This window comes from Perissodus microlepis, chromosome 6, assembly GCF_051167445.1.
Source record: "Perissodus microlepis isolate ML-2025 ecotype Zambia chromosome 6, ASM5116744v1, whole genome shotgun sequence".
Classification (NCBI taxonomy): domain Eukaryota; kingdom Metazoa; phylum Chordata; class Actinopteri; order Cichliformes; family Cichlidae; genus Perissodus; species Perissodus microlepis.
Window position 1 is genome coordinate 10,569,836 of NC_140466.1, and position 144,179 is coordinate 10,714,014.

General features: G+C 38.9%; 4 protein-coding genes across 6 annotated transcripts in view; all 4 read left to right on the forward strand.

Moving 5' to 3' along the window:
- The first annotated feature begins 24,390 nt into the window (after window positions 1-24,390).
- gcgrb (glucagon receptor b) lies at window positions 24,391-82,122 on the forward strand. Of its 2 annotated transcripts, none has more exons than XM_084930705.1 (14): window positions 24,391-24,695; window positions 67,879-68,022; window positions 68,140-68,236; window positions 68,318-68,425; window positions 70,893-70,981; window positions 71,263-71,369; window positions 71,712-71,868; window positions 73,764-73,923; window positions 75,719-75,779; window positions 75,979-76,048; window positions 77,080-77,168; window positions 77,368-77,512; window positions 78,560-78,601; window positions 78,912-82,122. In XM_084930705.1, the coding sequence occupies exons 2-14, from the start codon at window positions 67,969-67,971 to the stop codon at window positions 79,311-79,313; spliced, it is 1,581 nt and encodes a 526-aa protein (XP_084786831.1). In that variant the 5' UTR covers window positions 24,391-24,695; window positions 67,879-67,968; the 3' UTR covers window positions 79,314-82,122. The 2 variants fall into 2 exon arrangements, with proteins under 2 accessions (XP_084786831.1, XP_084786832.1); XM_084930706.1 differs by having other exon boundaries at window positions 71,266-71,369.
- A 31,015-nt stretch (window positions 82,123-113,137) lies between these two features.
- Window positions 113,138-116,482, forward strand: LOC146385128 (tubulin beta-4B chain-like). The gene is made up of 5 exons (XM_084930723.1): window positions 113,138-113,374; window positions 114,373-114,481; window positions 114,581-114,691; window positions 114,894-115,138; window positions 115,222-116,482. Exons 1-5 carry the CDS (start codon window positions 113,318-113,320, stop codon window positions 116,032-116,034), a joined length of 1,335 nt encoding a protein of 444 aa, XP_084786849.1. The 5' UTR covers window positions 113,138-113,317; the 3' UTR covers window positions 116,035-116,482.
- A 116-nt stretch (window positions 116,483-116,598) lies between these two features.
- dennd1c (DENN domain containing 1C) lies at window positions 116,599-132,496 on the forward strand. Of its 2 annotated transcripts, XM_084930715.1 has the most exons (23): window positions 116,599-117,493; window positions 117,917-117,981; window positions 118,580-118,623; window positions 119,148-119,197; window positions 119,291-119,410; window positions 119,532-119,601; window positions 120,021-120,101; window positions 120,196-120,261; window positions 121,938-121,991; window positions 122,119-122,229; window positions 123,894-123,994; window positions 124,099-124,144; window positions 124,259-124,360; window positions 125,851-125,976; window positions 126,183-126,284; window positions 126,592-126,682; window positions 126,771-126,811; window positions 126,894-126,944; window positions 127,067-127,114; window positions 127,202-127,309; window positions 128,378-128,460; window positions 131,025-131,259; window positions 131,332-132,496. In XM_084930715.1, exons 1-23 carry the CDS (start codon window positions 117,477-117,479, stop codon window positions 132,334-132,336), a joined length of 2,817 nt encoding a protein of 938 aa, XP_084786841.1. In that variant the 5' UTR covers window positions 116,599-117,476; the 3' UTR covers window positions 132,337-132,496. The 2 variants fall into 2 exon arrangements, with proteins under 2 accessions (XP_084786841.1, XP_084786842.1); XM_084930716.1 differs by lacking the exon at window positions 120,196-120,261.
- Window positions 132,497-139,080: 6,584 nt separating this feature from the next.
- The window catches only part of LOC146385130 (complement C3-like), a 20,867-nt gene continuing 15,768 nt past the window's right edge, over window positions 139,081-144,179 (forward strand). The window contains exons 1-10 of the mRNA XM_084930710.1: window positions 139,081-139,194; window positions 140,881-141,076; window positions 141,195-141,357; window positions 141,967-142,061; window positions 142,279-142,367; window positions 142,988-143,070; window positions 143,182-143,269; window positions 143,382-143,487; window positions 143,640-143,760; window positions 143,855-143,970. Of these exons, the coding sequence (XP_084786836.1) occupies window positions 139,121-139,194; window positions 140,881-141,076; window positions 141,195-141,357; window positions 141,967-142,061; window positions 142,279-142,367; window positions 142,988-143,070; window positions 143,182-143,269; window positions 143,382-143,487; window positions 143,640-143,760; window positions 143,855-143,970 (1,131 nt within the window). The 5' untranslated portion in view covers window positions 139,081-139,120. The remainder of the gene's footprint in view (window positions 139,195-140,880; window positions 141,077-141,194; window positions 141,358-141,966; window positions 142,062-142,278; window positions 142,368-142,987; window positions 143,071-143,181; window positions 143,270-143,381; window positions 143,488-143,639; window positions 143,761-143,854; window positions 143,971-144,179) is intronic.

The following is a 144,179-nucleotide window of genomic DNA, read 5'->3' on the forward strand; positions in this document are numbered from 1 at the left end:
AGATCTAATCCTCCTTTATCCTTGGTCCTTTGTAGTGTTTTTAAGCTGATACGTGGGGGTTTATCTTTCCAAAGGAATTTAGAAATATACGAGTCTAGAGATCTGAACCAATCTTGTGATGGCTTATTTGGGATCATTGAAAATAAATAGTTTATTTTTGGCAAGACCATCATTTTTATAGCGGCGACCCTTCCCATGAGTGATATGGGTAAAGATTTCCATCTAGCCAGGTCGCCTTCTACTGTCTTTAAAAGTGGGATGTGGTTTAATTTAGTTAATTCTGAAAGTGTAGGAGAGACATTAATACCTAAATATTTTATATTTCCACATTGCAGTGGGGAAGGAGAAGAATTATGGAAGGAGCAATTAATCGGAAGAACTGTTGATTTCGACCAGTTAATTGAATAATCTGAGACACTTGAGAAAGAATTTATCAATGTAATTACCCCAGAGATATTGGTTTGTGAGTTTTGGAGAAAAAGTAACACATCATCTGCATAAAGGCTGATTTTATGTTCTATATTCTTACATTTTATGCCCTTAATTGTTGTAGCCTGTCTAATTGCTGCTGCTAGTGGCTCAATAAAAATTGCAAACAGTGAAGGGGAGAGTGGGCATCCCTGCCTGGTGCCCCTCAGAAGAGAGAAGCTGGAGGATGTTTGGTCATTTGTTCTGACACAAGCTGTTGAGGAGTTATCTAATATTTTTAACCAGTTTATGAAAGAGGGTCCAAAACCAAATTTATGTAAAGTTGCAAATAGAAATTTCCAGTTAACTCTGTCAAATGCTTTTTCTGCATCTAAAGAAAATATTATGATTTCAATGTTTTTACTGCATGAGTAGTCTATTAAATTAAGTAATCTACGTGTATTTGTTGATGAGTGCCTACCTTTTATAAAACCAGTTTGGTCAGGATGAATTAAAAGGGGGGTTATTTTCTCTAATCTCTTTGAGAGAGCTTTGCAGATTATTTTAAGGTCTACATTAATAAGGGATATTGGACGATAGCTTGAAGGAAATACAGGGTCTTTGCCTGGTTTTTGTAAGAGACTGATATTTGCAGAGTTCATATTTGGTGGTAGTCTACCATTTTCTTTGATTTCCTGCAACATCCTGTGAAAAACTGGTGCCAGAATTGTCCAGAATTCTTTGTAAAAATCTGTTGGAAAACCGTCTGGACCTGGAGCCTTATTATTGGGCATACTTATCAGAGCTTCCTGGAGTTCACCTGGCGTCAGTGGCGAATCCAGTGCCATTGCTTGGGTGTCTAATAATTTTGGAAGAGTTATGTTGTCGAGAAATTGATCAATTTCGTTTTTAGATGGGTTTATTTGTGGTGTATATAAAGTTTCGTAGAAATCCCTAAAAATTTTGTTTATTTTTTTAGGATCATATATTGTATTCCCAGATAAATCTTTAACAGCACATATAGTTGTTTTTTCTTTATTGATTTTTAACTGGTTAGCAAGAAATTGTCCGGATTTGTTACCGTGTTCATAATTTTGCAGGCGAAGTCTTTGTACTAAGAATTTAGTCTTTTTATTAATAATTTCATTTAATTCTAGTTTTGTCTTGCGTATTTTGTTTAATATTTCTTGATCTTGGTGTGACACATAGGCTTTTTCTAAGGATTTGATGTTTTTCTCTAGTTCCTGAATTTTTTTGTTTTCTTCTTTCTTCTTATGTGATGAGAAAGAGATTATTTTACCTCTCATCACGGCTTTCCCTGCTTCCCAGAGGACAGATCCTGATGTTCCAGGAATGTCATTAAAGCCTAAATATAGAGTCCATTCTTTTTTAAAGTATTTGATAAACTCTTCGTCTTTGAGCAGTGATGTATTAAATCTCCAGTTTTTTCTTGGTGTAGTATTATTCATCTGTATTAGTGTTAAAGATACAGGAGCATGATCGCTGACAGCTATAGGATGAATCTCAGTGTCTGTAATGTTACTCAGCAGTGAGCTGCTGACCAGAAAATAATCCAGACGAGAGTAGGAGTGATGGACATGTGAGAAGAAAGAATATTCCTTACTGTTGGGGTGAAGGGAGCGCCATGCATCGCAAAGACCAAAGTCGCTCATATACTGTTTGATTATATTTGTGGACTGCCAATTACGCTGAGTTCCTGCTGTATTGAGCCTGTCCATTTCTTCATTTAGTCCCAGGTTGAGGTCTCCCCCAAGAACAATTGTGCAGTCTAGGTGTTCGGAGAGTGTACTAAAAAAACCGTGGAAGAATGAGGGGTCATCAACATTTGGACCATATATACTTACAATACCTAGCTTTTGGTTAAGTATAGATAGTTTGACGATTAGGAATCTGCCCTCTGGATCTATAACTGTATCGAGTACTGTGAAATTAATATTTTTATGTATTAGAATTGCTACTCCTCTTTGTCTAGAATTATAACAGGCTGAGAACACATTAGGAAACTCAGGTGTTTTAAGTTTATTCAAACCTGTGACAGGCATGTGGGTTTCTTGTAATAAAACAACGTCTGCCTGTAATTTTTTAAGTTGGTTAAGTATTTTTAACCTTTTTTCCCTAGAGCCAGCTCCATGCACATTCCATGTGACAAATCTTAGCATGCCCATAGTTGTGTGTTTGTGGCTAATGATGTACGCTATGTGTCTCGCTTAGACGGGTGAGGAAAATGGAAACACATCATTTTTTTTTTTTTGTAAGTAAAGAGAAGAAAATGCGCGGCAAGAAGCTCCATAGGTCTGACTATGTGTGTGCATAATAACTAATATGAGCAAATGTGTGCATGTGTCCTATATCTGTGTGCGCTGTGTGGCTGTTGTAAATGTGTTGCCTTTAAACGCATGTGTGTGCGTGATCGTGCAGAGTAAGCATGTAGAAATAGACAGTGTCGTTTGTGGATGGATAGGGAAACAGGTGATTGACATAGTGATAGAAAAGAGAAGCAAATAAACCAAAGAGCAAGGTGCGCGACAAGAGAGAGAGAGGAAAAAAGAAATAAAAACGGAAACATTCCAATTAAAGCATTGGCAGAGAGTGACGGTGACGTTATACTAAATTAGCAAACTGAAATTACATAGTTAAGCAAAAGTTAATACAAGAGAGTGTGAGTGAAGAGAATAGTGTAGCGGATTCTTATCTGGTGTGCGGTCAATACAGCCATGGAGTGGTGCCAGGGTCGCGGTAGAGCTGTCCGTCCACGTAGAGCCGGTCCACGGCGATGACAGCCCGGGAGCCTTTCTGGATAAAACTACGTCGGACTGGGAAGAGGACCCTGCGTCGTTCCAGGATCTCTGTGGGGAACTGGTCGTTCACGCTGAAATCCGTTCCTTTCAACTCTCTGCCGCGACTCTTCACCTGCTCCTTCTGCTTGAAGTGGCCGAATTTGGCTACAATAGCACGTGGTCTCCCGCTTTCTGTCTTCGGAGCCCCTATGCGATGCACTCTTTCGAACCCTATGTTTTTCACCGTGTCCTCCGGCAGCTTCAGGTGGATTTTAATGAAGCTTCTCCCGGTCGTTTCCGGGTCCTCTCCGGCAGACTCTGGAATACCAGAAAACACCAGATTATCTCTCATGCTACGGGCTTGTAAATCTATAACGGTCTCTTTTATTTTTTTATTTTCTATGTTTAATTGGGTCACATTTTCGGTTAGAGATTTGACCGAGTCCCGTAGCGTGGCGTTTTCCGCAGCAAGTGTTTCCACCTGCCGCTGGCTGAACTCCAGGGATTCTTTGAGAGATTTAAATTCCCGGTGTAAGATCTCCACCAGGGACAGCCTTGCATCAAAACTGGACAATCGCTTATCGATTGACTCCAGGATGTCGACGATATCTTTGCCGGTGTCATGCCAAAGTAGGTATCCCCGACAGAATTTGTTTCCCCTGTGCTGGGAGCACGCAGGAAGTACTGATGTTTTCATTTTGTGAAAAAGGGAAAAATTAGTATCGTTACATTACCATTCAGTTTGGGGGTTACAACAGAAAAATTATATATTTATTGCTCAGATGGGATTATTTTAATAAACCATTAACATTTTGGCTGATAACTATTTTTATTCTCCTGTAACTTTACTATATAAAGAGCTAAATCCTCCAAAGTTTCAGGAGTAATGCGTCATAATAAGAAGTGTTTGTGAACGAAAAATCAGCAATGTGGGATACTGTTTGTCCTGATTTGGACAGGGGGAACAAATTGTGGCAGGATCAGCCTGATATTATTTGTATCCCACTATAACTTCGTTGTATAAAGAGCTAACATCTCAAAAATGTCGGGAGTAATGCGTCATTACAAGAAGTGTTTGTAAACTAAAAATCAACAATGTGGGATACTGTTTGTCCGTGATTTGGACAGTCCAGCGTGTGCTCCCGACGCAGGGGAAACAAATTCTGTCGGGGATACCTAGTTTGGCACGACACCGGCAGGCGATGTTGTGCCGAGGGAGTCTGCCGGGCGATATCTTTTAGATGACGGCGTCTCAGCTTTGGCCGGGGAAGACGCGCTCTGGGCCTTCTTCATTACTAAATCTTCGAAGCACCGGTCGATGTATTCTTGGAGAGCGTCTAAACTCTCCTCGTTGTCCTCCAGGGTGTTAGAGATGATAGGACAGATGTTGTTAGTTATATGACAGTTGGTTAGTTTATTTGGCAATACTGAAGTTTAAAGAAACTTTGTTAAATTCTATGCTACCATTCGCTTTTTTTTTTCCCGCCAAATCTCTGGCGTCTGACGTCACCTACAACATGGGTCGCTTACCTTTCCCCGTCACTTCCGTCACTTACCTCTCCCATGACAAGCAAGACATGTTAAAGAGAGTCATGAGATACTGCCTGATTGTGTAAGAGGCATCTATGCTAGATTTTTGAAGGCACTACAGAAACTTAAGAGTAAAAGCAGCTGGAATAATGAAACAATAAAGGGATTGTGGCTGGAATGTGGCACAAGCGTAGACTCACATGCAATAGCCAGAGATACAGATATCAACAGTTTCAAAGTTAACAGAAATGCCAATAAAACAAGATCTGCTGTGTGGCTCTGCTGATAGATGGGACAAATCTACTAAACATACTGTGAACCACAGTATTAGCAAATATTAAAATCCACTAAAATTAAAAGACTACGGTGGCCCCTAGAGACAAAGCACGTACAAACTCCAAAACACTTGCAAACTCCAAAACACTTGCAAACTCCAAAACACAACGGAAGTGCTCCAGGACGCTAGGGGCAGTGTTGAGCTTTTGTTACCTAGTAACTACACAAGCCAGGAAGTACCAATGACCGGATTTGGGCTGTATCCCAATTCAGGGTCTGCAGCCTTAAAGGCCGCATTTTAAGGCCGATTACGTCACAGCGACACGACGAAGGCTGTCCCAATTCGAAGGCTGCTCGAAATGCGGCCCTCAAATGCGTCCTTAATTTCCCTGAATTTTAAGGATGCGCCCAACATATCCCAGTTTCATAGCGCGGCGGTGGTGTGGATAATTTTGCCGAAAAAAACGGCGGAAGCGGAGCCGCCGAAGAGTAAACTTTCGGAAGTAAGTACTGAATATTATGTCACTTATTTATGCGCAAATGTTTTTATAATGAAGAACATTAAAACATTACTGTTGGCCACATGTCGGGAAAGTTATGTGACATTAGCGATGTTTGTACTAACTTGGTTTTAAAGCCTTTACTTCAAAATATACACCGTTCAATAGTTGACTTTAATCTTACAGAGAATGTGATGATTTTATGGATAATTAAAGTCAGTCATATATCCACAAACACAACAAGCTGAAAGTCAGTGATGCTGCTCGGTTTGCAGTCCTGAATATCACGGCACCAGCAGGATTCACTGCACTGTTAATGTTAGCTATGTTATATTGCTGCCTCTGTTCGGTGGTGTCGAGCCAAACGGACTTTAACGTGTGTTTGAACGAGCTGACGGTTCACTTGTTAAGCTGAAAGAAAGATGCTTTAATCACAGGAGTCACACATGTGTCCACTGTACCATCTGGGAACTCTTTTTGTTTCGTAATAACACAAACACTAAATCCTCCTTCTTTTGTGCTGTTTTGTAGCAGTTTATACACCTGAGACTGTCACCTGTCTGTCTGTCCTGCACTCTCTTTCTTTTTCTTTCTCTCTGATTGTGTAATAAAAGTATGAACATGTATTTATAAGTTACACTTGTGTTTGAATCCTGCAGCTTATCACACATTTGATTTCCATGTGTGACAACTCCAAGTGTCCAGAGTGAGGACAGACTGAGGGACCCACTGCTGCACATCATCTGTGAGGCTTTGCACCCCTGATGATCCACCAGGACAAACTCAGCAGTGTGTGAGGAAGAGGAGGAGGAAGAGCCAGCAGCAGCTGGCAGATGGAGAGAATAGACAGACTGTTCCCTGTTTGTGAAGGACTGCTAGAAAAGTTTAGAATCACTAATTGTCTGTCCTGAATCAGTCTTATTAGGTAATGTTCAAATAATTTTATCCTCCCAGTGTTTTCAGTGTGGGAGAAAGTACTCAGGGCCTTCAAGTTAAACACTATGAAAGGCAGCAACAAGTTTAACATTCAGAAACCTAAAGTATGTACCAGCAGCAGAATGGACCTAAAAATAGATGTTTGTTTCAGTTCTATGAAGCTTTGAGTATTTTGGATTAGTAGTACTGCTGTGTTTATTGCATCATATTGCTGTAATTGTTTATATGCTTTATATATTCTGAGGTAAGTTGATCTATAGTGTTACATCATATTTTATAAGGATGTTATGTGTTTGTATACTTTCTGCCCAGTTTGACCCATTTAGCAGAAGTCAGCCTGTTTAAGGCTCTGATATCTATTCTGTATGACGTAAAGCAGTTATGACATGGTATGATTTTCTCACCCAATAAAGGAATATTCAATATATCAGTCTACTCTTCATTTTATCAGAAACAGTTATCACAGCTTGTACATTTTCTTTTTATAAATATATGTAAGCAATGAGCCAAATTTAGTAATGCCAACATACTGAAGGAACAACATTTGTCTCTTATATATGATACACCTATATATGCACTGTCAAAGATACTTGTCTTTGAGTGAAGATTTAAGGTGATAAGACATATAAATAACTGCAACTTGAATCTGTACTGAGGCTCAGTATTTGACACAGAGTTCATGTTCACTGCTGTAATAGCTAATAATGATTAATATAATAACTATAATATTGCCCATATTATATTTACATTACCAAAGTGATATGACTTTAGTCTCATGAACAACATTAGCTAATTGTTATTTACTAACTAATCTTAAATGACTGTTCAGTACAGAAATGAAGCCCAAAAATCATGTTTTACTGTCCTGTGGTCTCAGCCTCAGATACTTATCAAATCACACAAAGCTCTTGTAGAAACAAACAAACAAATGAACAAAATATGTTCTCCTTCATTTCTGTCAAACAAAGTTGTATGACACGTTTCCAGCGGTTAGTATCATGGTTGCTAGGCAACCTGGGAAGCGCGACGGAGACTAGACCGTCCCATACAGACAAACTTGCCGTTTATTTTGCAAATCGAGCTCAACACTGCCCCTAGCGTCCTGGACCACTTCCGTTGTGTTTTGGAATTTGCATGTGTTTTGGAGTTTGCAAGTGTTTTAGAGTTTGCAAGTGTTTTGGATTTTGCAAGTGTTTTGGAGTTTGCAAGTGTTTTGGATTTTGCAAGTGTTTTAGAGTTTGCAAGTGTTTTGGAGTTTGCAAGTGTTTTGGATTTTGCAAGTGTTTTGGAGTTTGCAAGTGTTTTGGAGTTTGCAAGTGTTTTGGAGTTTGCAAGTGTTTTGGAATTTGCATGTGTTTTGGAGTTTGCAAGTGTTTTGGATTTTGCAAGTGTTTTGGAGTTTGCAAGTGTTTTGGAGTTTGCATGTGTTTTGGAGTTTGCATGTGGTTTGGAGTTTGCAAGTGTTTTGGAGTTTGCAAGTGTTTTGGATTTTGCAAGTGTTTTAGAGTTTGCAAGTGTTTTGGAGTTTGCAAGTGTTTTGGATTTTGCAAGTGTTTTGGAGTTTGCAAGTGTTTTGGAGTTTGCAAGTGTTTTGGATTTTGCAAGTGTTTTGGAGTTTGCAAGTGTTTTGGAATTTGCATGTGTTTTGGAGTTTGCAAGTGTTTTGGATTTTGCAAGTGTTTTGGAGTTTGCAAGTGTTTTGGAGTTTGCATGTGTTTTGGAGTTTGCATGTGGTTTGGAGTTTGCAAGTGTTTTGGAGTTTGCATGTGTTTTGGAGTTTGTACGTGCTTTGTCTCTAGGGGCCACCGTAAAAGACTGAGTGAGAAATCATCCAAGATAAATGCTCTGAAAGCTCTTGAATAAAGTAACTATTCCCTTTCATTTCCATAAAAGAAAATAAGCTAAGGATAAAAGACTGATTTAGATTCTGTGACAGTAAACGCATCACTTTTTTAAAAATGAAAATTTGAAGAACAGTTTTGAATTTTGTTTTCATAAGATTTCAATTCACTTTGGACCAGTAAGTAAAATTATTCATATGCAAAAGACTTTGAAAGAGGTGACAAAGCTACAGAGGATTGTCACTAATTTAAGAGCTGCAGAAACTTAGTGAACAGCAGTTTTCAACAAACACATTAAATACATTCCATTCAACCATAGGCAGTATGAAAAAAGACGGACATAGCTTGTGGGACTGAAAAATGAAGCCAATGCAGGACTGCCTTAAACTTGCATTCTTTCTAATGGCCTGGAGAGGTTGACTCCTCTGGTTCAAATAGAGATCAATCTATATAGAATCTTTTGCTGTATGTCCTCAGTAAATACTTTCCTGATATGATTTCATAATTTGAAATTTTATTGAATACGCTGTAGAAGTCATTTTAATTTTGTTGTGTCCAACATTAGAGTAAATAAAAGAGGATAAAATAGGGGATGTTTTTGAGCAGGCCTACCTTGTGACTGAGAAGTTTCCTCCATATCATTATGAAGCACCTGCTGGTTTTCTCCATGAGATTAAAAAGCAAAGCTTGAGTCTTAACGAGACTTCACTAACAAACGAGGGCAACACACATAGCAAAATTTTAACTTTAGCTAATACAAAGTTAAATGCAACTGTCAAAGGAATAAAAATCCAGTGCTACTTTTATTTACTCACCTCTGTTTATCACGTGCATCATCTGATTTCATTCAGCAGTGATTTGGCTTATGGACCGTTATGATAGTTTTAGAACTCTGAGGAAGGATGAGACAATAATTACCCACTTCGCTGACCACTATGTTGCTTTAAAGGCCAGCTGCGGTTCAGTTTAATCTCAGCATGGTCAAGAGCTCAGTGAAAAGTGATTGCGGGCTCTGGGCTGAGTCTAGATGGAGGAACAGCAGGAAATGATATTAACTCAAAGGTCACGGTGAAACTCTGGTGACAGTGAAAGTGAGCTAAGAATGAAAGTTTTTCTTCCATGTTACTTGGCACTCGGTAACTCATCTGGTAACACAGTCCACACCACAAATATTCATCCCTCAACCTTTGTGGCTCTACAGGGTTAGCGGTTCAGTAAAAGTAGATTGTAAAATGATGGTTATCTACTGATTGTTATAAATTTAATCATGTTTTCTGACTAGATCACTTGAGGATATTGCTTGTCTTCATCCTAAAAAACCTCTTTGGTTACACTGGGCTTATATTTTCAACCATTACTGATGATATCATGCACTGAGTTTTGTTGCATTTGGTTCAGTCTGAGCACACAGAAGTCTCCTGCACCACTGCATTCATGTTTCTTCCACCGGCACTGAAATCATCAATAAATGTCAGCGTACTGGTTCCACCAGCAAACCATACACACTCAGTAACAGAAGCACCACCATATTTGACAGATGAGGTGTTACTTTGGGTCATGAGTTGATCCTTTTTTCTTACTCTTTCTTCTTTCTGTCATTTTGATAGAAATTTAAAATTTTGGTTCAATCCACAGGACTTTGTTCCACAACTCTACTGCTTTCTCTCTGGTTTTTGTTATTTTCAACACCTTGGCCTTCATGTAACCTTTCATTCATCTGCATTGCACTAATGATTTTTTTTCTTTTTCCCTCAGTGTCATTCACAAGGAAACATGAATGCTTACATTCAGCATCAGGTACAGATACAGGTCTTTAATGCCCACGTTTCTAATTGCCTTATTGAAAGATAACAAAACAAATAATTAAATAAATAAGCAGAAACAAGAGGCAGTAACTATAGATTAATAATTACAGGTCACAGCTAAATAAATGTCAGTAAGGGATATGTCCCTCCTGATAACTTTCATCCTCACAAGTCCTTTCACTAACACACTGTGACCCTCCCCATAGTTATGTAATAACTTTAATTCCCATCGCAATCAAGAAAGTTCATTTAAGTCTGCAAAGACTACTCGTATAATGAACAAGAAATCCATAAACCAGTGATGCCGACTGTATAATAACACTGAGATAATAATGAACCTTTTTTCCCCTCAGTCACAGTCAGTGATGTGTTGCTTTAAGATGCTCTGATTAGACATACCAACATCAGGATTAGCGTTCAGTAAGTCCAGTCTGTTTAGCTGTAGATACAGTGGATTTGTCTTTTTGTGAGCACATCCACAAAAGGCTTTTTAGATTTTGTTACTAAAGAGAAAGGCAAGCCAAAAACCAATGGTGAAAAACAGATTAAAGTTGTCTTCAAAGCACAGTGCTGTTCTGCTTACAGTAAGAATTGTGTTCATTTTATTTTTCTTGTTAATTTTTTTCTTACTCTGTTTTCTTTATTCTTCCATTTCAGGTTTGAAATTATAATGCATTACGCAAAGCATAACTTTATTGCTTTATTTCTGAAGTTCAGTGGTTTAGCACACCTCCAAATGTCTACCATTTTTAATGCCATTTACCATTTGAAAATATATCCCCTCAGTTCACATTATTTAAGTTGCAAGGTCATAACATCTTCACCACAAACACTCTGTAGGAGTACCTGATCAATAGATTGGATGACAGATGTTTCAGTTCTTTGGTCATATTTCCTTTTACATTAGCAAGATGGAATGAGGTGCTTTGCACATACGAGCCATCAGGCTCTAACAACATTCATCTCAAGACTTCTGCCACTGGCCGTTGGATACAATGAGGTCCTTGCAGCTCAGCAGCAGCTAAGATCACACACCAATTAAAATAGATAGCACACGCTATCGCGTTAGTAATATTTTTAGAGAAGGAAACAGCACTACCCCAAGAGCTTCCTACACTTTAAACTGCACGCTAAAACTCATGCTCTCCAGTCCAGGAGATAGCATGTATTAACTGTAACATCAGTAAGTAAAAGGTCTTACATTACTTCAGCTCTATTTTAATGCCTTAGGACATGTAAAGTACTTCATCATATAGTAAAAAGAAATAATATTAAAACATTAGAAATACAGAATATTCCTGTGAAGAACACAAATCTTGGATGGCACATACTTAAAACCTCTCTATGATTGAAAATGATGCTACTGACCTTGGTGAAGGCAGATGGCCAAACACTCATACTTTAAGGTTCATTTAGTATGTTATGTATCACATGATGTTAAATGTACATAGTTGATCATGCAGGTTGACAGTTTTTTGAATGATGAATGTGACCTTCTCCTGGCTTTTAGCAGTTTACTAGGTTTATTTTGCTGTCTGGTTATCTTTCTCTCTCTGTCTTATAACTTGGTTTTCAGCAGTTGTAGCAGACACCTGCTTTTAAATGAAAAGCTCAAAAACCCAGTATGCAATACCTACGCTGCTAAACAGAATTTAAGCACTGAACAGATACTTCCCCAGGTCTTATTAGACATCAACTGAGCTAAAAGAGAAATAACATTCAGTAACACAACTTAGTGTATAATCATCAGGTATATCTATGCAGCTATTCATTTGTTTGGATCCAGATGATTTTTTTTACCTAGCTATCCAGCTCCACGGGTTCATTTGGAAAATGACATCTTTCATGGTTCTGCCTGAATTGTGAAAACATGATCATGCTGCACAGAGTCGCTCTCCACCACACCTCCTCTGTAATGTTGACCCAGACTCACTCTGCATTCCTGCCACAGATCAAAAACAGCGTCAAGGGTTTCAAGACAAATTGTCTGAGTTTGGTGTTACTATGCGTCTTCTCTTACGTGACACATTTAACTCTGACTGTGTGTGTGCATAAGGAGGAACTGCTGGTGAATCATATTGATGGTGGTGGGGGTGAGTGAGAGCCTCAGGAAGGATTAGAGGGATTGTGAGAAAAGACAAAAAGGGAATCCATCTCTTGTGGGTGTGCTATATATGTGCATGTCTGCTGGTTGTTTAAAAGAATACTGAGGATTGATCGATGCATATTTCTGACTATGCTATTAGAATTAAAGGTAGCTGAAACTATTTGTGTCTGTCAAAAGTCAATCATTAACTTTTTGATTTTGGATCTGTGCTTTGCTTCTTCCACAGCACATTTCCTTTATCTCTACATTTCCTCCTCAGAGTTCAGGATTTTACTTTCATGTAGTCAGTGTGGCTGTAAAGTGAGCTGTGGTAAAGGAAATGTGCGCTTGCGGAATATCATAACATTCTAGGGCATTAATTCAATAAACCGGATTCCTCATTCATGCAGAAAAATATGCACAGGCAAGAAAAGAGATCACAGACAATTTCCATACATGCATATGATGAGTTTGTTTGGGTTATATTCATCACAAGCAAATTTAATTGGAACTCCATAGTAATAATAATACATTTAGTAACTCAATTAGTTTTTAATGTATTTCAAGAAACTTCCAGGAGAGCTGGAAGTTGGGCTCATATTTCAGGAGGGTTAAAGCCCAAAAAAATTAGTTGCAGGACTTTAAAAACATGAAATCAAGCAGCCATCTTGGTGGGAAATATGGTTCATTGATGCCTTGGAAGTTTGAAACAAAATTGAATAGAATCACTTAAAATGAAAATGCAAAAGATATATGGAGCATTTTATATGCTTATATTGGCTTTAACACTTTGATATATTTCATCAGTATAATTTCTTTGATAAACCACTTACGCTTACACACCAAATACAAAAGGAAAATGTGCTATAACCTCAAAGTGCCTTAAAATGATTTAATGCAGGTTTTACCACATACATCTTTTTGAACAGCACTGTATTGATTACTTGCAGAGGTGAAGATAGTGCATAATGAAGTTAACACAAAGATGCTAGAGAGTCACTGCATCAACTGCAGTAGCTACAGACATTACAAATGGGGCAAAGCGTAGAAGGGCAGAATACAACTTAAAGTCATGTGCCAAACACAAGAAAATAACTGTGCCAGTCACAAGATCCTCACTGCCTACGACTGAAGGAAAGTTTTATCAACACCTCAAAACACAGCAAAAAAGAAAACCAGCTGACTCGACACCTCTGGCTGTCCCAGTTTATGTTAATTGATGTGGTACTGTATGACATTAAAGTCATGAAGACCCAAAGTCTTTTTTTTTCTTTTCTTTTTTAAATTTGACATTAGGTGCTCATAAAAAGCACAAACCCATAATCCATAATCCATAACAGCAATCCCATACTGAGGATGTGTTTTAGTAGGATGCTATTAGATAAGCTGTAATATATCACAGACATTATTAATTTATATCTTCTTTATCTTTTCAGAAGAAAATGTTTTCATTGCTACAAACACATAGACTTAAGGGGCAGCATGATGGTCTGGTAGGTAGTGTAACTGCCTTACAGTAAGACGGACCTGGGTTCAACTCCACCATCTTCCTTGGCTTTTCTGTGTGTTTGTGTGGGTTCTCTCGGGGTGCTCTGGCTTCCTCCCACAGTCCAAAGACATACAGTTAGTGTGGTTAATCTGTGATTTTAAATTGACCATAGGTGTGAAATTAAGTATGAATGATTGTCAGTTTCTCTGTGTTGAGCCCTGTGACAGCCTGGAGACCTCTTCGGGGTGTACCCTGCCTCTTACCTAAGGCAGCTGGGTTAGGTGGCCTTTAGAAAAGAAAATGGATGGATGGATGAACAGCAACATGGTGGTGCAGTGGTTAGGACTGTTGCCTCACAGCAAAAAAGGCCAGGGTTGAGTGGAGCCTTTCTGTGTGGACATGTTCTCCCCATGTGTGTCTAAATTGGAGAAGAAGATCGAAATTATTATTTTTCCCCCAAGCTAATTAAAATTTAAAAAAAGGAAAAAGATAATCAGGTAGCGAAATGGGGAAACCTTGGTCAAGTGCTAATCAATGAAGAAAGTCCAGAGGCTTCACTGAGTTAGAATTGTGGTGAGATGTTAGTCTTGAATGGACAGTTTAGTTTAGCCAAGACCTGAGTTACTGAAGTATGATGATGAGAGCTTGCAATAAAGTTAATCACTTTAGAATTTTAAGATAGCTTAAAGAACTACATCCAACAATAACGTAATCAAAAAATACCAGCAGCTTAATTTTTACATAAGCACAGTCTCTCCTTGTTAAAACATGCATGTCTTTTGCAGACTGTTCAGTGAGATGACTTTCATTTCAACCTGCTTTGTAGCTTTTATTTGAAAACCAATGCCCAGACAAACAGCAGTCTCATGCTCCTTCACTATTCCATAACAGCCCACAGGTCATATACTGATGCAGTATAGCCTGATGTGAGCAGGATAATAGTTACAAGTGAGTTTGGAGTAAAGTGGTCTTCATTTTCTGCAAAGGCCCAAACCTTTAAGGTCTCTCCAATAAAAAATATATTTTCACACTTTCACACTTTCTAAGTATTGCAATTAAATTGCAATTAAATTTTCTGTCATCCTTAATCCAAGCGCTTTCAGAGTTTTTCAGCGCCTTGTGGTCCTAACACTGGTTTGGAAGCCAATTAGTTACTAATAGTCAAGTGGAAATTTGACTTTTCCGCACCACATACATGGAGAATGGATTATCTAAGTGACCTCAAATAGTGGTTTCCACGAATTGGTTAAACTTTTGAAAGTCATAATATTTTCCTAGTAACTGAATAAGGAAGGGGGGGGGGGAAGTTATCCTTTTGTTATGTTCTCTCTTATAACTTAACTGGTAAAGTAACAACACTGTTTTGGTTGTTAGTAACTTACTTTAATAACCATGTTGTGGGAAGGCACAGGCATATCAATGCGCACATACACCACACTTGGTGTTCTCTACTTTACACAGAAAGTAGTACCACAAAACTATAAACTGATTTTACTAAATACATAACAGTTCCTCCCATCCAGCTTTGATGAACACCATAGGTATCAAAAAATCAAGATATTTTCAGATAAATGCTGTAAACCAATAATTTTACTTGAACTGAAATATGACACCTATTCAGTGATTTACAACATGGAGGTAGGTTGTTTCCTCTTAAACATTTGAACTGCCTTCCTACAAAATTAACTTGAAACCTTTAAGTTCAGTCTCTGAGGTGCTCTGCGATTTCTCTCAGGGTAACGTCTGCCTGTTTGGTCAGACTCCATAGTGCTCTGTGTGGGAAGTTCAGGTGTTTGAGCATTGGTCGTTTCACGTAAACCCTGAACCTCAGGTGGTGAAGCGAGGGCAAACTCTTCTGAATCTTGAGTTGTAGATATGCTCTCAGGTTGCTGTGGAACTATGTGACTTTCTGCATCTAGAATCTGATCAACATGTCTACGCCAGACTAAGTTGGCTCCAACATTTACAGTGTATGTCAGCGGTCCAGTCCGTGACAGAATCGTGCCAGACTGCCATCTCTGACTTGGGTCTCTGTAGACCCTGGCGAGAACTTTTTGTCCAACATTGAAAAATCTGGTTTTGTTTCTTGTTGCTTCCACCATGGAAGACTGTTTATCTTGGACATCCTTGCGAATGTCTGGTTTCAGCAAATCTAGACGTGATCTCAGATTCTGTCCCATGAAGAGCATTGCAGGTGTGTGTCCAGTGGTTGCATGAATGGTGTTCCTGTAAGCCAGTAAGAAACTGTCTATTTTCTGTTGTAGCAGCTTCCCCTTTGTGCGACTGGCTTTCATTGACCGCTTGAAGGACTGGATGAACCGTTCGGCTTGTCCATTTGTTGCAGGATGATAGGGAGCTGAAGTGATATGTCGTATGCCGTTACTCTGAAGGAAACACTGGAACTCCTCTCCAGTAAACTGACGACCATTGTCGCTTACGAGCTGTTGTGGCAGACCTGTGCGTGCAAACAGTGACCGAAGACTATTGATCGTGCTGGCAGCAATTGCTTGCTTTATGGGGAAGAATTTTGGCCATTTTGAGTGAGCATCAACCACAACCAGGAACATTTGGTCCATAAATGGGCCAGCATAGTCTATATGAATGCGTTGCCATGGAGCGGATGGCCACTCCCACGCGTGTACAGGTGCTGTTTGAGGCTGACGCAGCGTCTGCTGACAACCAGTGCAGGATTTAGCCATATTCTCTATTTCACAGTCAAGGCCTGGCCACCAAACATAGCTTCTAGCAAGACTTTTCATCTTAACCACACCTAAATGTCCATTGTGCAGTGAGTCCAGTACCTTTGTACGTAGTTTGGGTGGCAGGATGACACGAGTTCCCCACATGACACATCCTTGGCAAACGGATAGTTGGTCTTTGCGGGTGGAGTACGCAGAGAACTGAGAACTGCAGGACAGCCAACCATTCACAGTAAAATCGTATACTTTGGACAAGATTGTGTCTCGGCTCGTTTCTCTTTTCACCTGAGCACTTGTGACAGGTAGGGGTTCCATTTGTGTAACGTAAAACACAGTAGCTGGATCAGTCATTTCTTCAGTGGGTTACATGTGTGGAAGACGTGAAACTCCATCTGCATTTCCATGTAACTTTGTCCCTTTGAACTCAATGGTGTAGGTGTGTGCACCCAGGAACAAAGCCCATCGCTGCAAGCGTGCCGCAGCCATGGTTGGAATACCTTTCTGAGGGTTAAAGATGGACACCAGCGGTCGGTGGTCTGTGATCAGGGTGAAGTGTCGTCCATATAAATACTGATTAAACTTCTTCACTCCCCACACTAGACTGAGTGCTTCTCTGTCTATCTGCGCATAGTTGCGCTCGGCTGCATTTAGGGACCTTGAAGCAAAGGCAACTGGGCGTTCTGATCCATCAGGCATTTTGTGAGATAGCACAGCACCAATGCCATATGGTGAGGCATCACAGGCGAGGCGAAGTGGTAGATTGAAGTCAAAGTGTGTCAGAACCTCCTCTGATGTAATGAGCTGCTTAGCGCCATTAAATGCCTCTTCGCAGTTTTTTGTCCATTTCCATTTGACATTTTGTTGCAGCAGAGAGTTCAGCGGGTGCAGGACTGTTGAAAGGTTTGGTAGAAACTTGTGGTAATAATTAATTAAGCACAAGAATGAGCGTAGCTGACTCACATTTTTAGGTTTTGGTGCCTTCAGGACTGCTTCCACTTTGTCCTTGGTTTTGTGGAGCCCATGTCTGTCGATCTTGTGTCCACAATACTCAATGGCATCCTTAAAGAACTCACATTTGTTTTTGTTTGCTCTCAGTCAGTATTTTTCTAGCCTGGCCAGGACTGCTGTTAGGTTAGCCAGATAAGTCTCCTCATCAACACCAGTGACGATTATGTCATCCAGAAAACACTGTGTTCCTGGAATGCCTTGTAGGACCTGATCCATGGCACGTTGCCATACTGCTGGGGCACTGGCGATACCAAATACCAGTCTGTTGTACTGATATAGGCCTTTGTGACTGTTTATTACCAGATATTTCCTGGATGTCTCTTCTACTTCCATCTGGAGATAAGCCTGGGCAAGGTCAATTTTTGAAAAGTGTTTTCCACCTGCTACTGCTGTGAATATGTCTTCTATCCGTGGAAGTGGGTACTGATCTATGCGGAGAACTAGGTTCACTGAAACCTTAAAATCACCACAGATCCGCACACTGTCACATGCTTTCTTGCTTACTGATACTATTGGTGTAGCCCAATCTGACCATTCCACCTTGGTGAGTATTCCTTGCTCTTCCAAGCATTGGAGCTCTGCTTCGACTTTGGGGCGTAAAGCATAAGGTACAGGGCGTGCCTTGTGAAATCTTGGTTTTGCATTGTCCTCCTGTATGATCTGTGCTTTAATATTTTTCAGGGTGCCGATTCCATCTTTGAACACCTGGGCACGGTTATTAAGTATCTGTTTCAGTCTTTCATCCACAGAATGTGCACTCAGGCCTCGTTCCAGTCTCATTGACTTTATTTCTTTCCAGTTGAAGTGGATGTGTTTCAACCAGTCACGCCCAAATAATGGCACACCTCCATTTTTCAGAACATAAAGTTCCAGGTTGCATTTCTTTTTCTCATATTCCACTTTCACTTTTAGTTTTCCCAGAGGAGTTATTCTTTCACCTGTGTATGTTTTCAGTTTCACTGAGGTGTGTTTCAGTTTCAGATTGGGGAATTTGTCTCTGTAATCTTCATATGAAATCAGTGAGAGGGCAGACCCAGTGTCCAGTTCCATCTGTAACTCAACCCCTTGTACTTTTGGTGTGAGCCATATTGCATCATTATCTTTCTCTTGCATTGTGTACAGCTCCAGGCATGCCAAATCCTCCTCAGAATCATTTGACTCTGTGTCATTCACTTCATGCAGCTTTCTGTCTCTTTTCCACATTTTGTTTTTCTTTTTATCATACTGCTTTGATTTGCACATTTTCCGTATATGCACTTTTTTGTTACATTGCAGACATTCTTTCTCTTTAAACCAGCAATTAGCAGCGTCATGTGACTTTTTGCCGCATCTGTAGCACATCTGTAATTTATTATTGCGCTGCTATTTTATTTACAGAACACGGCTCCGTGCATTTTCCCTGGAGCTCGCTTGCATCTTTTGCCGCTGTCTCCATCGATATAGCTATCTCTAATGCACGGTGCAACGTGAGGTTATCCTCTGTGAGGAGTCGTTTCTGTGTGCTTTCATTGTGGATGCCGCAGACGAAACGGTCTCTCAGCGGATCTGACAGCCCCTCCCCGAACTGACAGTGTTCCGACAGCCGCCGAAGTTCCGCGATGTACTCGATGTGAACTCATTCTTTAGTTGATTTCGTTTATGAAATCGGAAACGTTCGGCTATAACCAGTGGCTTCGGTTGGAAATGTTTTTGGAGCACTTCTGTGATCTCCTTGAAACTTTTGTCAGCTGGTTTGGCCGGTGTGATGAGGCTGCGCAACAAGTTGTATGTTTTCGCTCCCATCACACTCAGTAACACTGCGACTTTCCTCTCAATATTGTTCAACTCTCTCCACATATGTTGTCCAATCCTCTGTGCCATTATCAAAAACGTCCATCTGTCCAACGCCTCCTGACATTTTCTCTGTATTTTTATAAGCCTCCTTCACTTAAAAGTATTAATGTTACTCACGTCCTCTCTGCGGCGCTTTAACCAGGCAGGTGAGTTAGCATCCACACCTGGGGTTAGTTGTTTTGGCCCTAACCTTGTTCGTGTCTTTTGGCCACTTTCACAAGGATTTACCCCCTCTTTGTCGTCCAATGCACATCGGGGATCCGTTTTAATCCTCGTCGCCAGTCTGTTATGTTCTCTCTTATAACTTAACTGGTAAAGTAACAACACAGTTTTGGTTGTTAGTAACTTACTTTAATAACCATGTTGTGGGAAGGCACAGGCATATCAATGCGCACATACACCACACTGGTGTTCTCTACTTTACACAGAAAGTAGTACCACAAAACTATAAACTGATTTTACTAAATACATAACACCTTTTTTGTGGAAAAAGTGTATGAGACAAATTTTGATTCAACACAGAGCATGTCTGGAAGGGGGGGGGCAGAGAGAGACCGATGTCATAAATAAATGATTCTTTGTTCATTGATTAAACTGCTCTCAGCTAACTGGAAACTAGATGTTTCTGGGAAATATTTTTTACACGTTAATTATTCAGCTTCCAACTCTCTGTGAACCTAAGCATTCAATTCAATTTCACAGCTTGAATAACAGTTTTTTTTTATCGTTCGTATTGCAAAAAATAAAACGTAAAACACTGCTGACATTCGCTCGTATGCTAGCAGTATTCGTCCTTGCCCAGCATACGTTTGAGAATCGTGCTTTAAGATGAAGCTTTAGCAGCTCAAGGTCAGAAGCAGCACTTACTGATTTGCACCACCTACAATACGAGGAAAGAGGAGGCAGACTGAGGGAGGCAGAGGAGAAAGACAATAATGTCTAACATGAAATAAGAGGCTAACTCAGAAAAAAAAAATTCAGACATATCTGACAGATTTATGAAGCTTTTTTGTGACTTGCATGCAAAGGCTGTGGCAGCTGACGGCAGGCTTCTGAGCTCAAGGTCCTGCCATGTGATTTAAAAAATAAGCCTCATCACTCAAACCCATTCCAGAATGATGAATCGTGATGTGACTGGGCTGGATTTCATTCCTCAGCTCTTATCATGGTTAATTAATTACCACGAGGAATTAAAGTGACAATCATTAGAAAACAAACGCTTTTAATGGCATAATGTGGAAAAGAAAATTCAGGGAGTAGATTAAACTGCCAGATAGTCAGACATTTTTAAAATCTCTGTGTTTAAACCACTCATTTGGAAGAAGAAGTGCGCTTCAGTGCACTGTAAATGCTTTTGTATGCACAACAACATTTCGATTCGATATGTCTTCCTTCTGACGTACTTATTACTCTGCCAAGCAATGTTTTCGCTGCTGTTTGTCTGTTTCTCTTGAAAATTGATAGGTAGCACTCAAGCCTTCTACAGCAGACCCCTCACTGGTCAGCTAAGTTTTGGCACATTTTACTTCTTACTGCTTCATTCTCTGTACCATATTGCTTCATTCATTACTCCAGTCTAGTCGTGCCTCATGGCTCCATTCATTTTTCCCCTGAATCATTGTGCTATCAGTTTAAAATTCACATGGCGGCTCTCTCCTGACCAGCATCACCGATGCCAACGTACAGCACTCACCTCCTCTCTTTACTTTCTGTTTATCACTGTCTGTATAAAAATAAAGGGCTGCAAATGTTCAAGAGAAATGAGCAAAATTTAATGCTAATTTGTCATTTTTATGAGCATCATCTGTGACAAAAATGTCAGCAGTTGAATCTGTATGTCCTTTTTGACACAGAAGAGGCAAATTTTCTTTTAAAATGAACTGAACTTCCATTTAACCATATTTTCATTTTCCTGATGGTTGAGGACCCTGTGTTACTGCAGGCATATAGCCAGTTTACAGAGCTGAAATTGAAGAGACGGGATAATAAACATGGTTTCCAGTATCATTTCCCTCATGAATCTTGTTGCTTTATCAGCATGTGGGTTTTCAACATGACCCCCACTTTCATGCTTCAGCGGTCTCAGTCGCCTACAAGCATGTTATCTAACTTGTTTCTGTATTACCACATGGTGAAATTGTTTTTTGAAACAGCTTATTTTAAAAACTTCTGTATGATATAACATATGAAAACTGATATTGTGTCATTAACTATTCTCTACACTGCCAAACCAAAACTGCCTCATGGACATTCAGGAAGGCAGGGAAGTCAAAGGAATAGCTGCAGACATACTGTCTGTAATAAAATAATAAGAAAACATGTTCATTATTATATTAGGCTCTGGAATACCTAAATAGATTACTTTTGTTTGCTATAGTTATCAATGATGAGCTCAATATCATGAACCAAGTCTTTGAAGTCTTGTTTTATCGTATACAAACAAAACCATGTAACGTCTTCTGTGTAAAGAAACAAAGGTCAAAAAGAGAAACGAAAACCTTGCTCATATCAGACGTGCCATTGTTTGCCACAGAACCAAGCAGGAGAGCGCTGTCCTTTGATTGGTAAATGTCACATAAAAGTAAATGCTTAATTCAAAATGCAAACTGACATTTAATATTTCTTACATATAAACTTCTGTCAGAATTCTAATGTAGTGCAGATGTTTAGGTTGTTGTCTAAGGTCATTTACTCTTTCATACATCATGCAACAAAACACAAATCAAATGGCATTTTGGTTGCTTTTGATATTTGACTTTTTTCCACTCTTTTTTACTTCCTCAAGCTGTGATCAACTCCTGGGAGTAGAAAAGTCTGAGCAGTTTCTCAGCTGCTCTTATGAATGCATTGTTCTTAATAGAGAAATCAGATGAGCTATCAGAAATCTTTTGAATTGACACCCCTAATTTCTTAATATCCTATTCCTGCTGGCACCCATTGGAAAGGGCTTCCTGTGGTATTCTATATGCCATATACTTGCTATTTTCTTTTTCTTTTCTTTTTTGTTCTCTTTGATCCGTGTTGATGGGTAAATTATGCTTTGTCCCATTCAAAGTATTTCTGTGCAGGTATTTCTGAGTTGAGTTGCCTACAAACATCTATTAAACAGGATTAGAGGGGGGTAGTACCTCACACAAACACACTTTAAAAAATAAAACTCGGTTATTTTCTGACCAGTATGACTATGAAAATGACTTCCTCATTTTACAGTGTATTTTTTATTGCAATGTTGCATGTAACCATGTTTTTAATTGCATCCATGGCTAAGAGTGGACAAGATTTACTTACTTAATTATTTATTTATTTATTTATTTATTTATCAGCTAAATGCTGCCTCTTACTGACGTTTTCTGTTTTTTGTTTCCCTTTTAAGATACTGGGGGCGGAATCGTGATGGACTCCTTACTGCCAGCAAACCACTGGAGCTTCAATGTTACCAAACATTAAAAAGTGCACACAACGAATCTCTTAAGATGTGCTGACTTTGGAGTCATTTATTCGTGTTACCTCTTGAGTCTGCTGGATAGTTTTGTTTTATTTTATTTATTGCATTTATTTAATGATGTCTAGTTTCACTTCTTCCCACCCACTCCCCACTCCAATCACTGTGTGTCACTGGTAACCATCAAGTGATTATTTATTTAGTATTTTATTTTTATTATATATATTCCAGATGGAAAACTCTGCTGTGATCGCCTCTTCAGGGCCAACACTTGAGTTAGAAAGGAAAAACATTCAATCACATTCAGTTAAAAGTACCGGTGGGAACGGACCTACATAAAGTTAACCATGTTTAGGAATAACCCTCCCGGAAGTTAAGCGAATTTCGTTTCATAATAAATCAAATCATGCCAAATTAACTTTTGTATATGGATTTACGAGGGAAAGGTGTAAAATTTATAGCCTAAATAAAATATCCATCATACAGTTGTACTAAGAAAGTATCTGCAATCGAAGCATATGTTCAGAGCGAATACCAGTTTTACAGGTATCACAACATTTTGCGACATTTGGAAAAAGAAAAATGAGGAAAATTAAACACCTTTGAAATAAATGTATGACACGTTATATCGTCGGCTTTACCTAGACAGCTGAGAGCGTGGGCTCAGCCTGGGTGTCACTGGGTTTTATATTTCTGACTTTTTTTTTTTCTTTTTCTTGAGAACAGCAGGATGGCATGGTGTAGTTAGCAATGCTGCCTCATAACAAGCAGTGGGTTCAAATCCACTGTTCGGTGAAGGCTTTCTGTACGCATTTTGCATGTTCTCCATTTATCTGCGTGACTTTCTCTGGGTTCTCCAGCAACTGGTGATTCTGAATTATCCATAGTTGTGAATATTTTGTGTCTCTCTGTGTTAGCCCTGGACAGACTGGCCATATAGTAGCTGGGATAGGCTACGTTCCCATCGACCATGAACTGGATAACTGGTAGGAAATGGATAGATGGACAGTTATTTCCTGGTTTTGTCCAGTCATTTTATTTGTTATACCTGTTATTTTTTTCCTTATTGTTTTTTCTAACTTTACCTGAACAATATTTTATAATATTTTATAATATATATATATATAATATATTTTACATTTTATTCATTTTATCATATCTATCTATCTATCTATCTATCTATCTATCTATCTATCTATCTATCTATCTATCTATCTATCTATAAATTAAAGCTGAAATCAAACTTAATATACAATAGATGTGCGCTGATTTTGTGAAGTCTGCTTAGACACAATATACACAGTCCTACATGATAACTCAAGTAAACCTCTCACATAAGGCAGGAGCATATTTAACTTTTTGGAGTTGTGATATATTAGTGTAGCATTTTGCCCTGTTACTTAATAACTTTGATTCATTATAGTTTCCCTGAAAGCCTTTTTTTCTCCAGCATCTTTTTTCCTGCTCATTTTATTCGTGCACCTAATGTTAAATCACCTTCTATTGCCACATTCATTTGTTAAAGTCTAATCATTTTTATTTATATGGGTAAATAAATGTCACCACCGAAATTATTACATATTCTGATAGTGCTTGTGCTTACACAGACTGACTGAGGTATAGAAACACACATACATTGTTCCTGCCGTTCATCATGTGGAGTTGTATTTTGAAACTTGACACCGGAAGTTGGACTCCTTGTTCTACATCGCTTTCTGTGAAATACAGGAGCGTGGAGCGCCATTAAGAGCGCAGCGTTGAGTACAGCGCACAGCGGACCGCACTGCAAAGAGAGCGACATTTACTTTAAAAAGTGATTTACAGACATCAAGAGTGAAACAAACAAAAAGACCCAGTGCTGCTTAACTGGACTAGAGCTAATTTGAGAACTCACAGGTTGTTTTTTCTTTCTTACTTTATAAATCTGCCTCTGGACACTGTGATACATAGTCTGTCTGCTGTGGACCTACCTGCTGTGATGGGCCGGACGAACAGCGGGCAGTGTGGGGGTGCCAAGAGCGCAAGAGGAGGTCTGGACGCATAGGTAAAAAAAAAAAAAAAAAGAAGAAAGAAACTGGTTGGAGTTTGCACTGTTTATCTGATTTTCTGGTTTCTGTCATCACAGAAAGTGATGACTGATAATTCTGGTTGTCACATGCGAGTTTCTCTGTTGAGGGACATTGTTTAAGTGTTATTCATTTATTTTTTTGGAGCCGGCATAATTTTTCTCCGGCATCATTGACTGAAATGTGAAGCTCAGCTTTTAGACGTGTTCTACAGGCTGAGGCTTTAGGTGATTGTTTCCTTTTTGTTTTTAAAGTGTTAGGACTGTTCTTATTGAATGCCTTTACACAGTTGCAATCCTTCTTGTCATTCACAAAATCCTTCTTGTCTTCCACGCCTCTGTGCTCTTGTATGACTGATTCTCAAGGATATGTGAGTGCGCCGGGCACATGAAGGGACTGGCAAACCTTGTTAAATGTGCCTCTTCTTCCATCAGTTATCATCGGAAGCACCGATAGCCTTTAATATAAATTCGGACCAGTTAATTTGGGCTGTTTTAAAGGGATGGGACATCAGATAACTAAATAATATGAAATGCCAGTGTAAGTTTATCTCGTGTGGTTTGTTAATGTGGAACGAAAGGTCCGTGATCACTTAAATCGGATTGTGGAAAAGTTGAGTTGTGATAAATATCTCTAGCAAGGCCATGAAGTAGACAAGCTCTTCCAGCAAAGCAAGTTTTAGTGTTTTGCATTAACACAAAACTGCAAAGATGTAAGTTGTATATGAGACGTATTTATATTTCCTTTTGCTTTACGGCAATGTTACTGCTGTATGTGCCTAAAAAGTTCCAGTTTCCTAACATTTTTCATCTGCAGCTAAGGACGATGTAACATCAACAAGTAAGGTGTCTTCTCTTTAACCATAAATTTATTGTTCTTATGTAATCACTTGATTAAAAAAAGTGACAGTAAAAATCGTCAGACCTTAGCCAATATCTGCCAGGTAATTTACAGCTTTCATCGTAGCTGTCTAATGCAGCTTCAGACAGAGCTCATAGTGTAATATGTCAGTGGAGGCTAAGAGTGCCCCTGTACAGATAAATCAGTCAGTGTTGTAGTTCTGTAAGGGTCTAATGTTGTGCTTGTTGTGATCATTTCCTTGACTGTGATATTAAAAAAAGAAGAGCATTACAACTAAATAGAAAACTGTGACTGCAATTTAAATTATATAATGACCTCACAAAACAGTCAAAGATTTTTATAGCTGTAATAGGATACATTTTAGTATGGTTATGTATTGTAATTGTCTGATCCTATTTAGAAAGAAAATAGAAAGAAAGAAAGAAAAGAAAATAGTTATATAGATGCTTTTCATGGTTATTGTATTTGATGTATTTTTTATTTGTGTTTGCACCTGAACGCTCTGCACACCGATTGGTTTGCCCTTAGAGAAGCCAACTTGGACTCCTGTCCCAGGGGCATTTTAGATTACGTTATGACTGGCTACTTTCAGTCACAAGAACACTGTCTTCATTTCATCCATCCTTAACACCATATATACTATGCACAGATAGACCTGCTCTGAATTTTAGTCTTCTGAACACAAAATACCCAATGTTTGTTCTGATGCTTGCATCCAATTTCTTAAAAATTGAACCTTTTCTCTCCTCTTGTGTCTTCTTGCCCTCTTATATGTTTTTTTTTTCTTTTCAATAAAAAAGAAATGTCTTGGCTGAGGGCTCGGTGCTTTCACCCAGACATCAGACCACTCTTTTGTAATGGTATGATGGCCAGAGATTTGATTTGCCTGGTCAGGATGTATGCAAGGAAGATTTATAAAGGACAGATATTGATTCACAGACACTGATCTACAAACATGAAAGCAGGTGAAGTAAGCTAAGGATATTTATCCATTAACCATTTCCACCTGCGGCAATCATCGATGTTAAAGTCTTAGGGCTTCACTGGCAGAACTTTTTCAATCAATAGTCAAAGACAGAAAGGGTTTGCAACCCAAGACTGGGGAAATCTCATCAGTTGGATTTTACATGGACCCTTTCGAGTCATTTATGATATAAGACTGATTTTATTTAATTTAATAAACTCTTCTGTACTGCTAGAAGGTACAGTTAGGTCCATAAGCATGACAAACTTTGTGTAATTTTGCCTCTGTACAACACAACAGTGGATTTTAATTCAGACAATCAAGATGTGATCGAAGTGCAGTCTTTCAGCTTTAGATCAAAGTTGTTGTTGTTTTTAAAAAGCATTGCATTAATAATTTATGTTTGTGGGTATCTACCTTCAGTTTTCTCTTCAATATCTGAAAAGTATGTTCTTTTGGGTTGCGATCAGGTGACCAGTTTAGCTATAGATGATTATCCCATTCCTTTTCTTTGCCTTGAGCAAGTCTGGGTGTGGTTTGCTTCCGCAGTATGCTTTGGTTCATTATTCATTTTCACAGCATTTGTCTGAATCAGACCAGAGACGGCAGCTCTGTACATCATCAAAAAACACTAGTGCATTGTTTCCACTGGCAGCATTGGCGTTTGTTAATACATTATGTTTGCTAAACTCTGAAAGGCTGCCCTACAGTCACATCTTAAATGCTTAGTTTAAAATTCACTGCACAGTTGTCCAAATCTTGTCAGTGTATGGACCTCTTCATCTTTCTCAGTGGAAGTCAAGTTAAACATATTTTCAGTGTGTGACATTTAGAGGTCTAGCCCTGAAGTTGTACAAACACACTCTCTTGTACAAAGCAACACATCTCAATGACATTTTTACTATGAAAACAGTGAATGTGACTGTGAGGCTGTGAAGTGATTGTTATAAAAACTCTTCACAAACTACACCTGTGATACTCAAGTAGTATCACAATTCTTACTTGTATCTACAAGTCAATTATATTTATGTTTTTTTCCATGCTTGGAGATTTCTATGGATTCCTGGACTTTTAACAGGCTTAACATTTGTTCCTCTATTCTTCCTTTTTCTTAAGCAATGCAACCCTGTGCTCTGTTTCTCTTTAGTATGATATCCATACTAAGTGGCAGAGACCACTTTACTCACAATCCCAACTAACTACCCCAAGATATAAAGGCTGTGAAGGTTGTAAACCACAGATGTAAATTGTGCAGTTGTGGTTTGACAGAGTGACTTGTTAGGATTTGCCACTATCACCCCATGTCACAGCATGCCAATTGTGTAGAAAATCAGCGCTTACTCCCTGGAATGTCATATCCTAACCGTCATACCTTGATTGCTTTTTCTGTCTGCGTGGCAGGAACAGTGTGTGGGTGTCAGTGTTGCAACTCAAGTGATTTCATGCTTAGGGACTGCATCCAGTGAGTGATGGCTGATATGATCCTTGATATTTTCCCGGGAAGTATTCCAAGAATGAAGCTAGGGCTACATACAAAGCCGATTAAGGTTTTTAGCCATTCTAAACATGCAACTCTGAGTCAGTATCAGTGGAGCTAAATAAGACTTAAGGTTCGTTCACATTCAGTATAATCACGCCACCACCTGCACACACTGGCCATGTTACCTGCCCAGACATACATTCAGCTCCTACTTGTGTGATTTTGCTTTCTTTTCAAATCTTATTGGTTCGGGAGGTGTGATCCATATGCATACAGGTGGGACAGTCTGCCTCTTCTTAACAGTTTTAGGCATGCATCAGTTTACTTTGTGCGGTTGTGGGATGCAGTGTTTTATTGTTAAAATTTGATAAAAAATGATGGAGCGTGAAGCTTGAACTTTTCTTGTTGGACTTTTGAAAATGAGGCATGTCAGGTGTAAAAAGGTTTTAAACTGCTGTATTAGAGTAAAGCAAAAGACTGTGGAAGGACCCTGAATGTTACTGTCCTCTATGACACTGTATGCTATTATAGTTGTACTTAAGCTGAATGCTAACATTTTCATGCTGTCATGAAAGTGTTCACAAGATATTAGTTAGCTTTTGTTGGCTAAATATAAAATGCAGCTGAAGCTAATAGCTAGGGCAGGGCAATATGGCCAAAAATATTTATCATGATATACATTTGAAAATTTGCGATAACGATATAACTGACAATATAATTGATGCGAGACAAAATACTTAATAACTCATTAACTTTATTAGTGCAAAAAAACCCCCATCAATGTATTTTCACTTAAACAAGCAGCTGTTTTTTATGTGCATTAAAGTTATATAAAAATTTAACAGTGCAAATGCAAATTCCTTGCTGACAGTTTACCAATTGGCCGACATATCCTGAGCGTAACCATGCATAATACACACAAAACTTAAAAAGAGGTTATATACACACAATGCGGTAATATTATGTTAAAGCACAGTACGTATCACTCCGCGAGGCTCCTGACTACGGTAGCCGTAATGCTCCGACAATCCGGTGCGGCTTCGTAGCTTAGCAAGGCACTGCGCATGCGTTTTACCCATATTCTATCGCGATATCTCATTTTCTTATCATTGCCTAACATTATACAGGTATTACCGTAAACGGTATGATATGGCCTGGCCGTACTAATAGCAATTGCTTTTTATGACCATGCTTTATTTGCCATTATACTAAGATTTTGAATTGAATATGGACCTGGAGATATAATATTACACTACTCTTTACATTGCTTTCACATTACTTCATATGGTGATCTGAAATGTTTACCATCACTCTGGGTTCTTTACTAGCTTTCTGTGCAGATTCTTGCAAAAAGCCGGAGTTGTCTTTGCAGTAAAATCCACTTATTTCTGTCCTGGATCCAGTTTTCACTTTACCATTGTGCTCCTGTTCATTCGACTGTTCACTCCACTCCTCAAAACATGTAGGGGGAGCAGTCTACAAGTTTTTCACTCCTCAAAAGGTGTAGACTGCTCCATTATTTTCCTTCTTCTGCTCTTGAACTAAAATAAAAGATTACTGTAGCGCAAGATAAAGGCCATGTTTGAAGTTTTTTTTTCTATCCACTTGCCAAGCAGATACAGTAAATTCAGAACCTCTGTAATGCAAGTAACAACATAATTGCAGTTGTGTTGTGATTACTGAATTTAAAACAGTAGGACATTACATTACTCTGTTACTGAAAAATGTAATTTGATGAAAGTAATGCAATACTTGCATTACTTGGTGCACACAAAAGCATGGGGGCCGTAAAATTCAAAACCTGACACTTGGTTTTCCATGAATTTACAGCTGAGGCAAAACAAACAAACTGCATTTGAGGGTTTTTTTAATGTATAAATTTAAAAAAATATCTGTTATGGGATTGCTGACATTATGCACAGAGAATATTTATTAAATGCATAAAACACCAAAGTCCGTGAGGAACAGCTGAGATGTATTATGGCTGTTGATGAACTGGAAGGCTTAATTAATACTTAAATTACTCCACTCTAGAAACAGCTATAAATGAATAAATAGTAGCTCCACTGAAGGCGATAAGATGTTCTCCTGTTTGCTTGTGCAAGGATGAACTCAGCAACTGTAAAGTCTAGCAGGTAAACTACAAGGAGCTGTGTTTGACTTCTGGTTTAAGCAGAAAGGATGATATAAACACACACTGACATTTGCCGCTTAGTTGAACAGCCAGTTATTATTCTCACTGTCTTTTTTATCTGTGGCATCACGCAAGAAAAACAGAGGCTCACGATAGCATTATAAGAAGTGAATGGAAGCCCAAATTACAACATATTCAATGATGCATTTAAACCACAGGCTAGACTCGCACTCTTTTCTGAACTCCATGAGACCTAATTACCAAGATTAAATCAAACATCATAGGTTACTTCACATCAGAAAGCATAAATACACACATGCACAGGAGTGCATTATTTTCTGCATTACATTACACGTTCAAAACAAAATAACCAACTGCTTAATGCTGATTGGATGTTTGTTTTTCTTGTGTCGAACTTCAAAGTCCCTGACTGTTGTTAACATGCTGAGAAAGAGAAGGTTTATGTTAAAGCCAGCCTTGCGTATTTCATTTTTCTTTTCTTTTGTAGAGTCCTGTATTTGATCCTGCATTTGTTATTATTTCATTACAATGAGTTAAAGAACAGAGAGAGTGATTACACTCAGAATCTCTTATTAGTCATTCTCTCCTGCATACAAATGTGCACATGCACATTTCAGTCATGAGCAGTTTGGTCAAGAGAAGACTGTTCCAGTTCCTTCTGCAGTAATTTATATTTGGCGGCATGACTCTGTTCTTGGAAATAAGAGCACAGAACCCTCATCCAGGACATCGATTACGTTAGACAGCATGAAATGGATACGCTAAGGTGAAGTTGGTGGACCTGGTGGTACATTGTTAAACAAACTTAAATGGTGTGCCCAATATAATATTTGCCAATTGGATTTGTGAAGGGTAATTAGTTGAGCCATCAGGAGATACGGGCTGGCACTGAGATGGGTTGTTTCAGCTAATGTACTGGGGTTGCTGGCAGACTTGGACTTTGTGACTTGCCTGAACTAATACTGATACTTTGTGTGCCAGCTCTGTCACCACAATCCTGTCACCGTTAATACTGGAGCTCCAAACCTGATGCAGTACTCTGCTGAATGATAGGTGTCACCACTCAGTAGAAGAAATCAATTCAAAAAGCAAACAGCTTTTTTTCAGTTTTCTCCAGAACCTTTCATCTTTTCAGACTGTTCCAGCATCTCCCTCTGTGAAATCTGAAAATCTCTGGGCTCCATTAAACTGGCGACAATGACGGACACACTAGTACAATTATGTCTTTAAGTTGCCCACGCCAGCCTCCCCGCTGCTCTCAGCACTGCACATGGCAGGTTACAAAAAAGTGAGAGGTGCACAAAAAACAAAAACACCAGCAAAACTCTGGCATTGTTTACAGGGTGACAATGGTGTTACAGGCATTGCTTTCCCTCCTTGAGTTTTCTCATTACATCAAGGGTCCTGCCTTTTTGTTTTCTTCCCTCTGTTATGGTAGAACTCAGTATGAACCGTGCAAAATGTCAATTTCAGCAATGAGCTTGAAGGAAATGTACTAATCTCAGATTCTTGTGAATTTCCATTTATTTCTGAGTGGAAAATTGTACTAAGCTGATACCCATTAACATTTATTCTGTTTTAAGAGGGAACATTTGCTTTGTTTTCATTAGTTATGAAATAAAGACAGGATAGCAGAACATGCTGAAGGGTGAAACTTTGTTGATCTGTGGGTATTCTTTTTGTGCATGCGTGTTGAAAGAAGGCCTGCTATATAAACACAGTTGTTTAATTCATCAACACTGACCTAGAGTGGCTCGTGACGCATTCTGTACACACACACACACACACACACACACACACACACACACTATAAGCGCAGATTGCCCCAGCTTGCTGAAACAAAGTTGGTGTACGTCAGCTAAAATCACAATAATTTATCTCCTCAATCTGATGTCATCATCATGAGACACCCTTGTGGCTATTTAACTGGCTGCAGGGCAATGTGACATGAGGCCTTACAGATGTCTTAAATTGCTGAACTTTTAGTGTGTTTCACAAACACAGTTTGCTTACAGGGATATACGTCCTTGTGACTGTCAAAAATAAATTAATGGGAATGTGTTGGGAATGGGGGTATAAAAGAAAAAAAATGGAATTGATACAATTTTGTTGAACATATGCAATGACAATAAAAGGCTATTCTACTCTAATCTAAGTAACACACGGTGTGTGAACGCTGTCTCTGAGTTGCTAATTGTTGAATGGTACAGAGGGAAGTGTGCAAGAGTACCCATGGGATGTTTGGGAGTGTTTAGTGCATTTTTTTTTTTTTTAAAAAAGCGATTAAAGAATTATGAAAAGTTACTAACTCTTGCTACAAAGTTTGTGTTATGTGTAATGAAGCATGGCTATCATTGCTGTGAGTGAGAGGGATGTCAGGCAGACAAGCTGAAATGACAATAATAATAAAACGCTCAGCCTGTAATTACATCAAACAAAGAATCTTGGTAGATGGCCTCATGTCTAATTTTGAAATTGTGTCATTTTCTAAGAAAATTGCCACATACGAGTTAAAGATAATGGATGTGCTGTGATTTGGACTAGAGTCACATCTAAAATTATCCCTGCAATAACAAGTCAGAAACAGCAGAATATCTCTGAGGAAGTAATATTATGTGAATAGGCTGAAAATGTAAAGTTGTTGCAACAGTATTTTTTCCAAATTGAAAAGCACTGAATTGAAAATGTACACTAAAGAAATTCCTTTCTGCATTTTCTTAGCTGTTTCACCTATTTAGTCTGCTGTGAGGCAACAGTACTAACTACTGCGCCACTGTGCTGCACATGCTGAACAAACAATTATCTGACTAGTCTAATATGTGGGCACAGACCCAGACTTTAACATTACTATAGCTTAAACACAACAAAGAACAGTAAAGGATTTTCCATTTCCAACCTATTTGCATATCCTCATTATATCCCCTCCTGGAGACCACGGCGGGTCTGGGCCCACGCTGGAATAATAGCGCAGGGCAGGATGACTGCTGTGTTTCCTTCGGATTACTCCTCACCCCCTACCCAACCCTGTGGCTTGTCACGTGCTCCATAATGTTGTACTGTGGACATTTATGTGCTCTCCGTGCAGAGGAGTTTTTTTGTTTCCTGTTCTCATGCTGTCCTCCCATAGGAGCCCAGCATGAGTAGAGATCTCTTTTTCCTCTTCTACTTTCCCATTGTTGTGTACTTTTTCAGTATTTTTCTGTAACGCTGCCAATCTCCGACCTGTATTCCCATGTGATGTCTATGTTGTGCGTGTAAGTCGGGGGGGTGTTCTATTCCACTGCGGGGCAACCTGCATGTGGCCAATAAAGCCTTGATTCATTCATTCATTCATTCATAAAGGTTTTATCTTTGCAGTGAATTCATAATGACAAAAGTGGAAACGTTAAAAACTCTGTAAAACCTCATGTTTCCACCACTATACAATGTTATAAACACATGTCAAAAAAGAGAGATGTGTATATACAGTATTGTCATCAACAGTACATTACACTCCCTTTTCTCTATGAATGTCATTTTTAGAAATGTGGTGCTTAATATAGCACATACATGATAAAATTAAGACAGGGTCATCATTTCCTGCTTGTTACACTCATTATAAATATAGCTAACAGCTTGTTAACTCACAGCAATTAACAACAGTAATTTTTGATGGCGGCTATTAGCTATATTTAGTTTTATTTCTTTATTTATTTTATTCTGTGCAGCTAACTGTGACATTCATGCATGTGCCTGTGATGCCACTGTGGCTGCATTCATTAATGACTCTCTGTCCATTCTGGAAGTTTTTCTAACTGGCAGCAAAATTGAAAAGAATAGGACCTTCACATTTATCACTACCTGCGTCATCCCCTGCTCTATTATGTCAATCTTACTCTTACAGTTTCTGGACTGCATCTATTACCCTGTTCACCCTTCGGTGGTAATAACCCTCCCTTTTTAAATCTAAAGGATTGGGTTAAACACACTCCCTTTGTTGTTCGGCTGGATTTCTTCCTTTTTCAGTTTCCCCCTATTTCCGTTATCTCTTCACACTCTACAATAACCATCTCTGTAGCCTCCATTATGCTCTCCCACACCTCCCGCAAGTCTTGCTTTCAAATTACACCACTAGTATTCTTCCAATATTTTTTTCATTCTCTTTCTTGGTGCGTAAAATTGAACTTCTTCTGTCTCTAGCCATCCCACAAACGGAATTGTATGTGAGTGGGTGTTACTTAAATCCTTGCCCTTGACTTTCATTTGACCCCACAAGTGGAAGTTTTGCAGTGGGAGAATGTGTATACAATCATACAGAGCACAAGAACATTTTCACAAGACTCCATTCAGCCTTGTGAAAAACTCAGTATGCCTCATGATTTAATAGCTTGTAGAACTTTGTAGAGAGATGAAGCTTTCTTCTGACAATCCTTCCAAACAAACCATTGTTGTTCAGTCTTTTTAAATGAACTGTCATGAACTTTAATGTTTAACAAACTAACTGAGTGTGAGTTGTAGCTCTTGTTTTTTTTCTGAGCTTTGCATGCAGTGAATTTGCTGGAACATCCACTCCAGGATTGTGAGATTGCATTAACACAGACCTGAGTAAACCAGACCAGCAAACAGCCAAACATCTGCTTTTATACCAGAGTTTGTTGATGATCTCTTAATCAAGTGGATTTGTAAATGTGCACTTAATCTTTCACAGGATTGCATAGCATTCTGTGGAAATCTTCTTTTCTACATGACTGTAAAAATTATATATTAGTGTTCTCTCTCTCATGTCTAAGGTGATTGACAGAAGTAATTATCAACAACAACTTCAGCTTTTAAAACTTAAAATGTAAATATGTTTGTTTCTAAACACTACATTGTATTTATGTTATATGTAGTAATAACTCATGTTAGTGTTCAAAAAAGATGCATTTTTGGATTTCACTGCAGATTTTAATGCTACATTTATTTGGTTGCAATTATTTGTTACAATATTGTTTTTAATATTGCTTCAAATCCAGAAGCCACACAGGAAGCCTATCAGCTGGTGGATAATATAATATAATACACGAGTTCCTCTTCCACTATGTCTCTGTTAGATACTTGTTAGTACACTTTTATCAGGTACACTGTGTATATGATTCACTTACTAATGTAGTATAGTGATAGGATGGTGACGATGGAGTTGCTAGGCAGGAGGAAAAGAGGAAAACCACAGAGAAAATTCATGGATGTAGTGAAGGAGGACATGCAGAGGTTTGGTGTGACCAAGGGGCATGCTAGGGACAGGATGAAATGGAAGTAATTGGAAGGAAGGATGGAATGGAGTTACACTGCTGTATTGGAATAAATGTATCACATCCTGCCGTAACTGAATTTAGTCTTCTAGTTTGAAAAAGGCTATTTTATGACTTGTTTTATCTTATATCTTAGATATAAATAGGGAACCATGTTTAAACTGAGAGAGTCAAAGCTACAGCCAAACATTATCAAAAGATTGGCATATTTTAATGTTTATTGCGTTTACTGTATGTTTTCATTGATACTCATTGTCAAACGTTTCAGTGTAGCAGAGTCTCTTTACTTATCTTTGTCAAGAAACCATTGAGATATCCTTTGAGCAGAAATATAGAGGAAAGAGTTTCTTATTCTAAGTCTGTGTTAACTAAATCCTCAGTGCAGACAGTTTTTCCTGCAGCGATGTATCACTCTGTAGTTTTTTAGTTGTGCAGCAACTGGACCAGAAATATGCTGGAGAAAAAGTGGAATGAAGATATAGAGAATTCATCGCTTCAGAACTTATCCATTTTACATGAAGAGCTAATATACATCATAATGTGATCTATCATACATAGCTAAGGGGGAAAGACAGAAGAAGATGGGGAAGAGAAAGATAGACAGGAAATTGTGAAGAAAAATAGATGAGGTTTGCCTGTGCTCTCCGGCACTTGGCTGAGTCAAGTCGGACATTTTGACACAATCAACACAGATCTGCTGTCACTGCTGTTTCCTGTCAGGAATGAATCCCAATAGACAATCCCCCAGTGCCACTTACTCATTAATTACTGTATATAAATAGGCAGTAAACAAAGGCTGATGAATTAATTCACTGCCAGATGCTTTTCCAAACCAGTGTGGGCACATAAACATTTTTATGTAACTCTATCTCTAAGATATGCACACATGCCTGCAACTCAAAAAATGAACTGTGATGTGTCCAGGTTTATCGGTGCTGAGATCGCGCAGGTGTTGTGGTTCTGTCCATCTGAGCTTTACTGAATGAGGTTTTATTTGGCTCGTGCACTCACCCGTGCATTCTCTGCATTGTCTCCGCGCGGTTATGTAAAAGATAGTAGTGCTCGTGGAAACAGTATTTAGACTCAGATGGGCGACCATTTACCTTCCAGGATATCACTTACCCCTCTGCGTCTTTCACAGACACCTAATGTTTTAGTCATGCTCCATGTCTGTCGTCATGACTCCTGTTGTTGGGACAACCAATATCCCAGCTCTCTACAGGACACACAGGGCAGCTAAAGTTTAAGCCATCTACTCTGGTACATGGAAAGTGATGTTAGGTTAAATAAATTGCTAAATTACTTTAATGCTGATGAACAGCCAACAATATTAAGTTGCAAGTTCTTTTTTGTAAGAATAAACTGATAATTATAGATACATATAGAAACCACAACAATAATATGACCTAAATTCCCATCTCTAAAACTACATTCATGTCTAATAGGAGGAGCAGCATATCAAAGACATTACATGCATGAATGTAATGAATATGTACTATATTATTGCACATTTTAGTGGATTACCCAGTTACTTCCAGATGAAATTAATTTGTTATCCAACTTGTTACAGAACTTTCATGTTACTCTGTAACATGAAAGTTAGCTTTCTGTTTTAGCTAAAGAGTCCGCACCATCTTGGAAATGTCCTCTGAGCACCCTGCATTCCTTTACACATAACTGTTTCTGTACAGAAAACATGCCCTCTACCCTCTGGAAACATGGGACTGCAGTGCCTATAGAAGCAATATAAAAACAGTGTCTATAATGAGTTTGACATTGAAAAGATGTCCACAATAAGCACATTTTAGCCCGCACAGGGAGGCTGTACAACAACAACACTAAACGTTCAGTAGATGTTAAACAAAAAGACGTCGCCAGTGTACCAAAACTGAACATACATAACTGACGTGTAAAAGACGTCACTTTGACGTCAGTTTGCACAGTGGGAAACTTTATGTGGCCTTCAGATTAGCTCAAAAAGAGTGTGTAGAGAGTTTCATGCAATGGGTTTCCATGATCAATCAGTCATATCCAAGCACAATGCAAGGCATTGGATGCAGAGGTGTAAAATACACCACTGGACTCTACAGCAGCGTTCTCTAAAGTGACAAATCACTCTTCACCATGTGGTAATCAAAGGTCAAATCTGGATTTGGTGGTTGTGAGGCGAACGGTACATGTTTGACTGCATTGTGCCAAGTGTAAAGTTTGGTGGATTATGGTCTGGAGCTATTTTTCAAGAGTTGGCTTGGTCTGGTGTTCTCAGCATACCAAGACATTTTGGACAATTTCATACTCCCACCTTTGATGGAACAGTGGTGGAAGGTCCCTTCCTGTTCCAACATGGCTGCCCACCAGAGCACAAAGCAAGTGCCTAAAATCCTGAATGAGCAAGTTTAGTCCAGAAGAACTTGAGTGCCCTGCAGAGAGTCCTGACCTCAATGTGGTAGAACACCTTTGGGATGAATAAGAGCAGAGACTGTGAAAAGGAATTAAAAATTCCCATAAACACACTCCTAAGCCTCTTGGAAAGCGTTCCCAGAACAGTTGAAGCTGTTATAACTGCAAAAGTTGGGCCAACATCACATTAAACCTATGGATCAAGAATGGGATATCGATCAAGTTCACATGCATGTGAAGAAGACGAGTGAATACTTTGGCTAATAAAGTGTATGTATTCACAGTCAATCAACAAGCCATAATTGACCACGTATTTTGTTGCCTTGTTGAAGGACTGCACAGTGTGTTTCTGCATTCCCTGTGATTGAATTCCCACAATCCCTCTTGTTGTATAGGTTGAGAGCTTAACTTAGAGATGTAACTTTTTTCGCAGTAGTTCAGAAAAATCGTTTTCTTTTGGTAAAATTTATGAAAGTAAGAGAAAATATTACAGTTTTGTTATACAAATGATCATTTGTCATGACAATTTTCACCAAGCTCAAATCTTTTGATGAAATAATTACAGCTTTTTGTATTCTGTGTCATTTTGGCTGATGTGGGTACTTGATCAGATGCAATCATACTGTCAGATAAGCGGAATCATTTCAACAAATTTTTGTTCTGATAATTCGGTTAAACAAAATGGGCGTTATTTCACGCAGCCTGTTTGTGATTCATCTAGCAGATGGTGACAAGGAGGGAAGACAGAGTAGTGGCAGGGAGAACGCTGTCAGGTCAATAGAAATTTATGAATGATATCTCAGTATCAGACTTGAGAGGTTTGAACATCTGTTTGACTGAACACAGATGTCCCTGTAGCATTATTACACTGATTGCTCTGTTGCTCTGATTACATTCCAGATAACATGGAACTTGGAATTCAGCTGCATTTTTTTTACTTCCAAGAAATGCAATACATAGACATTATCTAGTTATGGCTGAAATGTAAAGTGGGTAATGTTTTCATAATGAAGAAGAATGTATGAAATAAAAAATAATATCTGTAGTTATGCTGTTCTGACTGCAATGTCATAAAAGTGCAATGGTGCAATAATATTTTAGATGCTTCATCACATCACTGGAATGTGCTAGAGCCCTCCAAACTTGAATTTTGCAGATACTTCTGTCAGTAAACTTTCACATAGTACACTCTGTACACTTCTTGCTTAGGTGATTTTTTTCAAAGTGTAGTTTTGTCATAAATTAACACAACTAGCTGTATGTTTACTGGAAATGACTTTCATGGTTAACATTGGCCATTTGCCTCTGACCAAAGTTGTGGGAAGGTCCTTTGGGGTGTTGAACTGCATCCCTGGAGGGGTGTCTAGGTTCTAAGATATAAAATGGATATAGTATCCTTTTCACTTTTCACATTTTAATATAATTCTACAAAGCTATGTCATTCTTGCAACTACCAGAAGTACATACAGCCAAAACTTAACTGAAATGGTCCACACAGCCAAGAAAAATATTCTGGCTTACAGAAAATACTTTAACACTAATGACAATAATTAAACCCCACAGGGCACACATGTCAGGCACAAAAAAGGGTGAGCAAATCCATAAAGAAACCTTTAAAACATATCTCAGTCTTATAAGGCAGACACAGCAGTCAAGGCATACAGTCAACCGATTTGCACACAACATAGATAACATTTTACTTGACCCAAAAGACAGATTTACACAGATAATCTGGTAACTTTTTGCAAGAAATTTAGGACTGGGAAATTACTGATTAATTACAATGTTAAACTGCATGGTGCCAACTCATAATAAGAGTTACTTTCATCTGTGTGCAGGTCATAAGACTCCAAATGTGACTTGGACATCAGATCTTTAGGCGATAAATACCCTCACGAGTGACATCGATGCCCAAAGTGTTAAAGTCTGTGAGGACATTTAACTAGTGATAGGTATTGGGTGATAGCTCATTTTGAAAAAAGGCACCACTTCTACTGATGTCTACTATGTAACGTCATTTGACCATGATGCTTTACATGGGGCTTTACTCACACATTTCTACAATGAAAGCCATATGGCACGGCTATGTAGTGGGTAGCATTGTTGACTCATAGCATGAGGGCTCGTGATTTGAATCCACTGGCTGGCATGTTTTAATGTTCTCTCCCGGTACTACAGCTTCCTCCCATAGTCCAAAGACATGCATGTTAGGTTGATGTTAGGTTGACTGGTGTTTCTAATTTGGCTGTGGATATAAATGTGTGAGTGAATGGTTGTCTGTCCCTTCAATAGACTGACAACCTGTTTGTGGTGGTTGTCCATTAAGGGTTATAAGTGTACAGTATTCCACATTGAATGTTTTGACTGTCACGGAAAGCATTGCTGCTCAGTATCAGCCGATGCCTAAAGCCAATAATTGTATTATATTGAAACTAGAAAAAGTGGGATTGGTTGATCCCTAGCTTTTTTTTGCCTGTCCCGTTTGGTTCTTTTGCCATTAGAATTATTGTCTAAAGGCGAAGAAAGATGCCCAACGGATTTACTTTACCAAATTGACCATCCCAGCCTTGCCGTAATGATCTATTTGATTCACCTTTTATTGTTTATTTTATTTTTTATTTTCACTTGTTAGATATGGGACAGACTTGAATGAGGAAAAGAAAAGGGAGAAAGAAAGAGGGAAAGAAAAACAGCAGAGAAGAGGGACGGGGATAAAGGCCAAAAAACAAAAACCAACAAAATAAGCAGACAAAAAAAATACATATATCAATCACCTGGATCATCTGTTGAGAAAGAAAGCAGAAGAAAACGAGAGCAATAGAATAAACAACATCACAATGATCTATGGGAATATAACAGTAAATACTAAATATTAAACATTATTGTGCAGCATGCAAGATCGACAGCGCACAGTGTGCTTTGAGGTAGGAGCCAAAAAGGGTGTAGTTTGTGTGTGTGAGCACCCGTGTGTACACCTGTGAGCATGGACGCGCTTGTTTTTAAAAGGTTCCTTCATGTAATGATCTGCTAGAGGGTGTGGGGAGCCACAGCCCCGTCCTCCAGGGCATGAAGCAGGTATGGAGGAGATCAAAACTCCAGACATCCAGAGGCCCTCAGAACACAAGAGACCAAGGAAGACCAACAGAGGGGCAGCTGCGCCACTATCCCAGAAAGAGCTGACGAGAGTCCCAGATGAGGGGTCTCTCAGCAGCCGCGGAGCAGAAGCCAGGGGGGGGGGTTGCAGTGACGTGCCCGTGAGCTCCGCCGGCAGCCAGCTGTGCCAGAGTGACCGAGCCCCAGGCCGAGAGGCCGAGGGCACCCCAACCCCGAAGTGGCCCGAGCGAGCCCCAGGCTCCAGGCCCCGACAAGTAGCCACCAAGGAGTGAGCCGGTGTGTACCTGGACGCCCATCCCCGGACACAAAGAACCACCAACGCACCGATGTCTGAGGGCGTCTGCCACTGGCAGGGGAAGTGGTGGGGGAGATAGGCCTCCATACCTCGGAGGGCCCGAGATGTCCCCAGAGAGGTGGCGTCTGATACCCGACCTGACATATGGACACAGACAAACAGGCACACACAGATACAAACATCCATTCCCACCCTCATGCTCTCATATGCAATTACTCAACACTCACCCAACGTGGAGACAGACATAGAGAGACACTGTACACACAATCCCTAGCTTCATGTTATCTAACAGGATGCTTATGGCTTTCCTGATTAAACTGTATCCACACCAGAACTGTAAAATGGAAAAAGGAAGTTACAATAATAGTTAAAGGAAGTGGATTATATTTAGCATCTGTTGTATCTGGGGATTAGAGCAGCGCATTGAGGCGTGAATGATGGAGTGGAACATTATCTGACAAAAATTGAAAAGATTTATCTAAATCTTTCTGAATTAAATCAAAGAGGCTCTTAAACATTAAGTGCCCATTTTAGAAGTGCTAGTGTTAAAGTGAATATTTAAAATTTCAATTTAATGTCCTTTCTACAAAAAGTCTGACAGAAATGGTAAGATTAAGCTTTCATTCCCACAATAGCTGCTGCTGTGTGCGCAGGTTTGGCTTTCTTTATGTATGACTAAACTCACAGATGCTGGAATAAGTGTTCAAGGACAGCAACACACAGAGCAGCAACTCTCTAATTCCAACCTTGAATCACACTTGAGGTCTTTTGTGAATCACTGATATTTCACTTTATTGCACTCTTAAAACACAGTTTCTCCCAATTCCAAACATGTAATCAGCCGACACGTTCACAAGTGACTCTTCTCAATCACTGTGTGGAACACCTGTCCAGCTCATGTCATTATGCTGCGGAGCTGAAGCATGCCAGTTTAAGAGGCTGATTCACACGGGCGTACAGCCACCTCCTGTCACCGCAACCACAGCGAACAAAGAGACACTCAGTAAAATGAGTACACAATGTTCCATGACATTTAGTCCAGACTACTGCTAAAATCACCCAATTAAGAAAACGATTGAGAAAATAGATTACAAAAATGTCAAAAACAAGCTGTTCTGCCGTCTGAACTGAGCTTTTAACCAAATACCTTCAGGATATCACTGTCCAAGAAACATGCAATAGTTTCTGACGAGCCTAAAACAAAACGAGAAAGCAATATTGAATGCACCCAAAAGGTAGTGTGAGTTGTCTGTAAGAAGCATGTCACTTGACTGATGCTTCTTTTAAAGCAGCTGTCACGGTGCTTTCACAAACTATGACGTCAGGAGAGTGCCATAACCATTTGTGCCCACTCCTGAGGCACACTTGACTCACCGAGCTGTTCTAAACTACAGATGTTGCTGCACAAGATAAATAAATGAAAAATTACTTCACAGTCGGAATAGGAATAGAAGATGTTAAAACAGAAAACAAATTCATAAAGTCACAAAGGTTTTTCCATGGTTTTCTGCCAGACGTCTGTAGCCACCACCCACTATGCTGTCTTGCCCATACTTTCATTTTATCCATCAGAGAGACTGATGTTGTAATGTTTTGAGCAAGATGATCCACTGTGGTGACCCCTAAAGGGAGCAGGTGAAAGAAGAAAATAAAGAGACTGATTTTCTGTAGCCGTGTTAGGCGCCAGGTCACAAAAATTACATTGCAGGGTGCATTGTCAGCCTAAACAGTACCAAAGTTTACTCAATTCCACCAGTGATGGCATTAATTCTGGTATTTGCCACAGTTTGCAGGAAAAGCAATTCCTACTTCTGTACATCTTTTGTGTCATAAGAAAGCAGAATTAATATTGCAAATCCAACTTGTACTGCTTCATATACACTTTCAAGCTATAGGAAGCTCACTCTCACATTTTGGCACTCTATTAGAGCTCAGAGTTTCCCATCTCTCCTTCTAACATGCATGACTGGATGTCGTTTCAGCCGCTTCAGCCCCTGGGGAGCTATTTACTCATCATGTCCCAATTTCTCAATGGAACTTATTGGGTTAACTTTTGGGGAAGCTGATGAGCTCTGGCCATAGACAAATAGAATTTGGCTTTCTTTGCATTTCTGTATTTTGCTCCTGTAATAAATAATTTTGGGTTGTCTGAATGAATTGTGGACATGGTTACAATGAGCTGTATCACAAGAACAGAGTTTTTACTACAATGGAAACATGATGTCAGTGTGATATTTACTCATACAATCATGTGAGTCTTTAACTCTTAAAAATCCATTTGATGAACAAACACACGCTTGCCGTCTGCATTTTTTTTGAAGGACGTTATCCTTCATTTACTACAATGAAACTCTGATATTCATGTTTTTTCTCTGCTGAGTACCCAAAGGTAAACAGGTAACACTTGAAGGAAAAACTTAAGGAAAAAGTCAAGAAATTTCAGTTTCACTTGTTTATTAATTTCTGTCTTTTGGGCTTCATTGGAGCATATATCTCCATTATAGAACTTGTTCAGCAAAGATATTTGAAGCCAAACTCACCACTCAGCACTAAACACAATGGCACCACAACAGTGTTGTGTGTAGTGCTGTCATCTAACTGATCTCTGGGACAGGGACATAGACTGCTGCCTCTGGCTGGGTGAGCTTCATGTTCAAGTTCAAAGAATACCAGATTGGCAAGAGAGCCATGTTTAGCTTCATGAAAGTGTTTGGCTGTGCAACATACCTAGAGTGCTGATGTTGTACTTCAATTTATGAAATGTTGGACCGGAAACTTCTTACCAGTATGTGGATGGGTGAAAAATATGACTTCGGATCGGTTGTCTGCATTGACTTCATATTTGAAGTTTCCTTTTAAATGAAGCCAAGTATGCTTGTTTGTAGTATGCACAAGGTTGTCTCGGACTGTTTGAGCCCATAGAAATGATGAAGGACTTACTTTCAGTGATGCTTCTGCTTTTTACGATCTAACAGTGTCTATTAAATTAATGACCGTTGTTCAATTCAGTGGTAAAAGGTTTTTTAAAACATTGTTTTATATATATATATTTATGTCAGAGAATTAACGACTTTACGTCTGAAAATTGGTTGTCAGCCACAGCTCAAAAGGTCCTTAATTTAGAAGGTCGCTAATTTAGAAAAAAATATTTAATTTAATTTAAGAATTAATTTTCAGATGTCATAATCTACTTTTTAAAAAAAACAGCAGTGGTTTTAAACCAAAATTAAATATTTTTTAAGGTAAAAAGAACAAAAAAGTATGTAAGCACAGAACTTTACCATCTCCTGTTTTATATTTTTGCAGCCTCTTTCTTTTTGTGTCTGTGTGGATTTCCTTCTTATTCTTTCTTCTTAATCTGGCAATGAAAAGATCAAAAGGCTGGTTGAAAAAAATGGGTGAGGCATCATGTTGATATCTTAATGAAGCCACTCATCTAAGCTCCTCTGTTTTGACACCGATGGTCTAATGTTATGAATGACATCCATCGCAGGCACAGGAGCTCTCCACTTTGTTTTTTTTTTACTTACTTTCTTATCTGTTATTTTTCATCTGAAGCAGAAAGACATCAGATGATTGGATTTGTTGTCAAAGCAAAACTCCTGCTGAGTTAGTCTACAGGTATCAGTGCCCTGCACACACAAACATATACACGAGCAACACTCTCACAAAGTCTTGCTGTTTTCACCTCATGTGTTTGAGGCAGGTCTGTGTTGGTAATTCACACAGCTTTCTTTACTCTGATACACAGAACACACTATGGACTCCAGCAGGTACATCCTTAAGTCTGTTGTGTGTAAATATTTGTGTGTGGTTGATTCTCTGCAGAGCACTTTTAGTGCCATTGATAATGGACAGTATGATGAACCCTGGATAAGAGAAAGTAGTCCATGCAGGGTGATTATGGAGGATGACAACAGATTAAGCATAAAGTGTATCCTTGTATGCATCTTGCATCAGGATTTCCTTTTCTGTCACTTTGACATTGCATGAAGTTCAGTTCAGTTCTATTTGAATCAATCTCAGTGTTTTTGCAGTGCAGGAAACTGTGGGACTCGCATCAAAACACTGAGAACTTAGTAGAGAGCAATAGGACAGAGCCAAGGTTTTGTCACTGTGCTCACACCTTTGAGGCATCCAGGGAGAGATTTTATCAGAATACACTGATTCTAACATTTTCCCTTCGTGTTCCAAATAATTAAACACTCCTAGCGGCAACAATCACACACATATCAGATGCAAAATAAGACATGCTTTTCTGTGTTAAATTTAGAGTGCAATTTACAATAAACTGCCTGCCACAAATCTTAGTTACTCAGGTTTGTGTGATTCATTACATTGTATCCTTACTTGGAGAAATAAATGAAGGAGCAGATGAGTTGCTCAGCAGCACAAATTCTGACTGATTATAACGTGTTAGCAATTTGTTGGAGGGCAAGTGCAGTCAGTCTGAGGTAGGATTCCTCCCACCAAGTGACCTGTGCAATTGTCTTGTGACCAAAAGTGGTTTCCAAGAGGTTGAGAGTGCCGCATGCTCAACCTCTAGGTAACCAGTTGGAGGTTGCCATCCTATTTTTACACTAGTGTGATGGTAATCATGTACAAGACTGTTTCTCACATATTGCAAAAATAGTGGATACTGGATTTTGGGCCATTTTGTTAGTTAATAGGGCAACAGTAATTTATAAAATCCCAATGATGGAGAACACCAACAGCTCTGTAAGAGCTGGGTTGAGGTTTATTTATTTTCCCCTATAGTTTTTCCTGCATTAAATCAGAAAGTAGAATATATGCAATATAAAAACACAGGAAGCCAAGTTGTACATTTAATGGGACTTTTGTATTGGACAAAGGTTTTGATTCACCCCTCATTTCTCTATGTTTTGTTTCCAAAGAGTCAGACTTGTAATTTTTAAAGGAGTTTTGAGCAGTAGTTCTCTAGGCTTTCTGAATGTCTTTCAAAAAATGTCCTTTGAACATTGGCTGCTTTTTCGCTCTTTATAGAATCCCAGTGTTTTGAGTTTTTATCTACCTTGCATATTTGCTGGCTTTACTACATTTTGATATTCAAAACTTTTGTTTCTCATGAAGTTTTGTTCTGGGTTTTATGTTTATATTGTATCCCTTGAGTCTTTTATGTATTTCTGCCTCCTTTGTGTTCCTGTGTCGGGTTTAGTCCCATCTCTGAATTTTGTCTCTTGTCCTTTTGTGTCAGTTTAGTGGTAATTTCTCAGTGTTTAGTGTTTCTAGTTTTACTCATTTGGGTTCTATTCTGGGTTGTTAGGTTGTGCTCCATTCATAGTTTTCATTATCATGTTTCCCCTGTGTTTTGTCTTTAACTTGTAATTGTCTGCATGTGATTCCAGGTTTAGTTACTTCATGTTGTACATTAGTGGTTATTTGTCTGCTGTGTTTGTATATAATTTAAAGCCTGTTGTCTTATCATTCTTAATTTGTTTCCTTCTGTGTTCCTTCGTGTCCCAGTCTCATCTGCTCTTGTCCTTTTATCTTCCCATGTTCCCCTGTCTTGTCATCTTGTTCTCCTCTATGCTGAATTGCCTCCATTCACTGTTCAGATAACTGTCTTTTCTCTTTGTGCCAGTTAGTCATGTCTTCATGCTTGTTTACCTTTTTGTCTGGGTCAGACATGTGCATTGTAGTCCTGGTCTTTGTCGTAGTTACTTCCTGTTTTTTATTGTTGTCGTTGTTTTATTTATCTTGATAATCCCTCATCTCATGGAGTCACTTAACACTGACCTGCATATAAAGGCAGTCAACTCAAGGTATGAACCTGTGTTGTGTCGGCACATAACAGACAGCTTAACACCCAATTTAAAATTTTATCTCCTGTTACTAGCAGCTTGTCACAAAATATATGGGTACATTAGCAGTAGCATTTTGCGACAACAAGTTAATTCCACAAGAAAACTTGCCATATCTCAGGACAAAAGATGGACAGAAGAAGGTAGGGGCAGGCCTACAAGGCAGATAAACAGTACCTGAAAGTTATGACCTTAAGAAATAAGAAAAAATCTAATAAAGACCTGACATAGGAACTGAAAGTCGCATCTGGCCCTTCAGCTGGTTAATCTACGGTTCCCTAAAGCTTCATCAGGTCACAGTAGAAAAGTAGCTGTTAAGAACACATTCTTAAGGAAGGGAAATGGGCAGAAAAGACTGGTGTATGCCAAATATTCAATTCAGTTCATTTCAAATCAGTTTTATTTATATAGCACCAAATCACAAGAACAGTCGCCACAAGATGGTTTCTATTGTAAGGTAAAGACCCTACAATAATAAATATTAATAATATAAAAATTATATCAATAGTAAATATCAGGGTTTTTTATGTATGTGGCCAAACTCTATGGGTTTACACTTTATTAAAGTTGACGAGGAGTAAAATTGAATATTACCTGAGCAAATGTGAACAGTTATCTACAACAGCTGAACCTCCTCTCTTTGACACTGTATCACCAAACACCTCATGTTACCAGCTTCGAGAGCCCAACATACGCTGGCTAATGTGGCCAGTGTTTGGAAAGCTGCTAGTTTGATTTTCTAATTTATTCACTTGTTTTCACTTTTATAGAACTCAGAAAGAAATAACAGTTGGTAATACTGCAGAAGGCATGTGTGCATCTGTTACTGTGCGTGTGAGTCTGATGAGCTGCCATGTTCAAAATGAAAATGAGAATATTAGCAGAAGAAACCAGATCATATTTACTTAAGGTCACTATTTAAATGCAAATAGAAAACCAACAGCGGTTGAAACACTGTTGATAAATGAAAAAAATGGCAATGTAGAGACATGGATCAAAGGTTAAAATAGAAGTACATACAGTTTTAAAGCTTTAGATACAATTTATATACTGCTTTTTAATACTTTTCTCCAAGAGCCAAGTTCAGTGTCCTCTAATTCCAACTGCAGTCACAAAATTTCAGTATTTGGTTATTATTTGGCATTTTTTATGACTTTGCAGCATGTCAACTCACTTTGTAACGTGACGTCCGCTCTGGTGCGTGAAAATACCTACTAATCATGGCTGGAGTTCCACTCCTGTTTCCTTGTTTTGGTCATAATAACAGCTGTCATTCTCAGGTTGTACAGGATCGTTTTCTTTTTATTGTGTCATTATTAAACAGTGTTGTGTGGCATGCAGCTGAAAACCACCCATAACTCTAAAATACACAATTGTGTATGTTATGTGCTGCGATGTGCTCTCAAGTACCACAAAGAATTGGTTAGTTAAGCTCTTTGAATGACATTATAAAATACCTTAATTACAGCTTTCTCGACATTGAAAATATGCCCGTTTCTTTGTGGGTTCTGCTGCTTTACTGCTTCAAAGCAAACATTTACAGGAATTTTATGTTATTTTACATTTGACATGTAAAATCAGTCTATTTATGTAAATTTTATGATATTCTAAAAAAGCAGAAAAAAACTGTAAAATACGCAGTAAAATCCTTTTATATTACAATTTTCTTACAGTATGCTCCAAACACAGAACAGATTTTAAGCAATAAACCTGGATATGTACAACATTATTATTTTTAGCTTTCGTTTTACTGTCAGTCTGTGCTCATATCTGTCTCATATACTTCTCATATTTGTAAATCCAAACATTCATGCGAGAGTCTGACAAAGATTTTTAGCTTGTGCTTTGTAACTGCAGTCAGTTAGAAGCTTCACGTTAAGTGAACTGCAGATGAAGCAAATACTCCCAGGGTGCAGGTGAAATGTGATAATAACTTAATACCTTACAGACCTTGTCTTCGCTGAAGGCATTTTAACTGTAGATGATGACATTAATTATAACTGCATTCCATTTAGTTGTGCCAGCGGCAAGGTCCTGGTATTGCTAATGGTGTGGACTAGGACACCCGAGCTCTTGAAATGCGATCACCTGACATGTAAACTGTGAAAAAATGAGCCAGCTTCATCCTTAGCTCTAATCAGACCAATAACTGTACAGATACACTTGTTGCTTTCTTATAGCCAGTATGTGTCAGCTTTGATATCACCATGTGCTGTCTTTAATTGTTTTTAGGTTTAATTTCTATATTTGAAAGGCAATTATCAGATTCAGAAGAGCTATCTGGTTGACGCAAACTTTTTTTATGCCTTCCCTAGATTCTGCATGATTATGCATAGCATAATGGCCTTCAATGGAACATTTAACTGCATTTTAAATAATAGTCATTTTCTATTGCATTATGTGTTATCATACAAAAATCAAAATTATTTAAATACCTTAAAGGATGAGGAGGATCAGCTAGATCAGAGACTGGTCCTACTGCATTCAGATTTGAGGATAGCACAGTCATGGTTGTCAAACACGTGCTAGAGGTAATTTTTCTGAGCCAGGATGTTCTTGTTTGATCAAAAAAAGGACCTGTTAAACTTGTTTTTGTGATTTTCTGCAGATTTTTATTTGTGATTTGCATCACATAACAGCACCGTCTCATTGTGTCAGCACTGACGCAGCGCTGACTCATTTGGCTATCATCCTTGGTGACAAGAGTTAGGACGTCACACAGTCCTTGGCAGTAGAATAGCCCAAAGAAGGGTGCAAGTCACTTGTGTCATTACAGGAAGGCTCTGAGATTTCTTCAATGTTCACCAAGTTTTGCACCAAGTTTTTGTTGTAACGTAGGGAGTTTGAGGGAGAGCATTAACAAATGACCTGTTGAGATTTTGTTGTGTCAATGCACCCCCTTATGACACGTTGAAAACATGCTTGTTTTTGGCTGCACTAACAAAATCATCATTATTCATTTTGCACTCTTTGTAAAAATACATTTGACACCGTGAAGCTTCCAGTGAAGCATCATGTGATGCACGTGGTGCTACACGCACTGAGACAATGGGACTACTAAGTAGCATTCCAAGTTTGGGAGGAGTTCTGGGTGCTGGATAAGGCAACTGCTTTAAAGCTATAGGTAACAAACTTTAAGTCAGGTACACTTGTTGCTTTCTTACAGCCAACATGTTTCAACTTTGATGTCACCTTGTGTTATCGGTATTGCCGCTTTTTGCTGCTACTTGTAAAAGAAAAAGTCAAAGCTGGTGTTTTTTGTTTTTTGTCACATTAATACTCATTTTTGAAGGGAGTCTGGTTAAGGTGTTGCTTCTGTAAGTACCCCACACTCTTATTTAGGAAACACATAATTTAATTGAAGCAGTAATTTAGTTTTGAAAATATACTGGAAAAGAAAAGATTACTATATTCATGTAGAGTTGCCAGGAGAAGATGTATTTATCATTAGAATTTGATGGCATAGTTCATTCATTTAGATAAATGTGCAGCGGTAAAAATTACATGGCTGACACAGATTGATACATCTTTTTTCTCAAATAAAATTCCTTCGCAGAAAACTGATTTGTGCCTTTATTATCTTTAATTTAACAGAATTTGTCGCTGAGTTTTTAATGCACTTTTTTTTTTTAACCCTTTGAGCTTTTCTCAAGCCAGTTCATTGAATCAGATTCCCTGTAATGTAATTTAAGAGGAATGGGACTGCTCCAAACAAACTAGGTTGAGTTATGGGCTGGCCCCTCAGGATGCAAATTCATGCACATACAGTATAAACACACTCTTTGTATCTTTCTGGCTTGCACGTCAGCAGTTAAACTGCATTTTGTGTCTTGTGATGCCTGTGGTGCTTATGGGTCTGTTTAGTTTTAACATAATTATGTTTCCTCGTTAAATCCAAAATGTATCTAATCTGACAGAGATGAATGGAGCCACTTACTTCACTTACTTTTCACAGTTACTGGTTGAGCCCATCAGAGAGCACTGAGAACATTTAGTGATGGTTTTTTTCATGGGTTTACCATTAATTATAGTAATACTTTAAACATATTTAATTGAAGGACAGTCTTATTTACTGTGATCAGAAACGGGCATGCTGAATGAATACTTTCAAGGACCAACATGCAGCATGTAAATTAGTATTTTTTTCCCTAAGAGCGGATTAAGACATTATGTATGCATCATTCTTCGCTACTTTGTAATTTACATCTCAACAGCTTAAGTCGCTGATGCAGCTATAGAGCAGTATTTTATACCATGAAATCACTCAATCTAAAGATGTTTTTTTTCTGTAGCAACTGAAAACTTGGTCTTATGCTAACTCGGTTAGAAATATTACCATATGTGAATGTGAGTATTTTATTGAAAATAACTCTCTTTGATATTTAATGAGACTCGTAAAAGCTTAGACTTAGCAGAGTGCATTTTATAGACTTTGAAGGAGGAATGAATAATTGAAGCAGTACAACAAAATACAACATCCAACACTGACATGAACAGTCCCCTGTCTCTGGATCTGGCAGCAAAGATTGAAGGATTTAAAGATAACCAGACCAGGCTAAGCTATTTTTCTACTAACAAATATAATAAAGAAATGTCAGCTGAATTAATTGAGGGGGGGGAAGAAAACTGTTTCAGGACCTCCTGTGTATCAGATGTGGTGATTTTCCTGTTTTGTTATATTATTTTTACTACTAAACTGCCACAATCAGTATCTAACACTGTGTAAACCAGAGCATTCCTCCTAGGATGACATATTTTATAATATAAAATGCTTTGATTTTTGTGATTTGGTTGTATAAATATAGAAAAACAGAGACTGAAGCATTTCAACAACTCTTCTGTCCTTTTTCTGGCGTAAACTGAAGAGCATCTGTCAAAATTATAACCTGTATTCAAGAAAAAGATGAATTTGGGATACATTCTTAAGGAGCCATGAACAAAATCAAGGATTTTAAGATGGGCAGACTCTATTTTTCCATTTACTTTAAAAAAACAACAACCATGTGGTAACAAAGTTGCTTACCATCAGTCGGGTCGCAATTTAAACTCGGAATCTGACCAAGTTGTTCTTGCCTGAACCTAACCAAAAATGTGATCATTTAAATTTAAAAGATGTCAGACTCAGTGGGATACGCTTGTGGGAAAGTAAAACATGAAAGACACTCATCTCTTTGTTCGTGTCTGGATGTGAGTAGAACAGCTTGTTTGTGTGAAGAAGTAAAAATTCATTGAGTTTAGGCTCAGGAACAACAACTCAACTCAAAACCAGTGATATACTGACTGTTTCCTACTGATACGAAAAAAGGGATCGACAACAGAAACTTTTAGGGAAAACATTTTTAATACTGCACATTTTGAAGTACCAAGAAACAAAACACAGATCTGTGAAAGAAATTCTCAAATACTTAAACACATCATCAGGCATTTATCCAATGGGGTCATCTAGCAGGTGATGGTGTGAGCTTCTGCAGAAGACAACCTCACTAGGAAGACACAGAAAGCATACTGGCAGCCTGTACTTCAAAACTGTGGGGCACATTTTGACTTTGCCTTGAAAAGAGTCTGTACAGTAAAGCTTAATGAGACTCAGTAGAAAAAGAGCATGCTGCCAAGTTCTGATTGACCAGGTCGCAGTCTGTGTGCAGATAGTCTTTATGCCTGATAGTGGATCTCTTCTCCTAATCAAGAGCTATTCAGAGGATGCCTCTGCTTCAGAGGAGAGAGAACCTGAACATTTTTCCACAGTCAGTTTAAAAGGGAGAGATCATTTCAAAGAACTGAACATGATTTATCAATATAGTATTTGAGTTATAAACTATTTGGTAATTAGAGCAGAGTTCAGGGGAAAACAACGTTTATTTACACAACCACCAGGTGCAGATATATACAGTGAGGGGAACGGGGGTCCTAGGTCCGAAAGGGAAGTCCGGGATTGGAGTCACACACATGCTAGCTCTTCTTCTTTACAGTGGTTGAAACAACAGGTTAGTCACGGGTCCGGGGAAAACTGTGCACAGGAGAAAATAAGGTTACACAGAGATCGCAGCAAGTTTACAAAGCTTAAGGATTCGAGGAAGAGGTTCACTGACGTGTCTAGTATAATCATCCAGCGGTGAGGCTGTCTGCGTCCCGGCCTTAAGAGTCCAACCCGTAATCAGAGCCTGACGAGAAGCAGGTGTGTGCCAAGGGCGGAAGCCTGCAGTGAGCTCCGCCCTGGTGGGGAGGAGAGAGGAGAATGTACACCAAACACATGTGGCCTTTTGGAGCTGGCCGGGCAGACACAGGGACCATGACAGTATGTGATATAAAATGATAAGAAGAATCAGAGCCATAACTCGATAAAGAACTTGATGTTAACAGCTAGCTCAAAATACCATGTTTAAATGTCTCATATCTTGAAACATTGAGATTTTTGGGGGGTAATTGTTTGGTTTTTGATTGTTGTAATCCTTTATAGATATTCACTTATGTGAGGGGATCTGATTCACTGCTGCCATGGTAACTATAATGAAGAAATTTACATCAGTGTCAAACAGTTCTAGTTTAAGGCTAATTTGGAGAGTTAAGTTCACAATAGACAGGGTTTTTTTTCTAATTGTTGTTCTGTGCTACATGTGTAATGTAGAGGTCTAATGACATTGTGTAATTTAAAAATTTCTTTCTTTCCTTGAGTCTTATCTGTTGTGACACTGGTTCAATTGTGCTTCCTCAGCGCTTCTATGTCTTTTTTTGTGTTGGTCACAAGAATCAGACACCTGTGTTTTTACCCTTCACTCACAGTCTTTTGTGTTTCAGTGTACCTTGGAGACAGTGCGGGTGCCGTGATAGTCATTAATGCACTGACATTATCTTTGCAGGTGCACAAATGCAGAGTCATGCACAATGAGCAAACATAAAATATTAAATTGACAGTCCTTAACCACTTAAGCCCTACGCCCCCGGTACCGGGGGCAAAAAGGGGGAGATCGCGTTTAATCGGTTATAACACGGGGTGAGAAATATAAGTCCAGGCATGTGTGGTATCCACAGAAACCTCTGAATTTCAGCTAAAATCTCATATAAACCATTTCTACAACCACCACATGATTAAACGAGCCGTTACGTAAATGCGCACAAGTCCGCTAAACAAACAAAACCGAACAAGAAATTCTTTAGACTTCATGTAACCGGCTAAAGAAAGGCTGGTTAGCTTCCAGAGCTATCACTGACTCCACACACCAAGTTTCATTATGCTCTGACCAAAATTCACTGAATGAGCCGCAAAAGAAGACCACAAAAACACAAATGCGCTAAGACAGAAATTGGCTTACCGTCCGGATTTCCTCCGTTATTTTCGCCGGTAGCCAGTAGCCACATGATTATCAGCAGTTACCATGCCCACCTAGCCGCATCAGAGCCGTTTTCCGTCAACAACCTCCATTTTAGACCCACCTACAGACACGTGACTGGACAGACGTCGCATGCAGTAAATTTGGGCCCATGTGGGTTTTGGCCTTGCAACGTCTGATTGGTTGAAGTTATGTGAATGTGGCATCATTACTGTGATTCTATTGGCTCAAATAATTAAAAAGAGGTGTCAATCATGCAAATTGACCAAAAGAAACCAAAGTTACAGCCCCTCAGAGTTTAAAGGGCCCGAGGCCAATTAAATGCTCCATGCGCAGGGCAGAAAAGGGCCATTGCCATGTAAATGTGTAGTTAATTCTTCACAAATGTATTTTTAAAAAATGCATTTTTTTAGGCCTGTTAATAAAGTTAATTAATTTCTGCTCTTTAATACCTAAAAAATTCAACTGGCATGGTGTCCAATGTGTGCCAAAACTGGACATTTTTGTACAACGTCTGGATATTCATATATTGACAGTGCTGTAATTTTCCACTGTTTCACTTTAGAAACATAAATCTTTGCACAGATGATGTTTATATGTTGGTTACTGAATTTCTGGAATGAAATGTGAACTGAGGCATATTTTTAAAAGGGTTATATGCTAAAAAAAAATTAAAAAAATTAGGCGAGGATAAAATCTACTTACTTTTTCTGTGTTCCAGTCTCAGTAATTTTGACACAGTAATATCTGCTTCAATATTTATACCTCTGATGAAATTTCACAAGTGTTAGCTTTATTTTGATACCACGATTGTAAGCACGGAGTTTGTAATTGCAGAGAAATAATCAATTAGTTTGGGGCATTTCATTTTTGAGCAGGAAGCTCAGAAACCCCTTTGGGGCTTAAGAGGTTTAATATTGCTATGATTTTTTAAATCATATATCTTTATTGCATATTTTATGTATCTTCTACACTTCTGAAGAGACCAGGTCTACAATGCAGAGTTACAATGCAATCAAAACCTGAAAATCTGAAACACTGGAAAGGACTTTCATTTTATACATCTTTCCTCTTCTGAGGAACAACTGTGTATAAAAAGATATTGAAGATGTCCAGATCTCGTGACATGTTACCTCATTAGTTCCACAAACTAAAATGTTTACAGTGGCTAATATCATATATGTGCTAAGCTAATGTAACCCAACTAATGTTTTACTTTGATAGTCTGTCCTGTCATCAAAAAATATACAGTTATATTCAAATCATACCAGTCATTTGAAAACCTTCTAATAAAGGGGTCTACGTTAAAGTACATGAGATAAGCATATTGTTTTGGTATTGAATTAGTTAACCAGAATCATGTAATACTACTGATATTGGTTCCAATTACTACATTTCTGGTATAACATAATATGTTTAATTTCAATTCAGTTCAGTTGTGCTTATACAGTAAAATGTCACAACAACAGTCGCATCAAGGCACAGACAGCGAGACAACAAGTAAGCATTTGGTGACAGTGGAAAGGAAAAACTCCCTATTAACAGGAAGAAATCTACAGGAGAACCAGGCTCTGCTGCAGCTAATTGGGGGTGAGGGGGAGGAAGACAGGACAAAAGGCATACGAGTGTGTTCTTGAATGTTTTTGTCACTGCTGGTCACTGTGGTGTATCATCCTATGTCATCACTTTACATTACCCTCATGTTGTGGGAAACACAATAAATCAAAGCCACTTCGTCTGGCTTTCTGTTCTTTTGAAGATAAATCACAGCAAAAATTTCTGGCACAACTTCACCTACTTCCAAGGTGCATGGAGAGGATGAAAGAATACACAATGCAGGAACTCCACAACACTTAAGGGAAGATGAACAACTTTATTGACTGACCAACGCGTTTCGGCTTCTGGCCTTCATCAGGGTTTTTGTCCTTTTGCACATGAACCTGCTGTTTGTACTCGGATGTATATGTATCAGCGCACAAAGTTGAGACGTAATCAATAACTAGAATTCATTATTGGATCCATTACTGGAACATAATTGCAGTAATTGTTTAATGGGGTAAGGAATAATAATTTAAACTATTTAAATTGCTTGCGGGTTTTGCAGCGATTGTTAAAGAGTTTAAAGAGCTGTGCAACATTCTTGAACAGTTTAAAACATCTCCATCTTTAGCCACATAAAAAAAATGAAGCCAAATAATATACGTAAGCTGTTGGATTCATTTGACTTATACGCCTCCAATTTGTTATACCCTGTTCAAAAGAGTAAAGACAAAGATCACTAATATTACTATGTCTTCATCGCGTGAATGATTAGACAGGGAAGTGTAACGTGCAAAGGAAATTAATACTAGAGAAAACCCACACAGCAGACCATATGCCCAGAGAGATATGTGAGCAAAAGAATGCACCAGCTTGTGTAACTGAATAAGACCCAAGAAACGTTATTGGACTGCTGCTTCATTCCCATTCTGGCTTCACTCCCAAAAAACAACACTGACCCTCACGCAAAAACCCAAACACTAAATCAAGACAGCTTTGATAAGAAGTCATTCTTCGTACACCTGGCAATGAAACTAATGTAATGAGGAAAATATATGATAAATATGTAGTAGCTTGCCAACCTCTGTGCAAAAGTAAGAAAATATGTTTCTAACGGTAGCTTCTAAGTTATGTGCTGGATTATTTTCTGGCTGTCTGCAGAGACTTCAGAGCCAAGAAGTGGTTCATCACAAAACCCTCATGAAATCACAAACTGTCATTTTTGCAGTTTATTTTTTGCAATAAGGTCAGCTCTTCAGTTCTTTATCTAGTACTTTATACTTTTGGATGTAGGGGAGCTTGTGGGTCTCCCCTTCTTTGACATAGAAATCTACTAAACGAGACATAAGATACTGAGCAACTGTATTGAGCAATTGGGAGCAGATTTATTTGACAATTCAACCAGGTCACTTTGGCTGTTTCATTTCCACTTTATTATTTTTATGTTTTTATTATTTCATTCTTCCATTTCATTATACAAGCAGTCCTAGTGTGGAAGACATGTGCATTGTATTGTAAAGACAATAATTTTATGAAGCCCAGAGAGCATAGTTCTGGCATGCTCCACTGGACACTAAGAATGGTATGTACTGGCCAAGCCTTTCCCCCATGTGCTCTCTCCCTCTCTCTTCACACAACTTTTATGATGCTCATCTGGACACTGCGTTATGCATCATCCCCTAGTTGGACACCTGCCCTGTGGCGCAGTATTGCCATGATTTGATGACATAAGACAGAAATGCTACCTTATTGTGAATGTAGCAATCAGCTAAAAGCTGCTCAGCCCATCTGCCATTGGCTCAGTGGTACCCAGATTTCTTTCCAACCCAAAGTTGAAGTCCTGATATTTCACATGAATCGCAAAATAGGACTATTTTAATATATGAATAATGGAAAAAGAAAGTTGACTGTCTAGTTTTCTTAAGCCACTACTGAAAATTGTAAACACACGGTGTGAAAGTAGCTGATGAATCTGGATAGCAAAGAACTGTAAGCCTCACAGTTACATAATAATAATAATAATAATAATAATAATAATATATTTTATTTGAAAGCGCCTTTCAAAACACTCAAGGTCACTGTACACAGTAGAATAAAAGCAACATAAAAGCAAGCAGTTTACAGAATCATAAAAGCATAAGTCATAAACAAATAAATAGCAGAGTGGAGAGGTTATGTGGGATAAGCTATTTTGTACAAGTGGGTTTTGAGTTTGGACTTAAAGAGTGAGAAGGAAGAGATATTTCTTAAATCAGGAGGTCGGGAATTCCAGAGTCGTGGAGCAGAGCAGCTGAAAGCCCTGCTCCCCATGGTTGCAAGACGGGGGGAAGGGACGGAGAGTGAAAGGGAAGAAGAAGATCTGAGACAACGAGATGGGGTGGTGATCTTAACTAGATCAGAGAGATATGGAGGAGAGAGATGATGAATAGCCTTAAATGTGTATAAGAGTATTTTGAAATTGATGCGATATTTGACCGGGAGCCAGTGAAGCTGCTGCAAGGCAGGAATGATGTGGTGGACAGAAGGGGTCCTGGTGATGATACGGGCAACAGAGTTCTGGACGCGTTGGAGCTTGTGGATGGATTTTTGAGTAAGACCAAAAAGAAGTGAATTACAATAATCAATCCGGGAAGTAACAAGGCTATGGACAAGAATGGCAGTGGCATGTGGGGTGAGAAAAGGACGGAGACGATTAATGTTGCGCAATTGAAAATATGCAGACCGAGTAACATTATTAATGTGTGAATTGAAAGATAAAGTACTATCGAGTATGACACCCAAACTTTTCACAGAGGAAGAAATGAAGACCGGTGAGTTATCGATAGTAATAGAGAAACTGTTGGTTCTGGATAATGTTGATTTAGTGCCTACCAAGAGGAGCTCGGATTTATGACTATTGAGTTTGAGAAAATTAGAAGAGAAGGGATCTAGACCAGTTTTTTTCAATATTGGGGTGATGGCGGCAATTTTGAGGGAAGCGGGAACAGTTCCAGTGGTAAGTGAAGAGCAGATGATGGCAGATATGAGGGGAAGCAAAGAAGGTAGACATGCCTTAACCAAAACTGTAGGAATGGGGTCTAGCTGACAAGTAGAAGGTTTTGACTTACAGATGAAATCTGAAATATCAGTAACTGAGGGGAGCTGGAAAGCAGAAAAACAGTGTGATGGGAGATGAATTACACAGGAAGAGCTAAATGGAACCTCGGAAACCAGTTCTTGGTGTATTTTGTGAATTTTCTCAATGAAAAATAACATTAAAGAATCACAAAAGGAGGACGAGTAAAGATGAGCAGGTAAAGAATCTGGTGACCTGAAAGAAGAGTTGAACAGTGAAAACAGTATCTTGGTTGAGTCATCTTTTGAACAGATAATGGTGGAGTAGTAAGCAGATTTTTTGATTTGATTAATACACTCCTTATAATACATAATATGATTATTAAACATTTCCTTGTGGATATTCAGACCAGTTTTCTTATAAAGGCGTTCAAGTCGTCGTCCTTTTGCTTTCAGGAGCCTGAGTTCAGCTGTAAACCAGGGTGCTGACTGAGAGAATGATACAGATTTGGTTTTGAGTGGGGCAACAGTTTAGAATACTATTGAGACTAGAGTTATAATAGGAAACTAAGTCCTCTTGGGTAAGCAGGTTATGAAAATGCAAATGACTAACTACTTTTAATAGTATGCCAACTATATGTCTGAGGTCCATGCAAAAGATACAAGCCTGTGCCTGTTGGTCACCTCTGTGTTTCCTGCTGCAAAGATTTTCCACATAAGCCAAATCAGACAGAAAACAAGATGGGCAAGAATTCTCCCCCGAGGAGGCAGAAGGAACGATAAGGCAGGGAACAGAGGGAGATTTTCAGAAAACTTTGGCCACAGGCATTTGTCTCCTTGCATCTGACAAGCCATTTTGCTTCTAAGCGGTTCAAGGATCATAAAGTAGAAGGATGGAGGAAGCAAAAGGTGAACATATGAGAGAAGGTGAGAGATGAAAAAAAAATGGCACTTGTTGTGTTTGTGAAGCGTAACATCTGCTGAAGGAGCAGATTCTGGATCACTTCCATCACACACCTCAGGTACTCATAAAATACAGGCTCACTCCCTTACATGCACACACACAAAACACACTCAAACACAATCTTATGCCAAGTGCACCTAATCTGATGAAGATAACAGTGATCCCCTCAAGACCATAATTCAAGCTATTCTATGTGACTTCACCTTCTCTGTATAAGAGTCAAATGGACAGCATGCAGACACTGGAATCGTATTAGCTCAGGTTTTGAGATGCCAACCCAACACATTAGATAAAAGTCTCATTTTGGCTTAAAATTGATTGAAAACTTAAGATTAGTACTTATTTCCATAAACACCCTTTTAACCCTTGTGTTGTCCTTGGGTCATTTTTGTCCTCTAAAGAAATCTTTTGCTATCAAAAATGTGTTTTTTATTCATCAAATGGTCTGAAAATAACTGAAGTTATTAATTACTATGCTATGCATGATTGGAATAAGTTTTAAGTAATTTGATTTATTTATGGGGTTTTTATTGGATTTTATAACACCCGTGGTCCTCGTGGACAAAAATGACCCCAAAGTACAAAGTGTTGCAAAGGGCCGTATTTTCACACCATACTGCTTTCAAACATCTTTGATCTTGGATCACTGATGTGTGCTGTCAAGTACTGGTCATAACAACCACAACAACAACAACAACAGTCAGCACAATGAGGAGGCAGGTGCTCTATATTCAATGAAATTTTATTTATACAGCGCCAAATCACAACAACAGTCACATCAAGGTGCTTCGTATTGTAAGGTAGACCCTACAATAATACATACACAGAAAGTATGCTCACAAGCCTCCATTGCACTAGAGATTTGCATACTTTGATGAGCATACTTTTTTTTTTTACCATGTTGTGCAAAGCAATGACCAGTAGAACAATGCATATATTGTCCTCTAGTATAATGAGGAGGGAGAATCAATGTTCAGGAAGATCCAGGGTTAGAAGATATAGAAAATATTGTCAATATTTAGAGCACATGCTACCCTTTCTCTGAAAAAGCACATCACCCACCTGCAGAAGTGGAAGAAGACTATGAAGTGAAGAAAAGTGATGAAGAATCTGAACTATGTTCAAGTAGGTTCTCAGGCATCCAGGACATGGTAGTCTGAGGAGCTTGGAAAGAAAGTGACTGGGCTTCTTGAAGTTTCTTGAATTTTCAGAATGTGAAACTGAAATAGAAGATGTGTCAGAGGACTACACATCTTCCATTTCAATTATGATGAAGACAAAGAATCAAGCAAGAAAGAGGAGTCAGCTGAGACAGAGGAATATTTGCAGTAATGTGAGGAAACATTGATCTGGTCTTCTATCCTTCCCAGTGACAGACGATGCCTGACTCTCTCATGTGCCACAGAGAAAGACAATCTATCACGGTCCAAGCACATATGCCAGGTCCCATACTCCTTCAGTTGCTTTTCTACTCGAGCACTGAAAGCATTATACACAGTGTATTCTGCTTGTATTATGCTTTTTAACGTTCACATGCCAATGGATGCATCAGAGACCAAGTTGGGGATCAGTAACTTGCCCAAGGACACCTTGGTAAGAACTCCAGACTAGATCACACAGAGATTGAACCAACAACCATCCAATTAGCAGATGACCTGCTCTACAGCCAACTCAATGACAAAAAAGGAGGGACAATGAGAGAGGAAGAGAAATGGATCGAATGCAGCTGTAGGCATATGTGGGTATGTTGATTCTTACTGCCGTGCATCCAGTAGAGTCGCTACGACCAGTTTATGACATCCTGAGTCTGGTAGAGAAGTTTTAAAGGTGACACAAGATTAATCACAGAATTGCAAAAAGGTTATAATTTCTTGATAAAGACACAATAGATGATCATCGTTCATGACACAAACGTGCTCCCATGAGGTGTATGGAACAAGTGGGTGTTTCTCCTGCTGTTGATGTAAGATCCTGGTACTGATCTGCACCAAGTCCCCTTCAGAGGACTCTGTCCATTCCAACAGAACATCCCATGTAAACCGGGGAACTATGAGATAAAAACATGGGCAGTATGTGATGCCAGGTCCAGCTGTTCATGTAACACGCTAGTGTACGATGGCAAACCGTCTGTCCTGCAGTCAGGACACGCGAGTTGTCCCTAACATTGCAGGTTTCCAAAAGAAAACAATCACCTGTAGCAACTTGTTTACTGTATATGACCCTTGGCCTGCAACTGCAGAAAAGAAAGCTGTCCATGATGGGACCAGTGCAGAGGAATAAACATGAGCTTCCTCCTGCACTCGTGTCAAATATGGACATGCCTTTGTCCTCATGAAAGTTTGCCTTCACTCAGACCCATGCCCTGGTTTTCCTACCGTGCCAAAATATAGAAAACTGTCAGGTAATGAGTTGGAATAAAGTTGAATAAAACCTTGAAACACAGAGATGGATGATATTTTATACTTATTGCTTTATAAACAGTCAAAGCAAACAGGGTCATTTTTGAGCCCAGAGGACAACAGATGTGATTATTTGCTGCCAGTAAAAAACTTGAAGTAGTTTGAAAACAGCTTTCTAAATTAACTTATACCCATATGACATATACCCGTCTGTGATAATCTGTTAAAGCAACCGACTCTGGTTGTGAAACGATAATCACAATAACTGATGATTTAATTAATTTTTTTACCCAAAAACAAAGAAAAAAATTCATTTTTATGAGGTTTTTATCAGACTATCAGACTCAGAAAATTGTGTCAAAATGTTTGAATTAAGTTTTAATAAAAAGTGGGGGAAAAATCCACTTCATATTAATTAAGTATCAATCAAACCAGATGGGGACATTTTTGACCCCTGAGGACCACAGGTGTGATTATGTGCTGCCATTTAAAAATTTTAAATGGTTCAAAATGTTGAACATTCTCACTAAAGTTCAACATACAGCACTCTGTAGTTATTCAGATAGTCAAAATTATCTAAACAATTAAATATTTTATTGTCTCATTTTATTTTCGCTCAAAAACAGAGTGTACTTTATGTAAACAAGGTCTGGTGGCCCTAAAATGTATAATGTTGGGTAAATTTTGTGTTAATGTGTTGGTCTTAAGTAAAACTAAGATGTAACACTGAATTGATTGACAATTTATACTTTAAAAAACACTCAAATGAAGTGGGGACATTTTTAACCCCTGAGGACCACAGGTGTGTGGAAATCGGGAGGACATTATGAGGGTTAAATAAGTTAATCTGCACAGTGGTTTTCACTCGGACTATTTATTTGGCAGAAAATACTTCCAAATGTTCATAGTGAGGTCTGTGAGAGGAGCAGGAACGTTTTGTATGGAAAAACACTGTTATTGCACAACGTTTTGTGCAGCTCAAACCCAAATTCCAATCACTTCCAATATACTGAGGTGCAGACAGAAGTGCTGCAAATATTATAAAAACATACTATAAGTCTAACTACTTTAAGGCTAGATGTAGAATTACTGTATGCATAATGGTCTAAATTTATTTCAAAGGTTTTTATAGCACAGAAAATGGTGCTGTAGCTCTTTGATTGCAGGTTAAATTAAATTCTAATGAAGAACTTAACATTTGAAAAACACTGAAAAGAAATGACCACTTTTAATTTAAAAAGCCAACTTCTTTAACTCAAGTGATAACCTTTTATGCATCTAGTTTATTAATCTTATGTAGGCTCACGTATTTAAATGCAAGCAGCTTAGCAAACCAAAACCACTCCAGTGCCTCCTTTTCATGCTGTGTCTGAATGAATCAGCGTCATATGCGGTGTCACCGGCGCCTGTTCAGTGCAGGATTCTTATTCTGCCTGCCACAGGCTTTGAAAATGCGCATGGAAAAGCGGGGAGAGCCCAGAACAGAGTCATACCTTCAAAGAAAAATCAGTGCAGACAGAAGAAATCTTTTTTTAATAGTTTCATCCTGACTGCAATGTTTTTTTGCATTCTTGGGAGGTACTGATAGAAAGCATTAAAAACACCAAGCAAACACAAAACAAACTAAAATGAGTACTACGGAAAAGTCCTGCAAAGAATATTATTGGAGTTAAAGGCTGTCAGTCACCATATGGGGCCGGAGGGTTCACCAAGGCAGAAACAACATAATTACAGCTCTGCGTTACAGCCACTGCACTCCTGTCTCTGCTACCACCTACATACTCTCCATACTAATTGCCTGCTCCTCCTCACATAGGGAATGATTATTGATTTAAACAATATAATTGGTTATCACTCACAGCAGATAATGCACTTATCCATAGAAACTATGGCCTGAATACAAATGTACAGTTTGAATTAATGGTGATGGGGAACCATGTGTTTAACAGCTAATTTTTATCACTGGTCATTACTTTGATCAATTAAACTTAAAGTCCATGATGCCCGAGAAGCAGTAATCACAAGGCTATATTTCTTTCCCTCACTTTCTCTTCCTGCAGTTTCTGTATGTTTTTGTTGTCGTTGTTGTTTTTGTTTGTCTGTTGTGCGTTTTACACATTGTGCAGTTAAATAGAGATGTGTGGGAGGAAGAGAGTGACAGGCACGGCCTTAGCCTGTATCTGGTACACTGATACCGACAGAAGAGGAAAATGAAAGATGACATTTTTTAATGGAAGAATCAGATTGACCATTTGACTTTCTTCATTCATTTTATAGTTAACAGTTTAAACAAAATTATAAAGAATTGCTGCAAGGCATAAGTCCATACGAGGTACGTGGGAGGCTCCTGTAGTCAACTGTCAATAATTTCTGTTATGAGCTAACAACACAGTGATTAGAGAGATGTTACACTTACACCTCTTTCTTCCCTAGAAAGCAGAGGCAGAGAGTGTGTGAGAGCAATAAAGACAAATGCAAAATGCAGGTGAAGGCTGACACTCAGTTTCTTCAAGTAAATAACCCTAGGGAGTAACAGTAGTACTCACCATACACATGCACATTCACATTGTTTGTGGGCTGTCATTTGTTTTGATTGACATGCGCATTGATATGAAAAGGATATTTTTCAGGAATAATTTAATGGGAAATGTTGAGTCATACAGGCTTTTGTAATACAGATTAGAAGCTGGGCAAATATCTTTTTCACTTTCCATCTCTGGCTTTTTCTCTCTGCTTAATAACACACACAGACTCCTGTATTCATCATATCATCATTGGACAAGAGCGCTGAGCCCTTTCCATTTAACTACCGTGTAAAATGGGCCCAAGCTGGATACTTAAAAGAATGCAAGCATTGGTTCACATACAATAGAAGTACATAGAAATTTATTTTTTTTTTTGAGTAAATGTACCATATAAATAAAATGAAATCAAGTAAAAGCAGCATTAGACAGCATTACACAGTGTGGTGCTCACTGCTTTAAATACATCCTGTAGCCTGTGGATACCAACATTAAATTTAACTGCCACTAAATATTCTATCTACACCCAGTGAAGAGCAGGTAAAGTGTTTGCAGGGTTGGAAATTAGGGTATACCTACAGTGCTGCCTGAAACTATGTTTTATAAATGCTGAAATACATTCAAATATCAGCAGTCCACAGCATGTTAATGTGTTTGTGTAGGCGTATGCATGTGCAAGTGTTTTATGTACGTGTGTTTTATGTTTGTGTAATGTAAAATCTCCCTGTGTGGTCGATAAGGCTATCAGTTTGAAGCAGTCTTGTAATTTGCATTGTCCTCTCCTCACTGCTAATATCTAAAAAGAGATACACAGATGCAAGTAGCCCAGTGGGGTTTGCATGCACAGACATACGCTTATATGCACACTTGACACACACCAACTTAAGCAGGAAAACCAGAATAGAGCGATTGCCAGCAAATACTGAGCACAATATCCTCCATTCAGCCAAGAATCTGAAAATAAGCTTCTCCTACAAGAGTGATCCAAACAGACCACTCGTTGTGGCTCTCAGAGGTCTGTAGAGCATAAACATTCTGTGTGAGCAAGAAAAGTCTAAAAAAATCATTTGCTGTAAAGGTAAAACAATGTTTGCAATTTGTGCTGAGTACTTTAAAAATTGAATCTAACTGTGCATATGAACGACTCATTGTGCATTTGCAACAGAAGGTTTAGTTACTGCTTTGTGCCCAAGGTTCCCAAAAGTGTCATAAAACTGCAATTTCAGATTTAATACTATGTGATTAGAGAACTGGAAACATTAACAACAATTTTCTAGTTTCACTCAGTAGTGGAAAACAAGTGAACATTAAATCGATAAATCAAGTAATGTTGTAGCTTGTGTCAATATTTTCTTATTTTGAAACCCATCTTTAGTACTAATCCCACCAAACTTTAAAACAATAAAACAAGAACTTAAAAACACTGTTATTGATATTAGATCTCTATGGAGTATTTAAGGAACATGTTTAAATTAGGTGAATTCAAATGAGTCACATAATAATTCCAAGTGAAACGCAAACTTATGCAATTGTGTAGTTCAAGGTAATGTACACTTTTTGGACAACAGCTGTGTTGTGAAGCACATGGGAGGAAGATATATCAGGCTTTGAACACAGGATCCAATTATTGCTGGTTCTAAACACTTTGTTTCAGTTTTTTTTATATACTCTTGGCTCTTTACTGAGTTTGTTAGAGTAAATATCCACAGTATGGTCATCTCAGGCACTTGGCTGCTGTTCCATTTTTTTTTTCTTTCAACCCAGAGAGGCCTCCTCTAACAAGGAAGTTAAAACCCTGATCCTTCATGTTGTGAGGTGACAGTGCAAATCAGTGGCTCACTCATATTTTTAATATTCATAGATTCATTCCGATATTTCACCGTAAACAGTAGTATAGTCTAATCTCTCAGATTGTGTCCTGTATAAGAGCTTATGAACTGTCTGCCCTTCTTCTGTCTGCCTGCTTGACTTTGTTGCTCAGTCAATAAAAACTGCATGTGGTTCTAAGGAAAAATATTGTTCCAGCGCCACAAGATAAAAGATCTGTTGCAGCAACAAAGCACAGCAGTATTTTGCTGTATTGTTGTTTTTTCCTCAGCTCTTAGCTCTTAAAATGAAGGTGATAATATTTGTGCCCTGATAATGACAGGCTATTTATGCCAAGTTTAGTTCACTTTAGATCACTGTCACAGCATTTTAGCGCCATGGGGTAACCACACACAGAAACACACACCCACAGCCCGACAAAGCACTTCAGCAGAAGCAAAGAGACTGGAATAGAATGGAATTTGAAACGTTTTAGCTAAAAATGTTTCCATGCTCAAGGTGTTTTTTGCAGAAACGTTTCAGATTTCGTTTTGTTCTCCAACTGCGTTGGTGAAGCTCGTCAACTGATGCCACAGGAAAGCCACTGCTCGTCGAATTTAAGACATAGACAAAGGATGGGTTTCATTCAGAAGTATATATAGTTGTAGTGTGGAATTCTAGATGTGAGGGTTGGCATAAACAAATACACAAACATACCAGGAGTGTGAATCAGAATCAGATTCAGAAAACTGCATGTTTTCAGAGATATGTAGAAAAGAAAAGGCCTGAAATGACTCTCCCATATTTTTATTACTTTATTAATAATAAATCTTCTTCTTCTTCCTCTTATTATTAATATTATTATTGTGCTAACAAAGTGATAGTCAGCAACTCAGTAGCCCATCTTACTGATTGTGTTACAGATTTTATATCCTAATATTGAGGTCAATAAAACACATTAATGGCAAAGGATGTGTAAAAAATAAAATAAAACAAAGACTTTTAGGTGTTTGTTTTTAACCAGGTATCTCGCAGGTGCATATAAATTATTTATGTTGTGATTGTGACGGAGAAGCGCGTCACTGATTATTGCCTGTTTTTTCTGTTACCTGTTTCACAGTCCCTTTGTTATTTCAAGTTATCTACACAAACACACGCCTATAACAAGCTTCTCCGTGTTGTTTGCAGGCCAAGTGGTGAAACAGGGCTGAGACTGCCTCATGAGTTGGGCCTCTTCTGTGTTTTGGTCCCCACCCCCATCCTCCCAGCATCAGTGGGATGTCCCAGGTGTGTCTCCTCTTGGCCTTGCTCATGCTCTGCAGCTGCAAAAAGGTATGGCTCCCAGCATTATTCACTTTCACACAACCAATTTTCAAATATGTTTCCTTTTCTTGATTCACACCGTCTACTTCTGAGAGTCATCAAAAGAAATTTCCTCTCTCCCTTCAGGTCTCCTCTGCTAACTCTCTTGAGCTTGTGAAGGAGCAGTGGAGCAGCTACAAGAACCAGTGCCTTGACCACCTCGGTGCCACGCCCCCTGCAACAGGTGATTCGTTTTCTTCTCAGCACGCAAGTCCATAAAATGCATCTGCACCAGCACAGACTAAAGATTTGCTTTCCCTTGTAGGGCTGGTGTGTAACAGAACCTTTGATTTGTATGCGTGCTGGCCCGATGGACTTCCAGGAACCACTGTAAATGTCTCCTGCCCATGGTTCCTGCCATGGTACCATAAAGGTCTGTGTGAGTATATCTGTATGAGGTAGACAAAAAATAACAAAAGAGTAACTGCTGCGTCACAATGTACTGTTGCTACAGTTTGCAAATGTACGATTTAAATCTAGTCTTATCACTCTTATCTGTAGCATTTCATTATATTAACCTGTTTTTTGTTTTTTTTCATTTACATGGATAAAATGCTTATACCTAACTCACTGCACAGTTTGACTGCTAATTGAAAGGTTTACTTAACAAGCATATAAGGTGATAATATGTAATTATTGTGTTTGGTAGCTTGCTCACCAAAACAAAGACATCCATGTGCTCACTCTGGCGCTTTTTTTAACTATTAATGTGAATAAGTACAAACAGTGAAACAGTGAAAAAAAAGGGAATTAATAAAAGCTTATGACCACAGCAGCCTGATGCTGCTGCACCTGTGTGTCAGGGTTTAGTGCTGCATTTTCTATTATATTTCTATAAGATCAAGGTTTTTAATAATTAAGCGGTCAATCTGCGTTACATGTGTGAATGACCCACTGTAAGAAGACATGTTTCAAAAATTACTCATGCATTTCAGGGTAACACGACCAGTTTTCTAACAAAACATATAATGTATACAAACACTTGACAGATTGGTTTCTGGTCTTCATGTACAGCAGGTAATCGGTTGGCAGAATGATGTACTGAATACAATGTACTGAGGTGCATTGAGGTTTCAGGGAGTACTTAATTGAGTGTGAAGGCCAAATATTACTCAGCCCTGACTTTACTCTCAACCTATGAGTGGTGTAAAGACTTCACACTGTGTCACCGGTGGCAGCACACCTGTCCTGTGGAGCTTTCTCAGTCATTTACCTGTGGTGTGTGGGCTTTTGCTTCAAACACTTAACAGTTTTGGTTCATAGCATGAAAAGCCTGGATTTTGACTGCAGCTGTCTGTCTACTATCGTTGTTTCCACGCACAGGCTTCCTCCAAGTTGTTTTGGGCCTCTGAATAGGTGTGAAGGGGGGTTTATCTTTGCTATCTTCGGAGGACTCGTAGCCTTGCAGGGGTGTGTGTAAACATCTGATGTGCAGCACTACTTTAGCCCTAACCTGTGTTTCACTAACCTTTGTTCGAAAATATATTATTCTGCTGCAAGAAAGCTACAAATTGCGAGTATGTTAAAAATGTGAAAATTTATCTTATAAAGACTCATAGAAAATGATGTCTGTTTATGTTTAGATTTGGTTAAAAAAGGCACATTTTCCTTCTCTGCCAAGTCCTAAAATAAGCAGTGGACTCAAACCTGGAAGCTTCATGCTATGACGAAGCAATGCAAACCACTACACCACCATCCCACCATAATTCTTAATGAATTCCTTTTAATTTTTAAGAGGGCCATACATATATGTTCAGGGAATACTCTGAAATAAAACCCCATGGAAAACATAATTTACGTGTCTGAAAGGTAATAACATGCTTTTCAATACATTTTTTAAATACTAGTCAGTGTATCTGAAGTGGAGGTTGTGAGGCTGTGTGAGCAAAGTCCCCAAAAAAAATGACCTCTGCCCTATACCTTGAGGTCAAGGTTACTGAGCTTTGAACACAGCCGAGATTTTTAGTAGATGCACCTATGTAATGAATTGGTCCTTCTTGATTTATCACATTCACAAACTCCCCATCCGCTTGCCCAGCAGGGTGATGACAATACCCCATCAGCTTTTTACAGCTGAGAGGTGAAAAGTGTCAATCAAATATCATAATAAATAAAAAAGAAAGACACAGTCATCTGCATTTCTGAAATAATGGCTATGTTTATTGTAGCTATCTGTTAAACTTTGGGATGAAATTTATCTTTTTACCCTCAGCTGGAAAAGGTTCATGGGGTAACGGAGGATTTTGAAATTGATACCATAAGCGAATCTACTAAGAGTTGCCTCACAATATAAAATAGTCAGTGTTGTGAATTGGTAAAACTCTAAAATTGAAGTAAAACTGAAATAAAACTGAATTGAACTGCATAGGTTTAATTTAATTTAATGGGGCGATCGTGGCTCAAGATTTGGGATTGTAATCGGAAGGTTGATGGTTCGAGCCCCGGCTTGGACAGTCTCAGTCGTTGTGTCCTTGGGCAAGACACTTCACCCGTTGCCTACTGGTGGTGGTCAGAGGGCCCGGTGGCGCCAGTGTTCAGCAGCCTCACCTCTGTCAGTGCGCCCCAGGGTGGATTGTGGCTACAATGTAGCTTGCCATCACCAGTGTGAGAATATGTGTGTGAATGGGTGGATGATTGAATGTGTAAAGCGCTTTGGAGTCCTTAGGGACTAGTAAAGCGCTTTGGAGTCCTTAGGGACTAGTAAAGCGCTATACAAATACAGGCAATTTACTATTTAAATCCAAAAGTGTCACTGTGTTTAGGCGACAGCACTATTTGCATAGTTTACATATGCCACTCTAAAATAAACTCTTACAATCGTTGTTTCTTTGTGTGTATAGTTCAGGATGGTCTGGTTTACAGATTCTGCAGTGAAGATGGCAAATGGGCACAGAAGAATACCAGTGAATGTGAGGACGACCCTGGTGAGGTGTGTGTACACAGTGCAGTACTGCGTTTTTGTGTGTGGCTTTCTTGTTAATTAGTGGCCATTTTTGAAGCTGCCTGCAGTGGCAGATTGTTACACGGTACTGCAACTTAAAACGTTAACTCATTATGATCTGAACTTACTGCCGCATGTGAAAATCCTCCATCTGTTCAGTAAATTATTAGGATCTTTTTGTATTGTTTAAATAAAGCTGAATATAAATTGTGTGTTTGTATCTATGTTTGAATGCAGTGCATGTATGTAAATGGCTTTATCTCTTTCAGCAGCAGTATGGCCGCATCCTCACTCAGTTGCGGATCATGTACACAGTGGGTTACTCTCTCTCACTGGGGGCTTTGTTGCTGGCACTGGGAATTCTCATCTTCTTCAGGTACATCATTTAAAGAGGACATGTTAAGGGGGTTAAGGAGCAGGAAGGGTAAGAGAAAAGTGAAAGGAAAAGGCTAAAGAAAGATTGATAATTGAGAGAAATAAGAAGGATAATGACTGACAAATGTTTACAGTTTTTTACATACCTATAAGAAAGCAGAAACAAATGAATAGAATAATTACAGAAGCAGGGAAGGAGGAAAGAATCGATTTGTGATTTTAGATTCATGAGCTGCCTTTGACACAGCTGCCCAGTCGTTTCTGCACAATCTGCAAACCTGGTTTGAATTACGGGATCTTGTTTACATCTTCTACTTTCTTACTCTCACTTCTTACCTCTTAGGAAGCTCCACTGTATGAGAAACAACATCCACATGAACCTGTTTGCCTCATTCATCCTGAGAGCTGTGTCCATTCTGGTTAAAGATGCTTTACTGACCCTCACACTGGATCCCAGAAGCAACAGTGACTCACAGGCACGAAGCTGGGTCAACATACCGGTCAGCGAACAAACACACATCCAGCTCACCTGCAGTTGTAAAACCTTAGCCATAGCCACCATATTACAGTAGATATAGAGTGTAGAGGCTGTTAAATAATAATATTAAGGCGATTAGTGATTGGAGGAGACAAACATATAGATAACTTACTTTTAATCCCTCACTTTAAACATCAGTGTTCACTGAATGTTGCTATTAAAGGTCGATCGCAAATGTAATGTAGTGCAGTATGTGCCACAAACACATACAGAGACTATTCTACCATGATATAATTTTTATATTCAAAAGTGTGACTTGCACAGCTCGCCCTGAACATAAATTCCATGTAGGTTTTAACAACCACCACAAATATATTTCAATAAACTGCTGATGAGATATTGATTGGGTATGTCTAGACCAACAAATCTGTGATAAGAAAGACATATTCTACAAAACATTATTGATGTTGTTGGTGTTGTTTTTCATGTCATTTCCTGTAAATAAAGCTTCAGTAAACGAATATACCCCATGTGGACAAAAGTAATGGGTCACACCGTTTAATATTCAAAATGAGGTGTTTTCAGTCTCATTGCAAAAGGTGCATAAAATCAAACACCTGACCATGCAACCTGTTCTTCTAAAGAGCACACCAGCCCTAACATGGCACTTTACAGGCTGTATAGATTATAGACTTTCTTCCAACAACCTTTATAAGTAGTGTTACTGCAAAAGAAGGGAAAAGAAACTACAGCATCTCAGCCACAAAGTGACACACCACGTAAAGTTGAAAAGTGGGGTCGCCAAGTGCTGAGGCGTATAGTGCGTAAAAGTCGCCAACGCAGTGCTGACTCAGTAACTGCAGAGTTCCAAACATCCTCTGGCATTAACATCATGTGTTTCCATAGCTGAGCAGTTCCAGTAGGTATAATGTGTGGGTGGCCCAGTACTTTTGTCCATATAGTATATAGTTTATATATGTTTGAAATTCACCTGCTATTCTAACCTGTCATGAGTTCATAAAGGTCCATAAGAATTTAATTTAAAGTTCTGATATGCGGTTGCAAGAGAATATCAAGAAACATAAAGGTCTGACCACTATCTAGGATTTATTACACAGAAGATGAGCGAGGGCAGACACCTGTTGATATCTGATACCACTCAAACGTATACTGCTATTGCCCATCTAATTATCACTGTTGCTAAAACACACAGCAGAATACTTGCACCATATTAGAGGCTATGGGCACATCAACATTGCTTGTATTTCTGGGTAACACGAATTAACTTTATTTGCATCACTGGCAATAAATTAAATGAACCACTGTATGGATGTTCTGTAGCCACTCTTAATGGGTAATAAAATAACATTAACTTTACAGCTGAAGAGCAAAGTAGCATATACCTTTTACACACTACAGTGTGGGATGATTTTCTACTACGTTATAAGTGGAATAAAAACTACAGTTAAGAAATTTAACATTAGTACAAAAAGATAGTGACTCAATGTATAGAGAGTGGACAGTGCAAACTCAGCTATGGATATATTCAAGTTCCCCTTGCTTCTTTTTACATGAAACACTCCACATTTGTCGAGGAAGATGTCAGATAATCCACATTTAGCTCAATCATTAAGAAGTAAAAATCACTTAAAAATATTATATGTTTTTTTTACTTTCATTTTTGTGGTGTCTAGCAAAGGGGGAACTACCCGTGTATTCCACAATAAAACACCCACTGTGCTGTACTGTAGCTGTTGTCCCTGAACTGGAACAATGTTAAACTAATTCATCTGAGCTGAAATATTTGTCAGCTTTTACCCTGTGAAGCTTTGTTTAAAAGCTGCATTTGCTACATTTGTGTAAGCAAGGACAACTTGGCTTATTGTTTGTGTTCCCATGGTATCTGTCTTGTGTCAGGCTGTGATGTGGTGTCGTGGTGCCATGGTAATGATGCAGTACAGCGTAATGGCCAACAACTATTGGCTTCTGGTGGAAGGCATCTATCTTCATAGCCTCTTAGTCATCACTGTATTCAGCGAGAGGAAGTACTTCTACATTTACCTGGCCATTGGTTGGGGTAAGAGCATAATCTGCTAAACAGCAGCTGAACACTTGGCTTTGTGCTTATCAACGTAATGCAAAAGGTCCAACAGTGAACAGCACTCTGACTTTCAGCCAGTCTTTTGATGGGGGATTTAGTCAGATGACAGACATTAGCAACAAGAAGTCAGCCAACAGTTATGTTAATAGCTCTGAGAGCAAGGAGGAGGTACAAGAAAATCTGCGGTCTCTAGCTATTGTATCCCATAAACAGCTCGAGACTACTAAAAACACTACACCTTACCTTCTGTTCATGTTTGAAGTGGGAATGTATCCTTAGTGGTTTTCTCTTGCTACCAATATGTTTTGTCTGTCTGTCTCCCAGCTGCTAGGTGTAACAACTTTCTTGTATATATAAATATTGTGTAGCACACAGCAGAACTAACTTATCAGAAGGGTGTATTTTACCCCAGACCGTAACTGTTAAAGGCTGATGGGGAGTTCACGTCACCCCACCAGGCGGGCGGATAAGTTTGAATCTCAGTGACCTTAACCTAAAGGTCAAAGGTCAGAAGCCAGGTATTCTGAAAATCCTGTGAATGCAATAACCTGAGAACAAGGCACTATAGAGTTTTCAAATTGATACAATAGGTGCGCCTTCGAAGAGTCTTAGGCGGCTTTGAATCTCAGTGACCTCAACTTCAAAGTGTTTTCTAAAAATCTTGTGAATGCAATAACTTGAAAACAAGGTGGCATAGGATTTTCAAATTGACACCACAGGTGTTTCTGCTAGGCGGCTGAGAGATACCACTGACAGTTACAAATGTTTTTTAGACCTTAAAACTAAGCTGTGACTGAAAATAGAAGGTTTTCAAAAAAAGCCCTGAATTCAAACTTCTCTGACTAACCAAATAATGTATTCTTCATTCTTTTTTAAAACCTAAAGCCTGCATTAGTGTGTCTCTCTCTGGAGACAAAGAAAGATTTATACAGGTTTTTTTTACATTTCCTTAGACAGTAGCACTCTGCAAGACCTGCAAATTGACTTTGATGTATAACACCCAGTAGCCTTTAAGACTGTGAGATATCTAATTCATACCCACGAGACACTGAAAGAAAATATGTTTTGTTTTTGTTTTTTTATATCACTGTAAACACCTAACGGCGTGGAACTCTGTCAAGTATTGTTTTGAAACACACAAAAATGTAATGAGTCCAGCTGCTACTACTACTTAACAAGTCCTCAGATTCCATAACAACAAGCATTCAAGAGCAGATGTGCTTCTCCAGTTCAGACTTCCTAGATTCCACCATTTTTACATTTTCAAATGAATATTGAATGTATGATTTTCAGCCTCCTGTTCTGTAATAAGAACTTAATTATACAGCTGTCCATAGTTAAGTTCTTGTATAGCTTTTAAAAATACTCACTGAAGAAAACAACTCATGCATGTCTAAAATAATAACTGTCCAGCTCACCTTGATGTGTTATAGCCTGACAGGACTGATAAAATTCTGAGACCACATTCATAAACACATAGGGATTGAGCTCATTGAAGCTTAGATAAAGGCAGACATGACAGAGATGATTTTAATATTTAGAGACCTTTAAAGTCTGCTTAGGATAAGACGAGAGCGGAAATATTTGAAATGGTAATGAGATATTAAATTCACAAGGACAGAAAAAAATATAAAAATTTTGTATCATGGGCAGTGATATAATAATATAACTTGATACTGATTACTGGACTAAAGTATAAATATTAGCTAGGACTACTGCGTGTGGAGGAAATGATTTGGGATCCTTATTCTTTGCTTTCTGTCATTCTCAGGTGCACCGCTCATATTTGTGTTGCCATGGATCGCAGTGAAATACCTGTATGAGAATGAAGAGTAAGTTTAATCAATTCATGAAATTCTCACATCAAATGGAAGACAGTTTAATTATTGCCGCTTTTATCCGTGACCCCTGAGGAGACAGATGAGTGCGGGTCTTTTTTCTCCTGGTTTCCTTTAAAGGATTTATATTGCAGAGGAAATGTTGATAAAATGTGTTATGCCCATAAGTTTGTGTGTTTGTTTCTGTATCTAGGTGCTGGGAGAGGAATATTAACATGGGATATTGGTGGATTATCCGATCTCCTATACTTTTTGCTTATCTGGTAAGACTCTCTGTATCTCTTTTTCTCTCTCTCACCTTTGTGTTTAACTTTGTCAGTTTACATTTGGATAATGTTTTAAAGACAATTCAAAACAATCTATGTCTTGGCAGATGCTTAGGAGCGCTCATAAAGATACCAAATGCTTTTGTCTGCCTACTTGTATTTGAATGTGTGTAGATGAGGCAGCTGTTGAAAATAGGACTGCAGGAAAAATGTAAGTCGTGTAAAAATAGTGACTTTTATTTTCTGCAGTTGATATTTTATCAATTCCTACATTCAGTGCTGTGCTATTTCACTTTGCTCAGTCTGATGACAAAATATAACTTTATACAACCACATGTGCAATATTCACAAAATATCAGTATTTAAAATTTTATATAGGACAACATCATTGTGTTTACACACCCTCTGAACAACATCACATACCAAAACCAGCTGACGCTTTTGTGTGTTTCCTGATTCTTGTTCCCAAATAGCATTATGGATGGACACACTTGTGACCAGTGCACTTAAACATGCGCAGTGCTGTACTGTGTGGGAGCATTACTTTTTAATGCAGTTGCTGAAATAGTTGGTAAAAATTTAAAGTTGTTGTAAAGTCTTTCATCATCGTGCAACAACCCCAGAGCTATTCTGCAAACAACCTGATTCACACCTAAATAAACTGTGTTTGCATACACTCCACTATACATATTTACACAAATACAGCACACGCACTTTACCAAACTTGGAGCGCCAAAATCTTGAGTGCTGTGATAATAAATGACCTGCCATCAGTAAGTGTCCTGCACTAGATCACAGTGTGTGCGCACGTGCACATGCTTGTTCTGTGTGCAAGCACTTGAATTGCTTGTGTTGTGAGGACGTTAATCTGTCTGCCCAGTCCCAGTGTGAGGACTTCGTTTAAAGTCCGACTTTGTGTTAACTACTAACGCGTTCCAAAGCGGCAGTAATCTTCTCTCTAGCACCATATGCTAACATATTGCATTGTGTTTGCTTCAAAGTGACTTTCTTTATCCTCTTTCTTTCAGATTAACTTCTTCATATTTATCCGTATTATTAAAATCTTAATGTCTAAACTTAGAGCTCACCAGATGAGATACACTGACTACAAGTTCAGGTGAGAAATCTGTTCCTTTATTTCTTTTTTGTTTTTTTAAAGAAAATGCAGACAGCAAGCATTTACTTAGTCTTAGTAGCTTTTCGCTTTGGAATTAACGTTTTTGGTATTATGGCCATTTTTATATATAGTCCCCTGTTTTCAGAGTTTTCTTGTAATCTCTAATACCCATTTGCTTCCCCTTTCTCCTTTCTTCCAGACTGGCAAAATCTACCCTGACTCTCATTCCCTTGCTTGGAATTCATGCCATCCTCTTCACCTTTGTCATTGATGAATCTGTTCCTAAAGGCTCTGTCCTGCGCCTCGTTCGCCTCTTCTGTGATCTCCTGTTCAACTCCTTCCAGGTATAAGTTCAACTTTCACTTGTTTCACATGTGCCCATAAATATAACAGAGGCACCTCAGAGGATTAATACCCAGGAAGACATAAACTGCACGCTAAAGTAATAAATTGTCTGTATAACTCAAAGATGTCACAGAGAACAAAGAAATTGGCACTTTTATATCTTGTACATTTGCATATAAAAGCAAACATAGGCGAAGAGCTTGGGTTCGACATTTCTTTTGCCCAGCAAACTCCTTCTTAATCCTCACATTTTATTTTTTTAGACTATTTCTTACTCAGGCAGCACACAAATCCTACCCTTCTGTCAGATACTGCTGGTGTTGCAGGAAATGTGAACAAGCTGTCCTGGCACCCGTGACTTGATGAACCAGATGTGGCAGCATTCATGGCTGAGAGATAAAATTCTTTTTTGGAAAGACTAGGAAGTGCATTTATTACGGTGGAGATGAAAGGTGGAGTAAGTCACAAGAAGGCACATTAATTTTGAATGCTCTTGTGCTGTTGCTTGTAATTTAGGTCTTTGCACCATAAACTTACCTGATTAGTTTTAGCGAAAAATTACTTTGTGGTACAATGCGCCCCCTCATAACAATAACTCTACACATTAAAAAATGGCGGTGCATTTAAATGTGGCTTCACGTGCTTGTTTGCAAGCATCCATATGTGACAAGCTGGGAGTGAGAGAGCGTCTCTCTATTTCTATAAGAAAGGTTTCGGTGCATCTGTGAGATCCCAGCGGCTCTGACAAAATAGTAATAGACATTTTGAAACCCTGGGTATGAGTTTGGGCTGCATTAATTATATTCTCCATCATTCATACTATGCCTCTGCCTTTGGCAGTTCAGTGATCAAGTGCTTTAGCTGTCCAGTGCAATAAAATGACTGTTTTTTTTTCCTCTTGTTGAAAAAAACTGTTTTTACTCGTTTATTGTGGGAACTAGATGAGAGTAATGAGGCAAAAATAGTGATTTTCTGGGTATTTGTTTCTAATAATGGAAAAATGTATTTTAAGTACAATAACCATATTAAATGTTCTTCCATTTCAGGGCCTGCTGGTTGCCATCCTGTACTGCTTTGTCAATAAAGAGGTGAGACAGATTCATTTTGATGTCAAAAGCCACTTTAATTTTAAATGTATCTTCTTTGTGAAGATACATTTTTTATTGTCTCTGTCTCTTCCTTTATTTGTTCTTTTGTATCTCTAAAAACATCTTCAAGTTCCACTTTTTTTTTCTTTTGTCTGCAAAGACCAGCAGACACGATAGGATCCATCTGCTAATATGCAGTCTTTTAAATGCAGTTTTTGGCAAGGAACATCCATCTATTGATGTCCTCTGTGTCTTGTTCAATCTTCATCACCACTATCTCTCCTGTCTCTCCCATCACTTCCTCTCTCAGGTGCAGTCGGAGATGCTGAAAAAGTGGAAGAGGTGGAAACTGGGTAAGGACATTGATGAGGAGTACCGCCACACACACAGCCAAACGCCACACGTTAAAAGCGGCAGTATCGCCACTGGCAATGTGCCCAACACCGGTGACCCAAATGTTGACTGGCCTCGCTTCAACAAAGCCAACAGCGGCCCGGTTTCCTCCGCTGCAGCTGAGGAGAACCGCAAACTCGTTGTCTCCTTTAGCAACGGGACAGGGAAATGCAGACCTGCCAAAAGCAGGCACACCCTGCACTTCTCTTTGCAATCGCACAGAGGCGCCACCAGCAGCACTGCCACAGAGGATGTGTGTCTGGAAGAGCGCGTGAAGTACCGCTCATATACTCTGGAAGGAGAGGAAACTAATGTTTGACTTCCCTGGGACCTCATCGCAAAAAACTCTCACTGATTGCGCTTCTTGTTTCGGATCCGTGCTTATCATGTGGCAGTTGTATAGCTTGAGCAGGAAGAGGATGAGGAAGTAACAAACAGGGATCATGATGTTCACCGATTCAGAACATTGCAGGAAATGCCACTGAGTCCTGCCCAGCTGCATATGAGTATTTATTGCTTCTGGGAGATGGAGGAAAAAACACTTATTGACTTCAGACATTAGGAATGATCAAATAAATTAAAACTTCACTGGCGTTCAGTGTGCGTACGTGTGTCTGCCTGTGCGCATATGGAGGACAGCTATTTCAACCCTTCTCACATCTTATGTGGTGTAACCATTGTGGGACATGCTTGTGTCGTGTGTGTTTGCAGCAGTTGGCACTAATCTGTGGTACAGAAGAACCTCTTGGTGTCAAAGTATGATTTTATTTAAACTTTTGGTTCGATGGAAATGAATGTGAAATGCACCATGAGAGACTCTTGATGTCTGAGTGGTCAGGAGTTGCAATTTACTGGAGACCTCTCTATCTTATCATGCTGTGATAGGAGTCAGTGTTTGCTATGCTGAGGCAGGCACACAGAATATGGACTCTTTCACCTTTAGAAGGAACATGATACAAAGTTTAACTTATTCTGGTTTTAACAAGCCAAAGCCAAACAAGAAAATAATAATATATCACAGGTTTGTTATTGACTGCATAAAGCACGAAATCCATATTTTTATTCATCTACTCCATTTTTAAACAAATTTTGATTGAATGTATATGGACAGAGGAGTAATTTGGTTGACCTGAATTTTTATTGAATATTTAACTGTATATATGTAATTAGATGTACACGCTTTATCCAGAGCCTCTTGGATTTGTCTGACACCTAACTCAAATTCCTCATTTGCCTTCATTGCCTCATTGTAAGATTCATGCTTACACAGTTACAGTCACCGTCAGCTGCACAATTTTTCAGGCGTACTTTAATTTTTAGAAATATAATTTTTGCACAAAATCTACAGCTTGTACAGATGTCCAAAGATTGTTTTATATTCCAGGAAGGTTTTTAAAGAAAAAGGTTTTGCATTTAAAAACACAATGTATGACTAAGATTTTTTGTTAATGCACCACATTGACAATGAAAGTTAGAAACTTAGTAATGCAGAACAAAAATTGTGCCCCACCTACCATATTTATTTGTTGTTGGGTTTTTTTGATACCGGAAATAAATGAAGCTAGCAATGAAACACTGCTTAAAAAAATTAAGAGAAGATACAATCTTCACAGTATAATACAAAACCAGTGAAACTTGTGCAATATCAATTTGTCTAGTTGGGAAGCATACATTTTATAGGGCTGTAGCAATGATGGTCATCCTAATTTATCCAAAATTATTAAATAAAAACAACATAAAACTCCTCTAAAATGTGTGTTCACTAAGTGTGAACTATTGCTAACAGGCATGATGCACACATGAATTTGAAAGCTATCAGTACCTCTATTGTAGCAAAGGTATTTCCAAAATTAATTCTTGTTTCATTGTAGTTCGTGCAAAGAAAGCAGAACCTGACACTGTGTTTTTTTTAGAATAAATGTGGACATTTATTACAAATATTTTTATTAATACGTTTGTATATTATATGTCGATATATAGGAAACCATATAAACAAGAAATAGCACCTTGAGGCGACTGTTTTGGTGTAAATAAAATTGACTTGAATTGAAGAAATCATTGTGAATCAGTTTCAGCTGATTTCTCTCCAGTGCATCAGTGCTAACACTTGCACTGGAGTGGTAACACCAAGACACCGCTCAAAAAGGAAGTAGTAATAGCTGATGTCCGTGGACCATTGGCATTAGATGGTAACTGCAGCCCATTCTGGTTGAAAAAGCAGCTTCTCTAGGATGGTACATCCATATCCTGTCACAAGAGAGTGAAGGACATACCAGGAGGCAGGATGCTACATAAGGAGAACTGGAGAGGGCTATATAGGAGCAACAACCCAGCAGCAAAACCAGCATGTTTTCTATTACGCAAAGAGCTATAGGAGCCCTACAAAATTACCTTCAGCAGGCTACTCATGTACATGTCTCTGACTAAAATGTTAGAACGAGACTGAGGAAGGCGTGAAGTCAGTCTTTAGCAGGACCTGTGCTTACAGCCCAGCATTGTGCAGCTGTGTAGGAATTCACCTGAGAACACCAGCGATGGCAGGTCAAACAATGAATCCCCAATTTCTTGATCTATCTGTGACAGGCGTGAAAGCTTCTGGATACTCTGGCATCTCCAGATGTTTTGTCACTCTCATTTGCACCAGAGCAGGTGAAATGCGATCATAGCGGTTTATGTGTGTCAGCTGGTCAAATTGACAGTTTACCTGATTATGTGTTATACTGTGATGAAGGTTCCATTGTTTTATTGAGCAGCATATATACCTAAATGACCTTTTTTTTCCCCTTTAAATTCAGAACAGAAAATAGACACTCTTTAAAGAGTTAACTATACATATCAATAAAGTTAAATAGACAAAAGCAGGTGGGTGATTGGGTGTATTGTTATGCTAATGGTTACAGTGCAGGTGACTCAAAAATGAAAGCAGTAAGAATTATTATGAGAAAAGACTTTTCTTTCACAAAGCATGTTTGTAACTATCAGATTGTGTCTCTTTGCTTAAAGTATTGTAGTTGTCAAAACAGCCCTAAAGCAAACATTGTCATTAAGAAAAGGAAGAGGTTTTGTATAAAAGCCACATCATTGTGTTTCATATGCCTCTGTGGATCCAATTAAATTTGATTCTGTCAGCAAAAAGAGTCTCAGTGTATGTTGTGTCAAACAGAGAGTCATTGATGCTACTCTGACTGAAAGGTAAGTAATACACCTGTCTCGGTTTTGTGACATTTAAAAAGAAATACTTGGAACTGATATTTTGCAGTGACTTTCTGTAGAACTGCTCCTGTTCAAGATCCAAGTTCCAACCTTAGTTTAAAAAAGCACACAATAAGCTAATGAAATGGTCTGTGTGCACACATGCAGGAATAACACTCTCAGTTATTGCTAATTACATGTGACATAGCCGATTAGCGGCCTTATTATTAACCATGTTTCCAATGGAGATTACTGCAATGTGAAATGGTTACTCATATATCTGTGTATTGTTGTGCAGAAGGTAATGAGTTGATGAATTATGTATTAGTTAGTCATACATGTCTGGGAATGTGTGCTCATGTGTGTAATTGATCTCGAAGTCTCTCTGAAAATATTGCCGTGCCTGTGTGTGCATTTACATATAAGAGAGAACATAAACCACCAAAGGCAGAACGCTGCATTCCAGCATCGAATATTGTAAGTGCAATTCTGATTATAGAAAAAAAGGATACAGGGGAAATTACAGGGCTGGACAGGCTCACAACAACTGAACATTTCATTTCCAGGAAAAAAAATCTGGATTTTGTCCCACTTGGATTATCAGCTTCAGAAAGTGAGTGTGTGACTGAAGGTTTATCCACAACTCTGGAGCAGAGTTTACCATGAATTATTTAATTGTGTACTGTTGGCAAGTTCTCGCTAGGAAAAGCAAACTGTACTACATCAAGTATAATAGGAAAATTTACCCTTTGGTTCATGTGCAAGCCATCTGATACTGGCTACTGACTTTCTTACCTCACTTAGTAGGAAAGGTATAATTACTGATTACAACATGTCCAATAAAAAACACAGTTTTTTCTTTTTGTTTAAAGCAGAAAACCTGGTGTGACGTCAACACCGTGAGAGACACAAGGATGCACTGAGACCCTGCCATTAGAGCTAGCTTACAAATCCGATTTCAATCCGTCTATTTAATTTAATTGTTTTTCTTGTGCAGTTTTACTTGAAAACTGAATGTCAGAATTTGTCCCAAGCCACTGACAAAGAGGGGAGACAAGACAGACTGCGATGTCAAAATAATAAACATGAGGTATGAAGAATCAGTCATGGTATGCATGAATGGACAACTGACATATTAGTGCAGTGTGTCGGCAAAAAAAGAAAAAAATCTAAAACCCGGTGGTTTCATTCCTTGGCATTTGCCCAGTGGGCCAAAACACTTGTGGGCTCATGGTCAATATGATTTTTTTTTCTTTGTCAATATAATTATACAGGCTACTGGGTGGCTTGAATGGCAGTTGCACACCAGCCCTACAAGCATTTCCAGCAGCCCTTTTTCATAGCTGACACTGGATTGCCCAATCAACAGGTTAGTGTGGAAAAAGTGATCTATAAAGATGGACAAACAAGTGAAAAGTTGGAGCTGAAAAGCTAAAAGAGGAAAAGAAACTAGAAATAAGTGTAGAAAATGACCAACATATCAGCTGTCAGGGCTGCTGCTGCTGCTGCATTCTCAAATAGCACCAGCAGCAACTAGTAAAAAGCCGTCACAGCTACTACCAGCCTTGGAACCTGATCAAACAAAATCTATAAACAAAACACAGTTTTAACTGTTATTTATGTGTTTGTTGGGGAATAACACAGTTATTTCCCTTTTTTTTTGCATGTACTACTAGGCTCTACCTGTTGTACCTGTCTCTACCTCAGAAAGAGAAAACCCTGCAAAGTATAAAGGAAGTGGAGGGAGCATAACACACTCAAATGAAGAGCTACTTAGAGCAGGGGTGTTCAAATCCAGGCCTCAAGGGCCGGTGTCCTGCAGGTTTTAGATATCACCCTGGGTCAACACACCTGAATCAAATGATTAGTTCATTACCAGGCCTCTGGAGACCTTCGAGACATGTTGAGGAGGTAATTTAGCCATTTAAACTGTGCTAGATAAACGACACATCTACAACCCGCAGGACACCGGCACTTGAGGCCTGGATTTGGCAAACAGTTTGTAGAATAGAATAGAATTAGTTTTATCTAAGCAGCACCGATTCACAACTCTCATCATCAGGGAGCTTTATAATCCAAGGTGAAGAATGTAGAGAACGTTCCCCAATGATCAGACAATTCCCTGAGAGCATGCACCTGGCAAAGGAAGGACAAAATCCCTTTTAACAGGAAGCGACACTCTGCAGAAGCAGGCTCAGAGAGAGGCACCCATCTGTCATGACTGGGTGGAGGTGAAGGGAAAAAGATAAGAAAAACAGAGGAAATAGGGGCAAACAGGGACTGATCACAAAATTGATTTCGTTAATTGGATTTTGAAGCCCAAAATTTGCTTTCAAATTCTGATAAAGAAGCTTTTGTCTCTAATTGGTGTTTAAATTGCAACCATAATCTCGTTAATTGATGCAAAATTAAAGCGAGACCAAATGTATTACAAAAACAGAACAAATACTCACGCTTGCTCGGATCTGCCCACAGTTCTTAAAATGTCTGTTTTAAGAACTCCTATAATATTTTAACTAGTGGGACCCAATAATATCCCAGATGGGCATTTGTGATGTTGCGAGTCTACAGGGAGGATGTCTGAAAACACATTATATCTTTGGGGTCACTGGAAACATATTACTGTGGTCAAACTTCTTCCATACATCCTTCCCAAAGCTTCCCCACAGGATGCTGAAACCATCTGTGTGTAATTTCAGCTGACTGTGAAAAAATCTTACAGCAATAATCTGAATTTCACTCCCAAACCACAAACCCATGATAGCAAATGGATTGTAGATGGTACAAAACAATTTCTGGAACTAATAAAATTGCTGCAACTCAAAAAGGATATAATTCAAATAAGCGCAGTAACTGTTATCTACCTTTTTTTTTCTTTTTTTTTTTAACTACGGTTAGTCTGCATTCTGGGTCAGTATCATTTATAACCCTCAAAATAAAAATCTTATGAAAATCCTTAAAGCAGAAAGAATTTCAGGCAAGGCTGCAGTAATTAATTAATAAAATAGGAAATAAAGTTATATCTAATACTGAAGGAATAAATATTCAAAGGCTAAAATCTGTTTTCCTCTGGGTTCACTGACCTTTTGTGCTTGGTATTAGATTTGAAATCACAGTCTTCGTTATATCTGTGCTGTGTGTCTGTGTTGTGGGGGGGGGGGGGGGGGGGGGGGGGGGGGGGGGGTGTTAGAATCTGCGAAACTGGTTTTTATAATCTAATTTTTATCTGTTTTCTTTGCTGTTGAAGTCTCCGAGTTTACACTGGACAAGAAGTAGTGTACATGCAGTACACAAAGTTATGAGACGTTATTTTGAGATCAGGACAAAAATAGCTTGAGGAGCTACGTGGCGCGGGAATCAATCAGCAGTGACAGATCTATTGTGAAAAGTACTTGAGTCCAAAAACAGGCACAGGCTGGGTTACAGTCCCACAAAAGTGCAGTAAGAGGAAAAAACACTGCTCACATGTGTACAGAATAAGAGACCATACGTTTGTGTGTACTATAATGGGAGGGGTGTAGATATTGCAGAAAAATAATTATCTGCCTCTTGAGCACAAAGCATTTAGGTCTCATGTGGATCAAACTGTTTTCCCACTGTAATTGCTAACATCATTCTTCTTGTGTTTAATAGTTACGCAGCCAGATTTGGTCTTTCTGAGAGCTATCCTTGTTTTTAAAGGAAACATCATACTGTAACTGTAATCAGTTACAGTATGATAGCAAAATGAAACCACTGCCATAGAGTTATCCTTGTTCATGCTATTGTACAAAAGATCTGATATTTTTACAGTTAACCTGTGACTCAATAGATGTTGAACAAAGCTAAAGCCTTTCAGAGATAAAGAGAGATTAATGTGTTTTTGTAATTGTTGTGTGCTGCATAAAGCAGTTTTAAACTGTGGGCTCAAAATTGTGTTTTAATGGCTTTATTTATATCATTTGTACAGAGGTTTGGCTGGTGTAGGTGAACTTTATTTACTTTATCCACCATTTTTTCTGTTCTCCTGAGTACTGAGATCCTGAAATGTCATTGCATGAAGTGGTTTGACAATGTTGGTACTGCAGGCTTACTCACCAGTACAATTCAATTCAGGTTCAATTCAGGTTTATTTCTATAGTGTCAAATTACAACAGTCAACTCAGGGCACTCATTTACTGTAAGGACTATACAGTATTTTGAAGAAAGCTCCAGCAGAGCCAGGATGAGGGAGGGGGAGCCATCTGCTGAGAATGGATGTGGGGTGAGAGGAAAAAGAAAAGATGACACAAAAAAAGAAAAAAAGAGCCTGGGGAGACAAGGTGAAACAGAGAATAAGGGAGCGAGGGGAAAATATTTAATGACATGCTGCATGTGAGCAGTGAAAAGAGGTGAAAGGCAAAGAAGTGCTAAGTGGATCACAGTGAAGTCCTGCAGCAGTCTGAGCCTATAGCAGCAAGGTAGCTAAGGGATGGTTCATTGTCCAACCTAAAGTATAAGCTTTACCAAAAAGGCAAGTTTGAAGCCTAATCAAGGTATGGAGGGTGTCTATGGGTCAAATTCAAACTGGGAGTTGGTTCCACAGGAGAGGGACCTTACAGCTGAAGACCCTGCCAACTCTATTTTTAGACACTCTCGGAACCGCACATAAACCTGTAGTCTGGCATGGTGCTCTATTACAATAATAGGATAATGGCAGTGTTAAATTTTTATCATGTATTTTATTAGCTTGGTTTTGTAGTTGCATGATTTTAGAAGTTTGCATGCTTTTATTTTGAAATGTTTTTACTTCCTACCCATGTTTTTCTAATCCAAGAAATTATGAACACCTGCTCACTACACAAAAGGATTGGGGGGGTCAGAGAGCAGGTAACAGCAGAGCAACAACATGGGCAGTACAGTTTGATGCCAAAGAGACCTGAGATTGGAATTGTTGGTAGACAATTGGATGTGTAGGACTTGGACCCAGTAAAAGACTTTTACCAGTGAGAGACAACCAATAAAAAGACTGATTGCTGTACTGGCTGCTTGTGTAGGGTTTGCCTTAATGATGTTACACCCATGCAGTTGGACTGCTAGTTTTTGTTATTTGTTGAGGCCCTGGGCTTGTTGTTATTGTAAACGTGTTCTTAACTACTACACTGAGTTGTTGTATTCCTTGGCATCCCTTTCTGTTTTTTATCCTGCTCTCAATTGGACCTCACTCTTCCTTTTCTCACTTTTTACAGTAATACAGAAAGCAGATATATAGTATGTAGGTGTAATTAAAGAAGACATTTTAGTTTTATAGGAAAAAAATGATCTGATCATTTTCTCTTTTTGTCAAGGACCCAAACAGCTTTAGCTTACAAATAGTTTTCAAAAACAGATGCCACGCATAGATGTGTGAGGATGTAAAGAAGTGTGCAATGTGCAATAAAACATTTTATTAAATGTATTATTTTATTATTAATCTTACTGCTGTTTTTATCTTCTTAGTAGATGTTTTGTATTCATGATCTGACCTTCTTTCTGTATTGAGGTTTGATACCTGTTTTATTTAACTCTTCTGGTCTATTAGTGCCTCCATTCTGTCTGTGCTAGTGCTGATCTGTACCCTGTTATTGACTTGTGTTGTTTCTCCGTATTACTGTGAAGCACTTTGGTGTGCCTCCGGATTTTTAAACGTGCTATATAAATAAAACTGTATTGTATTATATTGTATGTGGGTGTATCTAATACAGAAAATCTGTGATCTCTTCTAAATTAATGTTGTGCTGTTTTCTTTTTGAATACGTCCAACTCATAGAACATTTCTTAAGTTTGATAGGAGTCATGCAGTAAAGGTTTAATAAATGTGACAATCCAACCATGAACACCAAATAAACATGTTTCTTTTCCAGAAAAATAGTTTTATCTCATAGAGGTTTAGACTTTTTCCTGCTTTATCATTTCAGAGATATTTTGCAGCTTGAATCTTGAAATTGAGAGTTTTCTATGTGGTTGTTACCCCTCTTCCAGGTCCCTTAAATAAGAAATAGGACTGACCTTGAATGAACTACTCTGTCGATGCCTGACAGCTCTTAATATATATAATAGCAAATGGAGAAGACAAGGGTAGATGCTGATTCGTTCCACTCTTGGCTCAGACTTTGATAACCACTCATAACTTGTCGGCTCATCTGCCAAAAAAGAGCCATTGCTTCACTTTTCACCAGTAAAATGAATTTTCCTCATCCTGATGCTGTACTCTTCTGTCAAACTAACTCTTGTTTTCATGTGTTACACTGTCTGAGTAAAAGAGCTGAACATCTTCCTGTTAACTGTGTACTTGAATAGACTCTGAATTTAAGTATCTAAGTAGATACCCACGACTGTGTCGCCTCCAATAGGGATAACACCATACTAAAGTTCGCGGATGACACTGCAGTGATTGGTCGCGTCACTGGAGGGGATGAAGTGGCTTACAGCAGAGGTGGCCGGTCTGGTGTCATGGTGCGAGGACAACAACCTCACCCTCAACACTGATAAGACAAAAGAGATGATAGTGGACACAAGGAAGAAGAGGAAGCCTCACCAGCCTCTGTTTATCCGGGGCTTGAAGTGGAAAGGGTGAGCAGCTTTGGACACCTGGGCGTCTACATCATTGAGGACCTCATCTGGACACTGAACACCACACAGCTGGTCAAGAAGGCTCAGCAGCGGCTGTATTTCCTGAGGAGGCTGAGGAAATTCGGTATGTCGGCCAAGATCCTCAGCAAGTTCTACAGCTGCATTGTGGAGAGCACATTGACCAGCTGCATCACTGCATGGTACAGCAGCACTAATGCTATGGACCAAACACCTGCAGAGAGTGATAACACCTGTGGAGAAGATCATCAGGACCCTGCTGCCCTCTCTGCAGAGCATCTACCATCATCGAGTCCAGCGGAGAGCTGCTTCTATCCTCAAAGACCCCACATACCCCCAACACGGACTGTTCACACTTCTGCCCTCGGGACGAAGGTTTAGAAGTGTGAAATCCAGAACATCTCGACTCAACAACTCCTTCTTCCCCACTGGTATCAGACTCTTGAACAGCTGACCTATTTTAACAATAATAATAATTTTTGCACATCAGGTCATCTCACATATCAACCAGCATATTAAGCTCATAGCTCTTGTGCACAAAAATATTTTTTTTTGTGTCCATTTATTTTTTCATGTTATTTGTATTTTATCTATTGTACATATTAACTGACATCTGTGTGTGGACAGCTGAGAAAGAATTTAATTGTACAGAGAAATGCTTTTTCTTGGTACACATGACAATAAACGCTTTGAATCTTGAAGAGATTGGTGGTAAATACCAGAATCACAAAACCACCAATATTTTGAATACTTAATGCTATGTCATTAGTTACATCCTGCTGGTTCTGAGTTGGACTCCTTTGCGTGAAAATTTGCTTAATTCTAAGATTTAACAAAATGCTGGAAACATTCCTCAGAGAATTTTGTTCATATTTATATGTGACTCTCCTATTCCACCATATTCCAAAGACACTTTATTGGATTCATATCTGTGAATTATGAGGAGTACAGTGAACTCAATGTCATGTTCAAGAAACCTTGCGTCACATGATCTGGGCTTCGTGACATGATGCTCAAATCATGCTGTGAGCAACCATCAGAAGCAGCTTCAAGGTTTGACGTGTTGTGCATTCAGAGATGCTCTTTTGCGTGTTTCTGTCGTCTTCCTATCCGCTCAAAGCAGTCAAGCCATTGCCCTTGAGCCTCTGGTTTCAACAATTCATTTTATAATTCATTTAATAACCATGGTGCACTTGTTTTGATGATGAGTTATAAATTAAACTACAGTAGATCTCGGATGGGGCTAGGACCCATGCAGGCCTCTGCTGTGTTAAATCACTGTGCTTATCTCCTCTCTCATGCTGTGGTCTGTATAAACAGTGGCACATTTTAGGAACAATCTGTCCACAGAGACTGTGCAGTGTTTGTTCAATGTCTTATTAATGACAAGCAGTTTAGCCCTATTATCAATTACCCCACTAGTCTGTTTAATCCAAGGTGAAGAATGTCAAGGGTCAGGGTTAAGCTAAGACATGATGTAGTTAAAGTTCAATTTGGGGGCTTATTGTAAACAGTGGAATCTCCCAACAAGTCTAGTAAACTTTATATGTTTGTTCAGAATTTTTGCTTCCTGTTTCATGGTTTATCATCGCAGCATATTTTGTGGATTAAGCAAATTCTATAATTTGTGATGCAAAGTCAAATTCTGCACAATTATGATTTGAATTTTGAAGAGTAACAGCAAGAAACAGAATCACAGTCCATGAACAGAACTGAGTTTGAAGAAATATCTGGATTCTGCTGGATCAAATGAATATAAAAATCTAATAATTATTTCAACAATATGCAGAACAACATGCAAAATGCTGTACTCAGAAATTACTATACTTAGCTTAGTATGATGTTTAAAATATGGAAAAAGAGCTAGCTTGGCTCTGCCTTGAGGGTACAAAATTAGCTTTAGAAGTAGCACAAGTCCCTGTGCTTTTCTAAGATAAGTTATCAACATATTTGATAAGTAAAATAATGCACGCGTGTGTGTGTGTGTGTTATTTATATCCTATATTTTCTTCTAACATTAACTGCTTTTGTGCTGTCCCTTGACTTTGTGCCTCCAGCTGAGACGTATTGAATGTTTGCATTCGGACTATAAACACTCCAACAGCAATATCTCTGCTGGAGTGAAACCTGCATGAACAGGTCTATCATATAGACAGGCAGGTTCTCATACAGACAGTGACACCGTTTTCATAAAAAAAAACTATATATGTTTTTATATTTATATATAAAAGAAGTGCATAGTAGCAGTTCAAAGGGAGATATGCACAAAATATCTTATATTTTTGTTATCAAATATATAAGGAGTTAATGTGTGCTGCATAACTTGCAGAAAATGTAAATATTTTTTCTTACTGAAACATTTTTCCCGTGATAATTAAATAGTGAGTAGATTTCGCTCCTTATATTCAGGCCTATACAAACAAAAGATTTTCTCCTGCTCAAACATTAGATTGCAACCAGACTTTTATTTAAACACACACTGTTATTGGAAGATATGCATAATGTGTTAATTAGTGCAGTTAATAATTGGTGATACATAAACTTCTTACTAAACTGAGAAAGTGGTTTGTTGCATGCCTTTGATATTGGCCCACCACCTTCCTTTCTTCTTCTACCAGCATTCTCTCCCTAAATCTGTGAGTCTGTGGAAAGGTTTCCATGCTCTTGTGACCCCTTCCAGAGGTGCAGCCACTGGGTCTTTGACTAGCACGCTTATTGTGCAGCACTTGCCTTGTGCTTGCATACTCCCTTGCTTGCAACCTGCAACATTTTCTCTATGCCTGACATCTCTGTGTACTGCTTTTTGGAAGTAAAAAATAAAAATGTTGAGAGGGTAAGATGAAGCCAAGGATGTAAGCACAAGTTGTATTTTAGGACTTTTTATCCATCCAATATTGAAATCTAAAATGGACCGTGAGCCAACAGTAAATCTATGCCAAAATGTTTGCTAGGATATCACTCCCATTATTATTAAACTACTTAGTGACCCCTTGTGCCCTATGGATGAGGGCAATACATTTTGTATTGATCTGCAGAAATGTAAACTAGGGTATCTAACTATCCAGAGCCAGTGGAACCTCTCAGTGCATTCAGACCTGTACTCTTCTTCTAGTGTACACTACAAATGCACTTGGCCAGTTGCCAAAAGTAGGAGATGACTCATTTGACCATATCTCTTTATTTCTCTTTAGACTAGTTTCTATGGTTTCACACCAGTAAGCTCTCAAATGTGCATTTATCTTTGTAGTGGGGAGTGAATGCACTGCAGGTCCACACTAATATTGGTTTTTATAACTGTTAATGGATTGTTCTTGCTGACTCCAAAAAGCTCAATTTAAGTGAGGAAGAGTTACTCTTTCTGTTTGAGTCATATATTGAATTACTATACATGTGATATACATTCTTTGACTGTATTTGTTGATGCATTTTTCATAATTCTAAATGGAATTTTAACTTTAGTCACTGTTCCTAGTATAACATGAGCCAGAGCATGACACATAACACAAGTTAATCTCAATCCTGCCACAACAATGAATGCTTGGAATTCATCTATTCAGATTTTCCTTGATTTTCTATATACCTTGGACAACTGAAATATGAGTATTCCTGTGTTTGGCATCGAAATAAAAGAATTTTTCCAAAACGTTTTGCTGTTCATTCAAGTGAGATCCATAGTGTGTTTGTGTGCTTTGGTCTTTGCCTGTGGATGGCATGCATTTGAACACCTGCACAAAATGCTAATGTTAATGCAGTTTCCATTCAAATCTCAGGTATATGAGAAAGCATGAATAATTAATATATACCCATCCACCCGAGTATAACACCTGCACCTGAGACGGCAAAGATTTAAAGTTCATTACTGTAACTATGCAATAAGAAGGACTTAGTGTTGTTAATCACAGTAGTGTAGGAGTGGGAGCTTCTCGCCATGTGTATGTGCAGAGAAAAATGAGGGTCCTCATCATGTGTAAACACTAATTAATCAGTGTTACTGCAATAAATGATCTTTTAGCATGATCTGAGTCTTCAGTGTCCACAGGACTCTTCAGCACTTCCGTACAGTGAGACTGACTGGACTTTAATTGTTAGTATTTTTTTAGCTTTATTTGTATTTTTAAAACACACAGTTACAAAGCGCTTCACAGCTGAATAAAACCAAACCAAAAATCAGTGGTTTATTATCATTTATTCTGATTATTTGTTGTACATGCTTTGTCTGTGTTTGTGTAGCCCTTTAGAAAGATGTAAGTGTGAAAATTAAGATTTCTGTAAGTGTACAGCTCCAAGGTTAGCAGCGACTAATCAAGAGAACAAAAATCTGTAGAGAAATAAAAAACACCAATGAGCCAAACCAACATGAATTAATTAAGAGATAAACAGAGCGTGCAGGCGAGTTTTATTACCCAAAGCTCCTGTGGGATAGAAGCCATCCCTCTTCCTCCTCTTCATTCCATCATCCCCTCTCTGTTTCACTTGATTACTTCTGCTACTCTCTCCCTTAATGTCTATTTTTTCTCGCCTCGGTTTCTCAGTACCCAGTGTCCAAAGGGAACTGAGCGCACTGAGGAGAAAAGAGGAAGCCTACAGCTCTTTCTGTTTGCACCCCCTCATCGAGAGGCAGATGAAAAGTTCAGCTGGACTATGTGTTCACACCTGTATCCTCCTCTTCATCATCTCTATTGTGCCTCTCGTTCCTTCACTGTGCTAGCCAACCTCACTTGAATGTTTTAGTTCTACTTTAAATATAGATTAGTGATCATGTATTCTAACCTATTCTTTTTCTTTCCTCTGATCTCACTCCACCTCCTCTCTGCATGAAAGGTGAAATCATGCTCATTACAAACAGAAAGCAGAGTTTTGATTAGAGGGCAGCTTTAATTTTAGATCTTGTGTAATTAGGACCTCTGCATTGGTATGCTCTTGTGTGCAATATTGCGTGTTTGAATACGTTGGCGTATTAAAACAAGACCACAGTGGAGGCTTGAATATCTGCTGGAATTTTGTGTCACACCTCTGATCCTGGGTCTTTGTCTTAATTTCTCTCTCGCCCAGTGTGACCCATGAACGCATCCGCCGACGCACTCACTCCTCATCTCTTTTGTTTGTTCTTCCGTTGAAAAAATATCTTTCAGAGAAAATGGAAAATTTAGCAGCAGGCTTTGACAACAGTCTTACACGCTTTGAATATTTATCTGCTGCGTTGTCACTGAATACAAATAAAGAGATGGGGTTGTAAATTTGTAAACTTTACAGGTACACAACCTGCTGTTAGTCATCTTCAGCAGAGATAGCTAATACTGAGATTATTTAAATAACACCTTCATTTCTTTAATTACACTATTGCATTATGTGTGCAGTATGTTCTGTTATCTAAATTTTGAACTTTTTGTAATACTGATTCACTGATTTTTATCTGTTGTCTATGACACTGACCTTTTTAGTGATGCTAATTGGACCATTTCACCACACCACTTGTTACTTTTCATTTGAAATATATCACATTATTGCCACATTATATTATTTTAAAATAACAAAACTTAACAAAACTAGCCAAATATTAGATTACAAAACTAAATTAAATTAGTCTGATGATTGATATCATCGATGATGATAATATCTGCTGTTTTGTTTAGTATATCCAGACAGCTCGCTCGCCTAAACCACACAAAGCTCCCAGCAGTGAAAATGTGTCTCAAGGGTACGATTTCCTGCTGTCCTACATATGAGAAAGAACCACTGTGAAATATCCACATAAATCTTAATAAAACATTTTTGTTTCATTGCCTTATTCTCTTTTTCCAAGTTTTATTTCATACTGATGCTAAACCCACTTTTGAGTGTGGGTGTTTGGAGGATGCTGGGTTAATGTTCTAGTCAGACTAAACCTCAGTAAAATAAGTCTAAAATTGCAACCAAATTGCATGCAATCAAAATTATATTTAATCAAAACTACATCTAAAGTTAGCAAGGCATTAGACTAAAAGTAGAAACTATTAAAAAACTAGCTAAACAAAAACCAGAATATAAAAAAATAAAGCTCAGCCAGTGAGCTAAATCTGAATGAACCAGTTTCTGGAAGAAATCTTTCTTTAAAATGGATAAATAACAGTGTCAGCCATTCCCTAGAAAGGTTTTCTGGCAGTAATCCCTAAATAAAAATGATAGCTAAAAGGAAAATAAGGACAAAATGGAAAACATGCAATAAGTTAAAAAACAAACAAAAAAAAAACAAAACAGAAATTGGTGGTATTAATAGACAAGTAATAGAAAGTAGAGTCATGTTCAGTTCATCATCAGTCCATGCTGAAATACTGGATGCAACAGTACTAACAAGAATCAGTACTACCCTACAGTACATTATATTGTATATTAGTACTTTATTGTTTCTTTATCTATGGGCTTTTCCCCCTCTTTATTGACAGATTAGCAGTAAAGAAAAAAAAGGAAACAGGGGAGAGTGTAGGGGAGAAATATAACAAGTTAGATTTGAGCCTGGGGCACTGTATTTACATACCTGCTCAACCATCGAGATAAACTACCACCCATACTGTATATTACTTATTGTAATATAAACTTATATTATACATATTGTTACATTATATTCCGGAATAATTTTACCTTAGCCTGATAGTGAGAATAATCCTTTATGTGGTTTTGTTTATGATTTAGCTATTTCATACTGGCTGGTAAAATATCCAATGAATTGTCTGCACTCAGAATCTACAATGTCTGCTGGAAGCAGTTCATTAATTTTTGTCACGTAAATCAAAGAAAGAGTGCACAGCCAAGCTACAGCAGAGGTTCTTACTCCTTGTAGGATTGTGTTATAGCACTTCTCACACATGGAAACAGATGTCGAGCACAGCAGCAAACCTTTATTCAAATAACTTAAAAATGGAGATGAAGGCAGCATTTCATTGATGAGTGGTTATTGAAATGTTGGTTAGACGGTAACTTGTATCTTTTTGATTTTGTTATTGTACAACTGTTTGCATATCTTCACAGTAAAGTGCACAGTGTGACAAAACATTTTTTCTAAGAGCACATGATCCCATGAGCATGCTCAGCACTTAGATTTCATTTTCATTTTGTGGCCAAAACGTCTTGACTTAGGCAGCAGGTTTAAATTTGTTAATTAGCTCTGTCCACTGTCGTTTGTTTCTGTTTGTCTCTGTTTGTAAACCATTTTCATACATGAGCCCCAGACAGTCGCTGGAAAATAATAAGTTCATTTTCCAATTAGAATTAATTGGACATTTGCATTCAGAGCTGCAGGGTATCTGTGATCACAACTTTAGAGGCTGGACTTGACATAGACTTGACTTTTTGGGGCAAAACAATTTCCATGGCGCAGTCACATTTGTTCTTTCAATTTTCCTTTTGAATTTGTATCATCATCAAACCTAAATGCTGATATTATTCAGCTAAATCCATGAAATGTAAAGCTCCCAAGTAGTCCTGATAAAAATCTGATTTAATGTCAACAGTGTCTAAGCACTTCTTTCAGCAGTATCTGTAATTGTGCCCACATAACAACTGAAAATCAAAGTGACTGTATCTTTGATAAGCAGAAGTTAAATAGAGAGATGTTGAAAGTATCTGATAATGAAGACGACAGATGATTTACTTGAAGACATTGTGCTCAAAAAGAAAAAAAGCATCCGTTTGAAAGATTTTTTTTTAATTGATACAAAAGTAACTTGTAAAAAAAGTTCAGCCAGTCAGCTTGATTTGTTTATAGAGGCGACACAGTTCACTCTGCAATAGTTTCTGTCTTTCCTTGTGTTTTGACAGTGTTGCTCTTGCTCTGCACCACAACCATCCCAACGTCCACCTGCAGATATTTACTCATTTCCCAATAAATCATTGCAAATGTATTCTGGGGGAGTGACAAGGTCCTTCCCTTCAGCAAAATCTATTTCTGCAGGCTGAAAACACTAACAGATAAAATCCATGTTGCCCAAAGTATGTATAATGATACACTTTTGTAATAAAAAGCATACTTGTTGATAATTTTTTGCTTATGCTTTTACTTATGTTTATTCAGGAAGGACATAAGACATGAAATTTATATAGCACATTTCAAACAGCCGTGCTTAACAATATAAAAATGGTATTAAAAAGCAACAATGTAATACAATAATAACAATAAAAAACAATAATAGGACAATAAAAGAATTAAAACAATAACTAAACTAATTCAAATAAGACCAAAATGCTTGGGTCATAGTGTGTTAAAAGCCAGGGCATAGAAATGTGTCTTTAGTAATGATTTAAATTGCTCAAGTGTTTGTGCAGATGTAATATTTAAGGGGAGACTATTCCAAAGTCTGGGACCTGCCACAGAGAAGGAAATATCACCACGGGATTTGAGATTAGTCCGTGGGATGGACAGCATTAGTTTTGAGCTAGACCTTGTGGTTTTTCCTGGAGCATAGGTAGAGAGGAGCTCAGACAGGTAAGGAGGGGCTCGGGCATTAAGTGACTTAAAAACAAAAAGTAAAAGTTTAAATTGGATCCTGTAGGAGACAGGAAGCCAGTGTAAAGAAGGTAAAACTGGGGTTATATGCTCTCTCCATTTGGTACCAGTGACCTTATACAGCTCATGCTGCTGTAGCGACTCCTCCCAAACACACACATATACACTTAGGAGCATGACCAAATTTTTCATGTGTTAAAGAAACAATCACACATTATGTTACTGAAACATAATATTCATGCCAGTCAAGTCAGTCATGATGCATTTGAGGCAGCTGGGATTAGCTGTGTAAAATGATTCACTTGGTATTCACAGCATGCCATCTTCATATTTTCACAGTGTTTTGTCCTCTGTCTATTCTTTTGTCTGTCTGTTCATAATAAAAGCTGTGCCTACAGAAATCAGTAAAACACAAATATGAGAGGAGGAGAAGGTTGAGGAAGAAACACTATGCATTTGTTTTTTGCTCTTTCGTGTACTTTTTCACTTTTAGTGAAACACCTGAAAGAGAAGAGAATGACTACACATCAACCGAGCACAGAGAGACTGCAGAAGAATTTGGCATTTCAGCAGCAGACATTGTGTCATGAATCGCTGTGCGGCAGGCAGGAGTTGGACCCAAAACGCAGGACTCACAGACTCAGGGGATGAACTCAAAATCACAGCTTTATTTGCTGGCAGGAGAAAGTCATACAAAGCAAACTAAACTGGAAACTCACAAACTAAACTCACAGAGAGACACAGGGAGATCCACACAGCATGAGGGACGACGCGACACTGACTCCGAGAAACACAGGGTTTAAAAACACTGGGAAATAACGAGGGGAATGAGACACAGAAGGAGGGCACAGCTGGGAGAAATCAGGACCGATGAGACAAGCAAAGCAGGACACATTCCCATAAGACACGGAACTTCAGAGTAAAACAGGAAGGATCACACACAAGTACAATAATACAAAAATCACAAAGAACTAAAAACGCTGGGTCAGGAGACCCAGGACCGTGACAGTACCCCCCCCCGCAAGGGCTGGCTCCAGACAGCCCAAACCCAGAAAAACAAAACCAAACAGAAGACAACCCAGGGCGGGCGGCGGGGGCCCAGGACGGAGGGCCCGGAACAGAAAACAAAAGCAGAGCACAGCAAACACTGGAGCCCAAGAAAACAGCCCAAACACAGTGCAGCTCAGGGGGCCGACCATGCGGAAGGCAACGGCGGCGGGGAAACAGCTCAGGGGGCCGACCGCGCGGAAGGCAACGGCGGCGGCGAAGGAGATGACGGAGCAGTTCAGGCGAGGGAGGTCTGGGGGCCGCCCATGACGGCGATGACGCCCAACAAGCGGCCTGGCAGATGACCACCGATGTCGAGGCGGCGGTTCGGGACCTGAAGGCTGCGTGGCTGACGGAGGCCGGACCAGGCGGCTGCGTGGCTGACGGACGCCGCAGCATGCGAGGATGACTGACGCCGCAGCATGCGAGGATGACTGACGCCGCAGCATGCGAGGATGACTGACGCCGCAGCATGCGAGGATGACTGACGCCGAAGCATGCGAGGATGATGAGGCCGCAGCTGGCGGCTGGACGGGCTCCTCGGGCCCTCCAGCTGACGAGGCAGGAGGCTGGACGGGCTCCTCGGGCCCTCCAGCTGACGAGGCAGGAGGCTGGCGGCTGGACGGGCCCCTCGGACCCTCCGGCGGAGACAGGAAAGTGCTGGCCGGGCTCTCCAGAACCCCCAGCGGAAATAGTCACTGAACCAGGGGGCACAGGGGCCCCTGGCACACGCAGGGCTGAACCAGCAGGCGCACGGGCCTCTGGCAAACACAAAGCAGACTGCAGCTGCACTGAGCAGTGACTCAGCTCAGGCAGCGACAGTCCGGTGCAGTCCTCAGCTGGCTTCTTATCCTTCAGGGGTCCAGAGTCAGCTGGGGGCTGAAACCCAGCCTCTGGGGAGGCCCTGGAGTGCATCTCAGTCTCAGAACTGGCCAGCTCTTGAGGAATGTTTCCATTGTTATTGGGTTTGTCTCTCTGCTTAGAGTAAGAAGTTGTTGAACTGCCCTTTATGGGTTGAACTGACATAGTTTGCTGTACAGGAGGAGTAGGTGAAGGTGATGGCTGAACAGGTGGTGGAGCTAATAGCTGACCTGCAACCTGAGCTGGTAACTGAGCTAAGGGCAAGTGAGCAGCAGATGCTGGGGACTGAGCTCTGAACGTAACAGGCACATGAGCAAAGGACTGAACGGGTAATTGAGCTATGGATTGCACAAGTGGCCGAACCGAACAATGAATAGCAGACTGGGCTAAAGGCAACGTAGGAGGCTGGAGTGATAGCTGAGGTGAGAATGGAGCTAGTGGGGACACAGGAAACGAAGCTTCAGGAGGCTGGGCAGCTAAGTGAGCTTCAGGCTGGGCAGTTTTTGGAAAAACAGTCTCTGAATTAATAGTCTGACTGAACACCCTCTGAGCTAGCAGACAGAGTTAATTAGTCCAGGCTCAAACAGAACAGAATTACCACAGTTCTTTGCATTGTTATGGCTAGGAGGAGCATGAGAAGAACAGTCTTTTAGGTTGCCTAAATGGAAAATATTGGTCTCAGAGGAAACAGTCTTTTTCTTCTCAGCCACAACATAAGCAGACCTTGGGCCTTCAGACCCAGTAAACTGTACAGTTCCACTTACACACGCCACAGGCGTTTGCACTGGTGAAGTCCTGGGTTCCGGCGGTGGCACTTTTCGTTGCCTGTGCTGCCGCCGCTTCCCCCTGGAAATGGGAGCGGGGGTAGTGGTGGTTGCCGGTAATGGCAGAGAGGGTGAATCTGACTCCTCCTCCTCTGACCACATCGCTGCGAGGAAAGAGGCAGGTGAGCGGTGGTCAGAGCTGGACGTGGAGGGTGAAGGATTCCGCGGCAGTGGCGTGGAAACCCCCTTCCGCTTTAATGGCCACTGCTGCGTTGCAGAGAGCTCCACCTGATGCCGCAGCGGTGGTGGTTTCGGCACTGAATACCAGGAGCGGGCGAGAATGGCTAACTCTCGGGCTAATGGAATAGATGCAGGCTGGGCTAATGAACTGGCTAAAGGCTGATGTACTGGTTGAAGTGAGACTGGAGTTGGTGGTGGAGTGGATGAAACACAGTCAGTTACTGTTATGGATGTTTTGAAAATGCCCACTTGTGAGAGGTCAGTTACCACGAAGGTAGGTAAACGCCGTGTACTGTCTCTACTCTCACTATGAACAGCCCCAGAAAACACAGTCTCAGAAGCACCAGCGTCCTTAAAACTCACCACAGATGGTCGCACAGGAGTCCCTGAATCCGGCTGTGGGGTGAAGCGCCGGTGGCGCGAATGTTTCCTTCCCACCGCTGACGGCTCCGACAGGCAGGGAAAAACCTCTGGGGGTTCGGGCCGTGAAACCTCCGGTGGGTGAATCTGAGACGGCTGCTTTGTGAAGGTCGTAGTCCGTTGTTGCGGGGCAGAATCCGCTACTTCCCGAGCTTGCACCGCTTCCCGGGCTTTATGCAGCTCAGCGATTAAGTCTGTAAATCCCCTGACCTGGTGGAGATAGGGATTTCTGGCCAGGATAGCCTCAATGGCATTTATCCCCACAACCTTCGCTCGTGCATTGGAGGTGTGGGTTACCCAGTCCACCAGGCGTAGGGCGCGTGTGAGGTCGCTCTCCCCGGGCAAGTCCGCTGGATCCATCTTGTGGTCGCGTCGTACTGTCATGAATCGCTGTGCGGCAGGCAGGAGTTGGACCCAAAATGCAGGACTCACAGACTCAGGGGATGAACTCAAAATCACAGCTTTATTTGCTGGCAGGAGAAAGTCATACAAAGCAAACTAAACTCACAGAGAGACACAGGGAGATCCACACAGCATGAGGGACGACACGACACTGACTCCGAGAAACACAGGGTTTAAATACACTGGGAAATAACGAGGGGAATGAGACACAGAAGGAGGGCACAGCTGGGAGAAATCAGGACCGATGAGACAAGCAAAGCAGGACACATTCCCATAAGACACGGACCTTCAAAGTAAAACAGGAAGGATCACACACAAGTACAATAATACAAAAATCACAAAGAACTAAAAACGCTGGGTCAGGAGACCCAGGACCGTGACACATTGAGCGATCTAAAGCAGATTACAAATGTACGTTTTGTTTTTTTTTTTAATTCTTTTTTATTTAAAACAACAGACCGCTATGAAGGTATTTTTTTAGTTTGTTTTTGTTGTTGCTGTTTGTTTGTTTTTAGTTTGGTGTTTCTATTAGCCATCAGGTTTAATGCTGCAGGCTATCGAAAACCCACTGAATAATTTATGTGCTTGCGCATAAATAAGAGAAACATGCCAAATCTGAGCTTTGGAAAAGTGAATTACGTGTGCACAGATCTGGCTGCACACTCGCTCATGGGCACAACACATTTTTCTCAGTGATATACCCTGAGTAAAATTCATTTGTTTCTTCTCTTTAAGACTAAAGAGATGAAGAAAAAAAAAAACAGTAAACAAGAGAAAGTGTTTGTATTCCATATAGACATAAACTTTCCCTTAAAACATTTTTCATCATACAATTAATTCCATCTATTTGCTTTTGGGTTGTTTAGTTGGATGGTAATTTTGTAGGTTTTGACTTCCTAATGGCTGCAATTATGATAATATACCAATGTGCTTCACATGTGCCTGGAGGCCCCACCTCAATAAACACCCAAGTGTAAATTTCAGTTATTACTAATTTTAATAGTATTTTATTCACTACTTTCAGCAGCTGTACATTATGTAACTCTACAAACATAAAACATTACATCTCAATACACAATCAAAGCCCACCCAACCTTAATCCTCCAACAGTCCCCTATGGCCTACCACTTGGCCACTCTTTGAAAAAAGAAAACAAAGTCTCTTTTAACAGGGAGACACCTCTGGCAGAACTAGGCTCAGGGAGTCAAACCATTTGTCAATCATCTGCCACAAGTGGTTGGAGGATGAGGGGAAAGATAATAAGGTGAAGCGAAAGGACAAAGCACAGAAGGTTAATGGCATGAAATAGGGGCATATAAATGAATAAAGAGTGAAAAAGGGATGTAGAGGTGAGCTGTCCAGTGCATCATCTCCCCCAGCAGTCTGATGATATAGCACCAATAAATAAGCCATGGTTCAAGGACAAATGAGCCAGCCCTACTGTAAAGCTTTCTTGACACATGAAGTACAAAAAATGGTGGGAGAATCAAGTCAGGACACAGATTGTTGTGCTTAAGTCTTGAGCGTCCCCTCTTCATTTAAGTTATTGAAACACTGAAACATGGATATGTAGTATTTATGCAAAAGTTTTTTACAATTTTAATGAGCACATTTATGCTGAAGCACAAACTGACCTCTGATAAGCAATCTGTATTCAAGTAGTTTTCAGGAATAGGTCTCCAGTCTAAGTACGTTACCAGACTCTTCTTTCGATGTTGGATGCCTTTTGTTTCATTCTCTGTCAATATGATCCCACACTTTTCAATCACATTGATATCCAGTCTCCGGGGAGACCAATTCATGACTGATAGTGTTTCCTTGTGTTTTTTTAATCTGGGTAGACTTTTACTGCATCGGACGTTTGTTTGGAAGCATCGTATTGTAGAAAAATGAACCTGTTCCCACTCAAGACGCCGTCCAGATTCTGATATATGGTGGACTGAAATCTGATGGTGTTATTGTGCACTCCTTTTGTTTTGAAAATGTTTCCAAAAACATTGGTTTAATAACAGAGAAAGACCTTTAGCTCTTTGGATGTAAAATATAAAGGATTGAAATCAATCCTACATTTGTCTTCTGCTCCTCTTTTGGCTTCAGAGCTGTAGTTCATGTGTGAATGTGAAAAGTGGCTTGAGTCTGATTGAAAAAAAAATACTACATTCAGTAAACCTATAAATAACTGTGTAAACTGTGTATAACCCCCTAGGTGGATCTTTCATGTGCTGCACTTGTCCACTAATCCAATCAAATGGAGAATTTAAAATGACTATTTTGACTGAACTGACTGAATTTAAAAATGTGAAGGAATCACACCAGCTACCCCGCCTCCAAATAAGAACAACACATCGAAAGCAATTATTTATAACAAATACCAATTACAAGAACATATGGAAGTTATTTTAACAGTTAAAAAGCTTTCTGGAGTAGAACAGGAAAAAAGGCAGTCTTATCAGGTGAAAATTGTGCAGCAAGCTGTTTGAATTACTACCTGCCTTTTTCTTTGTTGTTATGGTTATTGGGAGTAACAGAGGATGAATTTGGTAGGGAACCAGTTAACATCTTGATGCATGTGTGTGGTAACGAACAGCTTTGTCACTTTTGTCACATGATTGACAGTTTCATAGATCTCCTCTCTTCCTTTTTTTCCTTGGTTTGTATAGTGCCACACAATATCACCATTTAAAGTGGGCTATATTTGAAACACACGTTGGGCTTTAAACACACTCAAGGTCACTTTTTATTTACATAATGATGGTTTATGAAAAGTCAAGTACTGTAAGAGATAAGACTTGGACTGAACCCATAATCCACTAATGAAAAAATAAGAGTTTCCAGCGTGTTGTTTTCTCATCTGTTAGGACTTGAAATTTAAAAATTGAGAGCAAATACATCAGAAATCAGATAATTGTATTTTAAACAGATCCACTGTAGCCAAAACATATGACTTGATTATTTAGATGACTAGTACAAAATGACCAGATAATGCAGTATTGGTTTCTGATATTTTAAGATAAAATAGACTGAAGAGTTTGTTTCTGACTCATACATTGACCTCAATGCTGAAGAAACAAATGGCATCATAGCATTGATGTAAAATACTTGCTCTGAAGGAGTCATTGATTTTTCCATCATTGCCCACAAAACCTGGGGACATTAAAACAGTAACCTCTGTGATAGTCCATGTGTATTGCATATCATCATATTACCTAATGTGGTCTATGAGTCAGAATCCAAGCCAAAAGAGAAGAAAAAAAGGGAAAAAAATCATTAGCTGACAAATATTATGAAGATATTGTTCATGCCATGCACTTTTTATTTCCTTTTTTAAAAGGGTCTTATTATTCCCATTTTCAGTTGAACTCTTGAAATAGAATAAATAAGTCAAATTGAAAAAATCCGTATTTATCTTGGTAGAGCACCAAATGGTTTCCAGCTAGAAGGTAATGTTTCCACATAAAACTAAAACGTAATGTTTTGACTGTAACATCCTGAGAATGTTGCTGAGATGTTTTGTTATAGTTTATGTAATAAAATGTTATTTTATGAAATATTCTGACAATGTCACATGGTAACAGTAGGAGAACATGCTTAGTGAAGACAATTTTCAGGATATTGTTGATGACAAAACACATGCATAAAGAACGCATATTCCAAAGCAATATACCTTTTTAATTTAGGATTTAGGTCATATTGTTACATTTCATATATTTTCATTGGTTAGCACTGTTAGCAAGAAGTTTCTGGGTAAGAATCTGCTCGCCAGCTGGGGCAATTTCTCCGTTTGTGGGATCTCTCTAGGTTAGTTTAATCCATAATTCGGAAGGTTACCATAGAGGTTAATCTAAGTGTGAATGATTGCCTGCCTCAGTATTGGCTGTCTCTCATCAAAGTCAGTCAGGCTTTATTAGTTTCAAAAAAATAACTCTAATTTGTTTTCTAAAATGTTAGGTCATAAAAGTCCAACTGAAGTAGTCAATGGTAGTGACTCAAAATGGCTTTAGAACAAACATTTTCTACCTGTATTAGCTCCTTTTCTTTTAAGAGTCTTCTCATTGGCTGCCACTCCCAAACAGAAGGCTTGAACAGCAGATAGATGAAGCTAATGCACTCATAGCCAGAGCTGTCCCTGAACGTTTGCCTCATATAGATTACTTGCTGATATGATTACCCATTATTTGAAACTTTGTTCATGTTCAATACAGTACCAGCATCCAATCACTGTAATAGGGTAACAGAAAAAAGCAAAATCACACTGGGTCACCTTCAGAGTTATTCCTATTTTCTTTTGTTTGTATTTTTGTGGATGTAATCTGAAGGAATACTACGAAATAGCTAGAGCAAGTGGTGAGAAACAAAAAGCCAAAACCAGTTACCATATTCTTATCTATTTTATCTTATTTAGATAAACAGCAGATCCAGAATTCTACTCCAATAGTCATGCAGATTTTTTTTTACCCAATCCAATTTATACCAAGAAATCAGGTGATCTTCTCTATTTTGTCTTAGTGTGTATGTATGCACACATTTTGTGTGCGTATATATGTGTGAGTGTGTGTCCTTAGAGCTGAATGCCCTCTTCAGTTATCTAGGTGTTTCCGACAGACTAGCTTTTATGACTCTCATTAACGAGAGGTAATATATCCACCAGCTCATGCATCAAAAGAGGAGTGGCTGGTCAAGTGTTCATTTCAGTGTACCATATTTAAACAATTAAATTCATGAGCCATTAGAAGGATTAAAAGGTCTGGGGTTTAGTTTCAAATGTGGGATTTGACCGGTGCGCTGTGGGAGAGAATGGCTGGTAGGCCATATAGATGTGGAGGAGATGCTGTTGATGATGGTAACAGCTGCGATGTGAACGGTGAGACTAAGAGAGAAAGACAATTGTGACCTGAGGTGATGTATGTGTGGTGGAATGCTTTCAGTATACGAGAAGGCATTTACAGAGGCAGGATGATCTCTCCCTCTAACTGTGTGTGTGTGTGTGTGTGTGTGTATGTGTGTGTGTGTGTGTGAGTGAGAGAGAGAGAGAGAGTGCGCGTATGTGTTTAGTGTTAGTCTCTTAATGTGCTACTTCTCTCCTTAGTAGCACATTTTGCAGCCAATGCTACAAAAATAATGGTATATTTAAAAAAGAAACAATGTGAGAAGAGATAAGACTCAGTTAACCAGAGGCTACATTTTTCACCATAATTTAATCAGCCCAAGAGTTTAGGATCTCATAATGGAAAAAAAAAAGAAAAAAAAGCTTTTAGCTGGCCATTATAAGATATCTACCGCCCCTTTGTGGATGACTGTTAATACTACAGCCAGATACAACCATTATAAACACACTTTGTATTTTGTGCGCTCTTGCCATCTTAAGCTATGAACAATACAAACAGTCAACACTCTGTATGCCTGCCTCCGTGGGTGTGTATCATCACAGCAAAACCTGGTCCTGAAAACTCACAACAGGAATTGCTACAAAGGTGTGTGTATATCTCTGGACAGATATTTTCAAACTGAAAGAGAAACTATAGAAATACTCACAAAACTTTACAGATTTGCAGTAGTTGAGCGCAAAATGAAGGTCAAGATGAGTCTTTAAAAGAAATCTGCAACATATTTTTCAATTCCTTTGAGATTGCCTACTGTATATGAAGTATACAGTGTGCAGTTTCTAAAAATATAATATTTTGGAAAATTGGTATTGTTGCCTCCTAAAACCTTTTCTGTAGTTTGTAAAACAGGGAACATTGTAAGACTGGAGTAGCTGCCTTTCTTAGCTAAGTTGAAAACCAACCTAGACCGTTAAGACTGCAGTAAACCTAACTGTTAACAATTTAAATAATAATCTAGCATCACCTTTGGGCAATAATAATAATGGCAATAAAAGGACATCAGAAACATTGAATGGAGTGCATTGTAGGTTGGCAAAAAAAGAAAAAGAGGATAATAGTACTTTCAGGTGTGTTACAAAAAACATGCAAAAGGTAACATGATATATAGTAATCATTAATTTAATATTAACATCTGATCCAGTAACAATCTGGACAGGCTCACATATGAAACCCAATGAATGAGCACTATCTCTGCAGTTATAGTATACAACCTTTTTCTAGAAACTGTAAGCAGCTGTTTTCACAAACTCTAATAAACCCAGACAAACAAGGTTAGACCAAAGGTTAGATTAAACCATGTAATCACAGCTAACCAATGATCCAGGCTGATGTTATTTGTTAGTCTGTTGGCTTTGTTTCAGTGTGTTCCTGGCTTTGGTTGCCTCACTGACGGGTAACTGAAATGTTATTGACCAGTGAGAATCATGTAGCTGAACGTCATCTGAGGGAAAGACAGACAATGTGAAGCACAAAAGGACCTACAACAACCAAACTAGCCATAATGTTTATGTTCTCATGCGTTTCCCAATAGTATCTTGAACCCAGTCTTCATGCAGCTTATCACAATTGATTCTAAGTGCCATTTCTCACCAGATTTCACCACCTCATTCACATTCAGCATTTTCTTTAGAAAACTATGACTGTTGGAAAAACAAAAGGTTGAGGAATGCATTCCTTTTGCAGAGTATCTCATACAGCTTCTATTTCCTTCCAGTCTCTGTTTTCTAACTTCCTGTCTCTATGGGCAACAGCACAAACAAAACAAGCTGCTTCCTAATGATGGACAAATGTTCAGCCCCAAAGCTACCACTGAAGACACTGACGTCATGTAATGTTTCTTAGGAATTCTGCTGCAGGGAGAAACATCAAACAATGAATACAATACACTTAGGAGTAATTTTATAAAACGATTCCATACTTTTTGTACAAATGACATTCAAACCAGAAAACTTTTGGAAGAAAAGAGGAAATCCATCAGAACAGGACAGTGCAATGTACTGTGAAAGGTATGTGCACTCACCATATTCTAGGCACATGTAAACCTTCGTCTTCGTTCAGTATACCATTTTCACAGTTTCAAATGCCACAACATAACCAAATGGAATTAATGATGGCTCAGTTCCACTAGATATTCCAGTCCATAACAGCACATGCAAACACAAGAACCTGCACTGCTTGGAATGCAGAAACATTAATACACCTGAACTGTGTCTAGTGTAACAAGTCTGCTATGAAGAAGGCCTAGTATCTCATCACTCTTGGCAACAATGCAATGCATGACATCATGCAAATATAAGTCAAGAGTTTTAGTTAGGGCTTTTTTCAATTACCCTTTCATCTCATCTGTCCTCCTACCCGTGACTAGGAAACCAATCTCTGTGTGTTACATTAATGAATACCTAAGTTCCTATAATGAGCCTGACCAGCTCTAACTATGAACAGGTTTTGGCTCAGCCCACCTAAATGGGCATATTAGAAATGTATGATGTATTTGTTTATTAATTAAAAAACACAGGTACCATTTCTAAATGTTGACTGGGTTGGCAGCCTACAGATGATGCACAATGTCTTCCACTACATAGTTTCAAATGGATACCCTCCTCTGACTCTTTGAGTTTGACAATTGAGTCAATCTGTTGTTCATTTTATTTTGTTTTTTTAAATTGTAGTTTTCTAACCTGCTGTCTCTGATTTTGAGCTGCCATGGATTACAGATGAAAAGTAGATTCTAGCATATCTAACAATATTAATAAATTAATATACCTCAAACGTGCACTATGAAAAAATGTCTCAGCCTCTTTCTTCTCATAAGTCATGACACTGCTTTCCTGTAAGTTGCCTTTACAGTTTAACAGTATCTATATCAGTCTCAGCAATACTGTATTTACCTGGTATTGGATCATTACTAAAATTTGCAGTGTTGCACATCACTGATCATTATGCAAACAGGACTAAATGTATTTTGTATGTATAACTTTTTTAGTTATTTAAGTTTATCAGCTGCATGATCAAACTTCTCCCCTACATTGTAAAATAAAAAGATGTACATATATCTGCACATTCTCCTCATATTGTGGCCTAATTGTCATGGACAGTCCTGCATTCAGCATTAGGCTAAAACAAAAACAAAGAAAATCCACAGGTGATGGTGCTGTGCCAAACATCATGTTTAAATTAAGGAGAAAAGATTTATCATGTTGTTAATGTTGTTGGCTTCTGTCTGGATCTCTTCATCAACACTTCCGCTTCCATCTCTTGTTGGAGAAGCTAAGATGTACAGAGAGGAGGGAAGGAAAATAATAAAAGCTTTGTAGCCTTAGTGATGAGAACAGGGGTTAATGGTCTCATCATGCCATCTCATGTGAGCTTTGACTGTGGTATGATTGTTAAACATTTGTGTTGACAGAAATGCTCACAACCCATATAATGACTACAGCAACTCAGCAGAAAAAATGCACATCTAATATATTCAACCTCAAATAAGCAACACCAGAAGACTGAAGATTTCAGGTTTAAGTCCTGTGTTCCAGGAACCAAGGCTCTAAGGCTGTAGTGGCACATGTCAATCCAAACAAGGCAGATGTAAAAAATATACTATGGTCTGATGACGTTTGCCTTCTGCTCAGGCTACAGATGGTATGACTCAAATTTGGCATCAGCAACATGACCTCATGTGTCCTTGTGTCAACAGTCAGGCTGCTTGGTAGTGGTGTAATGGTGTAGAAAATGTTTTCTTGGCAAACCATGAGCCCTTAAGACCATCAGTCATGGACTGAATGCTACAGCCAATGTGAATAATGAAGCCAGCCACGTGTGCAGTATCTCCTTACGGCCATCTTCTTACAGCTACTTCTAGCAATGACAATGTGGCATGCCAAAAGCATCCACAGAAGTTTCAAAATGATAGTGCTTTTATTGAACTTCAGTGGCAACATCATTTAAAGTTCTGCCCAGTGTTAGTATGACATTCACAATATAGTGTTTGCTGAGACATTGTGTAAGAAGTTCAAAAGATTTTTATTGGAACTTTACTTCCTTCATCTCTGAGGGATTATTTTCGTGTGCATGAAATAACCATAAATCAACTTTTTTCATTTTTATTTATTCATTTATTTCTTGGAAGTGAAAACATATTTTGGATTTCCAAATCTGATGCCTGTTCATTGTACATTTTAATAAGATCGAACAGATGTGATGTAGCATGATCCTGAATTATTTGATTCTTCACAGTAGTTGTTGGATTGCGTGATGGACCGAGCTGAAAAAGCAGGAGGAGTCAGGAATTATTAGAAAATTAGGGTTTTCATTTATTTAACCCCAAAAATTCTATTTACAAAAGTAATAAATGTTGAGCTCATATAAGAGGTCAAAGAAACTAAACTAAACTCAGGCAAAAACTTAACTTAACAAACCAAATGACTGCCCAAACAAACATAACTGACCTATACAAGAAATGACACACAGGGATATATATAATGGCTGATCAGACCACTATGACACACGAGGGGTAACTACACAAAACACAATCGTAAACAACAAAAGATGCAGTACAGTCTGGTTTGTTAATAAACTAAACACTAAAGAAGAAAATCAAAACTACTGAACTCTAATCTCAAATATTTAATTAAGTACAAATACTTGGTTTTTAATTAAAGAAAACACACATTCTCCCCTTCAGCAGGAAGTGGTGGTACGATCCAACTATCCCTTGTTGTATTTAACAACTTCAAACCCCAGCCACTACCTTTTCTCTGGCAACTCCCAGGGATAATGGCAGGTAAGAAATAAAGAAACAAAGGTTGGTCAAAAAAAACCAAACAAAGTAATGAACTGATATGAATACATAAGTAAATTAAATGTGCACGCTTACAAATAGAAGAAATGTCCATCCATCTTCTTGGTCGTGGGGGCAGCAGCCTAAGCAGAGAAGCCCAAACCTCCCTCTCCCCAGCCACCTCCTCTAGCTTATCCAGGGGAACACCAAGGCATTCCCAGGCCAGCCGAGAGATATAATTTCTCCAGCGTTTCCTGGGTCTGCACCGGGGCCTCCTCCCAGTGGGACATGCCCGGAACACCTCACCCAGGAGGCACCCAGGAGGCATCCTTGTCAGATGCCTGAACCACTTCAGCTGGCTCATTTCGAAGAAGAAATGTATCCAAACCAAACAATAAACTTATTGAAACTTAAGTGTGTTATTGTGTTCAAATAAAAAAATACAAATAAAAATACCGACTTTAAAGTGTGGCCATGGGTTTGGCTATGACAGATTGGTTGTGACAACTGCATATTCATATGGTCTAACCTACTCTGGAGAAAGTTTATTTACACAAGATTAAAGGAAGAAGTTAAGCATCTAATATAAAAACTGTTTCATTTTTGCACAAAGAATGTATTTTGATTGGTGCATTTCGATAACATAGCTGCAGTACGAACAAAAGAAATGCAATCACAGACTTTTGATATGACACAAACAGGATAAATGTGATGCACTGGTACCATCTCTGAATATATAGGATAAGATTATATCATATATATGTACTAAGTTTTAATCGCATTCTTGATCTTGTCCTGACGTATGGCATAGAAACTGAACATTTAACAATAGTTCCTGAAAAACATCTTTTATCTTACCATTTCTTAATTACATTTAAACTTAACAGATTTTTTCCTATCCAGGGACTGAAGACAGTATTTACTGTAGATGGTGGTGGTGATGGTGGTATTTACTGTACAGTGCTAGGTGCCAACATATTGATCCTCATGGTGTATGACTCTGGATACTGTGGCTTCATAAAGGCCTCAATGAAGCTTGACATTTTGTTAGGATCAGATGAGCCGGAAACATACCTTAGTTATGCTGCAAAAGGCTTATGTTCGATTTTGTGCTTGAGTGGGGGAGCGGAAAGGAAGTCCACAGGGAGTCGCAAGCTGCTTGTCTACGTATAGTGTTTGCTATCAGTGGAGGCAGAAATAAAAGTATGTGGTACAGCCAGTCTGTGGACTACTCGTGGTTGTGCCGTTAGTGGTCAATCGGCCAACCATGGAGAGGAATGGATTTACAAATAGCTGAAGTGAAACAAAGCATTAAAAACAATGAAATGTGAAATACTGCAGCAACGGTCTGTACTTTTATGGTTGCATTTTTGGTGTACTTCACTCAGTGATCACAACAGCATGCAATTATCTCAGGTGACTGAGTTCTGTTTTGGTAACCTAATTCTCTTGTGCCTTTGAAGAACCAAACCTCGATTAGCTTAACCAAGACTCAGGATCATCCCATTGAATAAATCAACATTGAATGGACGGTGAATGGGGCTATGCATAAGGCCATATCTGAAAATGCTGGCAAACTTGTGTTTTGTGATTGGTGGCCTGTTATCTAACATAGGTTAAGTGCTCAGTTTCTTCATGTCTGACTTAAAACCCTGTGCACAATTATAGAGATTTTTTTCAACCTTTATCTTATAATTTATTCACTTAATTTACTATGACACAATACACCCTGTAAATTAAATCATAATGCAATGTGACTACAGTAATATATTATATTGAAAAGTAGCTGACCCTCAGGACGTGCTGCTAATGCTGACACCCTGACATTTTCAAGTTATTGACAAGTTAACTAGTGACCTATAAGAGCAAAATCAGAGACTATTTAACTAGTTAAAGCCCCTGAAGTTTTTAAAGAGAGCAAAAGGTTGGGGGTCAGAGGGAGAGTTTACTGGATTATGGATTGTGAGCCACAAAAGAGCTTATGACTTGATCTTGCCTCAGTGCAGCTGAACTCTTTCTGCAAGTCCCAGCAAGTAGCTCTCTGAGCACCGTTATTCTTTATTACTCAGGAAATTGGTACTGAATGCCAACACACACACACAAACACACACTGTTGCTCAGCTAAACAAGCAGTGCAACATGCCAAACTGTATTTGTCACCCATCTTACCCATTTTCATCTACGTTTTGATTACTCTCAGGCTACATTTAATTCATTATTCCCTTTACATGATGCAAGCTAACCTAGACTTTACCCTTGGTGTCGACCTGTAACATTTGACTCGATCTTTAGGACTCAATCTCTGTACTTTATTCTGTGCAGTGTTATCTCTCACAGGCATGCCACCGAAACAACAAACGGTGTATTATCCTCGTTTTTCAACTTCCAGCTAACCAGCCAGCCCAGGCAAGCCAAATTTTCCGGCTGTGCCCGGTTCCCGTTGTCATGGAGATGACGTCATGCTGCAGCACCGGGAGGAACGGCGCAGCCGCGGACGGAGGGAGGGGACGGGGAGCTTAAACCGCAGCCACAGCTCCTCCGCCATTCAGCCAGACTGCCGACTGATCCTGGAGGGCCAGGACTGTTCAATTGCAAATCCGGAGCCCACCGCAAGCTACCCCCTGTTTCTCCAGCAGCAGCTCTCTGTGAGACACCCCACACCGCAGCGACAAAATGCGTGAGATTGTGCACCTGCAGGCCGGGCAGTGCGGGAACCAGATTGGAGCCAAGGTGAGAAAAACAAACAGATCCTTGTTGGCATGTCGTCTACCTGTTAACTGTAGTCGGTTTTATGTAACGAAACACAAGTTTATCCTTGCTGCTGCTGACGTGTATCCAAGCAAGAGGTCATGCTGCTCACAGGAAATACTAAATAGGTCAGCATAGCGGGGTGGAAAGTCTTGAATAAGCGTACAAAAGCATCCTTCAGGATGGGCGGTGGCAAGTCGAGACGTCCCCATTATTGTCACTGATGCACTTTTAAATGAACGACAGCACATAAACGGGGACCACGGGGTGTTATCGGTGTAACACAGCATGCTGGATGAAGCTTATCTGTGTGTGAGAATATATTGATTTAGGCTGACAAATCATTATTCGGGAATTTAACGAATGAACTGACAGCAATCCTGTGTGTGTGTGTGTGTTTGGGGGGGGGGGGACGACACACTGAGAGGGGTGTGGCTCAGACAGCGAATTGACAGGAACACCGGCAGGCTTGCAGCCGTGCAATTTTTTTTTCCCACATATGCAATCATATTTAATTATAATAATAATAAGTAGCGCTTTAGGCTGATATTGTATTACCCATCTCTTAAACCTATCCTTTAAAGGTGTCTGTGAACCAAAGATGTAAGATGGCTTGAGAAATGTATTACACAAGATTCTGAGGTTGGATTGATAAAAATACTAACAAGGATAATGATTTAAATTCTGATTTATTTTTTTTCTAATTTTCAATTCATTATTCCCAAATACCATCAGAACAGAGCAAAAGCAGCACGCGTCACACCTTAGGAAATATTTACTCTTATATTTTTGCCCTTTGATTAAATTTGTTGTCAATCTTCTAAGCAATTAATCACTTGGTTGAGCTTCTATGGTTTAACAAGTACAGCAGGATATAAATAGCGTTGAAGTTAGCTGTCGGCATTTGAATGTCTCGACACTGCCACAGCACGCATTTAACTGCTCTCTGGCTTGTCTGTCTCTAATCGACCTGTCTGCAGTTCTGGGAGGTGATCAGTGATGAGCACGGCATCGACCCAACAGGAACCTACCACGGAGACAGTGACCTGCAGCTGGATAGAATCAACGTCTACTACAATGAAGCTTCAGGTTGGAACTTTTGAAAGGCAGCTATTCACTGTATGTGTCGATCTTTGCTTTCGAATAGTCTGTATTTGACCATTTTTAACAGGTGACTTTGTATTGCAGGTGGAAAATATGTGCCTAGGGCCATCTTAGTAGATCTGGAACCAGGCACTATGGACTCTGTCCGCTCTGGGCCTTTCGGACAGATCTTCAGGCCAGACAACTTTGTCTTTGGTATGGGATAAACCACACAGACACACACAAAAACACACATCATTACATGCCTTATTGATTATACAGAAGATATTGATAGCTGAAGTACTGGCTTTGACAAGTAAACCGTTTAAATAACAAACTTTGACATTTTGATAGCTAAATATACTTCTAGACAAACAAACCCTAGCTCAGTCAATCACAATGAACTTGCTCCTTCCAGGTCAGAGTGGAGCGGGTAATAACTGGGCGAAGGGCCACTACACGGAGGGAGCCGAGCTGGTGGACTCTGTTCTGGATGTGGTGAGGAAGGAGGCTGAGAGCTGCGACTGCCTTCAGGGCTTCCAGCTCACACACTCTCTGGGTGGCGGTACTGGCTCTGGTATGGGAACTCTGCTAATCAGCAAGATCCGTGAGGAGTATCCAGATCGTATCATGAACACCTTCAGTGTGGTGCCCTCTCCTAAGGTAGAGTGATTATGCAAACCATCTTTGTTGGCATCCGTTTGTCTCCCTTTGGTTTTCCTGATCTTTGCCTTTTCTGTCTCCAGGTGTCAGACACAGTGGTGGAGCCCTACAATGCCACACTGTCTGTCCACCAGCTGGTTGAAAACACAGACGAGACTTACTGCATTGACAACGAGGCCCTGTATGACATCTGCTTCCGCACCCTCAAGCTCACCACTCCCACTTACGGAGACCTTAACCACCTGGTCTCCGCCACCATGAGTGGGGTGACGACTTGCCTTCGTTTCCCCGGTCAGCTGAACGCTGACCTCCGCAAGCTGGCTGTCAACATGGTTCCCTTCCCTCGTCTGCACTTCTTCATGCCCGGCTTTGCTCCACTCACCAGCAGGGGTAGCCAGCAGTACAGAGCCCTCTCTGTGCCCGAACTCACTCAGCAGATGTTCGATGCCAAGAACATGATGGCCGCCTGCGACCCACGCCACGGCCGCTACCTCACCGTGGCCGCTGTGTTCCGAGGGCGCATGTCCATGAAGGAGGTGGATGAGCAGATGCTGAATGTGCAGAATAAAAACAGCAGCTACTTCGTGGAGTGGATCCCCAACAACGTCAAGACAGCCGTGTGCGACATCCCGCCCCGTGGCCTCAAGATGGCCGCGACCTTTATCGGCAACAGCACTGCTATCCAGGAGCTGTTCAAACGCATCTCTGAGCAGTTCACGGCCATGTTCCGCCGCAAGGCCTTCCTCCACTGGTACACTGGCGAGGGTATGGATGAGATGGAGTTCACTGAAGCGGAGAGCAACATGAACGACTTGGTGTCCGAGTACCAGCAGTACCAGGATGCTACAGCCGAGGAGGGAGAGTTTGAGGAGGAGGGAGAGGAGGAGGTGGCCTAAGGCTGAAGTCACTCATTGTTTCTCATCTGCACTTATGACTCCATCCAACCATCCATCCACTCATTCCGGTCCTACTCTGCTCTCTTTTTCTTTTCTTAGAGCACTGTCCTTTCCCAGTTTTCTTGTTCCTGTATTTTCTTAGTTCTTCCCGTTTCTGTCTGCCTCTTCTTTTCTCCTCATATCTCTTGACCCCCCCCTGTCCACCTTCCTGCCAGAGTAGGACTCACACTTTAAACATGTAAACACAGTGCTCTTTTAGAGGTAGCTAACACAGATGTGTGCTTGTGGGTTATTTGTCAAATTGTTTTTATTTTGGAGGGTTTGTTTTGCTTAGTGTTTGTTAATTATCATCAGTTAAACAATTGCATACCTGGAACACATTCACTTCATTCAAATATTATGACTTGTGTAATTTGACATTGATTAAAATACATTTGTGGGAAAAATATCCATTTGTGTATTTACTTTTTTCTCTCATATTTGAAGTTTGTAAATGGCCTGTATTTGTATAGCGCTTTACATAGTCCCTAAGGACCCCAAAGCGCTTTACACACCCAGTCATCCACCCATTCACACACACATTCACACAAGTTCACTCTGATACACTATTATTAAAATAATACTTCAGTCTGGAAGAGAAAGAACTTGATTTTAACTTTCAGCCTCGATGTCACAGGAAGTAAATCAAAATGGAGACCTACAACAGATTTAGGCAGTGTGGCTGCAGCAACACAAGGAGGCAGTATGACATTTGTGAGTGTGGTTCTTGTCTGAGCAGGATGTGCATGTGAAATTGTCGCCTCACTACTTCAGTATTTTGTTATGGTGTTCAGTTCTAATTCCTGCTTATGTGAGCAGTATCAAGAAACATATTTAGCTTTCTGTGTCGGTTATATGATTTATACTAAAGTGAAACCAGCACCTTTCAGTTCCTCGGTAAAAGCTGCCATTATGTTGGAACTCGGGAAAGGTTTAATACAGCGTGATTTATCAACAGGTTCCTGGCAACTGTTCTAATGTTAAAGTAGAGACTTGTCCATTTTAAAAAACTTAAATATGCAAATCTCCCAAAGTTTTTTGTAAGTTCTTTAATTTTGCAGCTGCTAATGTGAATATGTGGCTTTTGTTAAAAGTCAAATTTGCATTTAAAATGCATGAAGAACAAAAAACATTAAAAGATAAAGGAATTTTAAGCCAAGTGTCTATAAATGGCCTGAATTTTGATAGGTGGTCTTATAGCAGACGTCATTCACACACGAAAACCACACATACTGACATAGATCAGGAAGTGTTCTGTCATTCCAGTGCTGATTGAGAAGGCTGCTGTTACTGTTGCAGTCTCTGTCACTGTTACATCAGAGGTATGGTTGTCAACTAGTACACCTGCTGAAGACCTCTCTCCTCTTGGATGCCACACATGGACACAGTCGCATTTGGACAGTATGGGCTCCAGACTGAAGTAAGTAATTATGTCATTTTTGTGTGTCGACTTCCATCACCATCAGTATGCCCGTCAGTCTGTTCTTGCGGTTTCTATTACTTCCTCTCGCAACTGCACAGGAAGTTTCCTGTAGCAGTTCTGTCGCCTTCTATCTGTTGCCATATGCTTCACGGTACATTTGTTCTTGTTCACAGCAAAGAGAAAAGTTCCTCTTTCGTTCACACATATGACTAGTTTGTATTACTTGGCTGTTGATTTGTTCTCAACATTACACCTGGTTTATTTTTGTTTATGCTCAGAATCTTCTTCGTTTTGAGAAAATTGATGCTAGACGTGGTGTCAATTCGAAGCACTGTCTCAACATGTATATGACTATATTTGGTGGGTAATGGGTTTTAAGAATAAATTTGTGTCATGGCTCTTAAATCTCTTTCCTGTCAGACAAAACCCTGAGCGAACCTTCTACTGGTTCTTTGAAGCAACTTGCCCTGTAGCCAGAGACAAAGGTGAGGCCTCTGTGGTTTATCATCTGTTGCAGAGCAACTTAGCTACGCAGAGTGATTTGTCAGCACTGGACAAGTTGATTAAAATTGCTCTTCCATTATTTTCCGTAACTGTATAAACCTACCTTTTGTCATTTTCCTACATGACACACAGCATCGATTTGAATTTCAAGCACTTGGCTTCAAAAATAAAAGATGATGTTTTTTATTTATGTATTATAAAATCATTAAAACGTCACCCCTAGTCTTTATAAAGGTGTTTCTGCTTGCACTGAGAATTGTTCATGCTTCCTGTCATGTGATCAAAAAAACCCACACAGCCTGTGTAGTCAAACATGAACTACATAGAAAGATGGTGTAGTGATCCCTCTGACTGAGCAGCTGAGCATTGCAGAAGACCTTCAATGCTAAATAATGTTTAAAAAGCATTATATTTATACATTTGGAATCATTTGCCACTACTTTTACCTCATTATTTTCTTTATTTTCATCATAGTTATTTTCTAAACTTTTAAAAGGCTGCTACAAAATAACTTCTAAATACGTTTTAAATGTAGAAATAGCATTAGTATTTGTCCGCTCACTTATTTTAATGTTACAGATCCTGGACTGCTGTTTCAGTTTCCAGAAGACTTCAATGATGAGGTAGCTTGTGTTTTCCTGCCCTTGTGAACAAACGTAATAATATTTATGGATATGCTTTAAATAAAAAAAATAGCCTTTGTTTTGTTTGTGGGGTTTTTTTTACACAAAGTGAGAACCAGTGTTTTAACTTGTTCAATGTGAAGCTTTACTTCTTGTTTCAGTTAAATTCCTGAAACATCAGCTTACTTACATTCTCATCTACAATAGGGGAACACCTTAAAATCATATCATAACATAACATCGTATGTGCTTGTTAACTTACTGGTCCTCTAAACTTCGATGGCATACCCCCCTCCCCCACTCAGGCCTGAAAACAAGCAAAAAAAAAGGTTCATGCCCCACAATTTTTTTTTAATCTTTACAACAAAAGCACTTCCAAATTGAAATTTAATGAATTAAAGTGCTCCACTTGTGTGGCCAAGCTGTAGTTAGATTACTTTCTGCTATGCACCCTGACAGAGATCACAGTATGCATCTAGATTATTTGTCCTGTTAGGTTTTCAAAATTGTTTCCCACTTTCTAGGAGTCCTGTCAAACATTGCCCAAGTTCTGCTTCCCGTATGATATACAAAGGTGAGTAGAATAAACTTGTTGGTTTACTTCAGGCTGCATTTCTGTATCATTTGTGTTTCATATGTTGTCTTCTCTCTACATTTGTCTGCTCAGAGTGAGAGATGGGGTGGCTGTGCAGCACTTTACTTTTGTTCTAACTGACCTTGAGGGTTGTCAACGCTTTGGCTTTTGCCGTCTCACCAACAGCACACATACCTGCCTTTGCATTCTAAGGTACATTTCAACATGTGTGAAAAATATTTTAACACCAATTCTATTTGCATTACTTTCGTTTTCAGGATACCGTTTTTAAAAAGTGTTGTGGTTGTGTTATTTTTTATCAATGTTATTACAGCTATCTTCCATGGTTTGAAGTGTTTTACAAACTACTCAACAACTTGGCTGACTATCTCTCAAAAGGGCAGGTAAGATTCTCATGTGTAATATTTATCTTCTCCCACTTCTTATCCGCAGTTAAACTGTTAATAAAAGATGGACATAGCATTTGTTGGTTTGTAAGATCGTATATTGAGACTAATAGCTGAGCGTTTTGTCCATTTCCATTTTCCTACACAAGGTTGGATTTGACTGAGAAACCAAGGACAGTGAATACTCTTATGGTAGTAACTTGTCAACTACAACATAGTTACACGTAGCAAATATACTTGCTGTATTGTATTCAACTCTTACAGGATCCTTGAATAATTCTGTATCAAATAAAAGAATGCAGGTTTAAAGCAGTTCTACGTTAGCTTCACATTTCCGAGCAAGAGGCTTCGTCCATCTGTGTCCATGTAGCATCTATTTCAGTATGCTTAACATGACCACTTCATCTCTTTAACAGACCAGTGAAATGAAAGTTCTTTTGGCATCACTCTACAACCAGCCCCTTCCACTGGCTGCTGGATCCGTCACCCTGCAGATGGTAAGTCTCTAATTAGCCAACAAGAACTTGGAGTCACACAAAACTATACTGCTGTTTTCTGTCAGTGGTTAGTGTGTTGTTGTTTTTTTCTGAGGGAGAGCAGGTTTTGGTCAGCACAGAAGTGTCCCATCCTGTTGGACACTCAGAGAGACAAAAGGGGGTGAGTCCCACAGGAGTTCATGTGGTCTGGAATCACAGCTTTGTAGATACAGACTAACTCCTGCTGGAAAACTACAGTTGTCTGTGCTTGGTGGCTACAGCTGCAGACTAAAACCTTGTGTTTAAACCAAAGCATGCACAACATGCACTAATATCTGGCATTCCTTATAGCCTTTGGAACAATTTGTTTATTAATCCAAAAGCCATAAACATGCCATTATGTTACTGACCCCAACAACTGTTTTGTCTTATAAGAAATGCCTCTGTGTGGCCGAAAGCTGTAACAGGTTTTATTTTATGAATGTTTGTGCTTTTATGAGTTTCATTCCAAAATAAATTGGTTACCTGAAAAACATATTTACTCACCTTGTGCAATTCTTTTGCATTTGCAATGGAGAATATATTTAGAAAGTTTCAGTCCTGGTTGATGAGGAAACTCTTATGATTACAATGGAAAAAGCAGGTGTTACATTAGTAGCATTTTTTTATGTAGTTCTAAATGTTAGTTGAGTTACGTCAATTTAAAGGCAGGGAGGATTAGTTTTACATAAATATATTACATTGCTTTTGCAGAAAAATGCTAATCTTAAAGAGCAACAAAATTGAGTTTAAATCTCATGAAGGATTTCAAGAGTTGAGATTTGAGTTGAGTCAGAGACTGTATATAAAGGATGGACAAAAACACTGTGCTGTCGCAAACCAACAAACCATTGATTTGTTGACTTCTGTTGTGAAACTTCAGGCTAATTTTCATCAGTGTCCTAGTTTTTCAACAACACCCTATGAGAATCTCCACGCTTGTAAAATAGTGTCTTGTCAAATACTAGCCAAATGCCAAACCATATGCTGATTATTTTTATTATTACATTGGATTCCTCGGTGACTTTAGGATTTATATTTGATTATGATGCTTTGTATCAGCCTCAGATATGTATTTGCATTTATATGCTTAATCAGTGCTGTATGTGCCTGCTTTATGGGTGGTTGGGTTGGGGGAGGAGAGTTTTAAGGCTTGCTGTGTATACTTGATTATATTGCTTGTATCGTGCATCTCAGACATATACTTGTATCTTATAGCCTGTTAAATATTGTTTACTTGCCTAGGGACTGCAAGTGGAACATAGGTAGTAACTAAATATGGTAATGGCATGTGAGGTCAGTAAGTTTGTGCAAAGTTCCTGACAAATACAAAATGCAACTAAACCTAAAACTATTAAAGATGATGTGAAACTGGTGATTGTGGCCACAAACCTATTAGAAACATGTTCTCTGAGGTCATGCATTGAGTAAGTAACAGAATGACTTTCAAAAAGAATCCTACATAAATGATTTCATTTTGCAGCCCCCCCCCCCACTGGCTTCATTTTTAAGACCATGAAGCTACATCCATCTTTTATATACAGTCAGTGATTATTTTTTAGCTCACATAACTGTGTGTGCATGTGTAATTGATTGCTGTAGAGGGAATTTTGGAATGAAATACTAAATTATATGTCTATAACCTTTGATGTGTGCATATATGATGTGGAAGACACTAATCAGCATACTAAACCGTGTTGCTAAATGCAAAAACACTTCCCAAAAATTTCAGAGACATTGTTTCATTAATATTATCTCAAGGATTACTGATAGTGTTGATAAAGTATGAGCAATGTTTTATTTCATATGTTTTGGCAGGTTCCATACTTCATCGCTCCAGACCCCAGAAGTCTCCCTTCCATACCTGAAAACGTAAGCATGGTTAGGTTAAAAGTTTAAGGCTAAATTTTAAATTTCAACAAGCAGTGATGGATTATGTGAACATGCCTTTCCCCACTTCAAGCTAATATTTCTATCTGTTTCTTGTTTTATACACCAGAGGAACTTGACCGAGTTGATTGTGGCAGTAGACGTGGGGAACCTGCTTCAGCTGTATGCCAGTATGCTGTTTGAGAGACGCATCCTCATCTTTGCCAGCAAACTCAGCACTGTAAATTACACAATTCTCTTTTATCCATTGCTTTACTTTAAATCTATTTACATCAACTTTGTGGTATAAAAGAGAACTCCCATCCCCCTAACCCATCCATCACATTTGGTACAAGACTAACATGAATTAATTTTCACACATCAAACATAATGAAAAGTAACTAGGCCTTATCAGGTCTTAAAATGATATAATTACCAGCTCAGACGAACAAAAACACATGCCATATCCTCCAGAGAACCGAGGAAACAAAAGCATCTTTCAGTTTAACTGTTTTTGTCCACTACAGAGGACATGATGAGTAGGTTGGATCTCAAAAGGATATTAAATGCCAAAATGCAGAAGCAGCGTGAGTGAAAAACGAACTATACTCAGTGACTCAAGAGATTGTTTAACCACTTTTGTCAGCAATAACTTGAAGGAATTATTTTCTGTATGACTTTGTCAGTCTCTCACATGATTTTGGAGGAGTTTTGGCCCACACTTCTATACAACATTGCTTCAGTTAATTAAAATTTGTGCTGGAGTTTGATTGGGCCATGACAACACCTTCACTCTTTTCTTTTTTATCCATTCTACTGCACATGTACTGTTGTTTGGTTCCATAACCCAGTTTTGGCTAATTTTGTCCTCTCAGTGACTGCAAAGTTCCCATGCCCTGCAGCTGCAAAAAAGCTCTAATCATCAATTTTATCTCTGTGCTTGATAGTTAGTATAATGTGTTTGTGTTTGGGTTGATATGCAGTGTTGTGGCCAAACATCTCCAGTTATGTCTACTCTGTCCAAAGGACATTGTTTCAGAAGTCTTGTGGTTTGTTTAGGTGCAGTTTTGCACTCATGCCGTCATGTTCTTTTTACAGAGGCGAGGCATTGTCCTGGCAACCCTTCCAAACAGGCCATACCTTTTCAGTCTTGTTCTGCCATGAACTTAACATAACATGTTACCTGAGGCGTGTAAAGTCTTAGACCAGTTGTTGGGATTGTAGCATCGTCTTATCATGGAGTAAATTTGCTTTAACTCACGGGAAGACTGGTAGTTTTCCACTTGTGAATAATATTTTTCATTTCTCGTGTCTCATTGTTGAGTAATGGATGTCAAATTGTTTGGAAATGGCCACATAAGTCTCCCCAAGCTCATGGGCAGTAATAGCTGCCTCACTATGATCATTGATGATGTCTAATGTTTTTTGGCATTGTATTAATACACACTTAAATACTCCACTCCAACAAACTGCCCAAACTTCTGATTTTGTTGATGATGAAGCAACATCTGCAGGCTACTTAACCCTTAATTTAACAACATACGTAGTTTTTCACACAATGCTTCTACATTTAAGCTTAGTTTGTTTTAAATAAATAATGGCAGGTCATGTTGCTTGTTGATGTTCATCAGGTTATGTTTAATGTTCTGATATGTTAAAGCTTAGGATGGAGAGGGGCTGTGTTTTCCCTTTATGATTGTACAACTATGTTTGGTCAGCTGCCATTAAAGTCAGTAGCAACACTAGTCTCTGCTGAATCCATGTAACTGGAAGTCAGACGTAGAGCAGCTAGAACATGTTTGAATCTATAGTTTTGTAGTCATACCTTGACCACTATTTTTGGCATGTGTCAAACCACACAGGAAGATTTGTGTGCTAAAGCTTTTCTCCATTTTGTGCGTTTAGCTGACATCCTGTGTGCATGCACTCAGTGCTGTGCTATACCCCATGTACTGGCAACACATCTTCATACCTGTCCTGCCACCGCACTTACTGGACTACTGCTGGTGAGATTTGTCTGTTTACGTGTTTAACTGCCTACCTATCTATCCACATATCTGCCTTCCTGCCTACAGCTGTTTAATTGATATTTGTTTTTTTATGGTCACAGTGCACCCATGCCTTACCTAATAGGGGTCCACAGCAGTCTATCTGAGGTAAACTGCTGACCTTATACTTCAGTATAAAGCCACTGTTAAACTCAAATCCTCCGAATCTGTCAGATTTGTCCTGAGATATTGAAGCCTAATCTGTTACTGTCTGTCTGACAGAGGGTGAGGAGTCGTGGGTTGGAGGAAGTTGTTATTCTGAATGTGGATACTAACACCCTGGAAACCCCTTTTGATGACCATAAAAGGATACCTTCAGATGTGGTAATAAATAGTCTTAGTTTGTGTGATGATGCATAAGCTGCTTCTTTTGTTTCCACACTTTTTTATTTTAAGAAGGAAAGTGTGATTTCGCTAACTATTTTCGCCCATTCACTGCAGCCCTACACGCTACTTTGATCGTCAACATTCATAATCTTCAACTGGACCCATGTGAGAATAGCTTAGATGACTGTCTGGTAAACTTGATTTGCCTGCTACAAAGTCTGACAATCAGGCAGCATCCTGGCTGAAATCAAACGCTGGACTATTTCAGGGGTGTCAAACTCATTTTACATGGTGGACCGCATACAGCCTACTTTGATCTTAAGCGAGCTAGATCAATGAAACTCCCCTTTCTGTCAGTGTCAATTACATATTTAACTTTGTTTTTCCACGATGAAGAAAAAAAAGGAAATCTGTCAGCACGACTCTTCAGACTTAAAGTGAAAGAAATAAAATCACATTAAAAGTTCTGGTAGCTTATTGCCCAGACATTTTTGTTTTAAACTGTAATCTTAAAAACTGAAATTTCTATACTAAAATCTGAAAAAGTGAAAAACAGAAACTTTTATGTTTTTCACAAAGTTACAGAGGTTTCATTAGAGACATAACTAAGCATTTTACAATTTAGCATAATTTTGTAAGTTGAAATTTCTTCAGTACTGAATAGCAGAAATTAGGCTTTCATGTCAGCGGTTATATTTTTTGGGGGGGACTCAGTGGCCGACAACACTGTTCACAATGGTGAACTGTAATAAGCAAGCGAATAAAGCAGGAAATATCACTGTCAATTTTTTATGGGAAACTGGTGTCGAAGCACAGTGAGAGATAGATATAATTGCACACGTTTGATATCCCATCCAACTATTTTAAACATTTCTGAAGCGAACTATCTCACGTTATGTACTAAAGTAAGGAAGGGCAAGTTTGGAGAATTCCCCAGCATATTCTCTTGATTTCACCTCCCTTTTAGTGGTAAAAATGACAATAGAATATAATGATGCTACTTAGGGGACAGGTGTTATGATGAAAACTAGGCTCAAAACCTATAAAAAGGAAACAACAGTCCTCTTAACACATTTGAAATAGTGTTTACATGTGAAGAACATGAGACAAATAAGACCACTAATAAACATAGTTTACTAGTTATGGTTTAAATACATTTAATTCACAGTATACATTACAATTGGACCAATCAGCGATTTTTAGACTGCCTTGGGTACTGGAAAATCACAAAGTTTTATCTCTGAGCAGGGACATACTGGGCCCAGAAACTGTGCTAAAAGAACTAAATTTACACCATGCAAGATTGTCGAGTTGCTCAAATAGTTTTTAAGCCCTTGTAAAAGTCAGCCTCATTAGTATGAACTAGTCTCAGTGCAAGTTTCCTGACACAGAAGTACACATTCAACAGTTAAAAAGGCACAAATTCTGAGCGCATATATATTAATAAACATATTACAGATATAAATACAGATGCTGTATGTGTCCAGATGTCCGGATTGAAGATGTGTTTGAAGCGCCAAGCGGTGTCACCTGGATGTGGTGTTTCTCAGGCCTTCCTGAAGGCTCAGGCTCTGCTCTTTGGAGGCTACAGGGATGCACTGCAGCCTAATGAGGTCTGTCATACATGAAATACATATCGGTATTTATATATGTATTTAGAAAATCAATTTAGGCACTTTTATTTCCACATTTACCAACATATTCAATTTAAATTCTCTAAGTATTCTGCAGCGCTGCACATCTGTTATATCAGTATTTATTTTTAGGAGTAATTCTTCTTTTGTTGTTCATGGCAGTCTCTATGTGTTGCTTATTGCAGGAAGGAGAAATATGTTTCTGCGAAAACCTGTTTTCAGATCACAAATCTCTGAGTATGAAGCAGTTTCTTCAGAGTGCTGTTCATTTGCAGTGCTTCAAACAGGTAAACACTGCCCTCTGCTGTACACTTAATGCAATTGTAATAGTAGCTGAGCGGTGGTTGGACAGAGATTTAGAAAATGTTCGAGGTGATTGTATAACAGCCATTGATAGAGATGTGTCATTTGATGGATTGTGTTATGCTAAACAGATTACTATTTTTTAAAATAATAATAATCATTATTTTTTACATAATTAACAAAAAAGATTTTGAATTTGGCGTGAAGTCAGGTGCACAGGCCAAGCATCTTCATGTCACTATAAATGAGTGAGCTGTTTTGTTGATGCTGTATATTTGTTTGTTTTTTCAGTTCATCGATGCTCGTTTGGATATTCTGAATAATAAAAATGAACCAGATGATCTCTTTGAGGAGGAGATTATAAAGTGTGAATCCACAGCAGGTGTGTATCTGTATCTTTACCTGTGTGGTTGTGCATGTGTATGTCCATTTTTTTCATTGCTTGCTTATGAAATTATTTCTTTTTGTAGGAAGAGGTAAATCCTATCAACAGTTAGTTGGTAATTTAAAGGTAAGTTCACTTAATCTTCAAAGAAACACTAATGCATTTGGCATCATCTTGGCAAAAATTCTTGCATTTGTACTTTTGACAGAAAGGAGGAGGTGCTCTCATCCTCAACATGAAGTCCAAAGCAAACATGAGAGTGAGTACAGTGTTGAGGTGTTTTTTTTTTTTTTTAATTATTATTATTCTGAACTAATACTATGATTATGTTGCGCTGCTGTAGGTCTGCTACTAATCTGTTTATCTGCTTATCTCTTCTAGGCCAAAGTTCTTGCCAAGTCAGGTCTGAAAAACCTGCTGATACATAAGGTGAGCGCATGTTCATGTGGGCAAATGCTTTGATGGATAAAAATTATACTGTGTTTTTAATAAACTTTTGTTTTGTGTTTGATGCAGGTTAATGATGAAGAGCACACCTTTCAGAGAGGTGGATCGGTATCACACCGCCGTGCCCAATCTGACTGCCTGCAGAACCGCCTACCAATCACACAGCACTTCGGGAGGGTGAGATACCACAATTTAATCTCATGCACCAAACCCACATCTAAAAAAAAAAAAATCACTCTTTTAAAATCTAGATATCTACACTCACTGGCTTTATTGGGTACACCTCATTGCATTTAGGCATGTAAAAGTGATCAAGATGACCAGCTGAAGTTTAAACCCAGGATGAGAATAGAAGAGGAAGATGGTTTAAGTGGCTTTATACATGGCGTAGATTGGTGTCAGATGGGCACCCCAGTGTTTCAGAAACCACACAGCTGTCTGTCCAGTTTTAATGGTCTGACAAAGAGAAAATATTTAAAGAGTCACAATGCTCCACATAAAAATCGCTTGTTGTTGTCAGAGAAGAATCGCCACATTGCTTAAAGCTGAGAGGAGGGCAGCCATTATTCAAATAACCTTTTATTACACCCAAGGTATGCAGAAAAGCATGTCTGAAATAACAATACATTAAACATTAAAGCAGATAAAAAATCTTACAGCAGAACATGACCACACGGTATTATTCCTGTCAGCTAAGAACAGGAAACTGAGGCTACAATTTACAGACTCACCAAAATTGGGAAAGAGATGATTGGAAAGGCCTTGACTAATCTGATGAGTCTTCATTTCTACTGCAACATTTGGATGGTAAGGTCAGAATTGCGCATAAACACCATGAAGCATGGATCCATCCTGCCTTTTTTCAACAGTTCAGGCTAAAATTGCCTGCACAGTTACCAGATCTCAATCGAATAGAGGATCTCAGGGATGTAGTGAGATGGATTTCCAGCACTTGTGTGCAGCCAACAGATCTGCAGTAACTGCAGGATATTATCATGTCAATACAGACCAAATTCTCTGAGGAATGTTTACAGCACCTTGTTGAAGTTATGAAAGCAAAAAGGAGTCTAACCCAGTACTAGCAAGGTGAACCTAATAAAGTGGCCAGTCAATGTATAATATAAATATAACCCTGTGACCTCATTTGCTTCTGTATTGTTTTATATTTTTCTTATAACATCTGAATGGTTTTCTTGTGGAAAAATTGTATTACCAAACCTTTGCTTTGTTGTTGCATCATGTCAGTCACGTCCCCGTCGACCTGCTCATAAATCTAAGACTCCTAGAGACAAGGACATCATGAAAGACAGTGAAGATACATGGGATGGGTAAGCTGTGATGAAATATATTCACTCATCTACAGAGTGTTTTAGAATACACTGAGGCTGTTACAGCTTAAGCCAGCATTGTATTAACTGCCTAGCTGTACTAAATGTAGCTGTACTTGTTCAGTTCAATTTATGTAGTGCAAATTCACAACAACAGTTGTCTCTTGGCACTTTATATTGTAAGGTAAAGAATCTACAATATTAATAAGAAACCCCAGCAACCACACAGCTCCTTGCCAAATGGCAATAGTGGGAAAGAAAAACTCCCTTTTAACAGGAAGAAACCTCCCAGGAAGTCAGGGAGGGGCAGCATAAAAGAAACACTATGAGAGAAAAAGACAGAGTGCAATAATTACCAATAATTAAATAAAGTAGTCCTGTTTATAAAGGAGTAATTTAAAAAAAAAAAGTGAGTGAAAAAGAAACGCTCAGTGTATCACAGGATGTCCCCCAGCAGTCTAATAAATAATCTGTGTGCTGTCTCCAAACTGGGAGCTGGTTCTGTAGAAGAGGGATAGCTGAAAGCTCTGCCTCCCAGTCTACTTTTGAAAAGTCTAGGAGAGACGGATGGGATGGAGTTCATGGAGTTCTCCACACAAGACCAGGATTTCTCCAGAATGTTTCCCGGTTATTTATGAAACACACACCATTTTTGGACACCACTGAGACAGTGAGAGGTTTAAGGAGAACATGACAGGAACACAAAGTAATAGAGTGAATGCACCATTCACCAACTGCTTTTCAGATTAGGGTTTAAAACAAAAACGGATAAAAACAGATCAAACAGGATTCAGACTCCTTCCCTTTTGCCAATTTTTTGACTTTAAATAAATAAAATGGAAATAGGGGTGGGCGGTATAAACGGTATATGGTAGAAATGATATAAATTTGGCCAACGGTAGAGATTTTGACTATATCGCTCTACCGCGACAGCGCATGTTGATGGTGTCATCAAGCTGCGCCTGTTTTGGTCAAAAGCATTGCAGCCGCTGCAAACAACATCATCTGCAAATTATGCCTGGCGACAGTAATAGCAAAGAGACGAAGCACTTTTGGAATATGGGGAAAGCCAAAAACTGTGCTTCCTCCACTTCCCTACCATTGATTCATTACTGCTGAATTCTCTCGCAGCTGCTCTATTCCAATGTTGTTGCAGTATATTAATGACTAACCTCGTATTGTGCATGGATTATCTCAGTTGTTCTCCTGACTGAAGTTTGGTCCGTTTATATCATCCTGCCATGCAATTGCATTTGTCCCTAACCATCAGAAACCCTCACGTTAACTTTTATCGAGTGGAAAAACGTTAGCGGCCATCCGTCAGCTTCACTGTGCTAATGTTATGCTAACATAGCTGTTTTGCTAGCGATCACGTAGCACATCCATACCACCATACATACCAGCTAGTCCGACTTCAGTAACCCTACAAACATCACTGCTGTTTAGTTTTCTGTCTTCATTTATGTTGGAAGTGATAGCAGAGCTGTACGTTTGAATTTCTCCAGAAATCTCTCAGTCAGAATATGTCATATCATGTTTAGGTCAAAGCTAGCGAGCTAACTTTCTGCTAACTTCTAACTCCGTTAAATTTAATACATTCTGTTTTCATGGATGCCTGGATGTTAAACTTAATTGTTACACCTGGTAAAGCAGCAGCTGATCATTTTATTAAAGATGAAAGAATATAGACAGTTTTTAACTCTCAGTGATGCCGCAGTGTTTGTTTTACTTTGGGACCTGAAGCTAACTGAGTTTAGGGCCCAGATTACTCCGCGAGGCTCCTGACTACGGTAGCCGTAATACTCCAACAATCCATCAAGCGGTGCACCTTCATAGCTTACCAAAGTCGTACTAAAACATTTTTGACAGATTTCTGTGCGCCGTGTACTACATAAAATCAGTTCACGGTCAGTAAGCACAACCAGAATTCTGACATAAGGCACACTGTCGATTTTTGAGAAAATTAAAGGATTTTAAGTGTGCCTTATAGTGTGTAAAATACGTTATACAGAAGAAAAGAATATATCGTGATATATATCGTTACCACACATGCTTCAAATTATACCGTGATATGGATTTTAGGTCATATCGCCCAGCCCTAAATGGAAATATTAAGTCCTTAAAGCTGTACTCTGCAAGTAAAAACAAGTGTATAAATAACTAAATATTATTACATTAACATTCAGACTTTTACAATCCACACATGTGTTTTGATGTGAATTGTATGTTTTAATTACATTTTAGATGTTTGTAAAACTCTAAGTTTAACATTCAATTTTACAGGTTAGGAAGGGTTTAGAAAGACACATGTGGTTTATGGACAATCCAATCAATTCACATAGTCAAAACCAAGCCTTCATATCTAAGCAACTCTCTGAAGACCTAAATAATAAACTGATGGAGAGCCAAAGAGTTTATCAAACAGCATGTGGAAAGAAAACTGTGTAGAACTCCAAGAATATGTTAGAAGAGCATCGGGCACTAATTATCATTTGGATAATATACTGTATCTCTACAGTGGAGAATTTTTGTTCATACTGTTTTGTTTGTTGCTATCATTTCAGAGCTATGTCTGGGTCCAGGACTGAGCCTGACTCTGAGCTCCAGAAGGATGAAGAAGAAGATGATGATGATGATGAGGAGGAGGAAGATGCACTGCTGTGTGATGAAGAAGAGATGGATCTTCTTGGGGAGATCTTTGATACACTGAGCTCTCGTAGCTCCCATGACCGTGGCCTGCTGTACGGCACCCGCAGCCTGGATCTGTTTGGGCCAGACAGCCATGACTTTATCACACGGGTAAGAAAACGGGTACAAGTGTCCCTAACACACACAAGTGAATGCAATTTCTGATCTGTCTGTGTTTTCCAGCGTGTTCCAACCAATCCAAGCCAAGAGAGCTTGTCTCTGTCCATCAGTGGCAGTGGCAGCTTGCACAGCTGGAATCTGGAAACAACAGAGGAGTTATCAGACCTGACAGCAGACACTGACTGGCCATGCATGGACACTAGTGTACCAGAGGAGGAAGGGTTGGAGAATATGAATATGCAGTCAGAAAACAAAACAGAAGAGCCAAAAAATGGACAGAGGCAGGACGGCGTAAAACAGGAAGAAGTGACAGGAGCAATAAATGGGAATCAAGCAGAGGAAACTGATGATCAAAATAAGTTTAAGGAAGTAAAGTTGGAGGAAAATATAGAGAAACAAGATCCGGGAGAGGGTGTAAGTTTATGGGAGGACCCGGTTAATGAAATATGTGCCAAGAGCGATGAAGGCTTAAAAGAAAACAAAGAGGATGAGCAAAATCAGACAGAGGAGGTAATTGCAGAACCTGAGATGGAAAGACAAACACATGAAAGTCCAAAAGCAAGAGAAGAAGAAAAAGAGAGCCAACTGGAGAAAAATGAAGAGGTAAGAGGATCTTTAAGCAAACTTATAAACCCAAATCCTAAACATCCCAACTCTGTTGAAGAAGAGCAAAATCAAGGGAAGGAGGCCGTTCCAGATACTACAGTCTCTCCTGGGCCTCAGATTCCTGCTGTTGACCCTAACCCTACATCAGTTCAAGAAAAAAAGATTGAAGTAGCTGCAGGAAAACTGGAGCAAGAGGTAAAGCAGACCCCCTCTCCTCCTAAAGTGCTATCTGCTGCAGCACGCTTTCAGTCTCAAGGATCCACCCAAAGCTTCCAGGTAAAGTCCAGGGTTAAGGCCTTCACTGAACCTGGGAAACCTTGCACTGTGTTCAGAAACAGGGAGAATGCACAAATGCCATGTGACTCAAATACATCAGAAACAAACAACCGCACGGAGGAAGCTGAAGAGGAAGAACGACCTCCAGTCAAAGTGTCAGAACTGAAGAAGAGATTTGAAGCTTAAACAATGCTGGTTACATTCTAGTTTTTGTTACTTAAAATCCAATTAAATTGATACATTTGGTTTCTCTCTGCATTTCCCCTGCCTCTCCGTTACTCTTAATCCCAAACCCATTTGGTTTTACTGAAAATATAAATTATGAAATAAAAGTCAACAATGTAGAGTTATTTAATAGCTGACCTCTGTAAATTGTAGCAAATGTTACTCAAATGAGGGTGAATGTTGCACTTGGGGATAAGTTTCAGATGAACATTTTGTGCATTAGTATTTATGAATATAACAAGCTGCAGTGTATACAAACACAAAGTAATGAAAAAAAGGACAATGTTCCCATTTTAAGTAGTTTTGGACTTTTTAAAGGCCATCTCTCTACAATAACAAAAACAATACTGCCACACTCTTACAAACTGGCTGTTTTCTTAGTATGTAAACACATTTTATTGCTTGTATATTTTATACTTGGTGAAATGGTTAATTACTTAGAATTAAGACAGCATGGCTGAAATAAATAAGAAGAAAGAAAGAAAAGTAAGTAAGAAAAATGCATGAAAAACGTTTTTCCTGTTGTCTGCTGGGAGACCAATTTGTTACTGAAAGAAAAACATTTTTCTTCAAATGTACTTGTGTGGAAAAGGCATGCTATCCATCAGATTCTTTAATAAAAACTGACGCATTCTGGGTATTTACATTTTGCGACCATGTAACTTACGATCTGAATAACCTGAACTTGAATAAAATAAATACTTTGAAAACTGCTTCTCAGCTTCAACGCTCCAAGACGATGGGCAACAAGCAAGAATACTTGGTGTGCACATTGCAGTTTATTTACATAACACCTTGTGAAACATGCATTTTGATTTGTTTCAGATTAAGTTGAGCTTTTCCTAAGTTATATGAAAGTGCATCACAGTCAATCTTTTAAATCAATATTCCTTATAAATGCAAAAAACGTGTAAAAATATACATTTTTACATATAAATACACAGAACAAGCCGCACAGAAAAAATACTAACCTGCGTACAAATACAAAGTGTTATTTAACTCATGTTCCTTGCTCATGTGGCGGAATAAAAGGGAGTGACTTGGTTACATTGCAATGCACAAACCTCTCTCTTCTCTTCGTGCAGTGAAACAGATTATAGAATAAATTTAGTGGTCTGATTAGTCTTTTGTTGTCACTGGCTATTAGAAGCTGCAGCACAAATAGTGTTTAGTTTACTTACAAACTGCTGCTGCAAAACATGATGATCTCTAAGCACAGGATCACAGGAAGCCATCAGTTATAAGTTCACAGCCAAGTATGTGAGGACTCATATCAGACGTTCTTCTTTGGGCAATGGTAGGGGCAAGCCAGGTTTTTCACAACCCGCTGACCTTGACTGTTTCTTCTCCACCGCACTGGGCTTGTATGTTCCCTCCATGCTTCTTTTTTTCCTAATGACGCAAAGTAGCAACAGCGTAGTCAAGCTGAGCAGGGACAGCACGGTGGAGACAAACACTGACACCATGGGTGAGATCGACACCTCCGTGGCCATGCTGAGGAGAGAAATCACAAACTTTTAAAGTCATCAATACGTAATTTATAACATCAACATGAAAGAAGTTGTTACAACCTCTAAGGGTCAGTTGTTCCAACAAGTGTTTCACATTTGCGCACTAGAGGGCAGTTACCTCAGTTACTGAATTCAGTCACCCTAGCGGGGATGCACAACAGTTTTTTTTTGTTTGTTTCTTTAACCAGAAACAAACAAAAGTGAAAATGTTAATTTAGACTGTATGATTAATGATCAGCTGAGAGGAAAACCGCATATTGGGTCAGTTGAAAAATAAGTTGAGAGTGTTTAAAATGAGCTCACCTCCCGGTAGAGTAGAAAGGATCATTCAGGTCTGCAGGATCTGTTCTTACATTTGCACCATGTAACTGTGGAGCATTAAAAAATTATATATATATCATTCAGCCGTAACATTAAAGACACCTCCTTAATACTGTGTCTTTTGGGTCATGTGTCCTGTGCACCAGGACATTGGAGAGTGCTTGATCTGTGCCAATGCTTTGGTGGATGCTATAAGTAAACATAACATTTACATAAGTGCCAGGACCCAAGGCCTTCCCAGCTGTGCCCCACACTGCAAAGACATTATTGTTATCCACTTTACACATCAGGACTTTTACTGTTGTGGCAGATCAGATACATTTAAAACATATATGTAAAATAGAAGAGACTGTCATGTTTAACACTTTGTATTTACGAGTTTGTGATCACAAGTCATTATTTGCCTGAAAAACAAATTGTAAGAAGGGTTTAAACTGTTTACAAAAAAATCCCAAGCTGCAGCACATCCATCCAACCTGCTGAATGCCTGAATCCAATTCAAGGTAGCTGGAGTGCTGGAGCCTATCCCAGCTACCATAGGGTGAGAGGCAGAGTACACCCTGGACAGGTCACTAATCTGCCGCAGGGCTAACACAAGAAGACAAAATCATCCACACTCACATTCACACTTACGGGCAATGTAAAATCATCAGTGAACCTAACTGCATGTCTTTAGATTGTGGGAGGAAAGAGAGAGATACTTAGTCTCAAATGTACTTCAATTTAAAACACTGCAGCCAGAAAACCTGTGTGACATGACAGGCACATACCTTTCAAGGAAATCTTCCTCTTTCATTCCATAACCGCTTGGAATACCAAAAGAAAGAGCTTATCACAAAGTGTTGGATGAGCTCATGTTTGCGATTATATTTTCATGGCAAGAATCGCATGATTTTGAAATACTAATAAACTAATCATACTACAACCATTGGTGAGGAGAAAAAAACATACACTAAAGCATTGTTGTTTAACCATTTAGTCTAATACAAAACTACTTGACAAACTTGAGGTATAATTATGACATACAGACACACACCAAAATGTGTGGTTTACAAGCCAAAAAACCCACAAACTTCATGTTACAGGAATGCCATTGTACTGACTTCCACTACATTCCTTGGGGGTGTATTATTACCACTATGCAAACAAGGACCTCAGCCACTGAAAGTTAGCAGAAAGGGAAGCAATTTACATTTGCTTTTTCTTCCCAGAATACTGTGCAACCAGCTTATTAACTTAGAGTGCTATTCTACTAACAATACTGTGTTAGTAGCGGCCAATATTAACAACAAATGAATTTTTTTTATTGCGCTTTCATTGTTTCCAGGTTCTCAAATGTGAGGAATGTTTACCTTCTTTTGTTTTGTTACGTGATAATAAACCTATTATTCGGAATATAAAAATAGGTCAAATTGAGCCTAACCTAGTTCTCACTCCCACTTTTAAAGCATCAATGAGCAAATCCAGTGTATGGACTTAGCTGTAATTGGATCTATGGCCCTCATAGAAAATCCTTAATCATACCAGACTGGGACACTAGGCTACAAAAAACTATTCTAAAAACATCCGTGGAAGCGTTTCACACTGAAAAGGTAGTTAAGAAAATGTCCCGAACTCACCATAAATGTCCATATATATAGACAGGAGATGCCGAACAACTCCTAATCTTAAACCTCAGTCTCTAAAGTGTAAAAAGTCTGCTCCCCATAAACCACTTAGACCAAGAGACACTGACACACCCACCAAAGTTTAACATTGCCACGGGCTGACGTATGTCTCTGCCCAGGGCGGGATGTCACAGATCCCGAAACACCTGTTTAACCGGTGTCCTTCCGGCTCAGGTGAGCCCGCTGTTGCTCTGAACTGTGACAGGTGAAACCGCTTACAGCCAAAGGAATGAAGGAGCGCGTGCAGCCTCACGAGGAAGCTCAGACCGTTGGGGTTACAGCTGCGTTCGTAGGCCAAGGATGAAATTTGGTATTTACCTGCCGGTTAATGGGTATCCAGGTGAGACGATCAACGTTGTAGTGGCACCCTGTTCAAAGTAACACGCTCCCGGAAACCGAGAATGCTCATAGTCTGAGAGACAGATGTCGACGTGTTCGAAGCATACTGAAAGTATTCTGCCCCACTCACCTGTCGTATTCAAATGAGCCTGGTCACATGTCCTCTCTGCACCAATCAGAAACACAGTCCCCCTTTTTTTTGCTTTTTTCCCCAAGACCTCAACAGGACCTGGAAAAACTAGTCCATGCATTCCTCTTTAGTAGGCTTGACTACTGTAACAGCATCTTTACAGGTCTACCTAAAAAATCAGTCAGACATCTACAGCTCATTCAGAACTCTGCTGCTCGAGTCCTCACTAAGACCAAAAAAGTGGACCACATCAGTCCAGCTCTGAGGTCTTTACACTGGCTGCCTGTCCGTCAGAGGATAGACTTTAAAGTTCTGATGCTGGTCTATAAAGCTCTGAATGGTTTAGGACCAAAATACATCAGTGACCTCCTGACCCAGTATGAACCTTCCAGATCCCTCAGGTCATCTGGATCCGGTTTTTTATCAGTTCCCGGAGTCAGAATCAGACACGGAGAGGCTGCATTCAGCTTTTACGCTCAATATATCTGGAACAAACTCCTAAATTTCAAAACTTATATTTTAACTACTGATTTTATCTACTGTTCTGATTTTATCTACTGTTTTTTTAATCAATTTTAAGTCATGCTTTTTATTGTTTTGGTTTTTTAATGTCTCTGTAAATCACTTTGAATCACATTGTTGTTGAATTGTGCTATATAAATAAACTTGCCTTGCCTTGCCCCTATATTTTCCTATCTCCTATACATTCCTATCCTATATTTTTTGCTTTGTTTTGTTTTAGCACAAGTCACTAAGCTTACAACCAAAAGTAGGTAATATTTGGTTTATTTGCTTTGACAAATACAAATAATCACTCAGTTGATGTATAGAGGGTTAGGTTTAATAATTAAATAGAAAAGTCCTTGTGTGAGTTTACAAAGCTGCTGTTTGTCTGTGCACAGTCTACCCTGTGGCCTACTTTCGTTATTACTGAACAAACGAAACTCCGATTACCAGAAGTCCTGGTGTGCATAACAAAGACACGTTATGCCAGATAAATAGCCTGAATTAAATCTTATGAAAAAGTAAAACGAAAATCCAGTTTCACGCCTTCTTACGACAGTTCACCCTACTGTTAGCTGTGTTTAAAGAGCTGGAAAAAAAAAGTTATGATAAAGGAGAATCTTATAGCAAAACTTTGCTTTCTTCAGTTTGGTCATATTTTAATATTAATCAATGTGTTAATCTTCAACAACATAGAAAAGATTAAGGCACTGACTTAGTAAAGAAATAATAATTTATTTTTATTTATTTTATTTTTTTTTTACAATTCCTACATAAAAGCTGTGCAACTTCCTTTAAAACAACAACATTTGATTTGCCTTTTCACACATAACATCTGTTGAATAAAAGCTGAACTTCTCATCAAGTCCTCCAAAAATTGACCCCCAAACCATAATGCTCTACTGCAGGCACTGACTAACCCTTTATTCGATGTTATGTAGGGACAGTGGGACGTGGTCTCCTTTAAAAATCAATAGCTTTGGTTTTCGACATATTTACTGTGAGGAAAGACATGTCAATTAACAAACCTCGCATGGATAAAAATACTATGTTGCCCCACCTACTACAGAAGACTCACAATGATACAGTTATTAGGGCCAAATACTGATATCTGATTGATCCGGCTGCTGTTAGACCATAAATCAAACAAAAGTGGTGACCACACACAGCCCTTAGTTTCCTTAGCCAAGACTCTTTTGTTTCTGTTTAAAAAAAATGCAGTGAGCCAACACACTTTGCTAAAAAAAACACATTAAAATTAGGTAGGAGTCTGTGTGCAAGACATAACAGATTTAATAGAGCAGCAGGAGTATGCTTCACTCCCCTCTTTGCCCTTCAGGCAAACTGTAAGGGGTCCAACATGTTTGTATGTAAAATGTGCTCTATTTCATTATGCTCAATTGCATATCACAATATTAGTGTAAACAGCATACTTCAGACTGGAGGACACATATAACTGGATAAGGGAAAAAGAATGGATGGATGAATAGAAATGCAAAAAATAAAAAATATGGAAAAATGTGCTTATGGTGAGAATTTACACATGAATTTAAGAGAATGAAAACCAAAAAACCCCTGCTAAATCCAGGCTGCTTTTGGATATATATTGGTAGTAAGTTATTTCTTTCCTTTTTTGTTTGTTTTTAGCATACTTTGAACCCCACAGCATCAACTGACCATTATATAAATGCCACCGCCTTTAAATGATAAGCACTGTGGAGGATCATTAACGATGCTCTGCCCTTCTTTTAATGGTTAATGTGGCACAGAGAATTACATTTGTTCTGAGGGTAAAGGCAGGATATATTTTGCTTTCTTTTCTTTCCCTGTCACTGAAATCCTAAAATAGAGGATATCATATCCACTATATTAAATATGTCAGATTGTTACTGTAAAAAAATAAATAAATCCATGAAGCTTCAAAAGGTTCAAAAGAGGCAGAACAATAATATGAGCAATAATATGAGATTTTAGAAAAAAGAAAAGAAAAGAATATTTATTGGATCCTGTGAACTAATTACTAAACTGCATGGTAAGACATAATTTAAACATGTAAATCTTTATTGATTTTCCAGTGTTTACTTGTTTCTTTAGAGAAGAGATAATCAGGTCTAAACTGTTTCCCAACCTGCTGCTGGAAAATTATGTGTACATGTGATTGGAAAGAGGATGAATAGTCATTTTGTGGGAGTGCAGAAGGAGGGAGGTTAGTGAATAAAAGAAGGATGCCGCACGGCCACGGTTTACTATAGCAGCAGAAAAGGATCGGGATAATGAGGAGGACTCTGCTGCTGCTGGCCTCTCTGGCCTTTGTTTCTCTCACTTCTGTGGCTGATGGAGCTCCATTGTAAGTAGACCTGCTGTACTTTTACACATTCCCAATAAGGTTGAATTAAGGGGCGACCGTGGTTCAGGGGATTGGGAAGCTCATCTGTACCGGTTCGATCCCCCTGCTTTCTCTGTCCTGGTCGTTGTGTTCCTGTTGGCCAGAGGGGCCGATGGAGCGATATGGCACCCTCAGGGCAGCTGTGTCTACAATTGTAGCTTGCTTCTACCAGTGTGTGAATAAATAGTGGCATTGTAAAGTGTTTTGGGTGCAATCCAATATTATGATTAATCACTTCATGCATGAATTATGACAACCTCAATCAGGACTTTTTCTTAATTATTTTTATTCATCTTTTCATGCCTAAAGATGAATAAAAATAATTAAGAAAAAATCCTGATTAAGGCTATCATAATTCATGCATGACAAAGTTAAATAACAATAATTACAATGAAACACACCATACAGCTATAGTAACTTTAAACAACCAGTGGGTGACACGGTATGGACTGACACATCAGTATCCAATGTACTGGTTTATATGGAAGTATACCATCAACACTGACAGAAATACAAGAAAACAGCCTTTGAATAGCTGTCCACTGTAGTGACCACTATGAGTGAAAGGGTTAATTCATGCAAAACAAGCCTATTTTGTCATTCCCAATTCCATAATCTTGGATATGTGCAGAAGATTAAATTAAATTAAATTAAATTAAATTAAATTAAATTAAATTAAATTAAATTAAATTAAATTATGTCTGTGAAGGTTCTCAGTCATCCAGGTCATCGTAGTCTAAGGAGCTTGGAAAGAAAAGCACCTGGACTTCTTTAAGTTGCTTGAAGACGTTTCGCCTCTCATCTGAGAAGCTTCTTCAGTTCTAAGGTCAAATGGCGGAGAGTCCCAGATTTAAAGCCAGTGGGAGTATCCCCCCAAAGAGGGACAAAAAGACCCCCTGATGTTCCTCTACCTAATCACATGAGCCAAGGTGTGAAAACGGGTGTGGGTCACAATCAGCCAGGGTTTCGGGTGAGCTCATTGTGAAACCTGGCCCCACCCTATCATGCGATTTCCTGAGGTCAGATGGCCCAGGATGTGAGTGGGCGTTAAGGCGTCTGGGAGGGAATTCAAAACTGGATTATAGATGGCAGGCAGTTGGTGTCGTAAACCACCGCCTCTGTTCAAAGATGGTCGCTCACAGTGACCAGTGTAAAGGAAGCACTCAAAACATGCAGTTATCCTAATTGGGCGTTCAGAAAGTCAGCAAAGAGGCACAGAAAAGAACATCAGACACCAGCTAGGGAGGATAAGAAAGACAGACGCAACAACATTGTTAGACATCAGGCTGACATTAACAGACATCAGGCTGCAATGCAACATTTACATATAAAGCATTTAAAAATATGAGCTATTTTTAAAACAATTTTAAGGGTCCCATAGGAAAACAGCTGGTAAATACTTTTTTGTTATAGTCTTCAGTCATAAAACCTTTATATAATAAATACGTGAATAAAAATGGAAAACTTATTGGTTTTAAATAATTAAAAATAATTATTTCAGCAATTATTAATGTGTTTTTCATGGTGTCTAAAATGAACATATAACATAATAAATAAATAATTTATTCTTTAGTCAGTAACAGCATGTGTTTATCTATACAGATATTAGTATCATTAACATCTTTCTATGTTACCACCACTCTGCAGGCAAGTGATGTCTGCCCCAAACTTGTTGCGGGTGGGAACTGCAGAAAACATCTTTGTGGAGTGTCAAGACTGCAATGGAGGAGACGTTAGGGTTGAAATCAATGTGATGAACCATCCAACCAAAACTAAAAGGCTGGCAACAACATCTGTGACCCTCAACAATGCAAATAACTTTCAGCAGCTTGGGAAAGTAACGGTAAGTTGAATTATTTGTTTACTGTATGATAATATTATTGTTACTTCTATTTCATTAAATATTCAATTATCATTGAATATGCCATCGAGTGTTTATAGACTTTTCATACTGGTTTCAGATCCCTGCAGGAGACTTCAATAAAGATCCCAACGCGAAGCAGTACGTGTACCTACAGGCTCAGTTCCCCGACCGCCTCCTGGAGAAAGTCGTCATGGTTTCCTTCCAGTCTGGTTACATCTTCATTCAGACAGACAAGACCCTTTATACACCAAACAGCAAAGGTGAGTCTACCGCTACCTCATGACTAAGAAATACAGCACACACAAGGGTAGTTCTGTGGTGACCCACTAGAGGGCTCCACTCACACCCAAGCTTAGAGGAGGGGTTTTTGTTGTGTTTGGGTGCGATGTGCTCAGTTGATGTATGGAGGTGAATAAAGCTGGAATGGAAAACTAGAGCTCCCGTGTCGTGTGTTCCATGCTTCCATAGTTCTATCTTTATTTTATTTAATACAGATTCAATATTTTTTTCAGGGCCATTCAATAAACTTAAGGAAACATGGTGCTGCTCCAATAATTTAGTTTTGAGTTTGAGACAAAAAACAGTTTGTTACAGTAATTATGTGGCTATGGCATCACCTTACACAAATTAGAAAGCTGTTTTGTGTAGTCCATGCAGTCCCTTTGAAAAAGGTTAGAACATTTTATAAGTATTTTCAGTGAAGATTTGAAAGGAAAAAAATCACATATTTCCCTCAGTTTGACTAAGACATATTTTAAATGAATGACCTTAAATGAAATTACTAAACTGAATTTCTTGATTAACTATTCCTCCCAACATGTATACATCACTGCCCGAGCAGCAAAAATAACATCTTCTCTTCCCTTCAGTTCATTTCAGGATGTTTGCACTGACACCCCAGATGGAGCCTGTAGAGAGTGATGAAGCAGCCCAAACTGATGCTTCCATTGCCATTGAGTTTGTGGTATTGTGTTTTATTCTTCATGGGCTCAGAAGTGAAATTGACATTATGCAAGGGAAACAAATATTTTATTTGCAAAGAAACAAAACAACCAAACTACATCAACTTTGTCTTGAATTTTTTTATATTGTCATTTACATATTAGTTTGGAAACTAATACACTGTCCAAAACTACCACTAGCAAGGTGCACTGTTAATAGTGGTTGATTTTTTTTTCCAGACACCTGAAGGCATTGTTTTACCACTTGATATAGTCGCTTTAAAATCAGGTATTCATTCTGGAGATTTCCAGCTTGGTGAAATTGTTAGGTGAGTATTATTATTATTACTGTGATTATTATTATCATTATTGTGGCATGTGGGGAGTGGCTAGTTATCTCCCATCATGCCTTTGGAATATGTGTTGCTGTTTAAGATGCTTATTGTTTTTTGTTTAAGTTTATGTGACTCTTATCTGTTCGCTTAACTGTTCTTGTTGATGCTGCAGTATAAATTCACTGACAGTTATTGTTGATGGAAAGAATTTAATACCACGACTGAGTTTAGGCATGTAGTTATTGACCCTCTGAAGCACAGTGTAGTATAGCTGAAATGTCCAATAAAGATCTCCCCCTATCTAATTTTTGTAGAACAGCAAGTTTAACTTTTGCATGGGTGCTTTGCTGTTAAGAATACTCAGCTGGCCACATCATTATTATTATTATTATTATTTGTGAATATTGTGAAGGGTAGTATGTGCTACATTGATTATTTTTTATTATATAATCAATCTTGCATAACTTATACACTTCCATAATTCAGCAATTGTAGTCTAATTAGATCCTGTGTGTAGAATATAGTCTGCAGTCTGATTAATGTGCTGCCTTGAGTTTTACAAATGCTTGGACTATTTGATTGATTAATATATGTGTGTGTGTGTGTGTGTGTAGTACTGGACTGTGGAAAGTGGTGGCAAAATTCCAGAGCAACCCACAGCAAATCTATTCTGCAGAATTTGAGGTCAAAGAGTATGGTGAGCATCCCATTATCTGTACAGTACCTGCACAACATTTCTTTACTGTTTTTAAATGTGCAATACAAATAGCAATTTGAACTTGACAAAGAAGATATTTTAATCTTGCAGTTCTTCCCAGTTTTGAGGTGAAACTGATACCATTAACACAGTTCTTCCACGTGAACAGCAGAGATTTCACCGTCAGAATCAAAGCTACGTATGTAATTGTTTTGTGGATTTAAGTAGTATATATGTGATCGTTTGTTGTTACATTTTGACCTGGGTTCGAACTGGTTGTTCACAAGCACATCTTTATTTCATGGTTTAAGGTATCTGTTTGGTCAGGAGGTGGATGGAACAGCCTATGTGGTGTTTGGGGTCATCAAAAAGGACCAAAGTAAGCAGAGTTTTCCAGACTCTCTTCAGAGAGTGCCGGTGAGCCCATATTTATACTTAAGATTTAGCATGTCCATATAAAGCAATGCTGACATAAGAGTTTAAATACCTCCTACTATTCAGAAACTGTATTATTGTGCTATAACTGCGGAACATATTTTTACATAAACATTTTCATGTTGCTGAATTAGATTGAAAATGGTGAAGGAGAGGTGACACTGAGGAGGGAAGACATAACAAAAGTTGAGAGGGACATCAACAGCCTTGTAGGGGGCGCCATATTTGTATCTGTCAGTGTGCTGACAGAAAGTGGTAAGAAAGAAATTACTGTTTTTTGTTTTATTTTTTATGAATCCTGACAGATTTTGGTGAGTATGTATAATTATTTTCTTGTACCCTGTCACAGGTAGTGAAATGGTGGAGGCCGAGCTGAGAGGTATCCAGATTGTTACATCACCCTATACGATCCACTTTAAAAGAACTCCAAAATATTTCAAGCCAGGAATGTCCTTCGATGTTGTGGTAAAGCACTAATTTACATTTACATAGTCTGACATAATGTTACACGGTAAAGTCATAAATTTGATATGTCAGTTGTGGCATTTGAAGAAATTATAATTGCTTTACAAAGTGTCATGATCAGTGTTGGTCAAGTTACTTGAAAAAAGTAATCAGTAACTAATTACTGATTACTTATTTTCAAAAGTAATTAATTACTTAGTTACTTAGTT

Coding starts and splice junctions, on each gene's coding strand:
- gcgrb (XM_084930705.1), top strand. CDS start 67,969: ATGTCCCAGGTGTGTCTCCTCTTGGCCTTGCTCATGCTCTGCAGCTGC. Junction 68,237..68,317: donor TGCCACGCCCCCTGCAACAG/GTGATTCGTTTT, acceptor TTTCCCTTGTAG/GGCTGGTGTGTAACAGAACC. Junction 71,869..73,763: donor GAAGCTGGGTCAACATACCG/GTCAGCGAACAA, acceptor GTCTTGTGTCAG/GCTGTGATGTGGTGTCGTGG.
- LOC146385128 (XM_084930723.1), top strand. CDS start 113,318: ATGCGTGAGATTGTGCACCTGCAGGCCGGGCAGTGCGGGAACCAGATT. Junction 114,482..114,580: donor CTACTACAATGAAGCTTCAG/GTTGGAACTTTT, acceptor TTTGTATTGCAG/GTGGAAAATATGTGCCTAGG. Junction 115,139..115,221: donor GTGTGGTGCCCTCTCCTAAG/GTAGAGTGATTA, acceptor TTCTGTCTCCAG/GTGTCAGACACAGTGGTGGA.
- dennd1c (XM_084930715.1), top strand. Junction 119,198..119,290: donor TTCCCGTATGATATACAAAG/GTGAGTAGAATA, acceptor TTGTCTGCTCAG/AGTGAGAGATGGGGTGGCTG. Junction 125,977..126,182: donor ATGCACTGCAGCCTAATGAG/GTCTGTCATACA, acceptor TGCTTATTGCAG/GAAGGAGAAATATGTTTCTG.